Raw genomic sequence first — 144179 nt, forward strand, 5'->3', positions numbered from 1 at the left:
CTTCCCTTACTAGCCTCCCTGGGAGCCAGGAAGGCTGCTGAACACCCCCCATTGCCTAGAACAGCCCCCACAGCAAAGAACTCTCCAGCCCAAAATGTCAACAGTGCTGAGGTTGAGAAAACCTGCTCTAGAACAAGGCAAATGTTACTACCCACACTTACCTGCAAAAGGTCATGATAGAACTCAACTTTGGGCTCTGACCACCCTGGATTAGAATAACCATGCTGCCTCTTACTGGGTCTGTGTCCTCGTAAAATATATTTAACCTCCATGAGCCTTAGGAGAGCCTGCCTCTGGGGAGGAATGAGTTTAAGCAGGGAATACTGATACCTAACTTACAGAGCAGTTGTAAGGACTTAGAGAAACGATATGTAAAGTGCCTAGTATCTGGCCCGTTGTAGGCCCTTGAAGTATTAGTTGCCTTTCCACAGCCCTTTGCAGCTTCTGCTTCTGAGATGACTTTAACCTAAACTATATAGTGCTAAGCAGCATAATTGTGTCCTAAAGAGCTTCTGAAAACATGGCAACAGAAAGAAAAATAAACTTACACAGACTTACATCATGTATAAGAGTTGGTGCCTCTTCTGTGTTGTGGCATCGTGCAGTGTAGGTAGAATGGGGAAATGTTGTCACCCCATTTCTGTAGAATCAGTGTACGTTTCCTGACCTCTTTGGGACTCTCTTGGAGAGTGAGCATCAGGAGTGGTCATTAACTGGGTATCTGGGTTGTTCTTGTGGCTCTATAAAGACACATGCCCAGGGAAGAGGTAAGCATGAGGAGAGGTCTTCTGGAGAGAGCAATGGAGTGAAAGGCAGAAGATGTTGTTTCCAGAGCCTGACAAACTGCTCTCTATGTGATATGGGTAAAACGTGTACCTTCTGCTGGGTACAGACTCAATGTTAGGGCATGTGAGTTGGGAGGGTCTTCTAGCAGGCCAGTTTTGGGTATAAATCATTTAGCTTGCCTCTTCTGAAGCATTCCTGTCCTCATTTAAATTCTCATATTCTAGTGCTGCTGGAGGATTCAATGAACTAAGCTATCTCATAGGAAATCTGGGTCATTGCTGAGGCAGAGGGACAAAGTGTACTGGTGGGACTCCTACATGGCTCTTATCACTTCTGCTTGGGAGGGGCACGCTCCATTTCCTCTCATCAATCATTGGCCACATCTAGTCACACATGCAAGCTTGATGTCAGTGGAGTGGGGTCAGCGGGCCTAGGAGGGGCCATGGGCACCAGCCAATCCATGTGACCTAACATAAGCTTCATAGGTCAAAGGGCAAGATTTCATCTCCACCGTCCTCTTCCTTGATGTGAAGGGCTGTTGAGTGAGGCCCATAGGGCACAATACTGGGGAAGTGCAAAGCCATCATCTTCCAAATGGGAAGCTGCTGGTGATATTGTGGGGAAGGCAAGAGATAGAATCACATTCCAGTTCTGCCACTTCTCTGAAGAGGGTTTAGTCCCTGTGAGAATGAGCTTGATCATCTGTGAAATAAGGCTCACCACATATCTTCTTCAGAAAACCTGTCAAGTACCTACGGGACATAGTAGGACTTCGACACATAACACTCACAGCTATTTACCTCCTCCCTCCCAGAGAGGAGATGACATTTATCTAAACCAAAGGGCATTACTGCCATAGAGAGTTTGTGGAAAGGTAGCAGCAAGAACTGAAATATGTCCCCATAACCTATGAGCTTTGGGCCAGTTCTGAGTTGTGGGATGAGTTCCATGTGGGAATGGGGAAACAGAAAAAAATCCCCACATCATTTCCTATGACTGCATTTGCCTTCCTGTCCCCTTTCTTTGCCATCTAGTCTGACACTGGAGGAGAAGTTTCCCATTGATTCTGAAGTAGAAGGGACACTACAGAACAAGATACGTAGATGCTGAACAAAAGACTGGAGTCAGGAGACCAGACACGTCCCTGACTACAAAACTTTGGATGAGTCATTTCCCTTGTGCTGGCCTCAGCCTAGTGCAATAATGCCCTATTGCAGTGGCCTGGGGGTTGGGTCAGAAAAAAACAACAGTTTAAAGCTGAATACCATTGGTTGAACTTTGCATGATTTTTTTGTATGAATCTCCTTGTGGTAGGCAGAATTTTAAAATGAGCTTCAATGACCCTTTCAATCTTGTATAATCCCCTCTTCTCTGAATGTAGGTGGAACCAGTTAATATAACGTGATATCACTTACATGATTATGTTCTGTTATATGGTAAAAGGGTGATAATTTGGCTGGGGGCTGACCTAATCAAATGAGCTTTTTAAAAGCAGAGTATTTTTTCTGGCTGTTCAGAGGAGGGGAAATCAGAGAATCAGAACCCAGGGAGCATTCAACACACCATTGCTAGCTGGAAGAAGGAGATCACGTATCAGGGAACTGGAGTAGCCCCTAGGAGCTGAGAAGACTCTAAGACGATAGCCGTCAAGGAAACTGGGAGGTGGGGTGTGCTGCAGTGCAATAGCCTTGAGAAAATGACTTCTCCCAGCAACAAGGATGATCTTGGAAGCAAATTTTTACCCAGAGCCTCCAGACAAAAGATCTCAGTCAAGTCTACATAGATACCTTGATTTCAGCTTTGTGAGACCCTAAATTGAGAGCAAGGTCATACAGTGCCAGACTTCTGACCTACAGACCCATGACCTTAGATGTAGCTTTCAGCCACTAACTTTGTAGTTACACACTTAAAGAAAATTGATACATTCCAGTTAAATCAAATCCATATTCAATGCATATACAGTGTGTGTGTGTGCACATGTACACACGTGTGTAGATGACAACTGGAGGAAACATACCACCATGATTACAGTTTTCACTAGTCCATGGTGGGGTTAAATGTTATGAATATGTTCATATTGGTATATGAGTGCATTTTCCGTATTTTCTAAGTGCACAATGGGTTACTTGTTAATCAGAGATAAGGCCCATTAAAGACTTATTCATGTCAAATATGTTAAATTTCAGGCATTTAAAAACTTATAATAAATACCATAATAGGCAAACATGTGTACAACCAAGTCAAATATTGCAGAGTAAATGCTTCTATGTATCTTCTCTGATTGTCTTACCCCTGAGGGAACCATTATCCAAATCAAATTTTTTTTACCATTCTAAAGTTTTGTTCCATATTTATTATTCATGAACATAGTTATGCATTGCACAACAGGGATACGTTCTGACAAATGTGTCATTGTGCAAACATCATAAAGTGTACTTACACAAACCTAGATGGTATAACCTACTACATAGCTAAGCTAGATGGTATAGCCTATTGCTCCTAGGCTACAAACCTATAGGAAGTTACTGTACTGTATACTGTAGGCAATTGTAACACAATGGTAAATAATCTAAACATAGAAAAGTTACAGTAAAAATACAATATTATAATCTAATGGTACCACCATCATATATGCGGCTCATCATTGACTGAAACGTCGTTATAGGGCATATAACTATACGCTCCTGAACAGAACACATAATTTCTTCACATATTTTAAGCTCTAACTATAGAAGTAGTATATTTAGGTACCACTTATGGAGATTTTTACACTGAAAATAGCGTTTCTGAAGTTTCTTTAATCAGGCAACTTTGGAACTATATTTTAGCCACGCTGCTGTGACCAGGTTTGCATACATGCAAAACTCTCTGAAGTGCAGACCTGAGAGGGCTGCGGCTGACAGGGCCTTGCTTGCTTCTCTCACAGATGCTGTGCAGTGTCTCCGCAAAGAGCTTGTACCAATTTCTCCTCTCCTGGCAGTGTGTGGAGTTCTCCTGACTCCATAATTTCAATTTAAACAGGGCACAGCAAAAACACAAACTTACTGATCTGGTTTTCTTGCCAAACTCTACAATTATTCCAGGACATATCTTGAGGCATAAAGTGGAACCATTATGTTTGCATTTAAAAATGCACATGTGAAATATGCCATTTACGTGGAAATAGACGGAGAAAATGAAACATATTCTAACATTACAGCATAGAATATTTCATCAGCAAATATTAATAAAGTTGGAAAAGCCGTTATTGCACAAATCTAAAAAAATGAGTGCTCTCATCTTGGAGTTGGTTGGGATATTCATTAGTAAGGAGATTTTAACTTTCAACTAGACAGCAAATACTTAATATGTTAAATGTTCATACTCTTTGACAAAGATGATCATTTGTAGTAATGTATCCTTTAGATACATCCTGAGAGAACCCTGCCATCATCAATCATGTTTCCCTACTGCTCAGGGCGAAGCTGACCATTTCCCTTGGTGCCTTCAGGACCCCTGACCCTGCTTCATCCATCCTGCCATCCAAACAAGAAAATCTCTTTCAAGGCTGGATGCACAGCCTTAATGAATCATCCATGGATCCACCTCAAGTGTTGATATGCACCAGTGCTCATGTCCTTACTCCTGGAGGGATTTGTAGACCTCTGACCTCATCCTTGTCTGGAAGAAAACTCCCTTCCTATCCCCTTTCTGTGTCCTCAAAGGCCCTTCCCTCCCTACCAGATGCAGGTAGGCCAACCCTTTCTTTAAGCTTAGATTTTCACAGAGGATGGAAGAAATAATGGCTTCAGGCAGCTTCTGCTTCCATCCCTGCCATAAACCTCCCCTCAGGCAAGGGGAAGGGGGACAAAGACTGGCTCCCTTCTGTAGGGAGGGTAAACATGGGAAAACAGAAATTAACCTCACAGCGGTACATGTCCTGATACATTTGCTGAAGTGCTTTCACCAGCAACTCAAGGTACCCAAGCTGGCAGGTTCTATCCCTGGCTCTGGCAGTGGGTGTGGTGAGAAACCTCTTTGCCATCCAGCTCTATGGTTAGGAGTACTTGCTTTGTAGTCACTTACATTCATGAAGAAAGGATAGCGATACCTCACTAGCAGGGCTGTCGAGATTAAATCCAACTACGAAGGTGAAGAACCTGGAGCTGGGCACCTCTAAACAATCTGCTCCATAAATGGTAGCTGTCTTTCTTCCCTCGAGCAGGAACTCATGTGACAAATTTACCTGCCTTTTCAGCCAAGACCCCTTAACCAGCATACACATCAGAGTCACTTTGATGAGCTTTTTTTAAACCCTCAGCTGAAACTCCCTTGTTGGTGGAAATAGGACTTCTGCACAAAGTCCATTCAAGTTATTAAGATGTAATAATACTGGCCTCAGAAAACAGATACATCGGTGTGGCACTAATCGTGTATATGAGTCCGTTTCTTCTTCATTTCACCAACACTAGTTGTTAACAGCTTTTGTCTTTTCTTGCCAATCTGAACTGCTCGTTTTCTCCACACCTGCCCCATTGGAAGTGTCATTTCAGACTGTCGGTAAACTTACATATCCAGAGATTCCTCCTCTAGGGTTGCCAGATTTAGCAAATAAAAATACAGAATTCCCAGTTGCATTCAGATAAATGAAATAATGTTGCATGCCACACCCAGAGAAACAGAACCAGTAGGGCGTGTGTGTGTGTGTGTGTGTGTGTGTATGAGATAGAGAGAGATTCATTTTAAGGAACTGTTTCACATGATTATTGGAGGCTGAAAGTCCAATCTCTGTAGGGTGGGCTTGCAGACTGGAGAATAAGGCAGATCCAATGTTGCAATTCAATTCTGAAGGCTATCTGTTAGCAGTATTCCCTTTTGCTCAGGGATGTCAGATTTTCGCTCTATTCAGGTCTCCAGATGATTGTATAAGGACCACCCACATTATAGAGGGCAGTCTGCTTTATTCAGCGTCCACTAATTTAAATGTTAATCTCATCCAAAACCGTCCTTACAGAAACACTCAGAATAATGATGATGAGATATATGGGTACCATGGCCCAGTCAAGTTGATGCATAAAATTAACCATCATACTTACACTAAAAAATTATTCATTTTTATCTGGAATTTAGATTTAACTGGATATCCTCTATTTTATCTGGTTGCCCTAAACATGGGGACTCTGTGCTGAACCAAGGTGCTCCAGGAAGCAACCCCAACTGAGCTGCAGGTGGCATCAGCACCAATTGTCTTTCATGTGAGTAAACTCTCTTGGATGTCCCAGTGGAGTGTAGCCCCACAGCCCCGCGAAACATACACCACATGCAGCAGAAAACACATTGCTGAGCTCAGTCAACACTCAGATTTCTGAGAGATAATAAATGGTTTGTTTTGGGGTATTCGTTAGGTAGAAATGGTTATCTAAAACATGGTTTGGGTGAACTTTTCCCCTTTTTCTGTACTTTGTTATCATTGGATATCAAAGGGATTCTCTTATCCTTGAAGGCTTGGTGGGACATTGTTATACTAATAATTTTGAGTATAGTCTCTGTGTTCGTTTGTGTGTGTGTATAAATTTCTGAATATTTAGTCAATTCCTTCTTGAAGGAATTTTCAATGGAAGCTATCACAATATATGATTTTCAACCTACTCTGAATTTAGAACCTAATTCCATGAGATAAGCCTCTATTGAAATCACATGAATTAAGGTACTGACAAAGTGTTGTCACAAATGACTCCACGGGGAAAGCCTCAGAGATTGGCTTTGGCTTGGTGAGTATTCGTTCTGAACAAGGGTTATTTACGTACTTTAAGAAGTGTTTCTGAAAGAAGAGATCTTGAAACTCTTTCTCCTGCTACAGGGGATAGCCTTGCAAGGAAGCTACTTTCCATGGGAACACATAGGACTCCTGCACCAGACAGCAGCTTGATATGCATTGCAGTCCTTGGCCTTTATGATTTTCCTGTCATGGCACTACTTGGTGGATAAATCTTTTTCAATTCCGTGGATCCTTCATAGGAAGCCCACATGCCAGCAAATCTAAGTCATCTTCTCCAGTATCTTCTTTATGAGGAATAAAGTCCATGTATTTTTCTTCTTTCATCTATTTATTACTTGATTTCAAGCTTAGACTTGAAGCATGGAGGTAAATTGCTTAAAAAATCCAAGCAATTTGGAGAAAGACAATAGAAATAGTTGAGCCAGTGAGGCACAGAAAGAGGAGTAGCACTGTGGGCCTATTGTAAGATCTACCTCTGGGCTGGGCTCGGTGGCTCATGCTTGTAATCCCAGCACTTTGGGAGGCCGAGGCAGGCGGATCACCTGAGGTCAGGAGTTCAAGACCAGCCTAACCAACAGGGAGAAACCCTATCTCTACTAAAAATACAAAATTAGCTGGGTGTGGTGGTGCATGCGTGTAATCCCAGCTACTCAGGAGGCTGAGACAGGAGAATTGCTTGAACCCGGGAGGCGGAGGTTGCAGTGAGCCAAGATTGTGCCATTGCACTCCAGCCTGGGCAACAAGAGTGAAACAGTGAAACCCCATCTCAAAAAAAAAAAAAAAAAGATCCACCTCTGAGGGCAGGGAAAACAAGTGCTCCTGAAGAGCAGCTTACTACCAAGAATTTTGAAGGGAGGCAGCCTGGGCAATGCAACCCCTTTTTCTTCTTCCCAACTCACCAATTAGAGAAGTTCCTCCTGTGACAGAAAAGGATTGAGTGTATAGAGAGTCTAGAAATGTTGTGGTCATGAATGTCCCTCCACATGTAGGAATGAAGGATAAGAATTTTCTCAAGACAAACCATTGCATAGTTGAATTGATTAGGTTTCTGTCTACTAAATGACTGTATTATTCTAGGCTTGCATTACTGAAATAACTCTGAGATATCTTAAATGACTTATTTTGTTGTTCCTAGATCTTTTAGTCACATGATTATAGACAGTCTTAGTTTTCTGCCACAGATGGATAACTGATTAGTATGGTGTGTGAACTGTACATGCTCCTCCTCAGTGAGCTAGCTTATCTCCAAGAGCTCCAGGTCTCTGTGCACTGGTAATATTCCTCTACTGTCACTTTTAAACAAAACTACTGACAACCGGGACATTGTTCCATCAAACCTGGCAGAATTCTATCAATTGGCTCCGTCCCAGCCTAGTTCCTCTAATTATTATAGCTACCCAGGAAGCCGCCTGAAGAGTGAAGGCATTTTCTCTTTGTGAAAGCCAAGGAGTCAAAAGGCCACTCTATGGCATTTCCGGTGTGCTGGACCAGCCTGCGTATCACGGTTGCCATAGAAACCTGACGTCATAACGGCGACCGTGAAGACTTTTAAAATAGAGACCAACGTGGCCGGGCAGGAAGAGCAGGGTCCCGCCTTCAGGTGTTTGGGACTCTGCTGAGGGTGTGGGTGCCCCGCGGTGGGGGCTGAACCTTCCTGGGGTGTGGAGAGACGAAAGGAGCCCAGATCCAAGTTCCCTCGTTCCCGCTTTGGCATAAGTTGCCCTGGCGGTCTCATGAGAGAGAGAAAGAGCTGGGACCCTCCTCGCCCCAGTGAGTGTGATGTCTTGCTCCGGGTGTCCTGGGGCAACTTTCTATAAAGGCGGGACGTGGGAGGATCAGACAGGTAAGGACTCTCTCAGCCCAGCGTCCCCTTCTGTAAAATGAGGATAAGAATGCACACCCACAGGATTGCTGCAACCTGCAGTGATAACACAGGTGCAAGATGATAGATAGCCCTGTGGTTGTTATGGGACGATGGGTGCTTTATGGATTCAGGCTATTTCTTTTCTTTTATTTTTTGAAAACAACAGAAATTTATTATTTTACAGTTTTGGAGTTCAAAAGTCCAAAGTAGGTCTCACTGGGCTAAAATCAAGGTGTCAGCAGGGCTATGTTCCTTCTGGAAGTTCTAGTGTAGAATGAATTTTCGTTTTTTTCCAGCTTCTAGAAGCTGCTGGCATTCCTTGGCTCATGCCCTCACATTACTCTAACCTCCATATTGTGGTCACATCTACTTCTCCGATTTTATTGCCTCCCTATTTCCCTCATAAAGACCCTTGTAATTATATCAGGCCCACCCATATGATCCAGAATAACCTCACCATTTTAAGATCATTAACTTAATCACATCTGTAAAGTCCATTTTACCATGTAATGTAACATATTCACTTGTTCCAGAGATTAGGACATGGATTTCTTTGGGGCAGAGGAGTGTTATTCAGCCTACAGCACAGTTGTATATTAGATACTGTGCTGGATAGCCTCAATTTGTCTCTTCAAAGCTTCCACCCCTCACCACCCTACTCTGTGCTTCACAGGTCTGATCCTTATAGATTACATCAACTCAGATCCCTTCTCCTTAGGCTTCCAGTTGGGTTTGGCCAATGGGAGATACTAGCAAGTGAGTGAGGGAAAGATGGGGTAAGTGTCCCCAGTGCCAGATTCCTTGGTGTTGGGCTACAGGTTGGTAGTAGTTGTGTTCCTCTACCAAGGGCTCAGGCAGTTTCCTCATTCTTTTTTAAAGTTGTTATTAGGTGATGGAAAGGAGAAGAAAAGGCCCTGGTGAGAAACTCATTGTTCCTTCTGTTGTTATGATCACTACCTGATTGTGTCAGTGTCATTGGTCGCTAATTCAGTGCCCAGCATGGTTGCAGGCACAGAGTCACTTCAATAAAGCATAGTGATTGCTGGAGTCTGTCTCTCCCCAGGAAGCACTTCACGGGGGCAACTAAACTTATATCAGGTGTCTGAAGGAGGTGGGTTCTGATGATCTAGGTCATGATGACTGCTGAAGCTTCTACTTCAGATTTGAAGGACAGCAGTCCTCAGGAGATCTCTAGCACTTCCATCCTTGGTGGGATATGATGTCTGGCTCAAGTGAGTTCATAGATCTGAACAGAAGTATGTTGCAGAATAGTAGCTGTGTAGTTCACAAAGTAGTCTAAAAGTAGAGCAGCCACTTTGATCTTATCACTGGAAAAGAGGCTCAACAGGTGGATTTCATTGCGTGCATCAGCAGCTACATGCTTTGTAGTATCCCTTGAGGCCCATTTGGAGCTACCTTTCTTAAAGCAATGAATTGTTCAGTTGGGGAAGAAACTTGATATTTAACATGCATTTGTAATAAATTTACACATAGTTTTCTGACTGTATAAATAATAATTCATTATTCCCATGTATCTCGGATGGAAGTTGAAATATGCAGGTGGTTAGAAGGTCTTCATAGCAATTTGAGATTGTAATATGCATGCTTTCATGGTTAGCGTGTTTTCATCCATTCTGCAATGTAATTTTTTAAGAGGCCAGGAATTTATTAAGTGTTAGTTAAATGTCAGGTACAAGAATTTAGTATTTTTGAAAATAACAATTACTTGATAGTTTGCCCAATTATAATGATACCTAGTCACATCTCCTAAAATAACCAGATAAGCCTAAGTATTATTATTATTATTTCGTAGGAAATAACATTTTCAGTTCTATAGTACCTGGGCTCCCTACCCCTCCTACCGCCCTGTCTCCAGGCAAACACATTTCTGTCACTGTAGATTTGGTTTTATGTCCTAGAAATGTATTTAAGTGGAATCATAGAGAGGTTTTTTTAAGAGGAATCTGGCTTTTTTCATTCACCCTATTTAATTTTAGATTTATCCATTTCGTTGCATATATCAATAGTTTATTCTTTGTTATTGCTTAATAGCATACCAGTATATGGCTATACCACTATTTGCTTTATCCATTCACCTGTTGATGGATATTTGGGTTGTTTCTAATTTGGGACACTTATAAATAAAGCTGATATGAACATATGTGAATAAGTCTTTTCATAGACATACGCGTTCTTTCTTTGGGGTAAATATTTAGGAGTGCAATTGCTGGATATATGGTAGATATAAGATTAACATTGTAAGAAACTGCCAAGCTGTTTCCAAAGTGGTTGTACCACTGCTGTCACCAGCAGTGTATGAGAGTTTTATCCTCCCCAACCTTGCCAGTGCTTGATATGGTCAGTCTCTTTAATTTTGGCCATTCTTACAAGAATATAGTAGTATCTCATTGCAGTTTTCATTTACATTTCCCTAACGATTAATGTTGTTGAGTATCTTTTCATGTGTTTACTTGACATTTGTATATATATATCTTCTTTAGTGGAATGTCTATTCAAATATTTTGCCCATTTATTTACTTAAGTGTCTGTTTTCCTCTGACTTTTGTGATATTTTCTATATTCTGGATACAAGTCCTTCATCAGATATATGATTTTAAACACTTTCTCCTAGTCAGGGACTTGTATTTTCATTTTCTTATCCATATATTTGGAAAAGCAAAAGTTTTTGACTTTGAGGAAGTCCAATTTATTGATTTGTTCACTTACGGATTGTGGTTTTCATGTCATATATTAATGTAATAGCATGACTACAGAGAGAATACTTGCAATTGTAATAGCAAGCAGGGATAAGCCCACATTTCCACTAGGTGACAACTTCACTGTCATTCTGTGTGGGGGAGAGGGTTGTGGGATGGAGCTGAGGAAGACGAAAAGCATCATTGCACAGCTTCCAAGTAACTGAATGGGGACAGCACAGGCATCATCACCCCATCCCCTGTTTTTCATGTGCTTTTTCATCCTCTTACCTTCCTACTCATTCCTTGTGCTTTCTTGTCCTCTTACTCTCCCATCTAGTGTAACATCAGACAAGGGTGTTGACTCTGCAGCACAGAACCAGTAGTTTGTGGAGAAGAATGGAGGTGTGGTGTTGAATCTGCTAGACAGGCTACTGAAGCAAAAGTCAAGAGATCCAGATTCCATCATGGGGACACTTTAGGTAAGTCACTACCCTTCCTTTAGATTAGTCTATACAACAGGATAAAAATACCCAATACTCCTGACCACCAGGAATACTCTGGAGTTTAAGTATGATCTCATGTGGGAAAGCAATCTTCCCCCCTCCTTAGAAAAGTAGTGTACATTTGAGTAATTACATTAATAGGGATATTCCAGATGTCCCAGAATCTGCATGGTAGGCATTAAATTAATGGTGCTCAAGTGTGAACTACTTTTTTTTTTTTTTTGAGATGGAGTCTCGCTCTGTCACCCAGGCTGGAGTGCAGAGGCATGATCTTGGCTCACTGCAACCTCTGCCTCCTGGTTCAAGCGATTCTCCTGCCTTAGTATCCTGAGTAGCTGGGCTTACAGGTGCCTACCACCACACCCAGCTAATTTTTGAATTTTTGGTAGAGACAGGGTTTCACCATGTTGGCCAGGCTGGTCTTGAACTCCTGACCTCAAGTGATCTGCCCACCTTGGCCTCCCAAAGTGCTGGGATTACAGACGTGAGCCACTGCACCTGGCCAAATGTGAAATGTTGAGGTCAGAATTTTTCCAAGTGTGGTCTATGGATCACTTCATCAAATTCATCAGGAGGTGCTCGTTAAAATAGCAGATACTTGGACCTACCCTAGATCTGCTGAATCAAAACCAGGGAGGTGGGATGGGAGGTGTCTCCATTTAAAGTAATATCTTCAGTTGGTCTGGTACTCATCTTAGTGCATTCTGAGCTACTATAACAAAATATCATAACTCGGTAGCTGATAAACAACAGAAATTTATTTCTCACAGTTCTGGAGGCTGAGAAATCCAAAATTAAGGCATTGACAGCTTCAGTGTTTTGCTGAAGGCCCACTTCCTTCATAGATGGATGACTTCTCACTATAACCTCCCCTGGTGGAAGGGGCTAGCTAGCTCTCTGGAGTCTCTTTGATAACAGCATTAATCTCAGTTATGAGGATAGAGCCCTAATGACCTAAAAACCTCTCATAGCCTCACCTTCTAATACCATTACCTTGGTATTAGGTTTTAATATGAATTTGAGGCAGGGGGGGTCACAGATATTCAGACTATAACATCATCCATGTTTGAAAAGCGCTGCTATGGATGTACAGGATCTTCTTACAGTTTTAAATCATTTAATATCTAATTTCATTGACAGTTGCTCCTGCTACTCAGCTTAAATATCTGTCTTCTTTGGTCTGTTAAATAGGCAGCAATTCCTTCAATTAAGTAATATTATTTCAGTGATTATATGTGAAGTACTAAAGTAGGCACTGAGGAAACAGCACAGAGAATAAGATAGGCAGGGTCCCAGGAGCTATCATTCTAGTTTGGGAAAAGTGGCAGTAAGCAGGTAAACAAGTCAATAAGCCATGTGATTTCATATGAGCATATGTGTTTTGAAGAAAATAAACAGGTGGAGTAGAAAATGACTGAGACAGGGATTATTATAGATGGGGTTGTCAGTGAGGCTCCTTCTCAGGAAGTGACACTTGAGCTGAGTCCTGAACGATAAGAAGAAGCCAGGCATGGAGAGGCCATTTTGTTAGTGTCCCTGTGCCGTGTGTGGGCACCATTGATCCAGGAGCAGAGGACAAGCTGGAGTGGCTGGAGCCTGGCACATAAGTGCAGACAGGTGGGAGATGAGATCGAAAGGGTAGACAGGAGCCACATGGTTTCAGTCCTGTAAGGGGTTTGAGGTTTTTGTTTGTTTGTTTTGAGACGGAGTCTTGCTCTGTCACCCAGGCTAGATAGAGTGCAGTGGCGCAATCTCGGCTCACTGCAAGCTCCGCCTCCCGGGTTCACGCCATTCTCCTGCCTCAGCCTCCAGCCACCAAGTCCAGCTAATTTTTTGTATTTTTAGTAGAGATGGGGTTTCGCCATGTTAGCCAGGATGGTCTCGATCTCCTGACCTCATGATCTGCCCGCCTCAGCCTCCCAAAGTGCTGGGACTACAGGCGTGAGCCACCGCGCCTGACAGGAGTTTGAGTTTTATTCTCAGTGTGGAGGGTTAGAGTATGGGAGTGATGTGATCTGATTCTTGATGTGGAAGCTGACTCTGGCTGCTGTGTGGAGAATGGGCTGGAGAGGGACAAGATAGGGAGTGGGGATAACCATTAGGAAAATATTGCAGAAGTCCAGGAGAGAGATGTGTGTGGATGAGGCCAGGGCTGCAGCTATGTACAAAGGGAGGGATGGACCTGGACAGGGCATGTTTGCACGTCGGGCAGGTAGGACCTGCAGTGGCTGTGTGCCTGGGGTGTGTGAAGATAAGGGAGAGTTAAGGAGAACCCCTGGGCTTTTTGTTTGGCCATGCAGAGAAATGGTGGTGCTGTTTTCTGAGATCAGACCTTCCAAGTGCTTTGAGATGTTCTCAAGTTATTTAGTTTTACTATAACTAATATTAGTTATAATAACAATAAGTGATTTAAAAAATATGTTGGTTGATGAAGATGATTCAGCTGTAAGACTATTAAGCTTTTTTTCCCCAGCATCTCTGTAGGAGAATTTTTTAAATAATGTGATTACTCACCATTTATCTTTTTAAAAACTCAAAACACAAGTTAATAAATATATTTTTAATGTTTTGTCTTCTACATTATGTACTGTGTAATGCCAGTTTTATGGATGTAACAAATGAGTGACTATAAGGTGAAGTAAAAGTATTTAAAGTCACTCAGTCTTTACATGGCAGAACTAGGGCTTGTCTCTATTCTGTCTCCAGAGCTCACACTCCTGACCAATACACCTAGGAAGAAGAAAAAGCATTTGTGAGGTATGGTGATTACCCAAGGTCACCATCTAGAGTTAATGGTTTAGATCTGTCACTGTGCCCCAAGTATGTGTCCTGTCTTGCTCCCAGCTCGCTGTTCATTAGACTTGGCATTAGCCTTGTTACTATGTATAGTGAATCACTTTTCAAGGGCTTAGGATGGATGTTTTCCTGAGGTTAACCTGCAGGTAACATAAGAGTACACTAAGTACCTTCAAATGAAAAGAAATGGCGTGTTGATTTTCTTATCCAGCCCCAAACTATACTGAAAGAACAGAGGAAAATTTCCTAAATCATACAAAATGTGCTTTTTTTCTGTCTGGCTCCTTCAGCATCTTACCATGAATTTTACATTTATTGTTGTCTATAGTTGTAGATCATTCATTCTCATTAATGTGTAGTATTATGTTGTGTGGATATTTTGCAATTAAATGTATCTATTATGGGGATATGGCTATTTTTCAGTGTTTGACTTATTATGAATGATAGTGCTATGAATGTCTTCTACATATCTTTTTTTAACTGTTATTTTAGGTTCAGGGGCACATGTGCAGGTTTGTTATATAAGTAAACTCGTGTCACAGGGGATTGTTGTACAGATTATTTTGTGACCCACGTAATAAGCCTAGTACCCATTAGTTATTTTTTCTGATCATCTCCCTTCTCCCACCCTCCACCCTCAGGTAGGCCTCAATGTCTGTTGTACCCCTCTTTGTGCCCATGTGTTCTCACCATTTAGCTCCTACATATAAGTGAGAATATGTGGTATTTGGTTTTCTGTTCCTGCGTAGTTTGCTAAGGATAATGGCCTCCAGCTCCATCCATGTTGCTTCAAAGGACATTATTGCGTTCTTTTTTCTGGCTGCATAGTATTCTATGGTGTATATGTACCACATTTTCCTTATCCAGTCTACCATTGATGGGCATTTCTGTTGATTCCATGTCTTGGCTATTGTGAATACTGCTGCAAGTAGCATGTGTCTTTATGACAGAACAATTTATATTCCTTTGGGTGTATACCCAGTAATGGAATTGCTGGGTTGAATGGTAGTTCTGTTTTCTGCTCTTTGAGGAATCATCACACTGCTTTCCACAATGGTTGAACGAATTTACCCTCCCGCCAACAGTGTATAAGCATTCTTGTTTCTCTGCAACCTTGCCAGCATCTGTTATTTTGTAATTTTTAATAATAGCCATCTGACTGTTGGAGATGGTATCTCATTGTGGTTTTGATTGCATTTCTCTAATGATCAGTAATATTGAGCTTTTATTCATATGCTTGTTGGCCACATATATGTCTTCTTTCGAAAACTGTTCATGTCCTTTGCCCACTTTTTAATGGAGTTGTTTTTTTCTTGTAAATTTGTTTAAGTTCTTTATAGATGCTGGATATTAGACTTATGTCAGATGCATAGTTGGCAGATATTTTCTCCCATTCTGTAGGTTGTCTGTTTACTCTGTTGATAGTCTCTTTTGCTGTGCAGAAGCTCTTTAGTTTAATTAGATTCCATCTGTCAACTTTTGCTTTTATTGCAGTTGTTTTGATGTCTTCGTCATGAAATGTTTGCCCATTCCTATGTCCAGAATAGTATTGCCTAGGTTGTCTTCTAGGATTTCTATAGTGTTGGGTTTTACATTTAAGTCTTTAATCCATCTTGAGTTGATTTTTGTATATAGTGTAAGGAAGGAATCCAGTTTCAATCTTCTGCATAAGGGTATCCCAGCACCACTTATTGCATAGGGAGTCCCTTTGCTTGTTTTTGTCAACTTTCTCAAAAGATCATATGGTTGTAGGTGTGCAACCTTATTTCTGAGCTCTCTATTCTGTTCCATTAGTCTATATGTCTGTTTTTGTACCACTGATATGCTGTTTTGGTTGCTGTAGCCCTGTAGTATAGTTTGAAGTTGGGGAGTGTGATGCCTCCTGCTTTATTCTTTTTGCTTAGGATTTCCTTGGCTATTTGGGCTCTTTGGGGTTCCATATGGATTTTAAAGTAGTTTTTTCTAGTTCTGTGAAGAATGTCATTGGTAGTTTGATAGGAATAGCATTGAACTTGTCAATTGCTTTGGGCAGTGTGACCATTTTCATGATATTAATTTTTCCTGTCCATGAGCATGGAATGTTTTTCCATTTGTTTGTCATCTCTGGTTTCTTTGAGCAATGTTTCGTAATTCCCACTGTAGAGATTTTTTTTTTTTAACCTCCCTGGTTAGCCATATTCCTAGGTATTTTATTCTTTTTGTGGCAATTGTGAATGGGATTGTGTCCTCATTTGGCTCTAGGCTTGGTTGTTGTTGGTGTATAGGAATGCTAGCGATTTTTTTTTTTTTTTTTGAGACAGAGTCTCGCTCTGTCACCCAGCCTGGAGTGCGGTGGCATGATCTTGGCTCACTGCAACCTCCACCTCCCAGGTTCAAGTGATTCTTCTTCCTCAGCCTCCTGAGTAGCTGGGTTCACAGGCACACGCCACCATGCCTGGCTAATTTTTGTATTTTTAGTAGAGACGGGGTTTTACCATGTTGGCTAGGCTGGTCTTGAACTCCTGACCTCAAGTCATCTGCCCGCCTCTGCCTCCCAAAGTACTGGGATTACAGGCATGAGCCACTGCACCCAGCCTTCAATTTTTATATGTTGATTTTGGATATTGAGACTTTGCCGACATTGTTTATCAGCTTAAGGAGCTTTTGGGCCAAGACTATGGGGTTTTCTAGATATAGGATCATGTCATCTGCAAACACTTTGTAGCATGGTGGCAGTGGAATCCGTCCTTGTTCACACATGCCAGTAGCAGCTGCAGCTGCACTGTGGTAGGATGCACACTGCTTGGCTGCAACAGGGTGCTAATGGATGCCAGGGTGTCAGCCTTCATGCATGCATTTGCAGCAGCAGCTGGCATTGACAGCATGGCTCAGGGGGATGGGGCCCCAGCCAGTGACTGTGCACACCTTCGTGCTGGTGGTGGTGTTTGCACTCTCTGTACAAGTTCCCGTGGGTGGCAGTGGCCACTCAGGGCAGGTGTGGGTCTGCTTTTCTCCATGCCTAGTTTTATGCTAACAGCAATTTTGGTGCTGGCAGGGAGGAGGCTGGCAGGCTCCGTGCCTGCCAATGCTCCGACAACAATGGCGATGTGGCAGGAGGAGGGAGGCAGGGGGAGGGGTAGGGTGTACTCAGTCAGCAGCAGTTGCATTGCAGACTGCACATGCACACATGTGCTGGTGAGGGAGGGAAGGCTGCATCTGCTGATGCACACACACAACAGCAAAGTAATGTAGAGGGTGGCCATGGGCGAGTGTGCAGGCAAAGCTGCATTGGGGAGGCTGCAGTCGGGGGAGGATGCAGGTGGGCTGGAGCGAGTCCACTGGGGCTGCTTTTCTCTGCTGGAGCACTCTGCCAGTCAGGAGCAGTCTGCTAGCGCAGGGGCTATGACATGGGCCCACAGGAGATACCTGGGGGCTGCACTGCAAGCAGGCATGACCAGGCTGGGGCCCCAGGAGAGGCCAACAGACTGAGGGGTGTTCAGGTCAGACCAGCCGTGTCTTATGGGCACGATTGCCCTGCAGCGTTCAGGTCCGACAGTTCCCCTAAGGCTAAAGTCTTCTATAGGAGTGAGTCAAGCCTAGGGAGATGGGCAACCATGGCCATGCTCCACTACAGATGCTCCTGTACCAAACTCTCTGGGCTCCACTCCAGCTGGAGTTCTACCCCTGCCAGTTCTCTGAGTAGCTCTCACTGCCAATTCAAGTGTCCATGGTGGTCAAGGGGTCTTCTCCTGCAGGGATTCCAGAGGCCCGTGGCGAGAGTGGGTTGCTCCTTGCCTGTTCAACCCCTTCCCCAGGAGTCACTGGGGACCAGGAATGACCTGGTGTATGGTAGCCCTGAGCAGCGTTCCCAGCTTCCTCCTGCTTCCACCCAGTATCTGTATCTCCCTTCTGTCTGCTCTCAATGCCTTCCCTCAAGATCTGCTAGGAGTGTGCTAGTCTTCCTGATGCCCTGTCCCTTTGTGGGAGACATTCCCCCTGGCTGTATCTAGTCGGCCATCTTGCGCCCTTTTTTATTTCTCTACGTATCTTTGATTGGACATTTATTTTCATTTTTCATATGCATGTACCGGTCCTCGGCCTAAGAATAGAATTTCTGAGTCATAGGGTATGTGTATGTTCAGCTCAGCATATACAGCTAAGCAGTTTTCAAAGTGGTTATTCTAATTTATATTTGTATCAGCAGTGTCATAGTTTCACTGCTCTACATCCTCGCTGACACTTGGTATACCTTGGTAGCTTTTGTTGTTCTGATGGATGTGTGATAGTATATAGTATCTCATTTTTCTGTTTTAATTTCTGTTTGATTTAATTTTCTCTCAAGTTTTAAGTTTCTTTTAATATAGACAAGATCCTTTCTCTCTCTTTTTAACTTTCCAATTTATTTGCTTAAGGTGCTGGAGTTTACATTCTCAGTTTTGCTGATTGTATCCCTATTGAGTTGTTCATGTTACTCAGTTTCCTTTAAATTGATAATTAGAGTTAAAGTAAAAGGTAATTAGAGTTAAAAACTTAATCCTATTCAAATTTTTTTGACAAGGGTGTCTTAGATGTGGCATTATGTACAGTCATGTGTCACTTAACCACAGAGATACATTCTGAGAAATGCATCATTAGGAGATTTTGTCATTGTGTGAACATCATAGAGTGCACTTACACAAACCTAGATGGTGTAACCTACTACCTACTTAGGCTATACAGCCTATTGCTCCTAGGCTAAAAATTCATACAGCATGTTACTGTATTGAATAATCTAGGGAACTGTAGCACAAAGGTCAGTATTTATGTATCTAAGCATATCTAAACATAGAAAAAGTACAGTAAAAATATGATATAAAAGATTAAAAATGTATATAACTATACATGTGTATTGGTCACTTGCAGGACTTGAAGGTGCTCTACGTGAGTCTGTGAGTGAGTGGTGAGTGAATATGAAGGCTTAGGACATTACTGTGCACTACTGTAGATTTTACAAACACTGCACAATTAGGCTACATTACATTTATAAAATAGTATTTTTTTCTTCAATAATAAATTAACCTCAGCTTACCGTAACTTTTTAACTTTATAAACTTTTAACGTTTTTAAACTTTTTTATTTTGTAATAACACTTAACTAAAAACATACATTGTACAGATATGCAAAAATATTTTATTTCTTTATATCCTTATTCTGTTACCTTTCTTTTACTTATTTATTTATATTTATATTTACTTATTTATTTATATTTACTTTTTAAACTTTTGTGTTAAAAACTAAGACACAAACACACACATTAGTCTAGGCCTATACAGGGTCAGGATCATCACTATCACTGTCTTCCACCACCAGTCTTGTCCCACTGGGAGGTCTTAAGGGACAATAGCACACATAAAGCTGTCATCTCCTAAGATAACAATACCTTCTTCTGGAATACCTTTTGAAGGACCTGCATGAGGCTGTTTTATAGTTAACTTTTTTTAATAGGTAGAAGGAATACATTCTAAAATAACAATAAAAAGTGTAGTAAATACATAAACCAGTAACAGTCATTTATTATCATTAATAAGTATTATGTACTATACATAATTGCATGTGCTATACTTTTATACAACTGGCAGTGCAGTAGGTTTGCTTACACCAGCATCAATATATTCTTCACAAACATGTGAAGAATATATTGTGATATGACAGTTAGGACAGCAACGTGAGTAGGTGATAGGAATTTTTTGGCTCCATTATATCTTATGGGACTGCTGTTACATATCTGTTCTGGAGTTGACCAAAACATTGTTATGCAGCACATGACTGTCCTTCTTATAGCCTCACATGTATCTTAGTCACTTCAGGCTGCTGTAACAAGTTACCATACAGTGGTGGGTTAAATAGTTTATTAGTCCATACTCACATTGCTATAAAAAACTACCTGAGACTAGATAATTTATAAAGAAAAGAGGTTTAATTGACTCACAGTCCTGCAGGCTATACAGGAGGCATGGCTGGGAAACTCAGGAAACTTATAATCCTGGCAGAAGGCGAAGGGGAAGCAGGCACATTTTACATGGTCAAAGAAGGAGGAAGAGAGTGAAGGGGGAAGTGCCACATACTTTTATTCAACCAGATCTTGTGAGAACTCATTCCCTATCATGAGAACAACAAGGGGGAAGTATGCCCCCATGATCCAATCACCTCCCACCAGGCCCCTCTTCCAACATTGGGGATTACAATTCAACATGAGATTTGGGTGAGGACACAAATCCAAACCATATCAAACAACAAGTATGTATTTCTCATGGGTCTGGAGGCTGCAAGTCTGAGATCAGGGTGCCAGCATGGTTGGATTCAGGTTAAGGGCCCCCTGCCTAGTCCTCACATGGCCTTTCCTTGGTGTGTGCATGTGGAAAGGAAACAAGCTCTCATGTCTTTTATTACAAGGGCACTAATCTCATCATGAGGGCTGTGTCCTCATGACCCAATTCCTTTCAAAGGCCCCATCCCCAAATACCATCACATTGCAGATTAGGCTTTTAACATATAAACTGGGGCTGGTGGTGGGACACAAACATTTAGGTAATAGCGCAGCAGGAGCCTCATCGTGTCTGTTTATCTCCTCTACTGTGAAGTTCAGGTTGATCACTGGGCTCAGATTTTGTCAGCCCAATCCATCCATTATAACACTTTCCATGTGTTTTTCTCCTCAGGGTTTTTTCCACTTTCTGAAGATTGTTGTCTAGAGCTATATTTCATTAGAAGTTGCAAAATGGTGATGTTGTAATTTTACAATTTATTCTGCATTTATTAGCTGGGTGTTTCCTATAACATAACTTGCCCCATGCCGTCAACTATTAGGATTCACTGAGGTATGGAGCACACAAGAAGTGAAGGATGAATGTTTAATTCTTTTGCAGTATTTTCACTTTTTAGAACGAATAGCTGTTTCCATAGGAGCTTCCAAAGATGAGTAGAGAGTTGGTATTTTTCGTGTTTTGTTTTTCTTTTCTTGTGACTCAGAGATGTTCCTGTATTTAATATGTTTTAAACCATTGCAGTCACTAATCTCTTTGATGTTCAAATTGTTTCATTTTTGTCCAGTGAGAGCCTCCTCAGTTTGGTTTCTGAATCTTTTTAACATGCTTTCTGGTAGGATAATTTGGTCCAGGCTTATCTGGTACAATCCTGACCCCAGACCTGGAATCATCTGTCTCTCTGAGAGAGCCTGATTTCTTTTCATGGGGAATATTTTTAGAGGACTCAATCTGGGTACTAATCAACTGCTTGTAGTTTGTTGCTTTTTTAGTGTACATAGCCAGTAATTATGCATTATATTTTGAAGATGATACACATCTTGGCTTCCATCCTGAATTGCTCCTCTATGCCCTTATAGATAAATCATTTTTACCAGTTTTTGTTTTAATCTTCCAGTTTTTAAAAATATAAGCAAATGTGATGTGTGTATTTATTTCCTCCCTGACACAAGTAGAAGGTGGCATGTTCTACACCACCACTATCCAATGGAAATTTCTGCATTGATGAAAATTGTCTGTATCTGCACTGTCCAACACAGTAGCCACTAGTTTACCTGAGGCTGTTGAGCACCTGAAACATGGTGAGTATGAGTGAGGTATGAGTTTATAATTTTATTTGAATTTATTTATTAAAATTAAATGGCTACATGTAGCTAGTGACCACCATATTGAACAACAACAGCTCTCTCCATTTTTTTGCACTGCAGTTTTCATTTATAATATGTCCTGGAGGTCAATCCATAGCAGTGTAGAGAAGGGATCTTTGTTGCCTTTTATACATGCATGGTACTCTAGAAAGTACCTTAGATTACTCAATCAGCCTTCTATTGGTGGACATCTGTCTTATATCTAATCTTCTGCTGTTATGAATTGTTCTGCCAGGAATGGCCTTGTGTTTATGCCTGTTTGTCTATTTGCATTATATCTTTGGAATAGATTCTTAGGAAAGAGATTGCTGGTTCCAAGAATTAATGCCTATGTCATTCTATTAAATAGCATCAAATTCCTTCCACAGGGGATGTACCATTTGAAATTACTTCTAGCAATGCATGACAATGCCTGTTTCCTCACAGTCTCTCTAAGAGGAACTCTGCAGGGGGTAAACATCATGTGAGAAATCTGTGAAAACCATTTTGCTAAGTCAGGAGAGTTTGATGTTCAGACTGGGGTCCTAATCCTGTGCTTGTCTTTGAGAACTTGGTCTTTACTCCTATCTCCTGTGGCTCTGGGTCCAGTCCCTCAGCGAAGGAGAGGAGTTCTTACATGAAGCAGAAACTCCATGTCACCTCAGATGGACACCTCAAATGACTAAATGGAAAAAATCACTCCCTTAGGGATCAGGCAGACTCAAAACAAGTTCAGAAACATACCACTCTGACACAGTGAAGAGAAACGGAGAAAGTAAAACTTCTACTTTCTACTTGTGAGAAGAACTAAGACTGTAAGCACACAAGTGTTGCCTTGCCCTTTCCTCTCTATGAGTGAGGTAGGTCAGGAGCAGGTAGTAGTAGCCCTTTAGCCCTAGGCAAGCAGACAGAGGCACGGGTTACAAGGTGCCTCAGTTTCCCAAGGTAGCAGTCTCTTTCCACTCAACCATATCATTTTCTATTTAGATGCTGGGTGTATTAGGCCATACTTGTGTTGCTATAAAGACATACCTGAGGCTGGGTAATTTATTTTTATTTTTTGTTTTATTTTATTTTATTTATTTATTTATTTTGAGAAGGAGTCTCGCTCTGTCGCCCAGGCTGGAGTGCAGTGGCCCGATCTTGGCTCACTGCAAGCTCCGCCTCCCGGGTTCACGCCATTCTCCTGCCTCAGCCTCCGGAGTAGCTGGGACTACAGGCGCCCGCCACCATGCCCGGCTAATTTTTTGTATTTTTAGTAGAGATGGGCTTTCACCGTGTTAGCCAGGATGGTCTCGATCTCCTGATCTCGTGATCCGCCCGCCTCAGCCTCCCAAAGTGCTGGGATTACAGGCATGAGTCACTGCGCCTGGCCAAGGCTGGGTAATTTATAAAGAAAAGGTGCTCACAGTTCTGCAGGCTGTACAAGCATGGCATCAACATCTGCTTGGCTTCTGGTGAGGGCCTCAGGAAGCTTACAGTCATGGTGAAAGGCAGAGTGGGAGGAGGCATGTCACACGGCAGTAGTTGGAGCAAGAAAGAGATGAGGGAGGTACCACACACTTTTAAACAAACAAATCTCATGAGAACTCACTCACTATTGCAAGGACAGCACCAAGACATTCATGAGGGATTTGCCCTCATGAGTGAGGTAGGTCAGGAGCAGGTAGTAGCCCTTTAGCAGTATGCAAGCAGGCAGAGGCATGGGTTACAAAGTGCCTCAGTTTCCCAAGGTAGCAGTCTCTTTCCACTCAATCATATCACTTTCTGTTTAGATGCTTGGTGTATTAGGCTTTGCAGGTTGTAGCCCCGTGGCTGATCTCATGGGTTGGACTTGACTGCCTGTGACTTCTCCAGGCTCAGGATATGAGCTGTCCATGGCTCTACCGTTCTGGGGTCTGCAGGGCAGTGGCCCCCTTTTCACAGCTCCACTAGGCAGTGCCCCACTGGGGACTCTGTGTTGGGTCTCCAACCCCATATTTCTCCTCCACACTGTCCTAGTAGAGTTTCTATACTGGGGGCTCTGCCCCTGTGGCAGGCTTCTGCCTAGGCACTCAGGCTTTCTAATACATTTTCTGAAATCTAGGGGGAAGCTTCCAAGCCTCCTTAACTCTTGTATTCCATGTGCCCACAGACTTAACACCATGTGGAAGCTGCCAAGGCTTATGGTGGCTTGCACTCTCCAAAATGGCTTGTTACTTCTTATTGGTCATTTCAGGTTTTGGATTTCTTCATGGTTCACTCTTGGTAGGTTGTATGTGTCTAGGTATTTATCTATTCTTCTAGGTTTTCCAATTTATTAGCATATAGTTGCTCATAGTAGCCTCTAGTGATCCTTTGAATTTTTGCCCTATCATTTGTAATGTCTCATTTTTCGTTTCTTATTTTATTTATTTGGGTCTTCTCTCTTTTTTCTTAATCTGGCTCAAGGTTTGTCCATTTTGTTTTATCTTTTTTAAAAAACAACCTTTTGTTCATTGACATTTTGTAGTTTTCTTCATTTCAATTTCATTTGTTTCTGATGTGATCTTTATTATTGCTTGCTTGCTTGCTTGCTTGCTTTTTTTTTTTGAGACAGGGTGTCTCTCTGTCACCCAGGCTGGAGTGCAGTGGCACGATCTCAGCTCACTCCAACCTCCGTCTCCCAGGCTCAAGTGATCCTCCTGCCTCAGCCTCCTGACTAGCTGGGACTACAGACATGTGCCACCATGCCCAGCTAATTTTGTATTTTTTTGTAGGGACAGGATTTTGCCATGTTGCCCAGGTTGGTCTCAAACTCCTGAGCTCAGGTGATCCGCCCACCTCAGCCTCCCACAGTTCTGAGATTACACGCATGAGCCACTACACCTGGCCTGTTATTTCTTTTTTCTACTAATTTTAGATTTGGTTTGCTCTTGACTTTCTTGTTCTTTAAGATGCATCATTAGGTTGTTTATTTGATGTTTTTCTTCTTTTTTGATGTAGGCACTTTTTAACTGTAAGCTTTCCTCTTAGTACTGCTTTTGCTGTATTCCATATGTTTTGACATTCTGTGTTTCCATTATCATCTGTTTCAAGAAATTTTTCAATGTCCTTCTTAATTTCTTTCTTGACTTACTGTTCATTTGGGAACATATTGTTTAATTTCCATGTATTCGTAGTCTCCAAAATTCCTCTTGCCATTGATTTCTAGTTTTATTCCATTGTGATCAGAGAATATACTTGATATTATTTGGATTTTTTTGAATGTTTAAGACTTGTTTTGTGGCCTAATGTATCGTCTTTGCTTGAGAATGATTCATGCGCTAAGGAGAAAATTGTACATTCTAAAGTCATTGGATGAAGTGTTCTGTAAATATCAATTAGGTTAATTTAGTCTGTAGTGCAGATTAAGTCCAGTGTTTCTTTGTTGATTTTCTGTCTGGGTGATCTGTTCAATGCTGAAAGAGGAGAGTTGAAGTCTCCAGCTATTGTTGTATTGGGGTCTATCACTTCCTTTAGCTCTAGTAATATTTGCTTTATATATCTAGGTACTTCAGTGTTGAGTGCATATATATTTATGGTTGTTATATCCTCTTGCTGAATTGAATTATATATAATTATATAATGACCATCTTTGTCTCTTTTTGTAATTTTCATCTTGAAATCTATTTTGTTAGATGTAAGTATTGCTATTCTTGCTCTTTTTTGGTTTCTGTTGGCATAGAATATCTTTTTCCATCCCTTTATTTTCAGCCTGTGTGTGTCTTTATAGGTGAAGTGTATTTCTTGCAGACAACAATCCTTGGGTCTTGTTTTTAAATCTATTCAGCCATTCTATGTCTTTGATTGAAGAGTTTAGTCCATTTACATTCAATGTTATTATTGATAAGTAAGGACTTACTTCTGCCTTTTTCTTATTTGTTTTCTGGTTATTTTGTGGTCTTTTCTTCTTTCTTTCCTTCCTTCCTGTCTTCCTTTTAGTGAAGGTTATTTTCCTTGGTGTTATGTTTTAATTTCTTATCTTTTATTTTTTTGTGTATCCATTGTATGACTTTTGGTTTAAGGTTACCATGAGACTTTCAAATAAAATCTTGAAATCTATTATTTTATTCTTATGTTTGCAGTATGTGCTTGTTTGTGCCCATCTTTCTTGGGAAGGCTTTCCAGGTATTTGAAGAGCCTTGAATGTTGTGATCTAAGTTTTTGGTCACTGCAGCCATATCTGCATTGGGACTCACCCCAAGCCAAGTAATACTGTGGTTCTTAGAGGTACTGCTTTGGTGTTCTTGAATAAGATCCAGAAGAATTCTCTAGATTACCAGGCAGAGACTCTTGTTTCCTTCCCTTACTTTCTCCTAAACAAATAGAGTCTCTCTCTCTCTGTGCTGAGTCCATGGAGCTGGTGGAGAAGTAACACAAGCATTCTGGTGGCCTCCACCACTGGGACTGTGCTGAGTCAGATATGAAGCCAGCATAGCACTGGGTCTCACCCAAACCACTACCTGGCTACTGCCTATGTTCACTCAATTTCCTAAGGCACTACAGTCAGCAGACAGTGAAGCCAGCTAGGTGTATGTCCTTCCCTTCATAGCAGGGAGTTCCCCTGATCCCGAGCAGGTCCAGAAATGCCATCCAGGAGCCAGAGCCTGGAGTCAGAAACCTTAGAAATCTATGTGATGCTCCATTCTATTGTGGCTGAACTGGCATGCAAGCAACAAGACAAAATTCATCCCCTTCTTCACTCCCCTTTCCACAGGCAGAGGACTCTCTCCCTGTGGCCACCACCACTGCAGACCCACAGGTGATATTGCCAGGCTACCGACATTGTTCAGTTAAGGCCCAAGGGCTCGTCTGTCAGCTTGTGCTGCATGCTGCCAGGCTTGGGACTTACCGTTCAGGTCAGTGAGCTCCCCTTTGGTTCAGGGCAGGTCCAGAAATGCCATCAAAGCCAAGGCCAGGAATCTGGGACCTCAAGAGCCTACCTGGTGCTCTGCCCTGCTGTGGCAGAGCTGGTACCTAAGCTGCAAGGCAAAGTCCTCTTTACCTTTCCCTCTGCTTTTCTCAAACAGAAGGAGTCTCTCCTCATGGCCACTACAGCAGGGAAGTGCTGGGTCACACCTGATGTCAGCACATCTCAAGAGTCTCACCCAAAGCCCCCAGTGTGTACTAGGCTACTGTTGCTGATTATTCAGGGCCCAAGGACTCTTTAGTCAGCAGGTGATGAATCCTTCCTGGACTGACTGAGTGCATCCATTCAAGGCAGAAAGTTCCCTTCTGGCCCAGGGTGTGTCTAGAAATGTTCAGGAACTAGGGCCTGGAATGGGTGCCACAGTACTCTGCCCAGTGTCCTTTCCTGTGGCTGAGCTGGTATCCAAGTTTCAAGACAAAGTCCCCTGTACTCTTTTCTCTCCTTTCCTCAAGCAGAAAGGATTCTCTTTCAGAGCTGAGAGCTACACTGCCTGGGGTTGGAGGAGGGGTGGCACAAGCACACCTGGCTGGTGTCTCACTGGGTCACATGTCCCCCAAGTCCTCCAGGTCTAGATTGCCTTTTAAGTTTCTTTTGGACCCCCAAGCACTTTAGCCCACAGTGGCAAGGCTTGGCCGAAATTCATGTTCTGACTGATGGGATGGGTAATTCCCTTCTAGCTAGGGCTGGTCTAAATGCTCCCTCCATGAGCATTGGTTGAGTTCTGCCCAATCCTGCTTTCTGCTCTGACAGTGTAGCACTGGGTTCCAATGCAAAGTCCCACAGTCACTGTGCTCTCCCTCCCCCAAGCACACAGATTCTTCAGGCTTCACAGCTGCTGCCAGGGAGTGGGGGAGGGGTGGCATCAGCAATTCAAGACCGTCTTTCTTTCCCTCTTCAATACCTCTTTCAGTGATATGATGTTAAAACCGGGTAATATGATCACTCACCTGATTTTTGGTTCTTATGAAGGTGCTTTCTTGTGTAGATAGTTGTCAAATTTGGTGTTCCCGCAGGGAGGACAACTGGTGGAGGCTTCTGTTTAGCCACCTTGCTCTGCCTCCTACCCAATATCATATTTTAAACACCTTCATCAGACTATAGCTTACAAATCATAACATCACACATTTTAAGGATATTTAGATTATTTTTACCGAATGTATAGAGTTGTACAACCATCACCATAATTGGGTTTTTATATGTTTTCATCATCCCCAAGAGTCCCATTATGCTTGAATGTAGTTAATCCCTGCACACACACCCAGCCCTATGCAATCACAGATATATTTTCTGTCTATGCATTTGCCAGTTCTGGAGATTTTATATAAATTGAATCAATTAATATTTGGTATTTTGTGTCTGGCATCTTTTACTTATTATAATGTGTTCAAGGTTCCTCCATAATGTAGCATGGGTCAGAATTCCATTCCAACTAACAGCTTAAAAATATTCTATTGCATAGATACACCACATTTTGTTTGTTTATTTATTTATTTATTTATTTATTTATTTTTGAGATGGAGTATTGCTCCATCGCCCAGGCTGGAGTGCAGTGGTACAATCTCAGCTCACTGCAACCTCTGCCTCCCAGTTACAAGCGATTCTTCTGCCTCATCCTCCCAAGTAACTGGGACCACAGGTGTGTGCTATCATGCACAGCTAATTTTTTTGTGTGTTTTTAGTAGAGACGGGGTTTCACCATGTTGGCCAGGCTGGTCTTGAACTCCTGACCTTGTGATCCACCTGCCTCGGCCTCCCAAAGTGTTGGGATTACAGGCGTGAGCCACCGTGCCTGGTCCATTTTGTTTATTTATTCACCTATTGATGAACACTCTGGTTATTTCCACCTTTTGGCTATTATGAATAATGATTCTACATACATTTGTGTACACATTTTTATGTAGAGATTCATCTTGGGTAGGAAAGGAATTACTGGGCCATATGGTAACTCCCTGTTTTTCCATTTGAAAAACTGCTAAACTGTTTTCATGATTCTGACAGTGATGAGGGGTATAGACTTAGATTTTTTTTTTCTGATTATACTGAGGTAATGCGTTCTGAGAAAAAATACCAGCATTGAAGTGCCCTTCTTGTCACTTCATTTCTGGTAGTACATGATACCCATCTCACCTCACTGGTGATATTAACCTTAATCACTTGGTTAAGGCAGTATTTGCCAAGTTTCTCCAGTGTACAGCAACTGTTTTCCATTTGCCTACTTTTATTCTATAGAAGTGAGTTACTAAGTCTGTCCTGTCATCAGGTGATGGGAGGTGGAATTAAGCTTCACTTCATAGAGGGAGGGTATCTATGTGTACTATTTGGAATTATTTGATAAAGACAATTTGTCTCCTCACACCTATTTCTTTATTAATTTACATGTTTACTTCTGTAAGTATACATATATGTATATTTATTATATAGATTGGGTTATTTACTGAATGGATTCATTCCAAAAGAAAATCTGGCATTATGATTTCTGTGATGCAGTATAAGTATTTTGACTTAAGAGTGAGGAACCCACAAAAGAGTGCCCTATCACTATCATAATATTTCAACACTATCATATCATCTAATTGTAGTATATTAGACAGGGTTTGTAGATGATACATTTAACCAGACAAATATGACACATTATAATTTCAGATTATTGATTTGCATACTTGGAAATCCCTTCAGAAAGAAATAAAAACAGATAAGATTGAGGTTATTGAAGTGATCATGAAAAATTATTGTTATCATTCAGTAAACCTACTCACAAAATTCCTTTCACTGAAGCCAAAGTATGGGGTGTAGGGGAAAATGTGTGCTTCATTTGAAAGCACAATGTTCTATAGCACAGCCTTCATGTCATCAGAGTCTCCAGAATGGATCAAGCAAATAAAGTGTGGAAAGGGTGGTGCAGTAAATTCAGATGTCAGATCTAACAAAAGATGGTTCATTCCTATTAATATTTCAGCCTGATAAAGTCTCTTACAATTGATGATTGTAACACATAATTTAATGCCCTGGACCTCTCTCTACATCTCTAGTTACTACCCTCTTTATATATATTCTCTTCCTTGTAACCAAAGTTCTACAAAAATTATCAATTCTCAACTCATATCCCTCTACATCTTCCCCCAACTCAGTTGTCACTCCACTCTAATGGTACTTTGTTCCCCGACCCCTCTACTGAAATGAACCTTGTCAAAGTCAACAACCACATCTTTGATGCTTTATATAGATCAAGGGTACTGAAATGAACGTTCAAATGGAGACATTTTTGTTTTCCAAGGCAGAATTCATCTGCTTGTGTACAGACAAGGATTATATTGCAATGCTGTCATTATCTAAAAGTTAAAGTTGTAAGATAGCTTCCATTCTGGAGAAGTCTAAAACTTAACCAAAGGAATGGTGTACAGTTTGTCCTTAATGCCTGTTACCTGTATGAATGTATGTATGTATGTATGTATGTATGTATGGAAGCATGATGTGTGAAATATGTGCTGGTAATTCATGGATTTCCATCTTGGATCAGTAGGAAAGCAAGATTTACTTGGTTATGGTGTGATGTGCAGCTGAGAGTCACACAGTCTGCACAAGGACATATACTTTACCAGTCTCTACTTTTCCACTTAGTAGCAGGATGACCCTCAGCCAGGTTACTTAACCTCCCCATACATTGTTTCTTCAGCTACAAAACAGTGTAGCAATCATATTCCCTACCCCCCAGAAAATACATGAGATGAAAAAGTACCAGCATTCAGGAAAGGTGAGTCCCATGGCTCTCTGATCTGAGGTCAGGAGTCCTGCCCTTCTATGGGGCTTCTAACTATTAATGTGGCTTTGCAACTTGCCCCTTTTCATCAAAAATAGCTTCTGTATAAGTTTTAATTTGCATTTCATTAGTGAATGTGTTTTCAAATATTTCTTGGGCATGTGTATTGCTTTTTACATGAATTATCTGTGTATATCTGTATTATTTATCTATTCTTACATAACAAATTTCCCCACAATTTCACTGCTTATAACAAATATACATTAATTCACACCATTTATTTGGGTTAGGAATAATGGCATGGATAAGATTCTAGCTCAGGGCCTCTCACAAGGCTGCAGTCAAGGTCTAGGTAGGGGCTGCAGGCATCTCAAGTCTCAACTGAGGGATGATTCAATTCCAAGCTCATTCATATGGCTTGGAATCGGGCAGGCCTCAGAGCCCGATTGCTTCTTAGCCAGGGACATAGATTACTTGCCATGTGGGTAGCCCACGACATGGCAGCTGGCTCTCCTTAGTGCAAGAATAAGAATGTACCCAACAAGCAAGACACAGCCTTAGTCATTTAATGTCAAAAATGACATCCATCTCCTCTCACATATTCTGTCTACTAGTAGCAAGTCACTAACTCCAGCCCAAAGATGGGACAGGTTGCACAAGGAAGTGACTATCTGGAGGTGACAATCACTGGGGGAAGTCTTAGAGGCTATCTACCAATGTCATCATTAGAGCCTCTCTCCATATTGGTTACTAAGAATGCTTCATATATTATGAGCATCAGCCCCATATAATTTGCAAGTGTTTGCTATAGCCTGCACGGACAACTTTAATGATTTCTTTTGTCATATACAATGTTTTAAAATTTTCAATATTATAATTTAAAATATAGCTTATTATATAAATAAATTAAGGAGTACCCTGAGCAGCTTTACATGTGAGTGCTCAGGGAGGTTAGAGAACTCAGATTCCTGGTGGCTTCAGGGCTCAACAGGAAAAGCTTTAGTGAAATTCCAGAATCTATTACTGAGCAGGCATTAACAAAGCAGTTTCTCTGATTTATTGAACCTCTCCTAATTTCCTATAGCCTGATCTAAAGTATATTTAATAATAGATTACTTGAATAAATGATAAGATTAAAGGAGATACAGCTTATTGTACTTCTTGCTTGTATTAGTTTTGTCAACATTGATTTCCTACCTTCATGTTATCTGTTCCAGAGGAAAAACCTGTTTTCCTGACTGAGTCCCTTTGCTTCCCACCTTAAAAGCCAGTCAATTCATGTGGTCCCCATTCCCAGGATTCTTGACCCCAGGCTGCGTATTTCATTCCAACCGTCATCACTAAGAAGGTTTGTTGAGTGAGTACCCATGGGAGATTGTAAAATGACCAGTCCCTAAGCCCTCATAGCCTATCATCTACACAAGAGGTCACTGGGTATATGCAGTGCTTCTCAACCTTCTTTAATCATCTTCTTGATGGAGGCCCTTTTGGACATGTTTTTTCTTATATACCCTTTCTGCCCAGAACATGAAATTTTAATACCACAGATGAAGTGTAACTATTTATATACTATGGTCTTTGTAATACCACAAACCATTGTAATATCTACCATCCCTCTACCCTCAAGAACCAATTTTCAACCTTTCACTTGCGTCCGTGTGAAGAGACCACCAAACAGGCTTTGTGTGAGCAATAAAGCTTTTCATTTCACCTGGGTGCAGGCGGGCTGAGTCCGAAAAGAGAGTCAGCAAAGGGAGATAGGGTTGGGGCCGTTTTATGGGATTTAGGTAGGTAAAGGAAAATTACAGTCAAAGGGGATTGTTCTCTGGCGGGTGGGGGGGGGCCACAAGGTGCTCAGTGGGGGAGCTTTTGAGCCAGATTGAGCCAGGAGAAGGAATTTCACAAGGTAATGTCATCAGTTAAGGCAGGAACAGGCCATTTTCACTTCTTTTGTGATTCTTCAGTTACTTCAGGCCATCTGGATGTATATGTGCAGGTCACAGGGGATATGATGGCTTAGTTTGGGCTCAGAGGCCTGGCATTCCTGTCTTCTTATATTAATAAGAAAAATAAAACGAAATAGTGGTAAAGTGTTGGGGTGGTGAAAATTTTGGGGGATGGTATGGAGAGATAATGGGCGATGTTTCTAAGGCCTGCTTCGAGCGGGATTAGGGGCAGCGTGGGAACCTAGAGTGGGAGAGATTAAACTGAAGGAAGATTTTGTGGTAAGGGGTGATATTGTGGGGTTGTTAGAAGAAACATTTGTCGTATAGAATTATTGGTGACGGCCTGGATACGGTTTTGTATGAATTGAAAAACTAAACGGAATAGGAGAAGGAGAAAAACAGGTATTAAAGGACTAAGAATTGGGAAGACCCAGGACATCCAATTAGAGAGTGCCTAAGGAGGTTCAGCATAGCACTGCCAGCAAAGATTATTTATTTACTTTAAGAGTTAAGAGTGGCGGTTTGGGGATAGCACCAGGAGATATTAGCTGTGATGGCTTGGAGAAACAGTGTAAACCTTCAGTGTAAAGAGCAGGGCATTTATGAGTAGTTGAGAACGGTGAATAGGATTATGACTAGACAGAAGATAGTAGGGATGACAAGTTTTTTGGGGCACAGTCCAAGTTGGTCTGGTGTCTGGAATGAGACTGGGGCCTAGTAAAAAGGAGCATCCATACAGGAGCTCAAATGGGCTGTACCCTGTAGCATTCTGAGGACAGGCCCGAATTCTGAGAAGGGAAAGTGGTAAAAGTATTGTCCAGTCCTTTTTAAGTTGGTGGCTGAGCTTGGTGAGGTGTGTTTTTAAAAGACTACTCGTCTGTTCTACCTTTCCTGAAGATTGAGGATGGTAAGGGATATAAAGGTTTTGCTGAATACCAAGAGCCTGAAAAACTGCTTGGGTGATTTGACTAATAAAGGCCGGTCCATTATCGGACTGTATAGAGGTGGGAAGGCTAAACTGAGGAATTATGTCTGATAGAAGGGAAGAAATGACTGTGGTGGCCTTCTCAGACCCTGTGGGAAAGGCCTGTACCCATCCAGTGAAAGTGTCTACCTAGACCAAGAGGTATTTTAGTTTCCTGACTTGAGGCATGTGAGTAAAGTCAATTTGCCAGTCCTGGGCAGGGGCAAATCCCCGAGCTTGATGTGTAGGGAAGGGAGGGGGCCTGAGAAATTCCTGAGGAGTAGTAGAATAGCAGATGAAACACTGAGAAGTGATTTCTTTGAGCATAGATTTTCACGATGGAAAGGAAATGAGAGGTTCTAAGAGGCGGACTAGCAGCTTGTAACCTACAAGGAAGAGGCTATGAAATGACAACAGAATAAAATCAGCCTGTGAGGCTGGAAGGAGATATTTTCCTTGGTCTAAGAACCATTTGCCTTGTGTGGGAAGAGATTGATAGGTGGAAGTTTTAGTGGGGGAGTAGGTGGGAGTGGCCAGATGAGAAGGAGAAAAACTGCCATGAGGGATAGAAGTTGGAACGCTAGTTGCTTTTTTAGCTATCTTATCAGCATAAGTATTGTCCTGAGCAATGGATCTGATGCCTTTTGATGGCTGTTTTTTTAGCTACCTTATCAGCATAAGCGTTGTCCTGAGCGATGGGATCTGATGCCTTTTGATGGCCCTTCCAGTGAATGAGTCTAGCTTCCTTTGGAAGTAAAGCCGCTTTGAGAAAAGCTTTTATTAAAGAGGGCATTAATGATGGAGGACCCTTGCATAGTGAGGAAATTTTTTTCCCCATATAACAGCATGGTGGTGTAGGATATGGAAGGCATATTTAGAGTCAGTATAAATATTGATGCATAGTCCTTTTGCAAGAGCGAGGGCTCGAGTTAAGGCAATGAGTTTGGCTTGCTGAGAGGTGGTGGGGGGGCAGAAAGTATATGCGTCAGGTGTGAGGAAGAAAATAGATTTGGGAAGTTTTGAGAACTGTAGAGAGTGAGTTGAGCATAGTTTGTGATTTTGAGGGCCTCTAAAAGTATTAAGGCAGCGGCAGCCGCCGCACGCAGACATGAGGGCTAGGGTAAAACAGTAAGGTCAAGTTGTTTATATAAAAAGTCTACAGGGCGTGGTCCCGGTCCGTGTGTAAGAATTCCGACTGCACAGCCCTGCACTTTGGCTGTGTGTAATGAAAAGGGTTGGGATGAGTCAGGGAGAGCAAGTGTGGGGGCAGTTTCTAGGGCTGTTTTTAAGGAACGGAAAGGAGTGGTGAAAGGATTTAGGATCTGTGGGGTCAGCTAGGTTTGCTTTTGTGAGTTTATATAATGGTTTAGTCAGGGTGGTAAAACTAGGTATCCAAAGGCGGAAGTACCTAACCATGCCTAGGAAGGAAAGGAGTTGTTGTTTTGTAGAAGGGATTGGGGTTTGGGAGATTAGCCAGACACGATCAGCAGGGAGAGCACGTGTGTTTTCATGAGAATTATGCCAAGATAGGTAACAGATGAGGAAGAAATTTGGGCTTGACTGAAGTAATGGGATCCGTCTGTGAAGCCTTGTGGCAGTACACCCAGGTAAGTTGCTGAGGCTGAAGGGTGTCAGGGTCAGTCCAAGTGAAAGCGAAGAGTGGCTGGGATGAAGGGTGCAAAGGAATCGTAAAGAAAGCATGTTTGAGATCCAGAACAGAATAATGGGTTGTGGAGGGAGGTATTGAAGATAGGAGAGTATATGGGTTTGGCACCACGGGGTGGATAGGCAAAACAATTTGGTTGATAAGGTGCAGATACTGAACTAACCTGTGAGGCTTGTCTGGTTTTAAGACAGGTAAAATGGGGGAATTGTAAGGAGAGTTTATAGGCTTTAAAAGGCCATGCTGTAACAGGCAAATGATAACAGGCTTTAATCCTTTTAAAGTGTGCTGTGGGATGGGATATTGGCATTGAGCGGGATAAGGGTGATTAGGTTTTAATGAGATGGTAAGGGGTGCATCATCCATCACTAAGGGAGTAGAGGTGTCCTATACTTGTGGATTAAGGTGGGGAGATACAAGGAGAGGATGTGAAGGAGGCTTTGAACTGGGGGAAAAGGTGGTAATGAGGTGTGGCTGTAGCCTAGGAATAGTCAGGGAAGCAGATAATTTAGTTAAAATGTTTTGACCTAATAAGGGAGCTGGGCAGGTGGGGATAAATAAAAACGAGTGCTTAAAAGAGTATTGTCTAAGTTGACACCAGAGTTGGGGAGTTTTAAGAGGTTTCGAAGCCTGGCCATCAATACCCACAACAGTTATGGAGGCAAAGGAAACAGGCCCTTGAAAAGAAGGTAATGTGGAGTGGGTAGCCTCCGTATTGATTAAGAAGGGTACGGACTTACCCTCCACTGTGAGAGTTATCTAAAGCATCTGTGATGGTCCTGTAGGCTTCCGAGGCGATCGGGCAGCATCAGTCTTTAGCCACTAAGTCAAGAAGATCTGGGAAGGAGTCAGTCAGAGAGCCTTGGGCCAGAGTTCCAGGGGCTCTGGGAGTGGCTGCTGGGTGAGTTGGACAGTCTGATTTCCAGTGGGGTCCCGTACAGATGGGACATGGCTTAGGAGGAATCCTGGGCTGTGGGCATTCCTTGGCCCAGTGGCCAGATTTCTGGCACTTGAAGCAAGTTCCTGGGGGAGGTGGTCCTGGAGGAATGCCTGGCCGCTGTGGTTTAGGCGTTTGGAAGTTCTTGTGTGCTGGAGATGTGGCTGGGGTTTCTCCCACAGTGGAGGCAAGGAATTGCAACTCAGAAATACGTTGCTACTTGGCTGCCTCTATTGTATTATTGTATACCTTGAAGGCAAGGTTAATTAAGTCCTGTTGTGGGGTTTGAGGTCCGGAATTTGATTTTTGGAGTTTTATTTAATGTCGGGAGCAGATTGGGTAATAAAATGTATATTGAGAATAAGATGGCCTTTTGACCTTTTAGGGTCTAGGGCTCTAAAGCGTCTCAGGGTTGCTGCCAAACGAGCCATGAACTGGGCTGGGTTTCTATATCTGATGAAAAAGAGCCTAAATGCTAACTGATTTGGGAGAGGTCGGATAAAGAAAAAGGAGCATTAACCTTGACTGTGCCTTTAACTTGAGCCACCTTTTTAAGAGGAAATTGTTGGGCAGGTGGGGGAGGGCTAGTCGCAGAATGAAACTGTAAGCCAGACCAGGTGTGAGGAGGGGAGGTGATAAAAGGATTATAGGGTCGGGGAGCAGAGGCTGAGGAAGAATTGGGACCTGGCTTGGCCTGGCGAGGAGCAGCCTGGGGAGGAGAGGAGGGGTCAGATGGGTCCATAGAAAAGGAAGATTGGAAAGACTCAATAACGCTTGGAGTTGGGACTGAGGGGACAGGCGGGAGGGAAAGAAGCAAGATTTGGGATGAGTTGCATTGGGAACGGAGACTAGGGAGGATCTGATGTGTAAAAGAATGCCTGGACGTCAGGCACCTCAGACCATTTGCCTAGTTTACGACAAGAATTATTTAGATCTTCTAAGATGGAAAAATCAAAAGTGCCGTTTTCTGGCTATTTGGAACCACTGTCGAGTTTGTATTGGGGTCAAGTGGCATTGCAGAAGAAAATAAGGCATTTAGGTTTTAGGTCAGGTGTGAGTTGTAGAGGTTTTAAGTTCTTGAGAACACAGGCTAAGGGAGAAGAAGGAGGAATGGAGGGTGGAAGGTTGCCTATAGTGAAGGAGGCAAGTCCAGAGAAAAGAGAGGGTAGAGACATGGAGAGAAGGGGTGGGGGGTGCTTGCTCCCCAGGAAAGTGGAGAGAAAAGAGAGGGTAGAGACATGGAGAGAAGAGGTGGGGGGTGCTTGCCCCCCAGGAAAGTGGAAAAGGGGTGGGTAGAGACATGGAGAGAAGGGGTGGGGGGTGCTTGCCCCCCAGGAAAGTGGAGATGGGGTGGGAGGTGCTTGCCCCCCAGGAAAGTGGAAAAGGGGTGGGGACATGGAGAGAAGGGGTGGGGGGTGCTTGCCCCCCAGGAAAGTGGAAAAGGGGTGGGTAGAGACATGGAGAGAAGGGGTGGGGGGTGCTTGCCCCCCCAGAAAGTGGAGACGGGGTGGGAGGTGCTTGACCCCAGGAAAGTGGAAAAGGGGTGGGAGGTGCTTGTCCCCCAGGAAAGTGGAAAAGAGGTGGGTAGAGACATGGAGAGAAGGGGTGGGTGAGCAGCCAAAGCAGGCATCCCCGCAATTGATTTGCCACCGAGGGAATGTGGGTGAATGACCAAGGCAGGCATCCCCACGGTGATCAGACACCAATGAAATGTAGGTGAATAATCAGGCAGGCATCCCCGTGTGATTAAACACCAAGGGAAGACCGTCTTCCTGAGTCCGTGACCGGTGCCAGAGTTTTGGGTCCACAGATAAAATGTGTCTCCTTTGTCTCTACCAGAAAAGGAAAGGAACTGAAATTAAGAGAAGGGAGAGATTGAAGTGTGGTGCCAAGATTGAAAGGAGAAAGAGGTTGAGGGATAGTGAGAGAGGTTGGAGAAGAGAGTAAAAAGAGGCCGCTTACCTGATTTAAAATTGGTGAGATGTTCCTTGGGCTGGTTGGTCTGAGGACCAGAGGTCGTAGGTGGATCTTTCTCATGGAGCAAAGAGCAGGAGGACAGGGGATTGATCTCCCAAGGGAGGTCCCCCGATCCGAGTCACGACACCAAATTTCATGCGCATCCGTGTGAAGAGACCACCAAACAGGCTTTGTGTGAGCAATAAAGCTTTTTATTTCACCCGGGTGCAGGGGGGCTGAGTCTGAAAAGAGAGTCAGTGAAGGGAGATAGGGGTGGGGCCATTTTATAGGATTTAGGTAGGTAAAGGAAAATTACAGTCAAAGGGGATTGTTCTCTGGCGGGTGGGGGCGGGGGTCACAAGGTGCTCAGTGGGGGAGCTTTTGAGCCAGGATGAGCCAGGAGAAGGAATTTCACAAGGTAATGTCATCAGTTAAGGCAGGAACAGGCCATTTTCACTTCTTTTGTGATTCTTCAGTTACTTCAGGCCATCTGGATGTATATGTGCAGGTCACAGGGGATATGATGGCTTAGCTTGGGCTCAGAGGCCTGACAACCCATTAGTGGTAATATCACCCCTCTTAGGAATGCATAAAATACCATCATAAAGACAAAAGCTTGAACCCCATTCCTGCCGCTCACTTCATGTATGATAGTGGAATCTTTTTTCAGCCTTTGTCAGCCTGCCTTTGGTCATCTGTAAAAGGGAACTCACAGTGCCTTCCTTAGGAAACTGTTCTGTGGGATAAGTTAGAAATTTGTATAGAGTAGATGGCACCTAGTAGGACTTCAACAGATGGTCATCCTGGCCCAACTTTCTCCTCCCTTCCAAAGAAGTGATGACAGCTACCTAAACCAAACAATATGACTGACATAGAGACCACCAGAAAATGGAGCAGGAAGTAGAATGTACTCACAATTGCATTATGAATGAAGCTTTGGAGCCATTTCTCTGTTACAGGAAGACTTTGCTGAGGGATATGGGGAGAGGGAAGAATATTGCCAAACCATTTCTTTAATTTTGCATTATTTTCTGTTCCCTTATTTGATCTTCCAGATTGATATTGGAAAAGCCATTTCCTATTGAGCCCAAAATGAAGAGAGTGCAAATAAAGAGAAGGCAGGGATCACAAGCCCTTGACAGACACATTGCCACCTACAGGACCCTGCACCCAGATTTCATCTGCACAATCAGCTTCTTCAAAGAGAGAGAGGCTGTTGAGTTAGTACCCATGAGGGCACAATACTAGAAATGTGTAAAACTATAAGTTTTTAAGTCCTAGAAAGTCATCATCTGTAAATAAGACTTTTGGGTATGCTTTGGGGAGGTTAAGCGGTAGAATCCCATTTCTGCTCCATATTAGATGAATCTGAAAAAATTGATTTTCCATCAGTGAGTTTGATTTCGTCATCTGTAAATTGAGAATAATTATGCCTTCCTCACAGAGTCATTGTGAGAAAATTATGCAAAAATGTAATTGTTTGTACATGTTTATCTATATATGTGTCATAAAAAAGTGCCCTTTTGCACTTTTTTTCTCTTAAAATAGTGTTTCTGAGATATCTGTAAATAAGACAACTTTGAGGCTATTTTGATATTTTTAGCCATGCTGCTGTGACCATTCTTACACAAGAGCTGGAGACTCTCTGCAGTTCAGAGCTAAGAGCATAGTACCTGATGGGGAACTCACTTGATTTTCTCAAAAATGTTGCCAAGTATCTCCACAAAGAAGTTGCACACATTTCTCCTCTCCTGGAAGAGTAATGGAGTTTTCATGGCCCCACATTGTCCATATAAAGAGGGTTCAGCATAAACACAAAATCACCAATTGAGCTTTATTTTTAAACTTTAGAATTATTCCAGAATATTATATGAGTTATAAAGTGGGATCATTATATTTGTATTTAGAAATGTACATGTGAAATATGCTGCCATGGTTAGAATGTTTGCCCCCTCCAAAATGCATGTTGAAATTTGATTGATTGCCATTGTGACTTTATTAGGAGATGGTGTTACCAGTGTGAGGTTCTTGGTTCTCAGGGTAACAGGAATTAACATGAGGCCAGGCAAACTTTTCCCAGGCAATGTTTATTAAGACTTATGCCCAGAAACACTGGGCATAAGGGAGATGGCACAGGAAAAAGAGTCCTCCAGCTGGCTCCCCAAGGGGAGCTTCTCAGCGTTTTTTATTGGGTAGGGTACAGAGATTGACATCAGGAACCTCTGCCTCCTGGAGTGATTTCTTCCTTCCTGTTATGGTGTCTGTGCATGCTTGGTCCTGGTTGAAGTCTTGGTCCATGCTCAGTGGGTTCAAGATAGTGGTGTTGCTCACTACTGCTGGCCCAGGAAGGTCATATAGTGGCCATTCTGGGGTCTCCTGTGCATGTGGATGTTAGGGTCAACTGCCTTGGGGAAGATTTATGGTTGGAGCGTTGCATATCTTAACTTCTTTAAGGTCCTGTTATCAGCAGGTATGGTGCCTTGAGTAAGATTTATAGTGCAAGGTCTGGATGGTCTAGTAGGGGTCCCTGCTGGCCACAGGGCCCCATATCAGCTTGCATTAGAGGTCCTTGGTGGAACCCAGGGGACCGCAGGCTGTGGACGTGCTGATGTGGGTGCCCTTGGCTAGGCTGAAGTTGGCAGGTGTGGACTAAAGCTGCTGCCTGCTATCGCCAGTGCCCTTGCTGTATCCAGCAGTGCCTGGCCAGCCAGCCAGCAGCAGTAACACAAGGTCCTGAGGGCGACTCATGCATAGTGCATTACCAGTGCAGAGCTGTGCACAACACTGTCATCTTCCTGGCTCCAGGCTGCATCCCAATGCTCCAGGGACAGGGTGTGTAGTGAGCTCACGACAACATGTGTGGTGGGAACCCAGCAAGTCTGGAAAACAAAAATGCATTTGTGAGGGTGAGGGCTATAAAGCAAAAATAAAATTCAAATGCCCACCACACAACCATCCGAATGGACTTCCTGTTATGCCAGGGAGGGCACTCTAAAATTTAACTTGAAGGACTGGTTCAGGTCATCACGGGAAGTGGTGGTTGGACATGCCTCATTATACCCCTCCAGCATTAATATCAACACAAACGTTAAGTCTGATATGAAACATTTATAGTCTATTCTCTCTAAAGCCTGCTACTTGGAGGCTTCATCTGCATGATAAAACCTAGTGGCTCACACCTGTAATCCCAGCACTTTGGGAGGCTGAGGCGGGTGGATCATGAGGTCAGGACTTTGAGACCGGCCTGGCCAACATAGTGAAAACGCGTCTCTACTAAAAATACAAAAATCTAGCCGGGCGTGGTGGTGGGCGCCTGTAATCCCAGCTACTTGGGAGGCTGAGGCAGGAGAATCGCTTGAACCCGGGAGGTGGAGGTTGCAGTGAGCCGAGATTGCGCCATTGCACTCCAGCCCGGGACAGTGCGAGACTCGGTCCCAAAAAACAAACAAACAACAACAACAAAAAAACCTAGGTCTCTGCAACTCCTTATCGTAACCCAGACATTCTTTCCTACAGATAAGAACTCTTTCAACCTATTGCCAATCAGAATATGTTTAACTCTACCTATGATCTGGAAGCCCACATCCCCACCCCCCACCCACACCCCCCACTTTGAGTTGCCCCACCCTTCCAGATTGAACCAATGTAAACCTTACATGTATTGATTGATGTATTATGTCTCCCTAAAATGTACAAAAGCGAGCTGTACCCCGACCACTTTGGGCACATGTCATCACGACCTCCTGAGGCTGTGTCATGGGCACATCCTTAACTTTGGCAAAATAAACTTTCTAAATTGATTGAGACTTGTCTCAGATAATTTTTGGTTTAAAGAGGCAAGTCCCATCCCTACTGTGTCTCAGTGGGACTGTCAACGAAAAAAGTCAAACTCGGTACAATATTTGAAGAGATTTATTCTGAGCCAAATATGAGTGACCAATGGCTTATGATACAGCCGAGGGATATTCTGGGAAAATATGCCCAAGTGGTCAGGCTACAGCTTGTTTTTGTTTTGTTTTGTTTTTTGAGACAGACTCTTGCTCTGTTGCCCAGGCGGGAGTGCAGCAGCATGATCTCAGCTCACTGCAACCTCCACCTCCTGGTTTAAGCAATTCTGTCTCAGCCTCCTGAGTAGCTGGGACTACAGGTGTGTGGCACTACACCCAGCTAATTTTTGTATTTTTAGTAGAGACTGGGTTTTGCCATGTTGCTGGGCTGGTCTCGAATTCCTGACCTCAGATGATCCACTCCCCCGCCACTCGGCCTCCGATACAGCTTGATTTTATACATTTTAGGGTGACATAAGTTATCAATAAATATATATAAGATGTACATTGGTTTGGTCAGGAAAGGCAGGACAACTGGAAGCCAGGGAGGGGGCTTCCAGGTCATAAGCGGTTTTAAAGATTTTCTGATTGGCAATTGGTTGAAAGAGTTATTATCTAAAGACCTGGAATCAATAGGAATGTCTGGGTTAGGGCAAGGGGTTGTGGAGACCAAGGTTTTATCATGCAGATGCAGCCTCCAGGGAGAGGCTTCAGAGCTCTTATCAGACCTAAAAAGGTGCCAGACTCTTGGTTAATTCTCTCCTGGATCAGAGGAAAGACCTGGAAAGGATAGGGAATTCTCTGCAGAATGTAGATTTTCACCAGAAGAGACAACTTTGCAGGGCCATTTCAAAATATGTCAAGGAGATATGCTTTGTTGTAAAGTACTTTGATTCCATTCAGGGCCTGCTATCTTGTGATGCTATACTAGAGCCAGTCTGGAATTTGGTGTCTTATTTGGTGTCTTTATTGCTACAAAGTCTTGTTTTGTCAGTCTGAAGATCTCTTTTAATGTTAATGCTGGTTAGTTGTGCCTGAATTCCAAAGACAGAATAGTATAATGAGGCATGTCTGACCACCCATTCCTGCCATGGCATGAACTAGACTTTCAGATTTACTTTGGAATGCCCTTGGCCAAGAGGGGAGGTCTATTAGTCTGTTGGGGGGCTTAGAATTTTACTTGTGGTTTACAGAACCTTTGAGAAGTGTTTGGGCTGTGAAGGCTCTACCTTCATGAATGGATTGTCATTATTACAGAAGGTGGTTCATTATTGCAGGAGTGAATCTGTTATAAAAGGGTACATTCAGGTCTCTTTTGCCTCTTGCCCTCTGCCCTGTGATGATACACCAAGAAGGCCCTCACCAGATGCTGGTCCCTCAATCTTTGATTTCTCATCCTCCGTAACTGTGGGCCAATAAAATTCTGTTAATTAGAAATTACCCAGTCCCAGGTATTGTCTTATAGCAGCAAAAACAGACTAAGACAGGAAATTGGTGTCAAGAAGCCTGGCTGTTGCTATAAAAAATACCTGAAAACGTAGATGCAACTTTGGAACTGGATAATGGGTGGAGGCTGGAAAATTTTGGAGGAGCAGGGTAAAAAAGCCTAGATTTCCATAAATGGAACAATTCAGGTGAGGGCTCAAAGAAGAGAACTGTAGGGAAAGTCTGAAGCTTCTTAGAGATTACTTAAGTGGTAATTGCTGGGTGAGGTGTCAGAGCCCCAGCATCAGAAAGTGGTTGACTTGCAGGTTGTTAAGAATTTACTGACAACAGTATAGGTTTGAAAAAGGAAAGTTTTATTAGAAAAAAAGTATGTTGCAGAAGAAATGCAGCATTTACGGACCTTAAAGTGGGAGCTTAAGTGTAATTTGGACCATATTAGCCATGTAGGTCATAATAAGTGATTACATTTGTAGACATTTTGGTTCCTTAATGTCAGCAAGGGTTGTACAATGAGTTTTGACATGCATGGATTCCAGAGATGTATAGAAATTCTAGTTACTTAGAAAATTTTTGAAAGAGGCCTGGAACCTTTAGGCACTAGGGAAGTTTAATTACTTCTAAATTCCTCAGATAAGGAATTTTGCCTCAGAATGGCCTGTTTGATGGTTGCCAGGTGTTTTTGGCTTTCTTCGTTACACTTCTAAATTCCTCAGATAAGGAGTTTGTGTCTCCAGGGCTTACTCGATGGCCACCTGGTGATTTTGCTCTCCTGACTTTCCCCCTGACAAATATTTTGGTAAAATCTTTGACCCTCTAGTAATGATCAGAATGTTCGTAGAAATATGGACAGTAAAGGCCATTCTGATGAGGTCTCACATATAAATGAGGAACAAAGTATTATAAACTGGAGGAAAGGCCATCTTCATTATAAAGTGGCAAAGAACTTGGCTGAATTGTTTCCAAGCCCACACAAGGGCTTTGTGGACGGCATAGTTGAAAAGCAGTGAGCTAGGAAATCGGTGAAAGAAACATCTAAACAAAAAAACGTTCCATATGTTGTGTGTCTTCCTTCAACTGCATACAGTAAAATGCTAGAGAAAAAAATGATTTAAAGATGGAATTTATAATTAAAAGGGAGCCAGGCACGGTAGCTCACGCCTGTAATCCCAGCAATTTGGGAGGCCAAGGCAGGTGGATCACTGGAGATTAGGGGTTCGAGACTAGCCTGGCCAACATGGCGAAACCCCATCTCTATTAAAACTACAAAAATTAGCCAGATGAGGTGGCACATGCCTGTAATCCCCGCTACCCAGGAGGCTGAGGCAGGAGAATCGCTTGAACCCAGGAGGCAGAGGTTGCAGTGAGCCAAGAGCACACCACTGCACACCACCCTGGGCAATAGAGTGACTTCATCTCAAAAAAAAAAAAAAAGTGGGGGTGGGGTGGGGAACAAAACTTAGAGATTTAAAGGATTCTCAGCCTAGTCTGGTGGTAGAGAATCAAAGAGCACTTTCAGGAGAGGAAACCAAGGATGTTTCCAAGTGACCGTTTCATAAGGAGATTGGTGTGGATAGAAGGAAGCCAGGGACTATTCATCAGAACAATGGGAGAATGAACCCAAAGTCACTTCAGAGATTACCAGTGCCACCCTTCCCATCACAGGCTCTGAGTGCCAAGACCTGGGTGAAGGAAATATGTCAAAAAGAGAGGCTGAGGACGACCTTAGAACCTTTGGACTCACGTCCCAGGGCTGCTTCAATTTTCTGCTCCCCATATTCCAGTGCAGCATTTCTTGACTACCCCAGTCATGGCTCAAATGGGCCAAGGTGCAGCTCGACCTGCCACACTGGAAGGTACAAGTCATAAACTGTGGTGGAATCCACATGATGCTAACTCTGCAGGTGTGCCGTATGCAAGAGCTGTATGGGCATGTCTTCCTCTACCTAGATTTCAAAAGATGTTTCAGAAGCCTTGGTGGACAAGCAGAGACTTGTTGCAGAGGTGGAGCAAAAGCAGAGAGCCCTCACTAGGGCAATGCCCAGTGGAAACTCAGCTTTGATGTGGAAATTCTGCTGGGCATTTCCTTAGTCAGGGCTCTCTCCAGTCAGAACTGTGGGGTCAGAGCCACTGCAGAGAGTCCCCACTGGGACAATGCCTCGTAGAATTTTGGGAGTGGACTGCCTGAGAGACCCCAGAATTGTAGGGCTACTACTGTGCAACACCAGCCTAAGAGAGCTGCAGGCATGAGACTCCAACCTATGAGAATTGCTGTGTGGGCTAAGCCCAGAAAAGACATAGGGGCAGAGCTGCCTAAGGCCTTGGGGGCCCAATTTCACCTCAGTGTGTCCAGGAGATGGGACATGAGGTCAAGGAAGCTTATTCTAGAGTATTAAAATTTAATGTTGTTCACCTGTTGAATTTTGGACTTAATTGGGACCCTCTTTTCTTGTCTATTTCTCCTTTTTGGAATGGGAGTGTCTATCCATTGCCTGTTCCACCATTGTATTTTAAAACACATAACTTGTTTTGATTTCACAGGCTCACATCTGGAAAGGAATTTGCCTCAGCATGAATCATGCCTTCCGTTGAGTTAAATAAGACTCTGGACTTAGGCCTTTTTAGTTGATGTTGGAACGAGTTAAGACTTGTGGGGCTATTGGGATGGAATGAACGTATTTTGTATGTGAAAAGGACATAAGTTTTGAGGGGCCATTGATGAGATGCTATGGTTTAAATGTTTGTCCCAGCCAAAACTCGTGTTGAAATTTGATTGCCATTGTTACAGTATGGTTGAGTATAACTTTTTCAAAATGCTTGGGATTAGAAGTGTTTTAGCTTTCAGATTTTTAAATATTTGCATTACACTTACCAGTTGAGCATCCCAAATCAAAAAATTCAAAATCTGAAATGCTCCAGTGAGTATTTCTGCAGGTTATATTTGCACTCAACTGCTTCTGATATTGGAGGATTTCAGATTTCATATTTTCAGATTTGAGATGCTCAATCTGTATTAAGATGTGAGATAATTAAGAGGTGATTAGTTAGCTAGGCATGGTGCTGTGTGCCTGTGTTCCCATCTGCTTGGGAGGCTGAGAGAGAATCACTTGAAATTTGAGGATACAGTGAACTATGATTGCAGCCTGGGTGAGAGAGTGAGGCCCTGTCTCTTTAAAAAACAAAAAAAAAAAAAAAAGAGAAAGAAAAAGAAAAAAAAAAAAAGAAGTGATTGGGCCGTGAGGGCTCTGCCTTCATGAATGGATTAATGCCATTATCACAGGAGTGGATTTCTTATCACAGGAGTAGTTTTGTTATACAAGGGCAAGTTTGGCCCCCTTTCACTCTCTCACTTGCCCTCTTGCCTTCCACCTTGTGATGACACAGCAAGAAAGCCCTCACAAGATGCTGACATCTTGATCTTGAACTCCCCGGTCTCCAGAACTGTGACCCAATACATTTCTGTTCATTATAAATAACCTAGTCTCAGGTATTTTGTTACAGCAGTGCAAACGAACTAAGGCATATGCCATTCATAAAGAAATAAGATAGGGAAAAGTGAAAAGTAATAATGTTGTGAAATACATTATTTGCACAGACCTAGTAAAACAGGTACTTTCATCCTGTATTTTGTTGGGAGACATTAGTATAAAAGATTTTAAAATTTAATCAGGCTAGCTTTTAATGTTCATGCTCTTTGACAAAGCAATGTTCCTATGGCAACTTATCATCCAGACACAGCCTGAAGAGGCCATAGCCATCATCACTTACATGTCCCAGCTACTTCAGACTGGCCATTTTTCTAGCTGGCTTGTTGCCTTCAGCCCCCTGCCGCCCACCCTGCTTCATCCATTCTTCCATCCAAACAAGAAAATCTGTCTCATGGCTGGATCCACCTCAAGCATTGATATAGAGCAGTACTCATGTTCTTCTACCTCTTGGTTCAAACTAGAAAATCTACCATGACAAGATGCTACAAAACACATACTCCTAACCACAATAGACAGCCGTGGAGCTACTTCAAGCATTGATATGGAACAGTGCTCAGGTCTCTACTCCTGGAGGGACTTGTGGACATCCAATCTCATCCCTGCCTGAAGAAGTCTCCCGCCTGTCCCCTTTCTGTGTCCTCAAAGGCACAGGCAGGTGAGGGGCCTTTGCTTCTGCTTCTGGCCCTGCCATAAACCTCCCTTCAGACAAGGGGAGGGGGCACAAAGGCTGGCTTCCTCCTGTAGAAAGGGTAAACACAGGGAGAACAGAGATAAACCTCGCAGCAGCACGTATCCTGATAAATTTGCTAAAGATCCCTCACTAGCAATTCAAGGTACCTAGGCTGGTAGGTTCTGTCCCTGGCTCTGGCAGTGGACCTGGTGACCAACCTCTTTACCATCTAGCTCTGTGGTTAGCAGTATCTGTTTTGTAGTCACATACATCCATGAAGAGAGGATATTGATACCTCACTAGCAGGGCTGTCATGAGATTAAATCCAGACGCTAACATGAAGAACCTGGAGCTAGGACCCTCTGAACAACCTGCTTCATAAGTAGAAGCTGTGTTTCTTCCCTGGAACAGGGAACTCATGTGACAACTTAACCTGCCCTCTCAGCCAGGGCCCCTAATCAGGATGCAAATCAGAGTCACATTGATGAGCCTTTTGTAAACCCTCAGCTGAAACTCTCTTGTTGGTGGTAATAGGACTTCTGTACAAAGGCCATTGAAGTCATTAAATCATAATAATATGGCCATAGAACCAGATATGTCCATTTGATGCCAACAGTGTATGTGAGTGCCCATTTCCTCTTTACTTTTCTGACTAGCTTTTATTGTTATTTCCAGGGTTTTTCGTTTGTTTTATTCCCAGATTTTGTGTTAGTTTTTCATCTGATCATCCCATTTTCCCCAGTTCTGCCCCATTGGAAGTATTATCTCAGATGGTTTTTAACTTACAAATTCAGAGGCTTATCCCATAGGATGGTCAGATTTAGCAAATGAAAACACAAGATGCCCATTTAAGTTTGAATTAAAAAAAAAACAAAATTATATTATGTGTCACATATACTAAAAAGTACTAGTTATTTTTCTGGATTTCAAAGTTAATGAGTCTTTTGTATTTCATCTGGCAATCCTATACATGGTGTTGCAATATAGGGTAGGACCAAGGTGCTCTGGTCTGGTCAACAGCCCCATGTGAACTCTCAGCAGGTGCCAGCACCAGTCATCATCCATGCAAGTGATCTCTTTTGGATGAACCAAACGAGTGAAGCCTCCAGATGATTAAGGTGACAGCACAGGGAGAGGCAGCCCTGGGTGGCAGACACCATATAGAACAGAATAACACCCAAATGAGCCTGTCAATACTCAGAATCTTGAGAGATAATAAATGGCTAATGTTTGGGATGCTTTATTAAGCAGAAATGGTTATCCGTGGTTTGGGTGTACTCTTCCTCCTTTTCTGCAGTCTGTTATCATTGGATAATATAGGGATTCTATTATCCATGAAGACTTGGTGGGACTTTGTTATAATTTTTGCCATAGTCTGCATGTGGGTTTATGTATGGGTGTCAGTTTCTGAAAATTTCCTCAATTCCTTCTCAAATGGATTTTCAAAGGAATTTTCATGATATATGATTTTACCCCACTCTTGGAATGTGGAACCTACTTCTAATTCCCCTCCATGAAATGAGGCTTCACTGCAGTTACACAGGTTAAAAAGTTGAGAGGCTGCTGCTACGAATGGCTCCATGAGCCACATGAAAAACCATATTCTTACAAGGTTGCTAGGTGAGTATTTAATCAGAACAAGGGGTATTTATTCACTTTGAGAAGTGTTTCTCAAAAAAGTGTCCTGAAACTATTTTATCTGCTATAGGGATAACCTTGCAAGGAAGCTACTTTCCTTCAGCACACATAGACAGGACTCTACCAGATAGCAATGTACACTGCAGTGTTTGACTTTCTTGACTGTCCCCACACAGCACCACTTAGTGGATAAGTCTGTCCAACTCTGGGGTTCATTAAGAAGAAATGTCTTCTCAGCAGATCTGAGGTACTTTTTCCAATTTCACCTTTATAAAGAATAGAGTCAATGTATTGCTTTCTTTATCATTTTTGCATATTTTTTAGTTGGCTTAGAGCTCAGACTTGTACAAGGGGTATATTTTGGGAACCCCTTTAAGTCCCAAGCATTTTGGAGTAAGAACATAGTAATAGTTGGGGTGCCAGCAAAAAGAGAAAAGGGGAGAAGAGCTGCAGGCCCACTGTTAGACCTATCCCCCAACCCCCAAGGGACATAGCAGAACATATGCTGGCTAACTGCTTATTACTACTAAGAATTTTGAAGGGAGAGAGCCTGGGCTGTGCAACCCCTGGTTCTCCTTTGAAGTACTAATCACATAAGTGATTTTTGCCATAGAGAAGGAGTGAGTGCACAGAGAGTGTATAGAGAAGCTAGAACTGTTTTTGTCATGGATGTGCCTCCATATAGGAGAAAATACCAGGAACAGAGGATAAAAATTTCCCAGGGTATCCCAATATATGACTCAATTGAATGAGTTTCTGCCAGCTAAATAAGTATAATATTCTAGCCCTGCTTCCCTGAAATAACTTTAAGATTCCTTACATGACTTTTTTTTTTTTAATCTTCCTAGGTTATTCAGTCACATGATTATGGACAGTCTCTTAGTTTTCTGCCATGGATAGCTAATTGCTTCACGGTATGTGTTTTACACATCACCCTCAGAGGGCTAGTTCGTCTCAAAGAGCCTTAGGATACCTCCCTCGGTCTCTGTGTAGTGATGGTACTTCCCTACTGTCACTTTTAAAGCAAGCAAAACTCCTGACAATGGGGAGATGCTTTGTTTCACCAAACTGGGCAGAATTCCACAAATCACCCTTGTATGGGGTTAATTCCTCTAATTCTTAATATTTCTCAGGTGGTGGCCTGAAGACTGAAGGTGTTTTGCTTTCAGGAAAAGGCAAGAGCCAGAAGGGAGGGCTGTGTGGAGGCATTTCTGGTATGCAGGACCAGCCTGAGCATGGTGGTTGCCATAGAAACCTGAAATCATTATGGCAACCGTGACAACTTTTTATTGTTTTTTTCTTTTTTAATTTTTTTAAAAATTTCAATAGTTTTTGTGGCACAGGTGTTTTTTTGGTTACATGGATGAGTTATTTAGTGGTGACTTCTGAGATTTTGGTGTACCTGTCATCTCAGCAGTATATATGGTACCCAATATATTGTCTTTTATCCCTCACTACTCTCACAATGTCCCCCTTCCCGTGTCCCCACAGTCCATTATATCACTCTATATGTTTTTGCATCTTCATAGCTTAGCTCTCACTTATAAGTGAGAACATATGGTATTTGGTTTTCCATTCCTGAGTTATTTCACTTAGAATAATGGCCTCCAGTTCCATCCAAGTTGCTGCAAAAGACATTATTTCATTCCTTTTTATGGCTGAATAGTATTCCGTGGTGTATATATATGCCACATTTTCTATATCCACTCTTTGGTTGATGGGCACTTTGGTTGGGTTCTATATCCTTGTAATTGCGAATTGTGCTGCTATGGACATGCATTTGCATGTGTTTTTTTCATATACTTACTTCTTTTCCTTTGGGTAGATAGTAGTGGGATTGCTAGATCGAATGGTAAATCTACTTTTAGTTCCTTAAGGAATCTCCATACTGTTTTCAATAGTGGTTGCACTAATTTGCATTCCCAGCAGCAGTGTAAAAGTGCTCCATTTTCACCACATCCATGCCAACATCTATTGTTTTTTGACTTTTTAATTATGGCCATTCTTGCAGGCATAAGGTGGTATCTCATTGTGGTTTTAATTGGCATTTCCCTGATGATTAGTGATATTGAGCATTTTTTCATATATTTGTTGGCTGTTTGTATATCTTCTTTTGAGAAATGTCTATTCATGTCCTTTGCCTACTTTTTGATGGGATTATTTGTTTTTTCTTGCTGATTTGAGTTTCTTGTATATTCTGGATACTAGTCCTTTGTTGGATGCATAGTTTGAGGGTATTTTCTCCCACTCTGTGGGTTGTCTGTTTACTCTGCTTAATTTTTTTTTAGCTGTGCAGAAACTTTTTGATTAGGTCCCATTTATTTATTTTTGTTTTTGTTGCATTTGCTTTTGGGGTCTTAGTTATGAATTCTCTGCCTAAGCCAATGTCCACGAGAGTTTATCTGATGTTATCTTCTAGAATTTTTATGGTTTCAGGTCTTAGATTTAAGTGTTTGATGCATCTTAAATTGACTTCTGTATAACGTGAGAGATGGGGATCCAGTTTCATTCTTCTACAAGTGGCTAGCCAGTTTTCCCAGCACCATTTATTGAATAGGGGTCCTTTCCTCAATTTATGTTTTAGTATGCTTTGTCAAAGATCAGTTCGCTATAAGTATTCGGCTTTATTTTCTGGGTTATCCATTCTTTTCCATTAGTTTGAGTGCCTACTTTTATACCAGTGCCATGCTGTTTTGGTAACTATAGCCTTGTAATATAATTTGATGTCTGGTAATGTGATGCCTCCAGATTTGTTCTTTCTGCTTAGAATTACTTTGACTATGTGGGCTGGGCAGGTTTTTGTTTGTTTGTTTGAGATGGAGTCTCACTCTGTTGCCCAGGCTGGAGTGCAATGGCACAATCTCCACTCACCACAACCTCCACCTCCCAGGTTCAAGTAATTCTCCTGCCTCAGCCTCCCAAGTAGCTGGGATTACAGGTGCCCACCACCAGGCCCAGCTAATTTTTGTATTTTAGTAGAGATGGGTTTCACCATGTTGGCCAGGCTGGTCTCGAACTCCTGACCTCAGGTGATCCACCCACCTTGGCCTCCCAACATGCTGGAATTACAGGCATGAGCCACTGTACCCAGCTTATATGGGCTGTTTTACGGTTGCATATGAATTTTAGGATTTTTTCTAGTTCTGTGAAAAATGTTGATATTTTGATGGGAATTGCATTGAATCTGTAGATTGCTTTGGGCAGTATGGTCATTTTCACAATATTAATTCTTCCCACCCATGAGCATGGGATGTGTTTCCATTTGTTTGTGTCACCTATGATTTCTTTCAGCAGTGTTTTGTAGTTTTCCTCGTAGCGATCTTTCACCTCCTTGGTTAAGTATACTCCTAGGTTTATTTTTTTGTTTTCTTTTTTTTGCAGCTGTTGTAAAAAGGATTGAGTTCTTGATTGATTCCCAGCTTGGTCATTGGTGTATAGCAGTGCTACTGATTTGTTTACATTGATTTTGTAACCTGAGACTTTACTGAATTCGTGTATCAGATCTAGGAGCCTTTTGGGTAAGTCTTTTGGGTTTTTTAGGTATATGATCATATCATTGGTGAATAGCAACAGTTTGACTTCCTCCCCTCTCTTGTCTGATTGCTCTGGCTAGGATTTCCAGTACTATGTTGAATAGAAGTGGTGAAAGTGGGCATCCTTGAGTTATGACTTTTTTTTTTTTTTTTTGAGATGGAGTCTCACTCTGTCGCCTGGGCTGGAGTGCAGTGGTACGATCTCGGCTCACTACAACCTCCGCCTCCCAGGTTCAAGAAATTCTAGTGCCTCAGCCTCCCTGAGTAGCTGGGATTACAGGTGCCCACCACAATGCCTGGCTAATTTTTCTATTTTTAGTAGAGATGGGGTTTAACCATGTTGGCCAGGGTGGTCTCAAATTCCTGACCTCAAGTGATCCGCCAGCCTTGGCCTCCCAAAGTGCTGGGGAGTGACAACTTTTTAATATAGACCAACATAGCCTGGCAAGAAAAGCAAGGTCCTGCCTTCAGGTGTTTAGGACTCAGCTGAGGGTGTGGGTGCTCTGTGGTTGGGGACTGAACCTCCCTAGGGTGTGGGGGACAAAGGGATGCCAGATCCAAGTTGCCTCGTTCCCACTTTGTAACAAGTTGCCTTAGCAGTCTCATGAGAAAGCTGGGACCCTCCTGGCCCCAGTGAGTGTGGTGTCCTGCTCGAGGTGTCCTGGGGCTACTTTCCTTGTAAAGGTGGAACACAGGAGGACGAGAGAGGTAAAGACTCGCTGAACCCAGCTTCCCCCTCTGTAGAATGGGGAGAAGAATGCTCACCTACAGGATTGCTGGAACCTGCAGTGATACACATGCAAGATGATAGATAGCCCTGTGGTTATTACTGGATGATGGATGCTTGTATGGATTCAAGCAATTTCCTATTTCTTTTTAAATTTGTTATGAGACAGACAAAGAAAGATGAAAAGGCCCCAGTGAGAAAGCCATTATACTTCCTGGTTGTTATGATCACTACCCAATTGTATCAGTGCCACTGGTCACTAACCTAGTACCCAGCATGGCGCCAGGCTTATAGTTGCTCCAGTAAAGCACAGTGATTGCTGGATTCTCTCTTTCTCTTTGCAGTTCTTCATCGGGTAATTGAGCTGATATCAGGTGTCTGAAGGAGGCAAGTTTTGAAGATGTGGGTCATGATGGCTGCTGAAGCTTCCACTCCATATTTGAAGGTCAGCAGTTCTCAGGAAACCTCTAGCACTTCCATTCCTGGTGGGATGTGATGCCTGTCTCAGGTGAGCTCATAGATGTGAACGGAAGCATGTTGTAGAAAAGCACTTGTGAGGTTCACAAAATAATCTAAAAGTAGAGAAGCTATTTTGATATCACCTTTGGAGAAGAGGTTTATCAGGTAGACTCTTACTTGGTAGTGAGGCTTTTATACATTCTATGGTAAAATTTTGTAGTAGCCAATAATTTTTGAAGTGTTAGTTTAAAATGCCCATTTAAAAATTTGTTATTTTAATAAATGACAATTACACTAGAATTTATCCTATTATAATGATACATAACCATGTTGTCTAAAATAGCCAGGTATTCTTAAATATCACTTTATTTTACCAAGTTATTACATTTTAGTTTTGAACTTCAGAAGGAAATGCACATCAACTTTCTCTACATATTTAGATACACCTCATTTCAAATGATTATTTCTGTTGTGGACATATATAGTGTGAACGACTTGATAAGACATAGTGTCCATCTGCTAATGTGACAAGGTCATGTTAGTGGGAATTGTTCTCCTGATTAATTCAGTATCATCAAATCTCAGAAAAATACAAGTATATTTCAGATGCTTTATTGAGGTATGTTTGATATGAAATATACTAAGTATATTTAAAGCCTTTACTTTAGTAAGCTTTGGCATATGTATGCACCAATGAAACCAACACCATAGTCAAAGTAATGAACATATCCATCACCCCAAAAAGCATTTTCCTGCCCCTTTGTAATCATCCCACCTACTTGTCTCCCTCCAGCTTCCATGTCCCTCCTATCTCTCTCCATTTCCAGGCAACCACTGCTCTTCTGTCATTGTAGATTGATTTACATTTCCTATAATTTTATGTAAATGGCATCATACAGTATGTATTTTTTTGGTCTGGCTTCTTACATTCAGCCTATTAACTTTTTGATTTATCTTTATTGTTGCATGATTGAATAATTCCTTTTTAAAATTGCTAAGTAGTATATGGATATACCACAATTTGTTTTATCCATTCACTTTTTCATGGACAGTAGGTAGTTTTCAGTTTGGGGTTCTTCTAAATAAAGCTGCCATAACCATTTGTGTAAATGTCTTTATATGTACACATGCTTTCTTTCTCTAGGGTAAATACTAGGAGTCCAATGGCTGGATCATGTGGTAGATGTGAGATTAACATTGTAAGAAACTGCCAAACTGTTTTCCAAAGTGGTAGTACCATTCCTTATTCATTCCCATCAGCAGTATATGAGAATTCCATTCTCCACAACCTTGCCAAAGCTTGGTATGGTCAGTCTTTTTTACTTTAGCCATTCTCATGGGTGCATAGTAATATCTCATTAGAGTTTTAATTTACTTTTTTTTTTCAAGACATTGTCTTGCTCTGTCACCCAGGCTGGAGTGCAGTGGCATAATCTCAGCTCACTGCAACCTCTGCCTCCTGGGTTCAAGCAATTCTCCTGCCTCAGCCTCCTGAATAGTTGGGATTACAGGCACCCACCACTGCACCTGGCTCATTTTTGTATTTTTAGTAGAGGCAAGGTTTCACCATGTTGGCCAGGCTGGTCTCAAACTCCTGACCTCGTGATCCGCCCACCTCGGCCTCCCAAAGTGCTGGGATTACAGGCATGAGCCACTGCACCTGGCCTACATTTTCTTAATGACTATTATTGTTAAACATCTTTTCATGTGATTACTTGCCATTTGTATATATTCTTTGGTAAAGTTTCTGTTTCTATTATTTTCCCATTTATTTATTGGAGTGTCTGTTTACTTTTTACTTTTAAATGATTTTATATATTCTGGATATAAATTCTTTGTCAGTTATACGATTTTTCAAATACTTTTTCCCAGTCATTGACTTATCTTTTCATTCTCTCAACAGTGGCTTTTAGAAGAGCAGAAATTTTTAACCTTGAGGAAGTGCCATTTATAATTTTTGTATTTAGGGTTAAGATGTTTTTATTGATGTCCTATCTAAAAAATGTTTACCTACTCACAGTCACAAGGATTTACTCCTGTCTTTTCTTGTAGGAGTTTATACATTTGGATTTTATAGTTAGGTCTCAGATTCAGTTTGAGTTGATTTTGTATATGTTGTGATATATGGATTACAGTTTATTTTTGTGTATGTATATGGATATCTACTTATTACAGAACCATTCGTTGAAAAGACTATTTACTTTTCCACTGAATAGTCTTTACATCATTGTCAAAAATCAGTTGTCCGTGTGTGCATAGGTTTACTTCTGGATTCCTTATTCTGTCCTTTTGATCTACTTTTCCCCTTCAATGGCAATAGCACACTGTCTTGATTACTGTAGGTTTATAATGAGTTTTGAAATTAGGTAGTGTTTGTCCTATACCTTTGTTCTATTTTACAGTTGTTTTTCACAGTTTAGGTGTTCTGTATTTGTATATGATTTTAATATCCACTTGCCAATTTCTTTGAAAAATGTATAGAACATTTATTGGGATTGCACTGAATCTGTATATTAGTTTGTGGGGAATAAACGTCTTAACAATACTGACTCTTCTGACTCATGAACACAGTATGTCCTTTACTTCTTTGGGTCTTCCTTCTCTCAGCAATGTTTTGTAGTATTCAATGTACAAATGTTCCATATCTACGAACAGATAATTCATAAATATTTCCTACTTATTGATGCTGCTGTCAATGGCATTATTTCTTAAATAGAATTCTTAATCATTACATTTTCATGGAACCACCAGCAACCAGATTATTAATAATGACTATTGAAGAATCTTGGTAAAAAGCACAGGCTACTCTAGGATGGAAAAGGTATTTGATGCTTTATGTGCATGTACATGTATTTCTATATCAGCTTTTAGAAATCATTGGCAATACACTGAAACTAGGGATAAAAATGTACCCCTGACAGTTCTACAGGTAATCTCCAGAAAAATCAATGACTAAAATAATATAGGTTAGTAGCTTTCAACTTTATGTTTCTGCTATATTTGAATATGTTAAAATGTGAGGTTGTACTTTTTTGTCCCCAGTAAACCCACCTTAAAAAATTCCTGGGATCTTGGATGGTGAGAGAGCACTGGGGAGAGGCAATGCATCTATATGAGTATTTGTGAATGTATCAATTTGTGTGTTGCTGAAGCTGCCAGGAATGTGTATTATGAGGTGTTGAGACAAATTACTATGTATTACGTCAGTGTTATTCATTTCCTAGCACATGTTGGTAACAAGATATAGGGGGTTGTTTGTTTTTTCCCAGTGTTCCTTGGCTAGCCTGGTTACCATGGTGACTCCATGACTCTTATGGGATTTAGTGTAGAGTGAGTGTCCATTTATGATTTTTGCCTGAGTCACTTATTTCGATGATAGTTGTGAAGTGTTGTTTTTAAAATTCTGATATTCCTTTCAAAACTATGAGTTGGCGTTTAGAAAAGGGCAGAGTTTTCTCTTCTTATTTATCTGTGTATGTATGTATGTATATCAGTGTGACTCAGAGATTCTCATATTTCTCAAAGGATTACCCTGTGCTATTATTATTATTATAAATTTCGATGCTCAAATTGTCCCAGAATTGGCCAGTGGAAGGACCTTGAAGTTGGCTTCAGTGTCCAATTCACACCTCCCTAAAATTCCTTGAGCATGTACTTTGCTCTCTGAACCTGACTATATCCCCATCTGTAGAAAGGAAGTAATGATGTCTACCTTAGAGCATGGCTTTGAGCATTTGAAGAGAAAAAGTCTGAAGATAACAACCCATATCGTGTTGCATCTAGTAGGCCTTCAACAAATGTAAGTTCCCCACTCCAACTTTGCCTCCTTCATTCTGTCAGTGCGATGCCTCTGACATTAAAATTCACATCATGAATACCAAAGAGAATACTTGGAAATGTGACAGGAAGCAGGCGTAAGTCTACATTTCTTTTTTTTTTATTATTATTATACTTTAAGTTTTAGGGTACATGTGCACAACGTGCAGGTTTGTTACATATGTATACATGTGCCATGTTGGTGTGCTGCACCCATTAACTCGTCATTTAGCATTAGGTATATCTCCTAAAGCTATCCCTCCCATCTCCCCCCACCCCACATCAGTCTCCGGTGTGTGATGTTCCCCTTCCTGTGTCCATGTGTTATCATTGTTCAATTCCCACCTATGAGTGAGAACATGTGGTGTTTGGTTTTTTGTCCTTGTGATAGTTTGCTGAGAATGATGGTTTCCAGCTTCATCCATGTCCCTACAAAGGACATGAACTCATCATTTTTTATGGCTGCATAGTATTCCATGGTGTGTATGTGCCACATTTTCTTAATCCAGTCTATCATTGTTGGACATTTGGCTTGGTTCCAAGTCTTCACTATTGTGAATAGTGCCGCAATAAACATACGTGTGCATGTGTCTTTATAGCAGCATGATTTATAATCCTTTGGGTATATACCCAGTAATGGGATGGCTGGGTCAAATGGTATTTCTAGTTCTAGATCCCTGAGGAATCACCACACCGTCTTCCACAATGGTTGAACTAGTTTACAGTCCCACCAACAGTGTAAAAGTGTTCCTATTTCTCCACATCCTCTCCAGCACCTGTTGTTTCCTGACTTTTTAATGATCGCCATTCTAACTGGCATGAGATGGTATCTCATTGTGGTTTTGATTTGCATTTCTCTGATGGCCAGTGATGATGAGCATTTTTTCATGTGTTTTTTGGCTGCATAAATCTCTTCTTTTGAGAAGTGTCTGTTCATATCCTTCGTCCACTTTTTGATGGGGTTGTTTGTTTTTTTCTTGTAAATTCATTTGAGTTCACTGTAGATTCTGGATATTAGCCCTTTGTCAGATGAATAGCTTGCAAAAATTTTCTCCCATTCTGTAGGTTGCCTGTTCACTCTGATGGTGGTTTCTTTTGCTGTGCAGAAGCTCTTTAGTTTAATTAGATCCCATTTGTCAATTTTGGCTTTTGTTGCCATTGCTTTTGGTGTTTTAGACATGAAGTCCTTGCCCATGCCTATGTCCTGAATGGTATTGCTTAGGTTTTCTTCTAGGGTTTTTATGGTTTTAGGTCTAACATGTAAGTCTTTAATCCATCTTGAATTAATTTTAGTATAAGGTGTAAGGAAGGGATCCAGTTTCAGCTTTCTACATATGGCTAGCCAGTTTTCCCAGCACCATTTATTAAACAGGGAATCCTTCCCCCATTGCTTGTTTTTGTCGGGTTTGTCAAAGATCAGATAGTTGTAGATATGTGACATTATTTCTGAGGGCTCTGTTCTGTTCCATTGGTCTATATCTCTGTTTTGGTACCAGTATCATGCTGTTTTGGTTACTGTAGCCTTGTAGTATAGTTTGAAGTCAGGTAGTGTGATGCCTCCAGCTTTGTTCTTTTGGCTTAGGATTGACTTGGCAATGCAGGCTCTTTTTTGGTTCCATATGAACTTTAAAGTAGTTTTTTCCAATTCTGTGAAGAAAGTCATTGGTAGCTTGATAGGGATGGCACTGAATGTATAAATTACCTTGGGCAGTATGGCCATTTTCATGATATTGATTCTTCCTACTCATGAGCATGGAATGTTCTTCTATTTGTTTATATCCTCTTTTATTTCATTGAGCAGTGGTTTGTCGTACTCCTTGAAGAGGTCCTTCACATCCTTTGTAAGTTGGATTCCTAGGTATTTTATTCTCTTTGAAGCAGTTGTGAATGGGAGTTCACTCATGATTTAGCTCTCTGTTTGTCTGTTATTGGTGTATAAGAATGCTTCTGATTTTTGCACATTGATTTTGTATCCTGAGACTTTGCTGAAGTTGCTTATCAGCTTAAGGAGATTTGGGGCTGAGACGATGGGGTTTTCTAGATATACAATCATGTCATCTGCAAACAGGGACAATTTGACTTCCTCTTTTCCTAATCAAATACCCTTTATTTCTTTCTCCTGCCTGATTGCCCTGGCCAGAACTTCCAACACTATGTTGAATAGGAGTGGTGAGAGAGGGCATCCCTGTCTTGTGCCAGTTTTCAAAGGGAATGCTTCCAGTTTTTGGCCATTCAGTATGATATTGGCTGTGGGTTTGTCATAAATAGCTCTTATTATCTTGAGATACATCCCATCAATACCTAATTTATTGAGAGGTTTTAGCATGAAGCATTGTTGAATTTTGTCAAAGGCCTTTTCTGCATCTGTTGAGATAATCATGTGGTTTTTGTCTTTGGTTCTGTTTATATGGTGGATTACATTTTTTGATTTCCGTATGTTGAACCAGCCTTGCATCCCAGGGATGAAGCCCACTTGATCATGGTGGATAAGCATTTTGATGTGCTGCTGGATTAGGTTTGCCAGTATGTTATTGAGGATTTTTGCATCGATGTTCATCAGGGATACTGGTCTAAAATTCTCTTTTTTTGTTGCGTCTCTGCCAGGCTTTGGTATCAGGATGATGCTGGCCTCATAAAATGAGTTAGGGAGGATTCCCTCTTTTTCTATTGATTGGAATAGTTTTGGAAGGAATGGTACCAGCTCCTCCTTTTACCTCTGGTAGAATTCGGCTGTGAATCCATGTGGTCCTGGACTTTTTTTAGTTGGTAAGCTATTAATTATTGCCTCAATTTCAGAGCCTGTTATTGGTCTAGTCAGAGATTCAACTTCTTCCTGGTTTAGTCTTGGGAGAGTGTATGTGTCGAGGAATTTATCCATTTCTTCCAGATTTTCTAGTTTATTTGCATAGAGGTGTTTATAGTATTCTCTGATGGTAGTTTGTATTTCTGTGGGATCGGTGGTGATATCCCCTTTATCATTTTTTATTGCATCTATTTGATTCTTCTCTCTTTTCTTGTTTATTAGTCTTGATAGCAGTCTATCAATTTTGTTGATCTTTTCAAAAAACCAGCTCCTGCATTCATTGATTTTTTGAAGGGTTTTTTGTGTCTCTATCCCCTTCAGTTCTGCTCTGATCTTAGTTATTTCTTGCCTTCTGCTAGCTTTTGAATGTATTTGCTCTTGCTTCTCTAGTTCTTTTAATTGTGATGTTAGGGTGTCAATTTTAGATCTTTTCTGCTTTCTCTTTGGGGCATTTAGTGCTATAAATTTCCCTCTACACACTGCTTTGAATGTGTCCCAGAGATTCTGGTATGTTGTGTCTTTGTTCTCGTTGGTTTCAAAGAACATCTTTATTTCTGCCTTCATTTCGTTATGTACCCAGTAGTCATTCAGGAGCAGGTTGTTCAGTTTCCATGTAGTTGAGTGGTTTTGAGTGAGTTTCTTAATCCTGAGTTCTAGTTTGATCACACTGTTGTCTGAGAGACAGTCTGTTATAATTTCTGTTCTTTTACATTTGCTGAGGAGTGCTTTACTTCCAACTATGTGGTCAATTTTGGAATAGGTGTGGTGTGGTGCTGAGAAGAATGTATATTCTGTTGATTTGGGGTGGAGAGTTCTGTAGATGTCTATTAGGTCCGCCTGGTGCAGAGCTGAGTTCAATTCCTGGATATCCTTGTGAACTTTCTGTCTCGTTGATCTGTCTAATGTTGAGAGTGGGGTGTTAAAGTCTCCCATTATTATTGTGTGGGAGTCTAAGTCTCTTTGTAGGTCACTCAGGACTTGCTTTATGAATCTGGGTGCTCCTGTATTGGGTGCATATATATTTAGGATAGTTAGTTCTTCTCGTTGAATTGATCCCTTTACCATTATGTAATGGCCTTCTTTGTCTCTTTTGATCTTTGTTGGTTTAAAGTCTGTTTTATCAGAGACTAGGATTGCAACCCCTGCTTTTTTTTGTTTTCATTTGCTTGGTAGATCTTCCTCCATCCCTTTATTTTGAGCCTATGTGTGTCTCTGCACGTGAGATGGGTTTCCTGAACACAGCACACTGATGGGTCTTGACTCTTTATCCAATTTGCCAGTCTGTGCCTTTTAATTGGAGCATTTAGCCCATTTACATTTAAGGTTAGTATTGTTATGTGTGAATTTGATCCTGTCATTATGATGTTAGGTGGTTATTTTGCTCATTAGTTGATGCAGTTTCTTCCTAACCTCAGTGGTCTTTACAATTTGGTATGTTTTTGCAGTGGCTGGTACCAGTTGTTCCTCTCCATGTTTAGTGCTTCCTTCAGGAGCTCTTTTAGGGCAGACCTGGTGGTGACAAAATCTCTCAGCATTTGCTTGTCTGTAAAGTATTTTATTTCTCCTTCACTTATGAAGCTTAGTTTGGCTGGATATGAAATTCTGGCTTGAAAATTCTTTTCTTTGAGAATGTTGAATATTGGGCCCCACTCTCTTCTGGCTTGTAGAGTTTCTCCCAAGAGAGCAGCTGTTAGTCTGATGGGCTTTCCTTTGTGGGTAACCCGACCTTTCTCTCTGGTTGCCCTTAACATTTTTTCCTTCATTTCAACTTTGATGAATCTGACAATTATGTGTCTTGGAGTTGCTCTTCTCGAGGAGTATCTTTGTGGTGTTCTCTGTATTTCCTGAATTTGAATGTTGGCCTGCCTTGCTAGATTGGGGAAGTTCTCCTGGATAATATCCTGCAGAGTGTTTTCCAACTTGGTTCCATTCTCCCCGTCACTTTCAGGTACACCAATTAGATGTAGATTTGGTATTTTCACATAGTCCCATATTTCTTGGAGGCTTTGTTCGTTTCTTTTTATTCTTTTTTCTCTAAACTTCTCTTCACGCTTCATTTCATTCATTTCGTCTTCCATCGCTGATACCCTTTCTTCCAGTTGATCTCATCGGTTACTGAGGCTTGTGCATTCGTCACGTATTTCTCGTGCCTGGTTTTCAGCTCCATCAGGTCCTTTAAGGACTTCTCTGCATTGGTTATTCTAGTTAGCCATTCATCTAATCTTTTTTCAAGGTTTTTAACTTCTTTGCCATTGGTTCATACTTCCTCCTTTAGCTTGGAGTAGTTTGATCTTCTGAACACTTCGTCTCTCAACTCGTCAAAGTCATTCTCCATCCAGCTTTGTTCTGTGGCTGGTGAGGAGCTGTGTTCCTTTGGAGGAGGAGAGGCACTCTGATTTTTAGTGTTTCCGGTTTTTCTGCTCTGTTTTTTCCCCATTTTTGTGGTTTTATCTACCTTTGGTCTTTGATGATGGTGACATACAGATGGGTTTTTGATGTGGATGTCCTTTCTGTTTGTTAGTTTTCCTTCTAACAGTCAGGACCCTCAGCTGCAGGTGTGTTGGAGTTTACTGGAGGTCCACTCCAGACCCTGTTTGCCTGGGTATCAGCAGCGGAGGCTGCAGAACAGTGCATATTGGTGAACAGCAAATGTTGCTGTCTGATCGTTCCTCTGGAAGTTTTGTCTCAGAGGAGTACCCGGCCGTGTGAGGTGTCAGTCTGCCCCTACTGGGGGCTGCCTCCCAGTTAGGCTACTCGGGAGTCAGGGACCCACTTGAGGAGGCAGTCTGTCCATTCTCAGATCTCAAGCTGCGTGCTGGGAGAACCACTACTCTCTTCAAAGCTGTCAGACAGGGACATTTAAGTCTGCAGAGGTTATTGCTGTCTTTTGTTTGTCTGCCCTGCCCCCAGAGGTGGAGCCTACAGAAGCAGGCAGGCCTGCTTGAGCTGTGGTGGGCTCCACCCAGTTCGAGCTTCCTGGCTGCTTTGTTTACCTACTCAAGCCTGAGCAATGGCGGGCGCCCCTCCCCCAGCCTCACTGCCACCTTGCAGTTTGATCTCAGACTGCTGTGCTAGCAATGAGGGAGGCTCCGTGGGCATGGGACCCTCCGAGCTATGTGCGGGATATAATCTCCTGGTGTGCTGTTTCTTAAGCCCATTGGAAGAGCGCAGTATTAGGGTGGGAGTGACCCAATTTTCCAGGTGCTGTCTGTCACCCCTTTCTTTGACTAGGAAAGGGAATTCCCTGACCCCTTGAGCTTCCTGGGTGAGGCAATGCTTTGCTCTGCTTCAGCTCACGCACGGTGCGCTGCACCCACTGTCTGGCACTCCCTAGTGAGATGAACCTGGTACCTCAGTTGGAAATGCAGAAATCACCCGTCTGCTGCGTCGCTCACACTGGGAGCTGTAGACTGGAACTGTTCCTATTCGGCCATCTTGGCTAAGACTTAAGTCTACATTTCTATTATCATTTCTTATTATGTGCAATCTTTTTTTTTTTTTTTGTGTTGGAGTCTTGCTCTGTTGCCCAGGCTGGAGTGCAATGGCACAATCTCGGCTCACTGCAACCTCTGCCTCCTGGGTTCAAGTGATTCTCCTGCCTCAGCCTTCCAAGTAGCTGGGACTATTATAGGCACATGCCACCATGCCTGGCTAATTTTTTTGTATTTTTAGTAGAGACAGGGTTTCACCATGTTAGCCAGGACGGTCTCAGTCTCCTGACCTTGTGATCTGCCCACCTTGGCCTCCCAAAGGGCTGGGATTACAGGCGTGAGCCACTGTGCCCAGCCTATCATGTGCAATCTTGAGTATCACTGCTGTGTGGTGGTGGGGACAGTGAGATGAAGCTGAGGGAGAGGAAAAACCTCATTGCTTAGCTTCCAGTTAACTGAATGGGGTATAGGCAAAACATCATCACACGTACAACCTCCTTACTTGTCCTCTTTCTTTCCTCACTATTCCATGTGCTTTCTTATCTCCCTTCTAGTGTAACATCAGAGAAGGGGTGTACTCTGTGCCCTAGAACTAGGAGCTAACAGAGAAAAACCAAATGTGATGTGGAGTCTGCTAGACAGGCTACTGGAGCAAGAGTGAAGTGATGAAAGTCTCATCATTGGGTCATATTAGGTGAGTCACTTCCCTTCCACCAGCCTCATCTATTCAACAGGATAATAATTCCCAATCTTCCTGACCACTCAAGAATACTCTGGAGATTAACAATGAACTCATATGGGAAAGCAAACTGTGATCTTAGGTGGGAGGGAAGGACCGGTCACTTTTGAGTAATTACCTTAACAGAGACAATCCAGATGTCCTAGAGTTCTCCATGGTGGGCATTAAATTAATGGCACAGTAATGTGAGGTGTTTTCATCAGAATTTTGCCAAGTATGGTTCGTGGACTACTTCATCAAAATCATCATGGATTGCCTGTTAAAATAGTAGATATTTGGGTCTACTATAAGTCAGCTGAATGAAAAACAGGGAGATGTGGTGGCAGGTATCTATATTTTGAGAAATTTTTCCAATTGGTTGTGGTACTCATCCATGTTTGAAAAGCACTGCTGTGGATTTGCAACAAGGTCTATGAAAAATTTGAATCCTTTCATGTCTAATTTCATCATTGGTTGCTCCTACTACTTTGCTTTTAATATCTGTGTCATTTCTGTTTTGTGAAATAGGTACCAGTTCCTTTAATTCAGTAATTTTCATTCAGTGATTTATGTGTGGAGCATTGATCTAAGCACTGGGGAAACAGCACAGAGAACAAGACAAACATGGTCCCCGGACATATCATTTCTAGTTTGAGAAAACTGGTAATAAGTAGGTAAACAGATCAATGAGCAGGGTAATTTCATATGGGGATTTGTGTTTTAACACATATAGAGTATTAAATGACCAAGATAAAGATAATTACAGATGGGGTTGTAAGTGAAGCTCCTTTTCAGTAAGTGACATTTGAGCTGAGTCCTGGATAACAAAAAGAAGCTAGGCACAGACTGATTTTTTGCCAGTGTGTATACAATGTGCATGGGCACCGTGTGTTCCAAGAGCAGGGAAAAGCTCAAGTGCCTAGAGCCTGGCAGACAATGCACAGACTGGTGAGATGAGGTTGAAGGGGCAGATAGGAGCAATATTGTTTAAGCCATTGTAAGGAGTTTGGATTGTATTGTGAGTGTGGAGGGTTAGAGAATGGGAACAATATCATCTGACTCATGTTTTCAGAAAGTGACTCTGGTCACTGTGCAAAGAATGGACTAGAGAGGGAGAAGATAGTGTGTGAGAATAACCATTAGAAAATATTGCGGAAGTCTAGGGAGGAGCAAGCTGATGGTATCAATGCTGCAGCCATGTGTAGAGGGAGAAATGGACCTTGACAGGATGTGTTTGGAGGTAGGGAGGGTAAGACCTGTAGTAGCTATGTGTGTGAAGTATGTGGGGATAAGGCAGAATAAAGTATGACCCCTCAGCTTTTTGTACAGCCATGTGGAAAAATGATAGTGCTATTTTGTGAGATCAGTCATTCCAAGTGCTTTTGAGATGTTCTTAAGTTAATTAAAATTTAGGTCATCCAAGGTTGGTTGTAGTGAAAATTAGAGATTTTAAGAATGCAGGTTGTGTATTTCAAAATAGTTAAGAGAATAATTTAGATGTTTCTAGCATAAAGAAAACAAATAGTTAAGGTGATGGATATCTCAGTTATACTGATATGATCTTTACAAATATATGAGTGTGTTAAATTTTCACATGTACCCCCCAAAATATGTAACCCTATATTATATATCAATTGAAAAAATAAATAAAGGTAATAGTAATGTTCAAAAAAAGAGATATCCTTGCTGATTCCCACTTTATAGATGAGAAACTGAGTGGCAGAGAGAATAAGGACTTTGCCTGAGACTACACAGTTAGGGAGTGGGACAGCTTGGATTTGTGTCCAGGATGTCATGCTTCAGAGCCTGAAAACTGTCACAGATTTGTTAGATGAAAGAAACAGTCTGCACAAGCGTGCATGTTTTAGGAATGCATTGAAAGTAATACTTAGTATGTTAATAGATGTATACAAACACTGGCCCTAGTAACAAAAAGGTGAATGGTGACCTTGGTAAGATCACATTCATTACAATCCTGGCAATGGAAGTCATAGTGCAGTGGGATAGGGGGTTAGTGGCGAATAAAGAATGTTAACAAGGAATGCAGAAAACTATTTTTAGAGCTTTAACTTTGAAGGGAAAAGAGGAGAGAGAGAGAGAGAGGAAGAAGAAGAGGAAGAGGAAGAAGGAGGAGGGAGAGGGAGGGGTATCTTAAGTGGAAAAGATAGGTTGTCAAAGAAGATGAGGACTGTGATTGCACTTTTGGAGAGGACTATGATGTGTGTTGGGGGTCGAACATGTTCGTGTGCACGTCACCTACAGGGATGTGTCTGGAGAGCGTGCATTATCCTAAGGGACAACAGACCCCTTGGGGCCAGGGGGTAGGAGTAGGGTCAGTGAGAGATGCAGGATGATTTAAATGTATTGAAGTGCTTTTGCATAGTGTTTGAAATTTTGTATTCGGGGGGAAAAAGTATTTTAATAAAAATTGAAAACAATACTTATCATCAGATTGACAAAAGTAATGTGCACATATATTCCATATATATATATTTTTTGCTTTGGAAAAGCATTCATTGTAGCCAATTTTATGGGGAAACAAAGCAGATTTTAAAAAATGAATGGAGAGTGTGTGTGTGTGTGTGTGTGTGTGTGTGTGTGTGTGTGTGTGTGTGTTTCTAGCTAGTCTAGCTCCACCACCTCAAGTACAGCTCACAGTTGCAGTATTATCTTCAGTTCAGACCAGGACTGGCTTCTGATCTCAGATTTAGATATCCCACAAAAAGTGCTTCTGTTAATATTCCAGAAAAAATGATGGATACAGAAGGATAGCTGGATGTAAGTGAAAAGTTCCAGAAAACCATGTCTGATCCCATTAATCAAGCTCCCAACTTTCATCCCTCCCTGCCCGCTGCTGAGTCCCCTGGTCTACACTCAGAGTTGCAATCCTGACTCTGGCCACCAAGAGGCATTACAGCTATCTCCACGTTCCTTGCTCTTTCTTAATGAAAAGGGGTAAATTTCGCAGAGTAAGTAATGTTATGAAACTTTTCTTTACTGTGATACCAATAGTTCGGAATACCCATTTGTATATTAAAGCAGGCCAATTTGCTGTTGATTCCAAATCTACAGCGCATTCAGTAATTTATTTTTTCCTTCATTAGCGTAGGTTGAGGTGTCCACGCTGTAGGGGGGGGGGTCCCTCCTGGAGAGCAGGGTGTTCACCACCCATCACTCCAACCCTGTACAGGCTTCTCAGACCTTCTCCCACTCCCTCCCACTGACCCCCCTCTCCAAGACATTGTGGACACAGCTGCCCAGACCCCACTCCAGCGCCTCATCCTTTCAGTCACTTCCTGCTGCCCTGGGCTCCCCCAATCCTGCCTCCCAGCAACAGCCAAGGCACATCAGACCTACCTGGTGTTTCATCCTATGGATGTCCCACAGTATGTTTTTACACTCTTTTTTACACCTGTCAGGGTTGTTTTTTTTTTCCAGACAGAATCATTCTGCAGTTCCTTTCATAGACTGGGTTTTAGGGGAGGATACCGTATTTTTCTGCTCCTTGCTTACACTTTGTAGAGAAGTTTGATAATAGTGGTACAGTGATGCCCCCTCATGACAGAAGCCTGAACTGCAGCAGCTTGAACATCGCTGAGCAGGAAGGTGGGAGGGAGGTGCTGTGGCCCATGCACACCCTACAGAGTTTTCTGGAAGTGTGAGTAGAAAAATGGGCATTCCCACTGTACAGGGATACTGACGGCCACCAGACAGAAAGTGTGGCCTCTTTATGTGCTATGTGAAAGCACAAAATGATCATTTCTATGTTTATGTTTTCAAACCTCTGGATAAATAGCTACAGACCTATATAAGCAAAAATGCATCTTGGCCACTAAGTGATCTTTGTGACCCACATTTGCCCTCATTGTGATCATCTTTGCATACACATGCGTTTCCATAATAATGTTTTAAATTTCCTTCCAAAAATAATTGTAGTCTCTTTTTTTTTATCAACCAGGTGGTTCATCATGTGGGTGCCCCAAAAATTCATTTAATTAGTATCCCAGTCATAAAAATGTAGTTGCTTTAACATTTTTTCCTGTTACAAACAATAGTATACTTAATATCCTCCTCATATATATGCAAATATATTTGTAAGCATTTCTGTCAAAAAAAAAAAAAAAAGTTCCTGGAAGTGGTCTTTCAAAACCCTGGGAACTGTAAAATTTTATATTAACATAGTGAAATCCAAATACTATTTCTAACTTATATTCCTTACATAACAGTATGTAAGGACCTTGTGTCTTCACACATTAGAAATAATGTGAATCATTGCTAATCTTACGGGCAACAAATCACCTCTCATCGTTATCTTCATTAAAACTTGTTTTGCTGAATTCTAGAATTCCATACTATGGATATGACATCAGTTTTCTCAAACCTGTGTTATTCAGAGTGTTCTGATATTCCCTGTTATCTACACTGTGTGGAAGACATCTTTTCAGAGTCTGTGCATGGCTGAAGGGCACAGTTCCTGTAGCTGTTTACACTGGTGAGCCAAATGGGTCCTCTTAGAGCCCTACTAACTGTCTTGGAGGTTATTACAGTACTAATAACAGAAACTGGTTGCTGTACATGTGTGTGTATTTGTCACTGCTTGTGTGTGTGCACAGCATTTCCCTCTGCTTCCTTCTGCCCCTTCATAATTTGGTGTACCGGTTGGTCTTTCTTCCTAAATTCAGGCCCAGAAATAAAGGAAGGGAATTTTCAGAATGACAGTACTTATAACCAGATGCTTATCAGCATCCTTCACAATGTCCTGAAGATAAACTTCTAAAAGGTAAATTGTTGGTGCAAAGGGTGTGCACCTATGTAGCCCTTTGATAAGTATTGCAATACTGACACCCAGAGAGGTAATGCCATTTAGATTCCTCAGGTGGAGTCACAGGAGAAAATCCCAAGAGGAGTAAAAAATAATAATGCTGATGTCATGTTAGAGTGGAGGCCCTGGACGCTGTTGTGGACCCACTCTCCAGTTTCTTCCACAGTTAGAAGATGTGGAAGTGATCAGGTGCAACTCGAATTTTTCATACAAGCGAAGCCCGAGTCAGCGTGAGGGGTGGTGGTGGTGGGGCAGGGAGAGACTGCCATTGCTTGGAGTTACTTAGGACACAGTCAGCAGGGCTGGGATACAGCTACGGTTTTATATATATTCATGGGTATAGAAAACATGGGCATCAAGGCCTTCATATGAAAAAGTTTGGTCATTACTGAGGTACAACAGAAGGCTTTCTTGCAATATAATTACAGACAATGAAATTCACAGTTTTAAGGATACAACTTGATGATTTTCAGTAAACAAAAGTTGTGCAACCATCACCGTAGTTGAGTTTTGGAGGTTTCCATCACTATAAAATGTCCCATCATACTTGAACGCAGTTGATCCCTGCTTTCACCCCCAGCTCCAGGAATCACAGGTATGCTTTGTGTTTCTGTAGATTTACCTATTCTGGACATCTCATAGAAGTGGAATCATGCAATATTCATCTTTTGTGTCTGGCTTCTTTCACTTCACATAATGTTTTTAAGGTTTATCTATTTTGTAGCATGTATCAGTACTTTATTCCTTTTTATTGATATACCACATTTTTTTATCCACTCATCAATTGGTGAACACTTGAGTTGTTTCCAGTTTTCGGCCATTATGAATTATGATGCTACATATATTTTTTGTGCAAGTTTTTATGTAGACATAGGTTTCCGTTTCTCTTGAGTATGTACCTGGGAGTAAAGTTGCTGGGTTATATGGCAGTTCTCTGCTTGACAATATGAGGAACTCTCAGAATATTTTATTGACCCTGACAGTCTTGAGGAGTACAGCCTTAATCTGTTGTCTTTTTCTCATGATTAGACCAGCATTATGGAATTTGAGAAAGAATACCACAGAGTTGAAGTGCCCTTCTTATCACATAATATTTGGGTTTACATGATGACATGACCTCACTGGTGATGTTAACCTTCATCACATAGTTAAAGTCGTGTTTGCCAAGTTTTCCAGTGTACAGTAACTTTTTCAATTCACGTACTATGTTCCTGAGAAGTGAGTTACTAAGTGTGACCTGCATTCAGGATTAAGCTTCACCTCTTGGAGGGTTAGTAGCTACAAATACTATTTGCAATCATTCCATAAAGACTGTTTGTCTTCTCACATGCTTTTCTTTATTAATTCACCAAACATTTACTTATATCAGTATGGATTTATGCATACTTCTTTTAAAGTTGAAATATTTTACTTAATGGATATATCCCCAAAGAATTCCAGCATCATTATTTCAGTGGTACAGTAAAAGAATTTTGACTTAACTATCAGGAAACTGCAAAAGAGCTCCCTATCACCGCAATTATATTTCATCACCACTATATTTTCTAATTGTGATATATTAGTGCTTTTAGATAATATATTTAATCATGGCAAAGTTTGGAACAGCATTATAATTTCACTTTATTTCATTGCCTACTTGGTACCCCTTGAGACAGAAATAAAAAACAGATAAGGCAAGATTATTGAAGTAGCCATAAAAATTACTGCTAACATAAAGTAAACCTATTTATGAACTCCCTGTCAATGAAGCAAAAGTATAAGCTGTGTCAGGTAAAATGTGTGCTTCATTTGAAAGCATATCGTCTGCAGCTTAGCCTTCTGGTTATCTGACTCTGAAAGCTGTTTTACAACTCTACCTTTTAGGTAACTGATAGCATTGCATGCTATCTTTGTCTATAGACACAAGGAAATGAATTCTGTCTTGGGGGAGGGAAACCTTTTCCCCCTGGGAAAGTACCTGTTTATCTCCATTTGAACATTTATTTCAACACTCTTGATCTATAAATGTGACAAAGAGGTGGCTGTAGACTTGGGAGAGTTCATTTCAGTGGAAGGGTGGGGGAACCAAGTCCCAGTAGATGAGAAATGAAGACTGAGGTGTAGGGAAGTGCAGAGGGAAGTGAGTTGAGTATTGAGAATTCTTCATAGAATATTGATTGTAAACGGGAGAATATATGTAAAGAGGATATCAACTAAAGATGTAGAAATGGGTCCATGGCACTGAATTATGTTTTACAATCATCAGTGATGAGTCTCTATGATTAATCTGTTAGTGGGAAGGAGCCATCTCTTCTTAGATCTGCCATCTGAATTTACCACACCCTCCTTTCCACACTTCACTTTCTTGTTTCTATTCTGGGGAAGCCTAAAACTTAACCAAAGGGATGGTGTAGAGTTTGGCCTTAATGCCTAGTAACTGTTAACTGAGGAATGACTGAATGGGTGGATGCACAATGTGTCAAACATGCTGATAATTCACAAATTTTTATCTCCCAGCGCAGAGCTTTTATGCAGATGACTGAACCCGTGGAGTTAGGTGGCTGAGAGGATGCAGCTTCCCAGGTCTCTACAACTGATGGCAGCAAGATGGGAGCACCCAGCTACAGTGTTCAGAAGTAGATTTAGGCAGACTACCACACCTTACATGCTAGAGGGATCCACACTGACCTGAGTAGGTGAGGTCTCAGACAGGCTTGTTTTCTATCATGGGGACAGGATTACAGCCTACTCAGAAGTAAGTTGTGGTCCAGCTCTTGTGTCATTCAGAAAGACTCCACAACGTGTAGATCCAGCTCCTCTCTAAACTTGAACTCAACCAATATCCCAGAGAGACATTCTTAATCTTCTAGGCAAATGCACTGTCATTAGGAGCCACCAGAGACCACACAAATACACACACACACACACACACATATACACCCTGGAGCCTTAATGCCAGCAGTAGCCCTAGGAGAACCTACAGGCTCATGTGCTTGTTGCTTATTGTCTGTTAGGCTGCATATGTAACTGGACCCTTTTGCATTTAAAAAAATAGCAATAATGATGATTAACAGAGTGTTTATTAGGGAATTATTTAAAAATTACCTTAGTATCCAGTTAAATATGATGAAAATGAGAGAATTTCCACCTGTCATGTTATCAAAGTATTTTAAAAAACCATCGAGGATTTCAGTGAGGTGTGCATATGGGTAGGTCTACTCTGTCTCATATTGGGGGAGGGGATATCACTTCGTACAACCTCTTTCCAGGTTGATTTGGCAATATCTTTTAAATAGTCTGTGCATCCCCACTCTGTATGTATTTGGAGCCTGTCCCTTCAAGTATTCATCCTCAGTGTGACAACTGCCCCTCTATTAGAGAATACATATTCCTCATGATGTAGGTTGTCTGGGAACTCTACTTTCTAAAGCACTGACCCAGACACATTCCCTTGTCTTTACAGAGCAGGATATTGATGTACAACAAGATTCTCTGATCAGAAAGAGAGGTAGAACTAGCTTATATGGCTGTTAGCAGGCCTCAGGGCCTCAATAGTTCTTGGGCAGAGACATCGATTGTCACATGGATAGCTCATATCATGGCAACTGGCTCTCCTTAGCGCATCTATAAGAATGCACAACACAGCTTTTTGTCACTTGATCTCAGAAGTGACATCCCATCCCTTCTCACATATTTTAATTTTTAGTAGCAAGTCACTAACTCTAGCCCACACTATGGGACAGATTATACAGGGAGTGAATACACAAGGAAAATGGGGATCATAGGGGACAATTTTAGAGGGTGCCTACCATAACATCATCAGACCTTCTTTCCATATTGGCTACTGGGAATGCTTTATATATCATGAGAATTAGCTCCATATAATTTGTACATATTTACTCTAACCTACTGAGACAAGCTTTAATGATTTATTTTGTCATATACAGTGTTTTAAAATTTTCAATATTATAATTTAATATACAGATCATTATATAAATAAATTAAGCAATGACCAGGGCAGCATTGATTGTTATTGTCCAGGGAGATTAGAGCATTCAGATTCCTGGAGGCTTCAGAACACATGAAAAGCTTTAGTGAAATTCCAGACTCCACTCCTGAGGAGACAATAACCAAAGCAGTTTCTCTGGTTTACACAACCTCTCTTAATTTCCTATAACTTGATCTAAACTATGCATTTAATAATAGGTTACTTGAATAAATGTTAAGATTAAAGGAGATACAACTTAGAGTACATCTTCTTTATAATTAGTTTTGTCAACATTAGTTTCCTACCCTCCAGATCTTTGTCCCACAGGAAGCACCTGTTATTCTGAATAAGCCTGTCTGCCATCTTAAATGCCAGTCAATTCACATGATCCACATACCAAGGTCTCTTGGCCCCAGGCAGAGGATTTCACTTCCACCATCATCAACCTCATCATCATCACCAAAGGGGTTGTTGAGTGAACAGGCATGGGGATTGTACAATGACCAGTCCCTAACCCTTGGTGGGGCATCATATACAGAAGAGGTTGTTGGGTGCTATACTTTGAATGTCCCCTCCAATTGAAATATAACAGCCATTGTAACAGTATTAAGAAGAGGTGACTTTAAGCAGTGATTAGCCCATAAGGGATCCACCCTTATGAGTGGATTAATGCTGTTATTGTGGGAGTGGGCTAGTTATCATGAGAGTGGGCTCCTAAACTACTGAATGAGTTCAGTCCTACTTCCTCTTTCTGTCTCATGTGCTCACTTGCCCTTCTGCCAAGTTATGATGTAGCATGAAGGCCCTTGCCAGATGCTGGAGCCATGCTTTTGGACTTCCCAGTCTCCAGAACTGTGAGAAATAAATTTTATTTATTTATAAATTACCCAGTCTGTACTATTCTGTTATAACAGCAGAAAATGGACTAACAGAAAATTGGTACCGAGACATGGGCTGTGGCTATAACAAATACCTGAAAATGTGGAAGCAGCTTTGGAGCTAGGTAGTGATGGGTAGAGACTGGAAGAATTTGAATGAACAGGCTAGAAAAAGCCTAGACTGCCATAAATGGAGCTATAATGGCAATTCTAGTGAGGACTCAGAAGAGCAGAGCTGTAGGAAAAGTCTGAATCTTCTTAGATAGTATTTAAGCCTTAAAGTACTTCAAGGGATGGTGACCAGAATATTGGTAGAAATATGGACAGTAAAGACCATTCTGATAAAGTCTCAGACAGAAATGATGGACAGCCTGGGCACAGTGGCTGATGCCTGTAATCCCAGCACTTTGGGAGGCTGAGGCGGCTGGATCACCTGAGGTCAGGAGTTCGAGACCAGCCTGGCCAACATGGTGAAACCCTGTGTCTACTAAAAATAAAAAACAATTAGCCAGGCATGGTGGCAGGTGCCTGTAATCCCAGCTACTTAGAAGGCTGAGGCAGGAGAATCGCTTGAACCCAGGAGGCAGAGGTTGCAGTGAGCCAGGATCGCGCCATTGCACTCCAGCCTGGGCAACAAACTGCATTAAAAAAAAGAAAGAAAGAAAAGAAATGAGGAACAATGTAGGAAACTGGTGTAAAGGCCATCCTGTTATAAAGTAGCAAAGACCTTGGCTGAATTTTGTCCATGTTCTAGGGCTTTATGGAATGCAGAACTTAAGAGTGATGAAGTAGGGTATCTGGTGGAAGAAATCTCTAAGCATCAAAGTATTCAGGCTGCTACACAGTACTTTTAACCACATACAGTGAGATGTGAGAAGAAATAAGTGACTTAAAGTACAATTTGTAATTAAAAGAGAAGCAGAGCAAAAAAAAAGTTAGAAAAATTTACAGCCTGGCCATGTAGAATGAAAAGGGTGTTCAGGAGAGAATACTAAGGGTGTGGCCAAGCAACTACTTGCTAAAGAGGTTACCATGGATGGAAGGGAGCCAGATGCTATTCATCAAGACAATGAGAAAAAGTCCCCCAAAGTATTTCAGAGATCTTTGAGGCTGCCCCTCTTGTCACAGACCCAGAGCTATAGGGGGACCAGCCCAGGATGCCTTCCATGGGCTTGCTGCAAAGAGACACTTGGGTCTCTTCTTCCCACATTTCAGGACAGTGCTCCTCAGCCACCCCAGTTGCTGTGGCCCAAGTGACCGCAGGTGTGGCTCAATCTGCAGCTTCAGAAGATACAAGCTGTAAACATTAGTGGTATCCATATGCTGCTAATTCTAAAGGCATACAGAGTGCAAGAGCTGTGAGGGCATGACTTCCTCCTCCTAGATTTGAAAGGATGTCTCAGACAGCCTGGAGATCCAGGCAGAGACTTGCAGGGATGGAGCTACCACAAAGAGCCCCTACTAGGGCAATACCTAGTGAGCTGTTGAGTATGGCCATCTCAGAGACCCCGAAACTATAGAGTTACCAGTGTGCAACTCCAGCCTCAGAAAGCTGCAGGCATGAGACTCCAATTTGTGAGAGCTGGTGAGTAGACTGAGTACAGCAAACCCATAGAGGCCAGACTGCCTATGGCTTTGAGGGCCCAGTTCCCATCCCAGTGAGCCCAGTATTCAGGACATGGAGTCAAAAGAGAATGATTCTCTAGCTTTAAGACTTAATGGGCCTTGCACAGTGGCTCACATCTGTAATCCCAGCACTTTGGGAGGCCAAGGCGGGTGGACTGCTTGAGCTCAGGAGTTTGAGACCAGCCTGGGCAATATGGTGAAACCCCGTCTCTACAAAACATACAAAAATTAGCTGGGCATGGTGATGCACATCTGTGGTCTCAGCTACTCTGGAAGCTAAGGAAGGAGGATTGCTTGAGCCCTAGAGGCAGATGTTGCAGTAAGCCAAGATCATGCTATGGCACTCCAGCCTGGGTGACAAAATGGGAAACTCTGTCAAAAAAACAACAACAAAAAAAGACTTAATGTTTTTGGCCCTGTTGGGTTTTGGACTATGCTTGAGGCCTGTTACTCCTTTCTTTTTGCCTGTGTCTCCCTTTTAGAATGGGAATGTTTACTCTACACCTGTGTCACTATTGTATTTTGGGAGTAGACAGCTTGTTTTGATTCACAAGCTCACAGCTGGAAGGAATTTGCCTTAGGATGAATTGGGTTTTGAGTCTCAATCATAACTGATTTAGATGAGACTCTGGATCTTGGACTTTTGAGTTGATGCTAGAATGAATTAAGACTTTAGGAGCTACTGAGCTGGAATGAATGTATTTTGTACATCAGGAAGAAATAGCCATCAGTGGCTAGTGCCTACCATATTGGGCAGCAGCAGCTCTACATATTTTTTTCTTTGCTTTTTATTCACTTAACAGTATGTATTTTGGAGATCACTACATAATAGAGTGGGAGTTCTCATTGCTTGTTATATCTGCATTATACTCTAGGAGTAGATGTATCTTAGGTTACTCGATCAGTCCCTTATTGGTGGACATCTGTCACATTTTGAGTCTTCTGCTGTTACAATTTGTTCTGCCAAGAATGAACCTTGTGCTTCTGCCTTTTTGCCTTTTTGAATTGAATCTTGGGGTTACATTCTTGTAGGTTCAAAGAGAAAATACCTGTGCGCTGTGAAATAAATTTTAAACAGAGAGCATCTGGAAATGTAGCAGCAAGAAGTGAATGTTGGTTCTATCTCATCATTTCTTTTATTCCACATACTTTCTGCTCTCTTATTTTCTTTCTAGTGTGACATGCATAAAGGAATTTCTTATTGAGCCCCAGGAAGAAGAAACACTACATAAGAGCAAATAATAAAATCGGTCAGATAGACAGAAGATGGGAGTCATCAAACCTGTATCCCTCTTGCCAGACCTATCAACTGACCATAGGACATTCAGTGAGTCCTTTCCCTTTCTTGGTCTAAGTCCTAACACAGAAAGACACTCAATATAGAAACAGTGGATAGGGAACCCTTAAATCATCTGAAACTTCATGTTTACTGACTTTAAACTAGTTGCCCCCCAGAGCAAAGGACTATTATCTTGTGATGATGTGGTTTTCACATACATGGCACACTCCCACTGGCACACCTAGTGTTGTCCACAATTCTCAGCTGTATAGCTATGAATAACTCCACCCCTTTCTCTCCCACTCAGAAAATTATTTCATAATTCAAGAGAGTGAGAGAGTTTTTATGGGTACAACACTGATTCATCTATAACATAAACAATCCTCAAGCTTCAGTAAAGTATTACAAGTAACAAGTTACTTATAATACACACAATGATTGTGACACATTAGCTTGTCATGGCACCACGAATAAGAGGCTCTCATGTAGAATGGCAGCCATTGCAAGAATGTCTTGACAACAGCTCTCATTGGAAGCCAAAAATACTGTACATCCAACCGTCTTGAGCTATCGCTACTATTAGAAATAAAAATAATATATGGCATTAATTAAGTGATTACTCTGTGCCAGGCCCTGTGTTATGTTACATGTTTTATCTTAATTAATACTTTCTTTGTATGTGTCCACCATTTTAATCTTTTTTGTAGAAAGGAAACTGAGGCTTAGAGGGTGTAAGTAATTGCTTAAGATGTAGTAAGTGACAAAACCAAACACAAATACAAGGCTGTCTAATGTCAAAGGATGTTCTTTTAACCAATGCTTTCCTTTACTAGAGGAAATTTCTCCAAATATTTGAGAATTATTTACCTATAAAGTCTTCTATATGCAAAGTAACCTCCATTTCTCTCCAGACTCCAAACTGCCCTTCCTAGTGGCACCACTATTTTGGAGTTATTGTGTATTTGTCCAGAAAAAAACCTTTTCATGTAAAACCTGTATGTGTATATGTGTATATGTGTTTATGTACTTATAAAATATTAATAATAATATTTTTTAAAAGAAACGGTGGACTGGGGTGTGGGCTTTGGGATTACAAAAACTTGGATTTGACCCTGGGAACCATTAACTGCTGTTTGTGTAATTTAGAGCAAGTAACTTATCTACCATATGTCCTATAATTGTTGTCATCTTATATTATCATTTATTATTATTACTATTTGTACTATCCATCCAAAGGCTGGATGATAGGAGTGGAGATTATACTATCTGGTATTACAATGTTCCTCAAACCTGTAATTTTATAACTGTTGGGTAGCATGCAAATTAAAGTAAGTCTATAGAAAGCTCTTGAGTACACCCAGGCATATAACATTATTTAACATGCTGCAGGTATGGCATTTCCATTCCAATGCATTGTTCAAGAATTGGGGCTGGGTCAACTGGAAAGAGTAAGATGTTCGATCTTATACCTTGTCATTTAATCAGAACACTTCATCACTGTGTTAGTATTTAAGATAAAAGCAAAAGATATAAAAAAAGACAATAAACTGCACATATGGTTATAGTAGTTACATGAATTGTATATATAATTTGCAGTACATGTGTATATATGCACGAAAAAATAACCACTGGAATGACATAACACAATCTTAATTTCAATCATGATAGAGTTACTGGGTATTGATATTTTTAACCTCTGCACTTGGCTCAATATTAAACATTTGCTGAGTATGGATTATATTTATGATTAAAAACTGTAATCCCTTAAACCTCCGCTACTTATGAAATATTTTAGAGGAAATGTATAGAGAGCTATAAAGATAATCCATGTTAGGAAAAAAGTTTACTCCTCCCTGATTGTGTCCCTTTCTTTCTTCCCTAGAGATAATCATATCCACAGTGAGATAATTATAATTCCCCTATACTACTTTTTTCTTTTACTCCATATGAGAACTCCCTAAACAAAATGTAGTATTGTTTTGCATTTTTTCACTGTCTGCACACACACACACACACACACACACACCCCTAATCCTTACATTCAAGGAAGCATTATAAGGAGTTTGTTGGGAGACCTTCCTCAAGTCCAAGCATGGTATTTGGTGCATCATCCACAATGCCAGTATTTGCTTTTTTCCCATCCCAACACTTTGATCTTTAACAAGGATGTTATTGCTTAGCCCATTCATTTCTGCTTTTGCCCTTAACTATTTTTTTCCATCTGCATTATTTTATTTACTTTGTGGGTTTTTAAATCAGGATTTTAAAATTGAATATTTAATTTTCTTTTTTATTCATGTAGATATTTAATGCTTTATAATATCTTCTGACAGCTACTCTAGCTAGATTTTGATATGTTGCTTTCATCATTATCCTCATCAAATTCTGCAATTTTAATCTATTCTCATTGGGCCCAAGATTTTGTTAACAGCCTCAGATAGAATCCATTTTCATGAATGTTCCATGCTCATTTGAAAAGCATGTGTATTGCTTAATATCAGGCTTCATAGTTCACTGTGGCTATTTATAAGCTCTACTCTTGGGACTTGGTTGTTTAGGTCTTCTCTATAATTATTAATTTTTTTCTCCACTTGAACATTTTTGAATTCAGGGAAGTATTGTGTGCTTTGGTATATAAGTATTAGTATCTCACATTTTCCTTGTGAATTGTAGCCTTTAGCATTATCAACTGTGCCTTTTTACCTCTTTAAATCCATTTTGGTCTCAATTCTACTCTCTCAAATATCAAGATTATAATTCCTGCTTTCTTGATATGGTCAATTGCTTGGTATATATTTACTTATTTTTAAACTGTTAACCTACCTGAATTCATTTGTTTAAGGTATATCTCATGAAAAAGCATAATTTTGGATTTTGCTTCAATGGGAAATTTACAAATACTTTAATAGGTGAATTAAGTCCATTTACCTTTATTCTTATTGTTCCTGGAACCAAGCCAGGTCCGGCTGCATTTTCTCGAGGCCCAATAACAAGAAGCAGACAAACTAGGAAAGAAGAGAATTTATTACTGTAACTGGATACAGGGAGAAGGCCAGAGATAATTCCACCAGACCAACTCAAGGTGTTAAATTTTCTTAAGGCTTATATAGGTTGGGGTTATGTCCCTACGTGCAGTACGGCATTCGCCTAAGTCTATTGGTAACTAATTTTGTTTCAACTAGAAGGTCAGAGGCAAAAAAATCCTTGCTAAGTCTGATTAAAAGGGCCCCAGTACCTTCAAGGACTGTCTACTGTCGTACCAGAGTGATTGTTTCTATCTTGTCTCCTTTACAGCTTGGTCCAGAGAGCTGCCTTAGACTCTCTAATGAATCTGTTCAAACAGCTGCCTCTGTTACCTTGACTTCTCTCAGATTTTGTCGACCCGAGATGGGTCCTATTGTAAAACTGTGTCTATTATTTTGGCTTGCTCCAGCAAGGGAGAAGCCCACACAAGGCTCCTACTGACCATATGTGTCATTTCTAGCTTTGATGTCTGGGCAACAATTTCCCTAGGTTTAACTATTTGCTCAATGTTAAGGCAGCGCTGTGGAAATTTGTCTGTGTAACTGGGGTGCTATGCAGGCCTGTCTGTGTGACTGTCATGCAGGCCTGCCTATGTGATTGTCAGGGAGAATTGACTTGCCACAATATGATCAAAGTCTTTGGTCATTTAAGTTCAGTTCTGTAGTATTGTCTATAAATATAAGGAAATTATATAGCCTTTCACTAGGTCATGTGTTTGATTTCCTCTTCCTATTTATTTAGTAGTTAGCATGGTTATTGTTTTGTTTCAGTGGTTACTTTTATATTAAATCCTTAACACTACATCCTTGATATGGAATGAAGTCTTACTAATGAATAGAGAAAATAATATTAACAGATAATTCACATTAAAAAACAATTATATACCCATTAAATTTTCAAAACTATGCCAGATTACAGTAACTAAAGGACTGAAAACTAATATCCTAGGCTACCATGCTGAGTGAGAAAGAAAAATTGCTGAAACATACATATAATCTGATAACTTTGGGAAATAATATATATAAATGAGTATTTTGCGTAATACCCCATTCCTGCCTCTTGATAGATGAATATGACCCTCTAGCAGTGAGTTACCCTTATTGAACCTGACCTTGCTAACCTATAAAATGGGCATAATGACATTTACTTCAGAGAGCCAAGAGGAGGAATGAGCAAACGTAAATAAAGCACATGGTACCTAATACTTCAACAAATATATGTATAATCTCCCTTATGTTCTCCCTCCCACAAGAGATGACTTAAACATCAACATCTCAAAGAGATCAATGGATTTGAACCATCAGAAAAAGAAATGCATACATATTTATATGACGTATAAGCTTTGGTGCTATTTCTTTCTAAGATGAGATACTGAGGATGGTGGAAATAAGGAAGCAAATTATAGCCTCATTACTTTTTATTTGTTGTGTTCTTCTCTTCTTTTTAAACTTCTATTTGGATGCTGAAATAGCAGCTTCCCACTGTGGGCCAGAAAGGAGACAGCACAGAATAACAGAACATGAAGATGGGTCTGCTGTGCAATGGACTGAAATCAGGAGACCTTGGCCCCCAATACCAGATCTGTCCTCGTGTACAGGACCATGGGGAGTCACTTCCCCTGTGTTGGTCTCTGTCCTTACACAGAAAAAGATTGTATACCTAATGGTTAAGGACGTGGGCATTGGCATCAGTAAAGTGAGGAGAAAATTGGGGCACATTTAATTACTGGTTTTATGATGTTTAGGAAATGTTGAGTCTCCAGATAAATGAAACTCATACATTAAATATGACTACGTAGAGAATAAAACGGGAGGAACTGCACAAAAAAGGATACATTCTTCAAAATTAATGAGCGGTGGGTCGGTACTTAATTCTTCATCTCTTGACTTAACTATGTTTTCCACAATTTCTAAATTAGTATGGTTCTTTTTAAAAGCCAGAAGTAAGCTTCAATGAAACAGTTGTTACGAAATATTTCAGAAATACAAAAATTATAGAATGTAAGAGACATCCCTGTTCTCATGTTGACATACGTAATACTATATATGCAGTTGAAACTCACTTTGAAGACTTCTCTGATTGCAAGCCTCCTTCTTTCTCAGAGGTAACCACTATGCAGAATTCGGGTTTTAGATTTTAAAGACATTGCCCTATACTTTTATTACATATGCATATATCTGTAAGTGAGAATGGTATTGTTTTGTAGCATGTTTTTTCTATAGATGCCTGGCTACCTCATGGAAAAAAAGGAAAAAAATGAAGAAACATGAGGAGAACAAACACACAATCACATTTCAACAGTGGGAGCTGCATGGCCTCCTTGTCATGTGTACTCTTGCAGACTTACTAAAACAGACATACCTATTTTCTCAGTTTATATGCTATAGGGAGCACAAACAACCTGTAGATACTGTTTTCAAATGCTTTTTCCCAGCGTGTTCAAAGTCTTAGAGTTTCTCTGGAGCTAACTGGCCTAAAACAATGTCTCAGTGTTTCCTGATATGAAACAACTTCCCATTTGTCTGGGCCAAATTGTCTGTCTTTCATGCTCACTGTAACCCTTCAAGGCCTAATCCAGAACCTAATCTGGGATATGCTGGTAAAAGATATGCCAGTCTACCACCCAAATCCCTTATTGGCTTAGGGGTGAATCTTATTTAGAACTTGATCTGATTTTGTGTTAGAATTGTTGGGTTTGTGTATATTTTCCTTCCTTTTCTTCTAATATTTTTAATTGCACAGGGAAGGTATTTCGAAAGTGTTTTAATTCACATGTGCTGATTGTTCCTGCAGTTCTTTGCTCAGTGAGACTGTGACTCAACTTTTACCCCAAACCCAGCTGTGTTAGGATCCTTCCTCTCTGGAAGCTGTGGTGCTGACCCCTGGGTGGTTTCATGCAGTCCCTCCCTCTTTCCCACCCCTGTGGCAGTCACTGCTTGGCTAACTAGGTGGGTAAACAGAGGAGCCTACTCTCCATTCAAGGGGCTTTCTTTGGGAGAGTGCAGAGAGAAGCATGCTGTGAAACTACTTTCATCTTGTGACCATCACTGAAATCCTGGAGAGTGGATTTCTGTGGATACTGACTGCTAAATGTAAGCTTCATTTGAGAGACATGTTGGCCCTTCTCCTAGGTGTCTGTAATTTCCCTGAAGCTGCCCAATTGGGGTTACCATGTGGATAGATTCATACATTAGTTCTGGGACCACCCTACTACTTAATTCCCTTGGCTTAGAGGTGTTCCCCATTCCAAAGCTGAACCGTCTTATGGGGTAGGGCTGGTGATATTTATTTTTTCTGATTATTATTTTCACCTCCAAAACCAAGACACTTTTGTTGTAGATAAAAATGGAAAAGTGAGGAAAGCAAAAAAAAAAAAAATTAAAAACTAGTAAAAGTCTACTACTTATGGAGAAGCACTGTTAACAGTTGAATATATATACAGTCACGTGTCACTTAATGATGGGGATACATTTTGAGAAATGTGTTGTTAAATTGTTTCAGTGTGCTAATATCATGGAGTGCGGTTATAAAAACCTAGTCTTCTACATACTTAGGCTAGATGGTACAGCCTGTTGCTCCCAGGCTACAAACCTGTACAGCATGTTACTATACTGAATACTGTAGACAATTATAACAAAATGGTCAGTATTTGTGTATCTAAACATATCTAAGCAATAATAAACAGTAAAATTATGGTATAAAATATACAAAATGGGGCCAGGTGCAGTGGCTCACACCTGTAATCCCAGCACTTTGGGAGGCCGAGGCAGGTGGATCACATGAGGCCAGGAGTTCGAGACCAGCCTGGCCAACACAGTGAAATGCTGACTCCACTAAAAATACAAAAACTAGCTGGGCATGGTGGCGGGTGCCTGTAATCCTGGCTACTTAGGAGGCTGAGGCATGAGAATCACTTGAGCCAGGGAGGTGGAGGTTACAGTGAGCCCAGATCGTGCTACTGTACTCCAGCCTGGGCGAAAGAGTGAGACCCTGTCTCAAAAAAAAAAAAAAAAAAAAAAAAGAAAAGAAAAAGAAAAGAAAGAAAAGATACAAAATGGCACACCTATATAGGGCACTTACCATGAATGGAGCTTGCAGGACTGGAAGTTGCTCTGGGTGAGTGAGTAGTGAATGAAAGTGAAAGTCTAGGACATTACACTCCTATAGACTATAAACACTGTACAGTTAGGCTATACTAAATTTAATAATAAATTCAATACTAAGTTTACTGTAACCTTTTTACTTTATAATTTTTTAATTTTTTTAACTTTTTGACTCTTTGGTAATAACACTTTGCTTAAAACACAAACACATTGTAGAGCTATAAAAAATATTTTCTCTCCTTTTTTTTTTTTTGAGACAGTGTCTTGCTCTGTCGCCCAGACTGGAGTGCAGTGGCCTGATCTTGGCTCACAACAGCCTCCACCTGCCAGGCTCAAGTGATCCTCCTGCTTCAGCCTCCTGAGTATCTGGAACTACAGGCATGCACCACCACACCCTGCTAGTTTGTTTATTTATTTATTTATGTAGAGACTAGGTCTCATTATATTGCCCAAGCTGGTCTCAAATTCCTAGGCTCAATGGATCCTCCCACCTCGGCCTCCCAAAATTCTGGGATTACAGGCATGAGCCACCGTGCCTGGCCATTTTCTTTCTTTGTATCTTTATTCTATATGCTTTTTGCTATTAATTTTTTTAAAAACTTTTTTTGTTAGAAACTAAGACACAAACACACATATGAGCCTAGGCCTACATGGGGTCAGGTACACGGGGTCAGGATCATCAATATCACTATCTTCCACCTCCACATCTTGTCTCACCAGAAGGTCTTTGGGGGCAAAGTAACAGGCATGGGGCTGTCATCTCCTATTGATAGCAATGCCTTCTTGAATACCTCCTGAAGGACCTGCCTGAGACTGTTTTACAGTTAACCTTTTTTAATATGTAGAAGAGTATGTTCTAAAGTAATGATAAAATGTATAGTACAATAAACACATAAACCAGCAACATAGTCATTTATTATCATTATCAAGTATTATGTATTGTACACAATTGTATGTGCTATACTTTTATATAACTGGCAGCATAGTAGGTTTGTTTACATGGGCATCACCAGAAACATGAGGAATGCATTGAGCTACGAATGTTACAACAAGAATTTACATGCAACAAGAAGTTTTCAGCTCCATTATAATCTTGGACTGCTATTGAATATGTGGTCCTTCATCAAGTGAAATGTTGTTATGTAGTGTGTGACTATATATTTTTTTCATAAATTCTATTATGCAAATATAACCATGCATATTTAGGAATGCCGTGAGATGATATCCTACTTAGAGCTGTGCAAATTGCTTTTTTTTAACAGACATCGTAATATGAATGGCAATCTATGCCAATCAATAAAAATTCACATAATAATAAAAATGGCAATATGTTAACACTGATTTTTTAAAAGGTTAATATTTATTATTGACATCCTCAGTTCCTGACACTGTTGTTAAGAGCGAAACCTATACTTATTTAATCCTCAGCATCATCTGTAAGGAGGAGCTATTGTTGCCTGCGTTTAAACATAAGGGAACTGAGGCACAGTGAAGGCAGGGCTAGCAAGTGTCGAGACTTAGATTTGAACATTGGCTGTGTGGCTCTCAAGCCCCTACATCTAACCAGTATGAGTAGCTGCCTTTCATCTGATAAGATCAGGGCACAGCAGCACAACAAAACAAATTAAGGTTTCCTGTTTTTTCTCGGTTAAGTAGGCAGACCTTTAATTTTTTTTTTTTTTTTTTTTGGTAGATGGAGTTTTACACTTGTTGCCCAGGCTGGATTGCAATGGCGCAATCTTGGCTCACTGCAACCTCTGCCTCCTGGGTCCAAGCAATTCTCCTGCCTCAGCCTCCCAAGTAGCTGGGATTACAAGCATGCATCACCACGCCCAGCTAATTTTGTATTTTTAGTAGAGACGGGGTTTCACCATGTTGGTCAGGCTGGTCTCGAACTCCTGACCTTAGGTGATCCACCCGCCTCTGCCTCCCAAAGTGCTGGGATTACAGGCATGAGCCACCGCGCCCAGCCGACAATTAAATATTGGTAATATTCTGTGTGGTTTTGAATTTGGGAGAAATATGTTCAGTAATACTGTGGAAATGTCTTATCTCCCTTCCTGCCTTAGGGATGTTCCTGTTCTGAAGTAAATAGCTTTCTTGTGGTTGGGAACACAGAATGGTTATGTTTTTCAGACATTTTAATATTTGTGTAATTGAAAGAGGAATAGTGCTTATTATAGGTAAAAATAGAAGATACAGAAAAGAAAAAATAGCCAGGCATGGTGGCTCACGCCTGTAATCCCAGCACTTTAGGGGACCAACGAGGGCAGATCACATAAGGTCAGGAGTTCAAGACCAGCCTGACCAACATAGTAAAACCCGTCTCTACTAGAAATACAAAAAAATTAGCCAGGTATGGTGGCAGGCACCTGTAATCCCAGCTACTAAGGAGGCTGAGGCAGGAGAATCACTTGAACCTGGGAGCGGGAGGTTGCAGGGAGCCGAGATCGTGCCATTGCACTCCAGCCTGGGTGACAAGAGTGAAACTCCATCCCAAAAAAAATAAAGAAAAGAAAAGAAAAAATAATACCCCAAATCCTACCACCCAAAGATAAGCCCTTGTAATGATTTCACCTACATTATATTCTTCTAGAAGTTTTCTTTTGCAGGTACATGTATATGTACATATGTAAGTATGCGTGCATTTATATATTTACATACAAAAGATACTTCATCTTACATTTAGTTTTGTAACTTGCTTGCCTCACTGTAATGGGTTGAATTGTGTCTCCTCAAAAATATGCACTAATTCTAACACCCACTATACCTTATTTGGAAATAGGATCTTTGCAAATCTAATCAAGCTAAAGATCTAAAGATGTGATCATCCAATTGCCAGTATCATTATAAAAGAAAGAGGGATATTTGACACAGATAGGGAGAAAGGCCATGTGAAGATGGAGGAAGAGATTGGAACTATAAAGTAGGAACCACCAAAAGATATAAGAGGAAAGGAAGGATTCTCCCCTGAGTCTTCAGAAAGAGTTGGCCCTGTCTAGACCTTGGTTTTGTACTTTTGGCCTTGGTTTTGTACTTTTGAACTCTGAAATAATAAATTTATGTAATTTGTTATGGCAGCCCTAGAAAATTTATACACTCACTAACAACATACCACAAACGGCATTCCTTGTGAATAAACTTTAGTCTATATCTTATTTTTATGACTATAGTGATACTAATGCCAATAAAATATATAAAGAGAAATGAGTAAAATTTCTTATGTACCATATGCATTTATGTATTGAGTCATTAAATTTTCACAGCACCCTTACAAGGTAGAAATTGTGGCTAATCTCTGTTTTATAGATGAAAAACTGATGACAGAGAGAATATGGACTCTGCCTGAGACTGTACAGTTAGGGATTGAGACAGCTTATATTTGTGTCCAGTACATCATGCTCCAGAGCCTGGGAAACTGTGAAGGCTCTGTTGATAGGTGGAAGAAGCAGTCTGCACAAGCATGCGTGTTTTAGGAGATTACTTTTAAAAAGTAATACTCATTATGATAATATATTTACACACACACACACACACACACACAAACTGAACCTGGTGACCAAAAGTTGGATTTTAACCTTGGTGAGATCATGTTTGTTGCCATCCTGGAAACAGACATCATAGTGCAATGGGATAAGGACCATGGGAAGTGAAGAATGTTAACAGAGTGCAGAAAATCCTTTTGGTACTTTGAATTTGAAAGGGAAGAGAGAGACCTAGAGATACAGACAGACATATTTATAGAGAGAAGGATTCTGTGGCTGAATAGGAATGAAGGGTTCAATGAGAGACTTTTTAAAATCTTCAATTCCATGAAACTTGAGCAAGTTTTCAAATTAATGTGAAGAAGCTGTCTTATCTCAGGTTTATCCCTCGAAGCTTTCCATATATTGATTTCCCTTGTCACATTCTTATTTCGACTTTGGAGAACATGAGACCCTTCCAATGGACTAATAGGAGTTTTGAGCTCAATATATATTTACTTGTTAGTAAATGAAAGAATGGACATTGTATGAAAGAAATGCTAGTAACTCTTGGATTTTTGTCCTTCAGGGAGGCAGCAGGTGGCTGAAATCCTGGTGTGATGTGGCTGGATCATGCATGATCTGAGGACTCCTGCACAGGTGACTGCAGGATGAGTACAGAATTTTTCTATAAATATACTAAAATACCAAGTAAGCCAGGAGCAGCCACTAGGCAAACACCAAACCTTGCATTCCTGGCCAGACCTATCACAGAGCTCATCAGGTAAGTTCAGACACACCTGTCTTCCCAGCATTGGGAACTGGATTGGGGTCTACTCAGAGGCATGATGTTGACCAGATTTTATGAAACACCCAAGAATGTAGAGAACATTCTGTCTTTAAAACCTTGAATTCAAAACATATCAGAGAGAGATTTACTTCCCTTATATGGATGTCTGTGTTCTCATTAGGAGAGAAACAATGAAAAATGACTTTTCACAATGCCTGCCTTAGCCCTGAGGCTCAGCCAACCCCCACTTCTATGTCTCAGCATTTAAAGGGCAATTGAAGTCCCACTCCATGCTATATACTCGCAAGAGGTTTTCTCATTTACCCTTCAGAACAGCTCTGTAAAGATGGTATGGTCAGTCCCATTTCACAGGTGACTAAGCTCAGGCTCACAGAGCCTAAGTCACCCCTCCAGGTAAGTGGCAGGGTTGGAATGAGGTTCTATCCCTCACCCTCCCTAGAGGACCCTGAGCAGCTTCCGTTTTAGAAGATGGGCTTCCAGGGCTTGAGAAATGGTCAGATTCCCCCCCTGGTATTGTGGCCCCACAGGTCCTCACTCCACAACCCCTCTGGGTGATGAGGAAGACAGAAGTGAAATCCTGCGCTTTGTGCCATGAGATCTGGGTGTAGGGCCACAGGAGTTAGCTAATCCTTGAAGTGGTGAGTGGGCTCAGGCAGAAGCTCAAGTGTTGGCCTTGGGACAGGTGAGCTGGAGAGAAGAAAAGTAACATGCACTGAACCACTGTAAGCAAATGCAATTTACAGCTCATCTCCTTTAATCCTAACAACCATTTAAGATACTCATCATTCTGACCATTATTCAGATCAGTGTGCTGTCTTTAGGGGAGTTTATGTAAGTCAGGGAAACAACCTAGTTGTCCTGTGATCATCAGCTAACTCTGGAATACTCCAAAGTTGTATCATTTTCTCTTGATGTCTCCAGGGCTCTGAATGTTCTAATCTCCCTGCAGGCTGATAGCGCCTGCTCCTCATGGTGTTGTTCAACATTTTTTCTTTTTAAATTATGACCTGTATATTTTTGTCACATTATTGACATTTAAAACACTTTCTCAGTAAAAATAAGGCTAAACATTTTTTAACTTAAGGGAGAAAACATTTGCAAACTACATCTCAGATACTGGGTTAGTATCCATGATTTGTGAACCACATTCTGTAACAAAATGACTGGCAGCTGTTTTCAACAGAACATTCTCATTAAAATATACATGAACAATAAACATGTTAAAATAAGTCAAAACTGGAAGTACTAATAAGATGCAAATATAAATCTTCAAAAGAATATTATGTGGAAGAAAAAAGTTGCAAAAAAAATTAGTACTGTGATTCACTTTTGGAACAGATTGTGTGTTTGCGTGCACCTCACCTACAGGGACACATCTGGAGAGTATGCACCATTCTGTTGACAACAGACCCTTTTGGGTCAGAGGGTAGACTTCAGGCCAGTGAGAGATGCAGATTCATTTCAATTTATAAATATACTTTTATACATTGTTTGAAATTTTGTATTTAGGGAAAAAAGCATTTCAATAAATACTTTTGAATAGATTGGCAACAGTAATTGTAATGTATTTCATTAATTCGAAAGTACATTCATTGTATTCAATTTTGTATTGAGACAAAGTAGATAAAAATGGAATTGATAATGTCTATGTGTGTGTGTGTGTGTGTGTGTGTGTGTGTGTGTGTGTGTGTATCTTCTCTTGCTCTATCACCCAAATAAACATACGTGCAGCTTTACCTTTAATTCAGACGGGATGGAACCAATATCAGTTTTAGATATCCCAGAAAATACTGGATACAGAGAGACAGCTACCATGAGCTGAATAATTCCGGAAAACTCCAGCTGATACCTTCTGGGAGCCAAATTCCCAAACTCCATCCCTCTTTCCCTCTTACCGAGGCCCTTGGCTGACAGAGATGCAATCCTGTCTCTGGGCACCAGATGGCATCGATCTCTCTATTTTTTTTTTTTTTTAAATAAAAAGGAGTATATTTTGTAGAGTAACGAAGGACTTAAAATGGTTTGTTTACCATGATCATAATTCTGTGTGCAAAATTCATATATTTTATTTATATAAATATATTTATGAATTTATACAAACTATATGAATTTTATTTATTTATATACTATATATTATATATCATATATACAATATATTATATTGTATATATAATATATCATATATTCAATATATTATATTGTATATATAATATATCATATATTCAATATATTATATTGTATATATAATATATCATATATTCAATATATTATATTGTATATATAATAAATCATATATTGTGTATATATCATATATTGTGTATATAGTATGTATTATATATAATATATTATATATTGTATATATAATGTATTGTGTGTATGTAATGTGTATTATATATTATATGATATATATTATATGTTATATATTGTATATATTATATATAATATGTAATATATTACATATATATCGTGTATATATTATATATTGCATATATAATATATCATATGTTATATATATGTTATATATAATATATTGTATGTATGTGATATATTACATATTGTGTGTATGTAATATATTATATATTGTATGTATGTGGTGTATTATATATTGTATGTAGTACTATATTGTATGTATGTGATATATATTATATATTGTGTATATATATGATATATATTATATATTGTATATATATATGATATATATTATATATTGTATATATATATAATATATATTTTAAAGCAGTTGCATTATGGTGCTCCAAGAATCTCATCGCATTCACTGATTTATCTTTTCCTTCCTCAGGGTAGGTTGAGGTGTCCACACTGTAGAGGGGTCCCTCCCTCCCAGAGAGCAGGCAGTTTGCCCTCCGTTACCCCACTCCTGTACAGGCTTCCCAGACCTTCTCCACCCACTTTCAGTCATCCCCTCTCTGGGACACTGTGGACACAGCCACCCAGACTCAGTTCCACCTCCCTCATCATTTCTTAGTCACCTTACGCCTGCCCCTGTGCTGTCCTATGCCAGCCGGTGGCTCCCAATGTGTGCTAGAGCTACCTGCTGTTTCATAGTATGGATGCCCCAGAGTATATTTATTTAGTGTTCTTTTGCATCTGTCAGTTTTTTCAGACAGAAAATTTTGAAAATAGGTTCACAAGCTGTGTTTTAAGGGAGGTATGGTATTTCTTTTTTTTTTAAATTTTTTTTTATTAAAGTTTTAGGGTACATGTGCACAATGTGCAGGTTAGTTACATATGTATACATGTGCCATGCTGGTGCGCTGCACCCACTAACTCGTCATCTAGCATTAGGTATATCTCCCAATGCTATCCCTCCCCTCTCCCCCCACCCCACAACAGTCCCCAGAGTGTGATATTCCCCTTCCTGTGTCCATGTGATCTCACTGTTCAATTCCCACCTTTTTGCTCATTGTATATATTGCTTTGCAGTCTGATAATGGTGGTATATTAGTGCCCCCTCGTGACAGAAGCCTAAACTGCAGCTTGAACATCCGGGAGCAGGAAAGTGGGAGGAAGGGGTTGTGGCCCAAGCCCACCCCACAGAGCTTTCTATAAGTCTGGGTGGAACAGAGGTATATCCAGTGTTCAGGGATACTGATGGCCAAACAGAAAGTCCAACCTCTTACTATGCTAAATAGAAAGCTATATTTGAGAGGAATAAAAAAAATCATTTTTATTTTTATGCTTTCAGACCTATGGATATATAGCAATAGACCTATACAAGCAAAAATAGATACAGAACTACTTCTGACTTTTGTGGGGTTTTTCTCGTCACCCAGGCTGGAGTGCAGTGGTGCAATCACAGCTCACTGCAACCTCTGCCTCCCAGGCTCAAGCGATCCTCCAGCCACAGCCTCCCAAGTAGCTGGGACTACAGGTGTGAGCCACCACCCCTAACTAATTTTTTTTTTTTTTGAGACGGAGTCTCACTGTCTCCCAGGCTGGAGTGCAGTGGCGCCATCTCGGCTCACTGCAAGCTCCGTCCCCCGGGTTCACGCCATTCTCCTGCCTCAGCCTCCGGAGTAGCTGGGACTACAGGCGCCTACCACCACGCCTGGCTAATTTTTTTTGTGTGTATTTTTAGTAGAGACAGGGTTTCACCGTGTTCGCCAGGATGGTCTCAATCTCCTGACCTCGTGATCTGCCCGCCTTGGCCTCCCAAAGTGCTGGGATTACAGGCGTGAGCCACCGCGCCCGGCCACCCCTGACTAATTTTTGTATTTTTTGTAGAGACAGGATTTCACCATGTTACCCAAGCTGGTCTCGAAATCCTGAGCTCAAGGGATCCGCTCACCTCCGTCTTCCAAAGTGCTGGGATTACAGATGTCAGCCACTGCACCCGGCCATACTACTTAGGACTTTTGTAACCTGTGTTTGCCTTTACTATGACCATCTTTCAAATTCAATTTCAATTTTTTGTATGGAGTTGGTGTTTCATCATATGATGCCCTAAACTTTATTTTCCCAGTACTCTAGTGGTGAAAATTTAATTCCTTTTAATATAGTTTCTATTACAGACAATAGTATACTTAACACCAGCTTTTATATATGCAGATATCTTTTAAAGCATTTCTTTATAAGCTCCTGAAGAGTCCTTTCAAAACCCTGGAAATTAGAACATTTTATATTAACATAATGGTTCAAAATACTACTACTAATTTACATTCCTAATGTAACCACAGAACCGTTCAATATGCTTTGACTTTGTAACAAAGTGATGAGTTGTTTTTTAGATGCAATGGATCCCCAGGTTGCAAGTCGTATAACCTGAGCATGCCCAGATGAACCAAGTATGCCTGATTGGTGAACCTGGAACTGGCCAGAACAGAAAATGTCAACCACATGCGGAATCTAAGTATTCAGATTGAGAAATGAGGACCAAAATGAGAAGTGAGAGGTTCCCTGTTTTTTTTCCAGTACAAACTTAAAAGCCAAGGACTTGGCACCACTTCTTTGCATGATCCAATCAGATCATGCCTGGTTGCATTTCCCTATGTCCCTCATAGTTACTCTCTGCCTCCAGACCCCAGCTTGAGGAAACAGATTTGAGTGTTGCTGGTCCTGTCTCCTTGCTGGTTGACCTTGCAATAAAGCTTTTTCTTTCCTCAAAAGCTAGTGCCATAGTATTGGCTTCTATGTGCATTGGTGACCAAGCCCATTGCTCAGTAACACTAACATCACAGTATGAAAGTGCCTGTTTCTACACACATTGAAATAATGGGCATGGTAGCTAATCTGATAGGCAAAAAATTCTCTCTCATCATTGTCTTCATTGTAACTCATTTTATTGCTTACCTACAATTTCATGCTGTGGATGTAACATAATTTTCAGAACTCCATGTTATTCAGAGTGTTCTGATATTCCCTATTGTCAACACTGTGTCGATGGCATCTTTTCAAAGTATGTGCTCCGCTGAAGGGCACAGTTCCGGGCACAGTTCCTGTGGCTGTTTGGACTGGTGAGCCAAATGTGTCCTCTTGGAACTCACCAAACTGTCATAGAAGAATACTAGTATTGTGATAAAAAGAGCCTGGTCCATGTATAAATGTGTGTGTGTGTGTGTGTGTGATTGTGTATGTGCTGGCGTGATTGTGTGTGTGATGACAACCACATTTTCCTCTGCTTCCTTCTTTTCCTTCATGGCTTTGCATCTCATTTGGTCTCCCTTCCTAAATTCAGGCTGAGAACAAAAGTTCTCTGAAAAGGAATTTAGAGGAAAGAGACTTTATTCCAGTGAATAGTTTGCAAATTGGGGAGATGTAGCCTTCAGTATAAAATGAAGGTGTGTTCCAAAGGACAAAGGGAAGGTTTGTCTTTTATGAAGAAAATTCCCACCCAGGTTCCCACTCAGGTCAACTTATGCAAATGAAGGATTCCAACTTGCTTAGTTCTGATTGGTTAACATAGGTGAAAGCTTATTGGTTGGTTCAAGCACCATAAAAAGGAACAGGCAGCTATGAAAGTCCCAAAGTTAAGCAGACTTTCAGGTTTTCTGAGAACTCGAAGTCATGTGTGACCTCTACTCAGCAAATGGCCACTTGGCTCTAATTTGAATTTAGGCCCAGTTGAACACCCAGGATTTATCTTGAAGGACTGGTTCTTTCAGGCTTCACAAGGCCCAGAAGTAAAGGAAGGGAATTATCAGAATAGCAGTTCTTTTTACCATATCCTTATCCACATCCTTCCTTACATTCTGAAGATAAACTTGTTCAAGGGAAATTGTTGGTGCAAACAGTGTGTACATATGTAGGTTTTTGATAAATATTGCCACACTGACACTCATAAAGGTAGTGCTATTTAGACTCCCTAAGTGAAGTCATGCAAGAAAACACACAGGGGAGTGAAGAAAGTAATAGTAATGACATCCTGTTAGACAGTAAATGCCCTATACTTTGTTGTAGACCCACTCTCAAGCCACTGCCACAGTTGGAACATGTGGAAGTGATCAGATGAAAATCAAATTTTACACCCGAGTAAAACCCGAAGTAACATGTGGGATAGTGTTAGGAGGGGAAAATCCTTGGAGGAACATATGACAAAGAGTCAGCAGGGCTGGGATACAGCTACCGTTTTACATGCATTCACATTTCTATAAAAGATGTACATCACAGCCTTTGTATGAAAAAGTTTGGTCACTACTGTGGTACAACAGAAGACCAGGACAATATCATATTTTTAAACGGCTTTCTTGTAGTATAATTTATGGACAATAAAATGCATGCTTTTGAAGATAGAATTTTGTGATTTTTAGTAAATGTATAGAGTTGTGCAATGATCTTCATAATTGAGGGTTTTTAAATCTTTTATTTTTAATTTTTGTGGGTACATAATAGGCATATATATTTTTGGGGATACATGAGATTTTGGTACAGGTAGGGAATGTGTAATAATCACATCATTAAAAATTAGGTATCCATCCCCTCAAGCATTTATCCTTTGTGTTACAAACAATTCAATTATACTCTTTTAGTTATTTTGAAATGCACACTTAAATTATTATTGACTATTGTCCCCCTGTTGTGCTACCAAGTACTAGGTCTTATTCATTCTTTCTAATTTTTTTATACTCATTAACCATACCCACCTCCCCTCCAGACTGCCACCATCCTTCCCAGCCTCTAGTAACCATCCTTCTATTCTCTATCTCCATGAGTTCAATTGCGTTCATTTTTATCTCCCACAAATAAGTGAGAACATGCAATGTTTGTCTTTCTGTGCCTGGCTTATTTTACTTAACATAATGACTTCCAGTTCCATCCATGTTTTTGCAAATGACTGAATCACATTCTTCTTGATGGCTGACTAGTACTCCGTTGTGTATGTATACCACATTTTCTTTATCCATTCATCTCTTGATGGACACTTAAGTTGCTTCCAAATGTTAGCTATAGTGAACAGTGCTGCAACAAACATGGGAGTGCAGATGTCTCTTTAATATACTGATTTCCTTTCTTTTGGGTATATACCCAGCAGTGGGATTGCGGGTCATATGGAAGTTCAATTTTTAGTTTTTTTGAGGAACCTTCAAAATGTTCTACATAGTGGTTTTACTAACTTACATTCCTACCAACAGTGTACAAGGTTTCCCTTTTCTCCACATCCTTGCCAGCATTTGTTATTGCCTGTCTTTTGGATATAAGCCATTTTAACTGGGGTGAGATGATATCTTGTTGTAGTTTGGATTGGCATTTCTCTGATGATCAATGAAGTTGAGCACCTTTTCATATGCCTGTCTGCCATTTGTATGTCTTCTTTAGAGAAATGTCTATTCAAATCTTTTGCCCACCTTTTAATCAGTTTAGTTATTTTTGCTATAGAGTTGTTTGAGCTCATTATATATTCTGGTTATTAATCCCTTGTCAAATGGGTAGTCTGCAAATATTTTCTCCCATTCTGTGGGTTGTCTCTTCACTTTGTTGATTGTTTCCTTTGCTGTGCAAAAGCTTTTTAACTTGATGTGATCCCATTTGTCCGTTTTTGCTTTGGTTGCCTGTGTTGGGGTATTACTCTAGAAATCTTTGCCCAGACCAATGTCCTGGAGAGTTTCCCCAAAGTCTTGTAGTTTCATAGTTTGAAGTCTTAGATTTAAGCCTTTAACTGCTATTGATTTAATTTTTGTATATGGCAAGAAATAGAGGGTCTATTTTCATTCTTCTGCGTATGGATTTCCAGATTTCCCAGCACCACTTATTGAAGAGACTGTCTTTTCCTCAGTATAGGTTCTTTGTTGAAAATGGGTTCACTGTAGGTGTGTGGATTTGTTTCTGGGTTCTTTATTCTGTTCCACTGGTCTACATGTCTGTTTTTATGCCAGTACCATGCTGTTTTGGTGATATAGCTCTGTAGTATAATTTGAAGTGAGGTATTGTGATTCCTCCAGTTTTGTTCTTTTTGCTCAAGATAGCTTTGGGAATTCTGGGTCTTTTGTGATTCTATATGAATTTTAGGATTGTTTTTTCTGTTTCTGTGGAGAATGTCATTGGTATTTTGATAGGGATTGTACTAAATCTGTAGATTGCTTTGAGTAGAATGGACATTTTAACAATATTGATTCTTCCAATCAATGAACATGAAATACTTTTCCATTTTTTGGTGTCATCTTCAATTTCTGTCATCAGTGTTTTATAGCTTTCATTATAGAGGCCTTTCACTTCTTTGGTTAATTCCTGTGTATTTAATTTTATTTATGGCTATTGTAAATGGGATTACTTTTAAATTTATTTTTTAGATTGTTCACTCTTGGCTGGCATATAGAAACACTACTGATTTTTGTATGTTGATTTTATATCTTGCAACTATACTGAATTTGTTTATGAGTTCTAATCGTTTTTTGATGGAGTCTAGGTTTTTCCAAATATAAGATCATGTCATCTGCAAACAAGGATAATTTGACTTCTTCTTTTCCAGTTTGGATGCCCTTTATTTCTTTCTCTTGTCTGATTGCTGTAGCTGGGACTTCATCGTTGAGTTTTAGACATTTTCATCACCCTAAGATTACCCATCCTGCTTGAATGCAGTTAATCCCTGTGCCCACCCCCAGCCCTAGGCAATCACAGATATGCTTTGTTTCTCTGTGGATTTGCTTGTTTTTGACATTTTATATAAGTGAAATCAAACAATATTTGGTCTTTTGCATCTGGCTTCTTTCACTTTACATAATGTTTTCAAAATCTGTGTTGCAGCATATATCAGTTCCTCATCCATATTTATTGCTGAATATACCACATTTTATCCATGTATCAATTGATGAGCATTTGGGTTGTTTCCACTCTTTGGCTATTTTGAATGATGATCCTGTATACATTCAGGTACAAGTTTTTATGTAGGCATATTTCTTTTGGCTATGTACCTAGGAGTGGAATTGCTGTGTCATATGGTAACTCCCTGTTAACCATTTGAGGTATGGCCAGACTATTTTCATAAGCTTGATTTCATGAGAAGTACAGGCATAACTTGTTTTTCTCATTATTAGACTGAGGTTATGGGTTTTCAGAAGGAATACCGCAGAGATGAATTGCCCTTTTTATCACACCATATATGGGTTTACATGCTACCCATATGATATCAATGGTGATGTTAACCTTCATCACTTGGTTAAGGTACTGTTTGCCAAATTTCTCCAGTGTGTGGTAACTATTTTACATTCCTATACTCTTTTCTGTAGAAGTAAGTCACTAAGTCAGCCCTGTTCTTAGGAGGTAGAGGACAGAATTAAACTTCACCTCATGAACTGAGGGTTAGCCACATATATTGTTTAGAATTATTTGATTGAGACAATTTGTCTTCTCTGACCCATTTCTTTGTCAATGGAAACAACTTATATCAGTATGGAATCATGTACACTTATCATATAGTTGTGATAGTTTACCAAATGGAAACATTCCAAAAGGAATTCCAGAATTGTGATTTGTGTGGTGCAGTAGAAGAATTCTGACCTAATCAGGAGACTGCAAGAGTTTCCTCTATCTACTATTATATTTCACCACCATTATATTACCAAATTATGGCATATTAAACAATCAGACAATGCTTTTAGGCAATATATTTAACCACGACAAATTTTGAAACAACATTTTAATTTCAGGCGATTACATTGCATACTTAGTAATTCCTTCAGAAAGAAATAAAACAATAAACAGAATTTATTGAAGTGATCATAAAAATATTGCTAACATGCAGTAAATCTATTTGCAAAATTCCTTTTATTGAAGCAATAGTATGGGATATGTTGGGGAAATGTTGTACTTCAATTGATAGCACAGTTCCTGTAGCACAGCCTTCACGTTATCTGACTGACTCTTATGGAAGCTATTTTACAATGCTAGCTTTTAGGTAAATATAGCATTGCAATATAATCTTTGTCTATACAAAAGCAACTGAATTTTGTCATTGCGGGGGAAGCTTTGTCTCCATATAGATGTTCATTTTAACACTCTTGATCTATAAATGGGACAAAGGGGTGGCTGTTGGTTTTGATAGGGTTCATTTCAACAGAGGGGTGCGGGAACAAAGCACCATTAGATGAGGAATGAGGACTGAGGTGGAGGGAGGTGCAAAGGGATGTGAGTTGAGTATTGAGAATTCTTCATAGAACTTTGGTTGCAATGGGAGAATATATGTAAAGAGAACAGTAACTAGGGTTGTAGAGAGAGGTCTAGGGTTTTAAATTATGTTTTAAAATTATCAATGATAAGAGGCTCTCTCAGGGTGGAAATATTAAGGAGAAGGAGCCATCTCTTCTTAGGTCTAGAAACTGAGTTTACCACAACCCCCTTACTTCCTTGTTTCTATTCTGGGGAAGTCTAAAACTTAACCAGAGGGATGGTGTCATTTGACTTTAATGCCTGTTAACTATGGGGATGGATAGATGGATGGATGGATGGATGGATGGATGGATGGATGGACAGACAGATGGATGAATGGATGGACAGATGGATGGATGGAAGCACGATGTGTCAAACAGGTGCTGGTATTTTATCTTCCAGCACTGAGCTCCTCACACAGGTGACTGAACCCGTGGTTTTGGTGTCTGAGAAGATGCAGCTTCTCCAGTCTCTGCAACTGACGGCAGGAAGATGGGAGCACTCAGCTTCAGTGTTCAGAAGCAGATTTAGGCCAACTGCCATACCTTACATTCTGGAGGAATCCACCCTGACCTGAGCAGGTGAGGTCACAGAAAGGCTTGCTGTCCATCACAGGGACAGGATTACAGCCTGCTCAGAAGCATGTTGTGGTCCAGCTCTTGTGTCACTTAAAAAGACTCCAGCTCTTCTCTAATATTGAATTCAACTAATATCACAGAGAGATGTTCTTAATCTTCTAAACAAACACACTGCCATCAGTATTCCCCAGAGGCCACAAACACACCCTGGAACCATAATGCCACCAGTAGCTCTACGAGAACTTGCAGGCTAATGTGCCTGTTGCTCATTGTTTTTAGGCTACATATGAAAATGGACCAGTTTGCAATAAAAATATAATGCAATGATGATTATCAGAGCATTTTGTATACTAGGGAATTTTTTAAGTTATCTGAACATCAAATTAAATATAATGACTGAAAGAATTTCCACCTGTCATATCATCAAAGTATAAAAAGAAACCATTCAGGATTCCAGTAAGGTGGGCATGCGGGGAAGCCTACCCTGTTTCATATTGGTGGTGGGGATGTCATTTAGTACAACCTCTTTCAAGGTTGATTTGGTAATTTCTATTAAAGACTCTATGCATCCCCGATCTGCATGTGTTTGGGGCCTGCTCCTTCAAGTATTCACCCTCAGCATGGCCCCTGTCCCTCTGAGAGTGCATATTCTTCCTGATACAGGAACTGTCTGTGGACTCGTTTCTAAAGCAATGGCCCAGACACACTCCCTTGTCTACAGAGTAGGAAATTTAGGTCTGACAAGGTTCTCTGTCTTTCATAAGAGAGACAGAACTGGCAGCCTGGCTTCAGAGCTGAAGATACAGATTTCAGTAGTGACCCAGGTCAGCAGGAAAGCAAGATTTGCTTGGTTATGGTGTGATGTGCAGCTCAGCATCACAGTCTGCCTGGGGGCATATAGGATGCTAGTCTCTGCTTTTCCACTTAGTGGCAGGATGCTCCCCAGCCAGGTTGCTTAACCTGCAAACATCCCTGTTTCTTAAGCTACAGGATGGTGTAGAGATTATATCCTCTACCTCCCAGGAATGTTGTGGGAAATTCATGAGATAGAAAAGTACCAGCGTTCAGGAAGGGTGAGTCCCCACAGCTCCGTGAGGCCAGAGATACTGCCCTTCTGCGGGACTTTATGTTACAATCACCCTATGACAATGCACAAATAAATGGTCATTCAATTACAAAAGAGTACAAGGACTTATATTTACTCAGTTCATCCAATATCAATTATTATAATAATCAACAGTGTAAATTGGAAAGTAACTATGTGGAAACCACTTCTCCTTCTTTCCCATCTAAGGTCTCAGAAGTGCTTTCCCAGATGTGATCTCATTAACCTCTATATTGATCTGAGAGGTGTTAACCAAAACTGGCCAGCACAGGGGAAATGACTCACCTAAGGCCTTATAATGGGCCTGCCCCGCCATGTTCTATTGCATTGTTTTTCTGCAAAGCCTCATCTTGCGGGGTTACACTATACATATTTTTCCTCTCTTTTCGTTTTACCAAAGAGAAAAATATATACTTTTTTACTGTTAAGAAACATTTTCTCAAATAAGTACGTATTTCATTGCTTACTGAAATGGTTTTTTCTTATTGATCCATTGAAACCATATTGGCTATGTTCAACATAACTAGAGATATCTTTGGTGTTTTCCTCCCTTAGCTTCATATCTTGTAGAACATCTCGTACAAAAAAAGTAGATTTACAGAAAAACATACATATAAATCACGTATTAATCCCCAAATGTAGTAAAATAACATAGCAAAAACTTTATCAAATCCATTTCATGCACAAGCTGGACAGATCTGTTATATACAATCTCTATATGCATCTGCAGTGTTTTATAAATTGGTGCTTTGACATTAAAAAGGAGGTTTACAAAAAGGCCCCTCTTGTACTATCGATGACTGAATTATCTCACTATCATTGCTTCTCAAATTTCCTTGAATTTATACTCATCATTGCCATATCACCATTCTAACAAAGGCGGTTATTTTAAGGAAAAAGTTGCAGCGTGATTATGATATAAGTAACATTCAAAATTTCACGTTATCAAGAGTTGAGCAAAGTACTAATTTCCCCCTTATAAACACACGTTTAAAACAAGAGCTTCATGCACATCCAAATAGAAATTCAAAGTCAAACTGTGTAATGTGTTTTTATTGACAGAAGGCATCACACACATTCCCAAGCAGCATGGTTCCCGTGAGAAACTGAAAACTAATTTCTTGAATCTACAATGCGACTTCCATCTTCCAGGTGTAACCAGAGTTTTTCCTGGAGCGATTCCAGCTTGTTTCCTTTTGGTGCCTTCCTTAAGAAATTTTGCAGCTGTTTCTGGTGCAGTTTTTGGGTGGGCTCTGGGGTGGGCAGACGATCTCCACTTTGCAGAGGCTGCTCTTGTGAGTGGAGCTGGTGGTGAGGGAGTAGGAGAGGCCTCGCATCATCCTGGCATTCAGGCCCTTAGCCATGGAGAAGGACTTGAGGTGGCTTCTTAAGGTACTGGGGAGCGGGAGCTTGTCCACCAGATGCACAGGTGTGCAGGACACGATGGTGCGGCAGCAGAGGTCTTGCAAGCTCAGTACCTTGCTCGGCCTCCCGAGCCAATTCATCCTGTGCCGCAGCAGCACTATCCTGGCCAGCTCCGTGAAAGACTCTATGATGTTGAAATTGCACAGAGGGCTGACCTCAAAGAAGGTCACACCCAGGCGCTCAGCGTAGGCCTGGGCCTGCTCCCTGGGCACCTGCCTCTTGAATGCCAGATGTAGGCGATTCCCCACCAGGATTTTAGGGACACCAGGGGCATGCTCATCGATCTTCTTAATCCATCGATCCATACCCTCAAAAGACCAGCGGTTTGCAATGTCGTAGACCAGGATCACTCCTTGTGCACCACGAGAGTAGGAGCGGAATATGGTACAAAATCTTCCCTGCCCCGACGTATCCCAGAGCTTCAGCTTCACCCGCTGGCCGTCCAGCAGGATGGTGGTCGTCTTGTAGTCGATCCCCCCGAGATGGCTGTATGGGGACTCAGCTGCACCATCCTGCAGGCTCTCCAGGATCTCACTCTTGCCTACGTCGCTGTCGCCCACCAGCAGGAACTTCAGCAGGAAGTCATAGGCCTGGTCGGGGCTGCCTGGGGCGCTCATGGCGCTGGCCTCGCACTCCCGCCTGAGCCAGGCCCGCAGGGTTGTGCGCAGAGGTGGTGCCGGGCCTGTTTTTCTTGAGAAATTAGCATAGAACATAAAAAATGAGATGGGGAAGTCTGTGAAATAAAGCGAAATGAGGTGGTGGCTTTGATGGATTTCTTTTACAAACCCTAGGAAACTGATTCAGCGATTGTTTTCCTTTTTCTTACCCAGCACAGAGTAGTGACACAGCAGTTAATTCATCATGGAAACCTATACATTTCCCTTAAAACTTTCATGTGATCGTTATGGAACCATGCCTTTTGGATTATGTCAAAGGAATCTCCTTTAAAGGAAGGACGGGTATGAGATAGGAAGCAGACTAAGATGTGTTGAGTACCGTATGTACCCTACGCTGTGTATGACGCTTAAAATAATTTGTTCTTTTACTTCTCAGAACAATTGTCTTTGGTAGCTATGATTGTTTCCATTTTACAAATGAGAAAAGGCAAACTCAGAAATGTTATGTAATTTTTTAAAACATTGCCATTAATATAGAGATCACAGAAATCACAATCCTGAGCCAGTGCTCTCCTCATATAACGCACTACACACCCTTTCTACTCTGTGGCCATGCTGGGTTTAGGAGTAAGTGTGAACTGTCTGTGCATGTGATCCTTGACAAGCCACGCATGTTTACATGGGCACTAATACTTTTCTTGCTGCAGGGGGACATCTCCCATAAATATAAGAGCCAAGATCTCAGAAGAGATATCTAGGACATGGATTTTGCTAGAGTGTCTCATAAATAATATTCACCCAACAAAGATGTGTTGAAATAATGCATGCATCCATCAGTGAAGGGTTTTAGGTTTAACACATGTACAGCTCCTATAACAAAATAACAAAACTGAAAAAAATATGTATATGGTTCACAGGTGAAGAAACACAAATGGCCAGTAATCACAAGAAAATGCATTCTAGCTCACATACATTAAAGAATGCTAATGAAACCATCTAAATATCCTTTTATCACCTATCATCTGACAAAATTTAAATGTAGAAAAAAACCGAAAAAGAATTTTTTTTTAATTTGCAAAAGAAAAAGGTGCAAAAGAAAAAGGCTCTGTGTGTGTCTGTGTATGGGGGCAGGATGAGGGACCAAATACATCAAGGAAATGGAAACACACTTATCAGTTATAAATACACTTAAATATTGTAACTACAACAGGTACAAAGATGGTTAAAGAAATGAGAATGCTCATACACATATAAGGGAGTTTAAATTATTGAAATCAAGCCCCAAGGGATAGATGTTTACAAATGTAATGGAGGAAAAAATTTTCACATGTCCAAAATAGCCAGGTAAGTGGTTATTTGAAATAGCATTGCTGAAATCTTTTTAAAAAGGAAAAAATGAGAAACATTCTAAAAACTCATCAATACAGAACAAACGTGAATAAAGGATAAGAAAAACATTTCTATTTCTCTGTGGGCTTCAGGGCAAATAGAGAAAAAAAAAACCTTCAGATTAATTCCAGATTTAGCTGACAATAAGGAGATAATAAAGTTGTCTCCCTGATTTACACAAACTCCCTTAAAGACAGCACCCTGATTGGAATAATGATCATAATCATCGGTACCTTGAACAGCCGTTAGGATAAAGGAGATGAAATATAGAGTGCATTTGCTTAAAGTAGTTCAGTGCAGGTTACTTTCCTTCTCTTCAGCTCACCTGTCCCAAGGCCAACACCTAAGCTTCTGCCTGAGCCCGCTCACCACTTAAGGGATCAGCCAACTCATACGGTCCAACACCCAGTCTCTTGGCATAAAGTGCAGGATTTCACTTCTGTCTTCCTCATCACCCAGAGGGGTTGTGGAGTGGGGGACCCATGGGGCCACAATAGCAGGGGAGTGGAATCTGACATTTCTCAAGCCCTGGAAGCCCATCTTCTAAAAGGGGGTGCTCAGGGTCCTTTAGGGAGGGTGAGGGATGAAACCTCATTCCAATCCTGTCACTTACCTGGGAAGGTGACTTAGGCTCTGAAAGCCTGAGCTTGATTATCTGTGAGATAGAACTGACTGTATCATCCTTACCGAGCTGTCCCAAGGAGCAAATGAGAAAACCTGTTGAGAGTATATGGCATGAAGTGGGACTTCAATGGCCCTTTAAATGCTGAGACACAGAAGTGGGGGCTGGCTGAGCCTCTGGGCTAAGAAGGCATTGTGAAAAGTCATTTTTCATTGTTTCTATTAATGAGAACACAGACATCCATATAAAGAAAGCAAATCTCTCTCTGATATGCCTTGAGTTCAAAGTTTTAGAGACAGAATGTTCTCTACATTCTTGGATGTCTCATAATCTAATAAAAGCTGTTGAACATCATGCCTCTGAGCAGACCCAAATCCACTTCCCAAGCTAGAAAGAAAAAAATTGATTGATAGATGTAAAACAAGACTGTAAAAACATATGCTCCAGGGCATGAAACACCAGGTAGCACTGACAGGGCTGTAGAAAGGTGACAGAGAGGATAGAGGTCACAGGAGCAGGGTCTGGGCAACTGTGTCCGTAGGATCCTAGAGAAGGGAGGACTGAAAGGGAATGGGAGGAGGTCTGGGAAGCCTATACACGGGCAATGGAGGCTAAATGCCCTGCTGTCTGTGAGGGACCTCTCCACAGCATGCACGGGACAATGTATACTGAGGAGGGAAGAGATAAATCAGTGAATGCCATGTAGATTTGGAGTCCACAGCCAATGGACCAGCTTTAATATACATATATTTTTCAAACAGAACTGGCATCGTAGTTTGTCACTCTTTGCAAAATGTCCTCCTTTAAAAAAAAAAAAAAAAATGGAGATAGCTGTGATGCCTCCTGATGGCCAGAACCCGGATCACAGCTTTGAGAGTCTCAGACAAGGGGCTCAGGGAAAGGGAGAGGGATGTTGGAGGTGAACTACAAAGATATTAGCCAGAGTTTTCTGGAATTATTCACCTAACGATAGCAATCTCTGTGCATTAGTCATGTTCTGGTATATGTGAAACTGAGATTGGCTCCAGCCCCTGTCTGAATTAAAGATAAAGCTGCATCTGTGAGTGTGTATTTGGAGTGATACAGCTAGACCTAGACACACACACACATGCAAATACCCTGTCAAATTATTTCCTGTTTTCACCATAAAATAGAATATAATGAATGCTTTCTCAAATTAATAAACATGTGCACAGTACTTTTGACAATCTGTTCAAAAGTATTTTGTCACAGCCATAAAAAAGAACAATATCATGTCCCTTGCAGCAACATAGATGCATCTGGAGGCTATTATCCTAAGTAAATTAACACAGGAACAAAAAACCAAATACCACATGTTTTCACTTATAAGTGGAAACTAAACATTGGGGACTCATGGACGTAAAGATAGCAACAACAAACCCTGGGGCCTACTGGAGGAGTGGGGAGAGGTGGGGCAAGGGTTGAAAAACTGTTGGGTACTATGCTCACTACCTGGGTGATGGGATCATTCATATCCCAAACCTTAGCATCACACAATATACCCATGTAACAAACCTGCACATGTACCCCCTGGATCTAAAATAAAAGCTGAAATTTAAAAGAGAAGAACATTCTGCCTCCTATAATGAAGAAACATCTCAGCTAACTTATTTTTTGGAAGACAGCAACATTTTTTCAAAGTTTGGGTACATCATTTTTAAAAATTCACTATGCCTCTTTCTTTCAGGTCCATTTCATTGACTACAGAAAGACATCAGAATATATATATATATATATTTTTTATTTTTTTTATTTTTTGGACAGAGTCTTGCTCTGACGCCCAGGCTGGAGTGCAGTGGTACAATCTCAGCTCACTGCAACCTCCGCCTCCCAGGTTCAAGCGATTCTCGTGCCTCAGCGTACTGAGTACCTGGGATTATAGGCATGCGCCACCACACCCGACTAATTATTATATTTTTAGTAGAGATGGGGTTTCACCATGTTGGCCAGGCTGGTCTTGAACTCCTGGCCTCATGAGATCCACCTGCCTCAGCCTCCCAAAGTGCTGGGATTCCAGGCGTGAGCCACCACACCCAGCTAGGCATTAGAATTTAACTTCATTGCCTTGAATATTTTAATTAATGTTTTATATTTAATCTTAAAGAAGGGGAAATTTTTATATCATTGAAGAGACACTTATGCTTACAAGAACTTTTAATAATAAAAGCAGAATTTACTAGTAAAAAAGGGAAAGAAATAGAACATTATCTTCACTTCAGGAGCTTCCTTTATGCCCTTACAAGTCATTATACCTCCAAAAGTAAACTACATTAACTTCTAACACTAGAGATTTGCCTGTTTACGAACTTTTCATATTTTATTTACCTGAAATTATACTTTTTTGTTTCTGCTTTGTTTTGCTTAATATTATCCTTGTGAGATATATCCATGATTTTGCATATGGCAACATTAAAATGAGCATTCTAATTGTGGTAGAGTATTTCATTTTATGAATACTACAAGTTATCTGTTGGATGATATTTGGGTTATGCCCACAGTTTGACTAATGTTATAGTACTACTACATACAGTTTTGTGCCTGTCTTTAGTGGGTATATGTACACGATTCTGTTGAGTATATCAAAGATTGGAATTGCTGGCTCATAGGTATGCATATAGTTAGCTTTAGCAGATATTGCCAAGTGATTTCCCAAACTGTTCTCACCAATTTACTTTCAGTAATAGTATATAATGGTTCTATTTGCCCCTTACTCTTTTTTTTAGTCCATGGGGTTACTGTAGTATCTCATGACAATTTTAATTTGCATTGTCCTAAAAACTAAAAACGTTAAGGGCCTTTTTATACGTGCAGCTGTCGTATGGGATTCTTATATTGTAAAATGCCTGTTTACTTCTTTTGCTCATTTTCTACTTTTCTCCTTGTTTCCAAAAAATTGAATCACTGTATATATAAAATCTTTCACTCTGTATTTCAATATTTTCTTTCTTAAGAGTATGTTTTGAAAGACAGTCTTTAATTATAATGTAGCTCAATTTATTATTATTTTTTCCTTTGGGATTAACAGTTTTTTGTCTAGTGATTATTTGCCACCCCAACTACATAAAAATATTTTCCTCCATTGTTATAGGTTATTCTTTTACTTTTGCATTTAGACTGACAATCTACCTGAAATCAATTCTTGTACGTATCTAATTCAGGTAGCATACTTAAAATATCATCCTTCTCCCTTCACTGCACTGTCACCTGTGTCATAAGTGAAAATGACCACATATGGATTGGGTCTATTTCTTGACTCTATTAATAAAGTCCATTGGCCTGTTGTTTCTATCCTTACACCAATTCTACATTCTCTTAATTACAATAGCTTGTTTCTTTAGATCTCAATTAAAAAAAAATTTTAATAGCTTCAGGAGTACAAGTGGTTTTAGTTATAAGGATCAATTTTATAGTGGTGAAGTCTGGACTTTCAGTGTACCCTTCACCCAAATAGTTTACATTGTACCCAGTAGGTGATTTTTCATCCCTTACTCCCTTCCCTCCCTTACTCCCACCTCCCCCTTCTGAGTTTCCAGTGTTCATTATTAATTATAATAGCTTTATATTTTAATCTTAGTTTGTAATATAATGTTTAAACTTTGTCTTTTTTCACAAAGGTTTTAAAAAACTGACATGCTTTTAAAAAATGTATGTTTTAAGTCCTTGGGGAATAAAATTTAAATCCAAACAGATCTATTTAAAACATAATCCAACATATTTTACGACAAATGAATAGATCATTGCCAATTCTTTACTTAGTTAAATTTTTAAAAACCCTAAACTCCTTACTTAAAGTATCTTGTGTGTTCAAATATTCACTAAAATACTTTTATTCTCAAATATGAAACTTCAAAAACTATACAAGAGTATATTCACAAGTCAAATTTAAACTGCACCTCTCACTGGTCCAACTCCCATCCCTTGACCCCAAGGGGTCTGTTGTCCCTAGAATAGTGCACACTCTCCAGATGTGCCCCTGTAGGCGAGGTGCACATCAACACATTCACCTTCACACACAGTCTTCTCCAAAAGTACAATCATAGTCCTCATTTTTTGCATCTTGTCATTATAAATTCTCAGGATTTAAAAATATTTGCATCTTGTTAGTTCTTGTGGTTTTTGTAATTTTTTTTAATTTTATTTCTTCTAAAAAAATGGGATACATGTGCAGAACGTGCAGGTTTGTTACATAGGTATACGTGTGCCACGGTGGTTTGCTGCACCTATTGACCCATCCTCTAAGTTCCCTCCCCTCACCCCCCACCCCCCAACAAGCCCCGGTGTGTGATGTTCCTCTCTCTGTCCATGTGTTCTCAGTGTTCAGCTCCCACTTATGAGTGAGAACATGTGGTGTTTGGTTTTCTGTTCCTGTGTTAGTTTGCTGAGGATGATGGCTTCCAGCTTCATCCATGTCCCTGGAAAGGACATAATCTAATTCCTTTTTATGGCTGCAGGTTTTTGTATTTTTTAATGTTTATTGTTCATGTATTTACTTATTTAAATTTTCTGTTCAAATCATTGCCAATTGTTTTGTTACCAAGTATGTTTCACAAATCACAGCTACTAACCCAGTATCTGAGATGTAGTTTACATATGTTTTCTCCCTTGTTTTAATACAGTCTTTAGTGGTTTTTTTTCCTTTGGAAAGTGTTTTAAATTTTATTAATGGGACCTAAACATTATACAGGTCATATTTAAAAGGAAAAAACATTAAAAAACACCTGCGGAGTAGATACTGCCAGCGTTGAAGGAGATTAGAGCACTCAGAGTTATGGAGGCATCAAGACAAAATGAAAATAACAACTGAGAAAAAAACCCTTAAGTAATTCCAAAGTTAACTGCTGATCAGGAGATAAAAAGGTTTCTCTCTAAATTACATAAACTGTCCTTAAACTTAGTTTCCTGATTGGAATAATTATCAGAATGATGGGTTAAATGGTTGTTAGGGTAAAAGCAGATGAAATATAGAGTGCATTTGCTTACAGTAGTTCAGGGCATGTTACTTGCCTTCTCTCCAGTTCACCTGTCCCAAGGCCAACACCTGAGCTTCTGCCTGAGCCCACTCACCACAAATCAAATTTAAACTGCACCTCTCACTGGCCCAGCTCCCACCCCTTGACCCCAAGGAGTCTGTCGTCCCTAGAATAGTACACACTCAGGTCTGCAGGTTTTTGTATTTTTTAATGTTTATTGTTCATGTATATACTTATTTGAATTTTCTGTTGAAATCATTGCCAATTGCTTTGTTACCAAGTATGTTTCACAAATCAGGGATACTAACCCAATATCTGAGATGTAGTTTACAAATGTTTTCTTCTTTGTTTTAATACAGCCCTTAGTGGGGTTTTTACACACTAGGTCTACACCCAGGTCTCTTGGCACAAAGCGCAGGATTTCACCTCCTCTGTCTTCCTCATCACCCAGAGGGGTTGTAGAGTAAGGACCTGTGGGGCCACAATAGCAGGGGAGTGGAATCTGACCATTTCTCAAGCCCTGGAAGTCCATCTTCTAAAGGGGAGGTGCTCAGGGTCTCCTAGGGAGGGTGAAGGATGGGACCTCATTCCAATCCTGCCACTTACCTGGGGAGGTGACTTAGGCTCTGAAAGCCTGAGGTTGGTCATCTATGAAATGGGACTGACCATACCATTCTTACAGAGCTGTATGAGGGGTTAATGAGAAAACTTTCCCAGAGAATATGACATGAAGTGGGACTTCAATGGTCCTTTAAATGTTGGAACACAGCAGTAGGGGCTGGCTGAGCCTCAGGGCTTAGGTAGTCATTATGAAAAATCATTTCTCATTGTTTCTCCAGATGAGAACACAGACATCCAGATAAAAGAAGCAAATCTCTCTCATATGCCTTCAGTTCAAAGTTTTAGAAACAGAATGTTCTCTACATTCTTTAGTGTTTCATAATTCATAAATACTGTTCAATATCATGCCTGTAAGCAGACCCAAATCCACTTCCCCATGGTGGTAAGACAGGCATGTTTGTGAACTCACCTGGTGAGCTCCATGCCAGATCGCATCCGGGACACAAGGGGCAGTGATTGTCTAATGAGTGCTCCAGCACTGTTTAGTGTGTGTGTGTAGATATATAGATATAGATATGAATATTCTGGACATATCCTGCAGTCACCTGTGCAGGGTCCTCAGATCATGCATAATTCAGCCACATCACATCAAAATTTCAGCAACTTGCTGCCTTCCTGAGAGACAAAAATCCAGGAATTACTGGCATTTCTGTAACACACGATTGTCCACTCTGTTATTAGGTAATAACTAAATATGTATTGAGCTCGAAAAACATAGTTCATTGGAGGTATCTCATTAACTCTAAAGTGGAAATAAGAGAGCAAGAAGGGAAATGAATATATGGGCAACTTCACAGGTTAAATCTGAGATGAGACGACTTCTTCACATCAACTTTTAAACTTGCTCAAATTTCAAGGAATTGAAGTTTTTAAAAATCTCTTTGGATCCCTCATCACCCAATCAGCCACAGGATCTCTCTCTCTCTCTCTCTGTCTGTCTCTCTGTCTCTTCTTTCCCCTCCCCTCTCCCCTAACCCCTCCATTCTTTCTCCTCTCCCCTTTCCTTCCCTCCCCTCTCCTCCCCTCTCCCTCCCTCCCCTCTCCTCCCCTCTCCCTCTGCCTGTCCATCCCCCTCTTCCTCTCCCTCCCTCCTTCCCTTCCTCTCTCTTTTCTCCTTCAAAGTCAAGAACCAAAAAGAGTTTTCTGCATTTTCTGTTAACAATCTTCACTTCCCACTGACTCCTTATCCCACTGCACTATGGTTTCTGTCCCCAGAATTGTGATGAAGATGCACTCCAAGGTCACATTCCACCTGTTTTTCATTATGACCAGTTTTTTTCATCATGAGCAGTTTTTTTGTATAAATGTATTAACATATGAAATATTCCTTTTTTTTTTTTTTTTAAGACGGAGTCTTGCTCTATCACCCAGGCTGGAGTGTAATGGGGCAATCTTGGCTCACTGCAACTTCCACCTCCCAGGTTCAAGCGATTCTCCTGCCTCAGCCTCCTGAGTAGCTGGGATTACAGGCATGTGCCACCACGCCTGGCTAATTTTTGTATTTTTAGTAGAGACAGGGTTTCACCATGTTGGTCAGGTTGGTCTCAAACTCCTGACCTCATGATCCACCCGCCTCAACCTCCCAAAATGCTGGGATTATAGGCGTGAGCCACCGTGCCCAACCGAAATATTCCTTTTAATGAACTCCTAAAATATCCTTGCTTGTCCAGTTGCATCTTTCACCTAACAACAGAGATTTCACAATTTCTCAGACTCTGGAGCATGATGTACTGGACATAAATCCAATTGTCCCACTCCCTAATTGTGTGGTCTCAGGCAAAGTCCTTATTCTCTCTGTCCCTCAGTTTTTCATCTATGAAATGGAGATTAGCCACAGGATCTACTTTGTGAGGGAACTACGAGCACCAAATGACTCAATACCTAAAAATCACTCAGATCATAACATATTTTAGACATTTTTATTTCTTTTTCTCTATCTTTATGGGCCATTAGTATCTCTACTATCCCTATGGTGCAGCCTGATATTTACTCACAACCTTTCATGTATGTTGTTTGTTAGACAAGCAGGTTACAAAAGTAAATAGGATGAAAGTGAGTAGAATGAAACTTTGTCTTTCACAAATACATATATAAATGCATGCAGTTCTGCTTAAATATATAAATACCTGAATAAGGAAACTTCTAAAAGAATTTATACAGATAAACTCATTACCAGGGCTTGTCTTTGAGTGTTCTGTTTGGGAATGATGTTATTTATTTCCTCTCCTAAGCTATCTATTTTTAACTATAATAAATAGCTACTGCTTTTGCAATTATACAAAATAATAAAATGGTGGTGAAACTTAACCATTTTCAGCCCTAAGCACAGGAAAGACACTGATACTTAGAATGAGGAATGTTCCTGAGACTCAGAAAGGGAGAGAAGATTTTGTGGGAACCTCATCTACATTATAACAGGGCATATTTTCCCCAAATTCCCACTCACACTGATAATTATCAATTTTAATTTTTGCCTAGTTAACTGGGAAAATCAAGGTATTATCATTTGGTTGCATTTTGTTCCCCCAAAAGATACATTGATGTACTAACCCCAGATACCTTTGAATGTGACCTTATTTTAAAAATAGAGTCTTCGACATGCACACGTATGTTTATTGTGGCACTATTCACAATAGCAAAGACTTGGAACCAACCCAAATGCCCATCAATGATAGTTTGGATAAAGAAAACGTGGCACATATACACCATGGAATACTATGCAGCCATAAAAAAGGATGAGTTTGGCCAGGCACGGTGGCTCATGCCTGTAATCCCAGCACTTTGGGAGGCCGAGGCGGGCAGATCATGAGGTCAGGAGATTGAGACCATCTTGGCCAGCACAATGAAACACCGTCTCTACTAAAAAAAAAATACAAAAAAATTAGGCGGGCGTGGTGGTGGGCGCCTGTAGTCCCACCTACTTGGGAGGCTGAGGCAGGAGAATGGCGTGAACCCAGGAGGCGGAGCTTGCAGTGAGCCGAGATCGTGCCACTGCACTCCAGCCTGGGTGACAGAGCGAGACTCCGTCTCAAAAAAAAAGAAAAAAAAACCGGATGAGTTCATGTCCTTTGCAGGGACATGGATGAAGCTGGAAACCATCATTCTCAGCAAACTAACACAAAAACAGAAAACCAAACACTGCATGTTCTCACTCATAAGTGGGAGTTGAACAATGAGAACACATGGACACAGGGATGGGAACATCACACACCGGGGCCTGTTAGGGGGTGGGGGCTAGGGGAGGGATAGCATTAGGAGAAATACCTAATGTAGATGATGGGTTGATGGGTACAGCAAACCACCATGGCACATGTATATGTAACAAATCTGCACGTTCTGTACACGTACCCTAGAACTTAAAGTATAATAAAAAGAAAATAGAGTCTTTGCAGATGTAATCAAGTTAAGATGAGACTATTAGGGTGAGCTCTAATCCAATATGACTTGTGGTCGTATAAGATAATGAAAATGCCACTAAAGACAGAGACACACAGGGAGAGCAATATGTGGTGACAGAGGAAGAGACTGGAGTGATGTCCCTGCAAGCAAGCAACATCATGGATCTATGGCCATCACCAGATACTAGGAACAGGAAAGGAAAGATTCTTCCCATAGACTCAAAAGGAGCAAGGCCCAATTGACACCTGGATTTCAGACTGATATTCCTTGAGTTCGATGTTTTGTAGACAGAAGGTTATTGACATTCTTGGGTGTTTCAAAAGTGTTGCATCCAGAACTGTGAGAGACTAAATTTCTGTTATTTTAAGCCACAAGTTTGTGATACTATGTACAGCAGCCATAGGAAACTAATACAAAGCCTTAGTTTTGGTTAGCTGTTTTTTTTTTCTGTGCCCTGATCAACAGTAAGGCTGGAGATCTAATGAGCAGGAGTAGCACATGCTGGTTAGATAAATTTACTCGGGAGCCACACAGCCTGTGTTCAAATCTCAGCCTCACAACTTGCTAGCCCTGCCCTTGTTGTACCCCAGTTCTCTTGTGTTTAAAGTTGGAAACAACCACTCCTCTTTATAGATGGTGGTGAGGATTAAATGAAGTATAGATTTAGAATTACAGCAGTAGCAGGAACTGAGAAAAATCACAATAAATATTAACCATTTCTATCATTATTTCATACCCGGATTGACTAGTACTGTTTCTACTGCCATTTTTTATTATAATGTGGATTTTAATTTGTTAGCATGGGTTGACCTTCACAATATATATTTGTCATAAAAAAGCAGTTTACAAAGCTAAAAGTAGGATACTATTTTATTTCTATTCTTAAATATATAGTTACATTTGCATAATATAACTTCTGAAAAAAAATTCAAATCTTGACAGTGCTTATCCATGCATAATAAAATTTTAAGGTTTTTTAAAGATTTTATTCCTTTCAGGCATTTTCCATTTTTATCTAGAAGAAAAGTGTCTTGGTTTTGGAAGTGAAAAAAACAATAAAAACAAAATACCCCTGCCCTTTTCATAGGAAAGTTGCTCACCGTTAGGAATGATAACATGTGTAAGCCAAGACAATTAGGTACTAGGGTGGTCCTAGAATTAAAGTATGAATCTATCTACATGACATCCCCAGGTGGGCAGGTTTAGGGAAATTACAGACACCCGGGGGAAGGGCAAGCACGTCTCTCAGATGAACCTCACATTCAACAGCCAGATGACATTTCTACTTTTCAAGATTTTAGTGAAGGTCATGAGATGAAAGTGGTTTCACAACATGCTTCTTTCTGCACTAGCACAAATAAAGTCCTTTGAATTGACAGCAGGCTCCTCTGTTTACCCACCTAGTTGGCCAAGCAGTGACTGCCACAGGGGAGGGAAAGGGGAGGGACTGCATGAAACCACTAGGGCTCAGCACCACAGCTTCCAGAGGACAGAATCCTAACACAGCGGGATTCAGGGTAAAAGTAGAGTCACAGTCTCACTCGGCCCAGGGCCCCAGGAGTAATCAACACACGTATGAAGTACCTCGCTTATACAATTAAAAATATTAAACCGAAAGGAAAATATACACATGCCAATCACATGTAATAACAAATCATATCAAGTTCTAAATGGGATGCATACCTAAACTAACCGAGGGATTTGGATAGTAGATTGGACACATAAAAACCAACTCCTGGCAATCACTGACTTTTTTTCACCAAGACTGCCCAGATTAGTTCCAGATTTACAGACATAGATGTGTAATAGCGTGAATAAAAGTTGGGAAATTATGCCTGGACAATGGGAAGATATTTCACTTCGAGATACACTGCAAATCCCAGCTACTTGGGAGGCTGAAGTGAGAGGAACACTTGAGCCCAGGAGTTCTAGGCTGTAGCGTGCTGTGATTGTGCCTGTTAATAGCCACTGCACTCCAGCCTGAGCAACATAAGGAGGCTAAAGAGCTCCTGTCTCAAGAAAACACACACACACACACACACACACACACACACACACACACACATTGCAACATTGTTTTGGGCTGGCTATCACCTGGGAAACTCTTAAGACTTTGAACACATCACATTTTTTTAAATGACTGAAAAATGATATGTACCAATTCTGTTAGTGCTCTCTATAGCATGTAAACTGGAAAAGTGGTGTGTCTGGTTTAGTAGCTCTGAAAGACAGTACACATGTAAAGAGGCATATATGGCAGGTCACAGTGTTGAGATATGAATGGGTATTTGTTCTTCTCATGTTTCTTCCTTTCTCCTTTCCATAAGATAGCCAGACAACTACAGATAAAACACGCAACAAAATAACACCATATTTCATGCAGAAATATATACATATGTAACAAAGGATAAATAGTGAAAAGTCTAAATGCTTGTTAATGATTACTCCTTTGTAAGAAGGAGGCTAATGCAAGCTGAAGAAACTTTGACTTTCTTTTTTTTGTTGTTAAGACAGGGTCTCACTCTGTCACCGAGGCTGGAGTGCAGTGGTACAATTATGGCTCAGCACAGCCTTGACCTCCCTGGCTCAGGTGATCCTCCCACCTCAGCCTCCCAAGTAACTGGGGCTACAGTCCTGTACCACTATGCTCAACTAATTTTTGTATTTTTTTGTACAGATGGGGTTTCACCATGTTGCCCAGGCTGGTCTCAAACTCCTGGTCTCAAGCGATCCACCCGTCTCAACCTCCCAGAGTACAAGGATTACAGGTGTGAGCCACTGCACCCAGCCCAGACTTTAAGCGAATTTCAATTGTACATATAATGGTTTATTTCTTAATATGAGTATATACAGTATATTCTTTTTGTAAGTTTCTTTATGTCTAAAACATTTCAGAACAATAAATGTTTCTATGACTAGTTCTGATTATAAAAATGATTTGTATCAATTTAGAAGTTGTGAAAAATATAGTTATGTCCAGAAATAAATATATAATTAATCAAGTAATCCTATTACTCATTAACTTAAAAAAAGAGTATTATGTTTGTATATTACCCCCATTATACTCTGTATGTATGCATCATAATGTACATTCATTGCATGTGAGTCTAATATATTGAGACATTCAAGATTTGCCAGACAGCATGAAATGAGTTATTAAATGATTCCAAGTTCAAACTAAACTCTGACTCTCAAGTCACCATCCCTAACCATTGGGATATACAATCTTTTTCTGAATAAGGGCTGTGTCGAGCTCAGGGAAAGTGTCTTCTAGACAAGGACAGGTCTGGCATTCAGTCCCCAGGTCTCCTGTTCAGTCTGTTGTACAGAATACTCATCTTTATGCTCTTTTATTCTGTGCTGCCTCCTTTCTGGGGTTGAAACAAAGGTTTCTATCCCAGTGTCAAAATGGAAGGTAAAAAGGAATAGAAGAACACATCAAATAAAAAGTAACGAAGTGATTATTTGATCCCAAACTTCCACCATTCTCAGGTATCTCATCCACAAAGAAATGTCACCAAAGGTTCTATAACATATGAGTATGTTTGTTTCCTTTCCCAATGTTTCAAATTTAAATAATCTCTGTGGGATGTTCATGTTTAAGTCTTTTGAGGAAGGGAAAACAAAGGGGAGACCAAATATATATTTATTGAAGTATTATGTATCAGATGGTTTCTTTAGTTTTGCTCATTTCTCATAACACTCCTGTGAGGTAAATAGCAATATGCTAATTTTATTGATGAGCAAGGTAAGGTTCACTAAGTGTAACTCACTACCATAGCATCATACAATAGAAAAGAGTGAGTACTCATCCCTCATCCCAACTTCATCACATTGCATAGCACAGAGATGGCACCTAACCTCCTACATAATATAGATGAGTGTGTGTGGTTCCCTTACATTCCCAAATACTCACTAAAATATAGTGATGCTATCCAGATTATGAAACAACATCCCTGTTAAAGATCAGAAGAGGTGAGATGGGAAGGAAGCAAACACTGGCACTGTGAATGACACACCAAATACCGTGCCAGCATCTTGACAAAGATCTCCCCTTGAACATGTCATAATGCTCTCTTGAGTGTAAGGATCAGGTGTATGTGTGTTTGTGGTGAAACATGCAAAACAATACTATGTTTTATTTAGGGAAGCTCTCATATGGAATAAAAGGATAAAGCAACATATGGGAATTATAATCATTGCTTTCTGGGTGCTGATTATCTATAGCAGAGACGGAAGGAGATACAATTAGGGAGGAGTAAAGGTTTTCCTAAGCTGGACTAATTTCATAGTTCTCTCTGTTTTTTATCTGAAACATTTCACAAGTAGCAGAGGTTTTAGGGGATATAGTTTTTATCATAAATACAGACATTCCCTGACTGTTGATGTTTTGACTTATAATTTTTCAATTTTATGATAGTGTGAAAGTGGTACACATTCAGTAGAAACTGTACTTCAAGTTTTAAATTTTGATCTTTTCCTGGGCTAGCAAAACGCAGTATTATACTCTTGTGATGCTGGTTAGGGAGCAGCAGTGAGCCACAGCTCCCAGTCAGCCATGCAATCACGAGGATAAACTACTGAGACCCTATAGTGTACAGTGTTGCCAGCATTTTTTTGATATTGTATTTTCACATCTCGTCTACAAATGCCCATTTTTGACCTACAATTATTTTCAACTTACAATGAGTTTATCAGGATGTAACTCCCATAGTAAGTCAAGCATGGGGTATGGAGTATGTACAATCCATACTCTCACCTTAGCAAATGTTTAATATTGAGCCAAATGCAGAGGTTAAAAATATCAATAGCCAGCAATCCCATCATAATTAAAATTAACATGGTACTAGATCTTTCTAAGGATTTTTTATACATGGATATATGCACATGTACTGTACATGCATTACAAATGCAATTCATAAAGCTGTTATAATTATATGTACAGTATAGCATCCTGGGTTTTTTGTTGTTATTTTCAGTTTTGCTTTTGTCTTAAGTACTAACATGTGGATGAAACATTCTAAGTACATGACAAGGTATAAGATATAATCTAACTTTGCTTTTTAATGAACCCTTTACAGCTGGCCCAGATCCAATTCCTTAACAATGCATTTGAGTAGAAATGCCATACTTGCAGCATCTTAAATGACGTTATATGCCAGGGTCTACTCAAGAGCTTTCTTTAGACTTCTTTAACCTGCATGTCAACCACTCTGTCCAAAACTTATGAAATTATACGCTCAAAGAACACTTTAATACATGGCAAAGTAATCCCCACTTTTATCATTCAGTCTTTGTATGCGTGATAGGAATAATAATAAAAGACATAAATAGTTACAGGGCACACAGTAGATAAATTGGTTGATACAGATCATGCAACCAGCAAGTAATGGTTATCAGGGTCAAATCCAAGTCCTTCTCACCCAAAAGCCCCCTCCCCTAACCACTGTTTCTATACTGAGTGTCCTTCTGTGTTAGACCAGAGGCCAACAGAGGAAAGAGACTCACCCCAAAAACCACAGTCAGTTGATGGGTCGAGTAACTAGGGTACAAATCTGATGACTCCTGTCTTCTGTCTAGCTGACTCATTATTATTCTTTGCTCTTCTGTACTATTTCTTCCTCCCATGGCTCAATAAGAACTCCTTCACCCACGTCACACTAGAAAGAAAATAAGAGAGCAGAGAGTACATGGAATCAAAGGAATGATAAGATAAAACCAACATTCATTTATTGCTACTATATTTCTAAATGCTGTCTGTTTCAAATCTTCTATTTCATAGGGCACAATTATTTTATCTTGGAACCAACAATCTTCGGAGAATGTATCCCAAAGATACAATTCAAAAAGACAAAAAGGCAGAAGCACAAGGTCATTCTTGGCAGAACAAATTGTAACAGCAGAAGACTGGAAATAAGACAGATGTCCACCAATAAAGGACTGATTGAATAATCTAAGGTGCATCTACATCCTAGATTTCAATGCTGGTATAACAAGCAAGGAAGATTCCCTCTCTCTGCTGCTATGTAGTGATTTCCAGGATATACCATTAAGTGAATAAAGCAAAGTGCAGAAAAATGTGTAGAGCTGCTGTTGTCCCATACCATACCCACTGGCCACTCATGGCTATTTAAGTTAACTAAATTTAAATGGAATTTTAAATTCACTTCCTCAGTCACACTCACCACATTTTAGGTGTTTAATAGTCACAGGTAGCTAGTGGCTACTATGTTGGACAGTTTAGACATAGAATATTTTCACCTTTGTAGAAATACTATTGGACTCCACCAGTGTAGAATATGTCACCTTATATATATGGAATAGGAGAAAACTAGTAGAAACATTCTATTTGCTTATATTTTTAAAATTGGAAAGTTTTAATGAAAATTGATTTAAAAAATCATTACCTATAAAGAGAAGGAAAAACAGCCCAGGACAGAAGCCAATAATGTCTTTTCCCTTAAAAATATAGTATATATACACTGGCTCCATGCACTAGAAAGGTGAAGAAACATGATAGACCCAGTAGCAATGAGCAACTCTAGTGCCCATATTGAATCCACTTAAAACACATCACACTGAAAGGAACTAGGTTATCTTAGAGAAATGACTGAGTTTAGGTCTGTGTAGCCATTCTACTAGATGAATCTGGACCAAACTATCATGCCAGAGAGTGCGTCAAAAAGACTCAGAAGCCAAGCTTAAGGGGCTCTCGCTGGACAAAGATGAAGCAATTTGAACATAAAATAAAATAATAACTACTATGGATTAAAACACATTATAATATAAAAACTTCTACAGCTCATGATGACACTCTAAAAGAAAAATAAAATAAAACAAACAATATCAACTCATTGCTTGCCTTTGGAGAACCCTAGGGAAACAACTCATTGTTTTGAAAAGTGGAAATATTGCAAAAGAATTAGGCACTCATCCAACCCTTTCTATACATACTACCCCTCAGTGTAACCTAATGGTTTATGAAAGGAAGTTTATTTAATAGAATAATTCCAGCTAATAAAGCAGAGAAAATTGTAGAATTAGAATATCATCCTTTTATGACCTTTAATGAATATAGAACTAAGCAACAATCCTTAGACGCTGCAGAAAAATCGAGGTGAAAAAGGGATGGGAAATTTTATAATGGATGGATCAGCTTAACAATACTTGAACATAGTAATTAATCTTAACATCACAAGAGGAGAGACAATTAGACACAATGAGCCCCCTGTGTAACACTATAGGAATAAACAATACCACATATGAAGTACTTCTGACCAAAACAAATCTAAATTGAATCAAGCCTCTGAATCTAACACCATTTTGTTAAATTTTTTTATTATACTTTTAAGTTCTGGGGTACATGTGGAGAATGTACAGGTTTGTTACATAGGTATACACGTGCCATGGTGGTTTGCTGCACCCATCAACCCGTCATCTACATTAGGTATTTCTCCTAATGGTAATATAAAAAGAGAAATAAATACTTGGAATTTGATTTGGAAAACCTTTCTCCTGTAGCCAGTCCACCTCCATGTGCTTGATACAGTTGACACTTCTTACCCTACAGAAGATTATTCAGCCTATCAGCCAATCTAGAAAATAAAATCATGAGGATCCATGTTTGGTGGTACAGGAACTATTAAGTTTATATTGGAACATTTTGCAAAACATGTTAAAATTAAGTTAAAATGAATGTGGCTCGAAATTAGGATTGTAAGATTTTGGATTTCAACTCAGTTTCCACAGAGAAGTTTGGTTGACCTAAATTTTAAATATGTTAGGAATAAGCCCCTGCTGCACATCATTATATTCAAAGTTCTCTGTAGCTTCATTTGTGAAAACAAATGGATGAATGGGTATATATTTGTAAAACATGTCTTTGGGATAAAAAGGCATTTTGAGTTCTTGGTTTTCAGGATGTTCCTTCTGGTATTCTTCAAATAAATGCTTCTATAGTATTATAAAGATAATTTCATTAACCTGCTAAAATGGGAATGTATTTGTCTATAGCTACAAGGTAAAAAGTGTTATGAATAATAATTTTAAGATGACAGATATTAAATAGTTCAAATATTATTGATAATAAGATTTTTTTAAAAAAGAAAATATATGTTCATCCAAAAGAATGAACATGAACATTCATAACACCATTATTCATGAGATGTCAAAAACTGGAAAATACACAAATCTCCATCACAGATAAATATAGTGTGAAATATCCAAATAATATAATACTTTACACCAATGAGAATAAGCAATCTACAATATAGACCACAATAAATATTAATTTCACATACATTATGTTGACTGAAAGAAGCAAGACACAAAAGAGCACATGCTGTATGATTCCAAGAATTTCTCTTCTAACCTCCCAATAGAGATTGGGGCAGGAGAGGAATATCAACAACTCATTTCCTTTTATTTCAAGGTACTTAGTGTCTTTTTATGTTATCTGTAGCTTAACCTCAGATAAGTGAAGAAACTTTCTTCTGAGCCCTTGAAAAGTGATTAATTACACATAAGATGAAAAGCTAATACTATATCTGATGGACAGGCAATGTGGTGTGAGAGATTCGGGCAAGAATCCTAAATGGATGCTCAGTCTGCACCAAATCACACCGCAGTCACTGAGTCACCATGGTAACCATTCTGGCCAAGGAAAGCTGAGAAAAAACAAACACCACTATCCCGAGCTTGTTCCTAATATGTACTAGGAACTAAATAGGATTGACATGATGCACAGTAATTAACCTCAAGTAGTCCTTACAATAAAAATTCCTGACAGCTTCAGTGACATACAAATGTATACATACTCACATACATATATGCTTGCTCACCCTCTCACCACTCCAAATTCCAAGAATTTATTGAGGTTGATTTACTGGTGGGTAAAGAAGTAAATCTCGCCAGGCATGGTGGCTCGTGCCTATAATCCCAGCTACTCAGATGGCTGAGGTAGGAGGATTGCTTGAGGTTAGGAGTGTGAGAGAAGTCTAAACAACATAGCAAAACTCTGTCTCTGAAAAATGTTTTTAAGTTTAGCTGAGCATGGGGGCACACACCTGTAGTCAGTTATTCAGGAGGCTGAGGTGAGAGGATTGCTTGAGCCTGGGAGTTCAAGGCTGCAGTGAGCTATGATTGCACCATTGCACTCCAGCCTGAGCCACACATTGCAACAAAATCATTTCTGACCACACATATAAAGTTGAAAGCTACTAAACTATGTTCTTTTGGTGTGATTTCTGAAGATGACCTGTAGAATTGTCTCTGGAACATTTTCCTCCATAGTTTCAATATATCGCCAATGACTTGTAAAAGCAGATATGGAAATACAGGTAAACACAGGTTAAGGATCAAATACCTTTTCCATCCTAGAGTAAGCTGTGCTTTCAACCAAAAAAATGCCTCACTGATGTTAAACACTTGGTTGCTGATAGTACTGTGAAAATATAGTAATTAGCAATTGTGTTTAACAAACAAAGCCATGTATAGCATCATCAAGAGTATGAAATATTTATGAACAATCTGTCCACAGATGTGCAGTGCCTGTACACTGAACACCACACATCATTGCTGAGAGAATTAAAGACCTAAATAAGTGGAGGACTTACCATGCTCATGGGTCACAAACAATACTGAGAAGATTCAGTATTGTTAAGATGTCAATTCTTCCAAAACTGATCTATAGATTCAGAGCAATTCAAATGGAAATCCTATTAAAAAATTTTTAAAGAAACCGACAGGCTGATTCTAACATTCATATGGACATGTAAAAGACCTAGACTACTCTATTAGTCTGTTCCCATATTGCTAAAAACAAACACATGAAACTGGGTGATTTATTTTAAAAAAGGGGTTTTCGTGGCTTACGGTTCTGCAGGCTATATAGGAACCATAGAGGCATCTGCTTCTGGAGAGGCCTCAGGGAGCTTTAACTCATGGCGAAAGGTAAAGTGGAAGCAGGCGTTTTACATGGCAGGGAAGGTGCTACACACTTTTATACAACCAGATCTTATGAGAATTCTATTATGAGAACAGAACCAAAGGGAGAAATGCACTCTCACAATCCAATCACCTCCCACCAGTCCTCATATCCAATATTGGGGATTACAATTTGACATGAGATTTGGGTGGGGACACAGTTCCAAACCATATCAACTATGAAGTACAACTTTGATAAAGAACAAAATTAGAAGACAAACACTACCTGATTTCAAGACTCCTTACAAACATACAGTAATCCAGACAGTGTGCTATTGGCATCAAGATGGATTAGTAGATCAAAGGAACAGAATAGAGTCCAGCTATAGACCCACAAGTATATGGACAACTGAGTTTGACAAAGATGCAATGGTGATTCAGTGGAGAAAGGATTATTGTTTCAACAAATGGTGCTGGGACAAGTGAATATTGACATGCACAAATATAAACTGTGACTCAGATATCACACTATATACAAAAGTCTATTCAAAATGGACCTGAGATCTAAATATAAAATTTGATGCTATAAAACTTCTAGCAGAAAAAAAAAAAACAGGAGAAAATCTTTTTGACAATGGGTCAGGTGAAGATTTCATAGATGAGACAACAAAACCACAATCTATAAGCAAAGAAATTGAAAAATTGGACTTCCTCAAAGTTAAAAACTTTAGCTTTCCAACTACATGGTTGAAAAAATAGACAAGTAAGCTGCTGATCGGGGTAAAATGTTTGAAAATTATATATCTAATAAAGGACTTGTATCCAGAATATGTTTAAAATCTTAGTAAGAAGAAAACAGACACACCAGTAAAGAAACAGGCAAAATATTTGAATAGACATTCCACTAAAGAAGACATACAAATGTCATGTAAGCACAGGAAATGATGCTCAGCATCACTCGTTATAAGGGAAATGTAAATGAAAACTTCAATGAGATCCTACTAAACTCCTGTGAGAATTTAAAAAATTAAAAAGACAGATTATACCAAGCTCTGTCGAGGTTGTGGAGGATGAAACAGTGATACATTACTGGTGGTAATGAAAAATGGTACAAACACTTGGAAACAGGCAGTTTCTTACAATGTTAATCTTACATCTACCACATGATCCAGCCATTGCACTCCTAAGTATTTATTAGAGAAAGAAAGCCTATTTCCATGGAAAGACTTATTCACAAATATTCATAGCAGCTTTGTTTACAAGAGATCCTAATTGGAAATAATTAAAATATCCAACAACAGGTGAATGGATAAAAAATTTATGATATAGCCATATACTGGAATACTATTCAGCAATAAAAAAGAAGGAACTATTGATATGTGCAACAAAATGGATACATCTAAAAATAAATTGGGTGAATGAAAGAAGCCAAACCAAAAATCAAAAACAAACACAGAAAAACATTTCTACAATTCCATTTAAATAAATGTCTAGGACATAAAACTTAATCTATAGTGACAAAGTATTGTGTTTGTCTGGGGACAGGGCAATAGGAGGGATAGAGAGTCCTAGTAGTACAGAACTGAAAATCTTATGTTCTGGGAAACAATGATAATAATATTTAGGCCTAGCTGGTTATTTTAGGGGACATGACTGGGTATCATTATAATAGAGCAAATTATACGGAAATTATTATTTTTCAAAATATTGAACTTTTGTATCTGACATTTTGACAGTTTTAACTAATACTTTGTACATTTTTGCCTTCTTAAAAAATGTATTACAGAATGGATAATTAACGTGGTTACCATTGAAAAATGCATATTACAATCTCCAGTTGCTTGGAAGACCTTCTGACCAACTGTGTATTTCAATGCCCATCTGAGAGATACATGGGAATCACTGATCATTATTTATACAGGCAGAAAACATATGTAAATTTATTTCAAATACATGTTAAACATCAAGTTGATTCCCCAAATGAATTATTCATTGCTTTGTGACAACGAAAGGCATTTTAAACATGGGCCTCAAGGGCGGTTTCAAAGCACATAGCTGCTGATGAAAGGAAATTGCACATGCTAAACCTCTTCTCCAAAGATGGGATCAAAGGAGTTTCTCTGCTTTTAGACTATATTATAAACCTCACAGAGGTATTCCACAACATGCTTTTGTTAGGATCTATTAACTTACTTGTGCCAGGCATCATATCCCACCAGGGATGGAAGTCTTGGGGGTCTCCTTAGGACTGCTGCCCTTCAAATCTGAAGTAGAAGCTTCAGCAGCCATCAAGACCCAGATCCTCAAAGCCCATCTCCTTCATACACCTGTTATGAGTTCAATAACCTGATGAAGATCTGCACAGGGACAGAGAGAATCCAGCAATCACTGTGCTTTCTTAGAGTAACAGTGTGCCAGGAACCATCTTAGGCACTGGGTCAGTGACCAGTGACACTGATACAATTGGGTAGTGATCATTACAACCAGAAGATACAATGGGTTTCTCACCTGGGCCTTTTTCTCCTCCTTTCCTCCTCTATCTCCTAACAACAAATCTGTAAAGGACTAAGAAGAGGCCTGATTTCACACAGGCATTCCTGATCGTGCAGTAACCACAGGGCTATGGGCTTGCACCTGTGTTATCACTGCAGCTTGCAGCAATCCTGCGGGTTGGCATAATTATCCCCATTTTACAGAGGGGGACACTGGGCTCAGAGAGTCCTTACTTGTCTCATCCTCCCACGTCCCACCTTTACATAGAAAGTAGCTCCAGGACACCAGGAGCAGGACACCCCACTCACTGGGGCCGGGAGGGTCCTAGCTCTCTCCCTCATGAAACAGTGAGAGCAACTTGTTTCAAAGTGGGAGTGAGGGGACTTAGATCTGGGATCCCTTCGTCTCCCCACATCCCAAGGCACTTCAGCCCCCACTGTGGGGCACTCACACCCTCAGTTGAGTCCCAAACACCTGAAGGCGGGACCCTGCTATTCTCCCCAGCCCACAGGGGTCTCTATTAAAAGTCATCAAGGTCACAGTAATGACCTCTGGTTTCTATGGCAACCGTGGTGCTCAGGCTTGTCCTCCACATCAGAAATGCTTCTGCACAGCCCTCTGTCCCCTTGCCTTTCTCAAATAAATAAATAAATAAATAAATAAAAACTTCACTCTTCCACTCTTCAGGCTACCTCCTGAGAAAGCTTACTAATTAGTGGAACTAGCCTCAGACAAGGGTGATTTGTGGAATTCTGCCCAGCTTGGTGAAACAAAGCATCTCCCCATTGGCAGGAATATTGTCTGCTTTAAAAGTGACAGTAGTTGAGTATCATCACTATACAGAGATGCAGGGAGGTATCCTAGGGGCTCCTGGTGATGAGCTAACCTTCTGAGGATGATGTGTAAAACTTACACAACACGCTAAGCAGTTAGCTATCTGTGGCAGAAGACTAAGAGACTGTCTATAATCATGTGTGTAAATGATGTAGGAACACCAAGAAATGTCATTTAAGATATCTCAGTTATTTCAGGGAGGCAGGCCTATAATAATGTAATCATTTAGTAGGCAGAAATCTAGTCAATTGAAACATACATTGGCTCATTTTGGGGAATTCTTATCCACCATTCTTAATATTTTCTTCCATGTGGAGAGACATCGATACCCAAAACACTTCTAGCCTCTTGATACGCTCACTCCTCTATCGCAGGAATGTCTCATCTAGTTGGTGGGTTTGGAAGGAGAAACAGGTTGCACAGCCCAGGTCCTCTCCCTTCAAAACTCTTGGTTGTAATCTTCACTTAACCAAGCATATGTTCTGCTCTGCCCTCAGGGGTGGGGCTTACAATAGGTCCACAGCTCTACTCTCCTGTGTCTCGCTGGCTCCCCAACTATTCCTATAGTCTTGCTTCACAATGCTTGGATCTTTAAGGGGCCCCCAAAAATGCCCTCCAGTTCCAAGTCTGAGTTGTATACCAACTGAGAAATACCACAAAAGAATAAGAAGAACAATAAATTGACTTTATTCCTTATAAAGGTGATACTGGAGAATGTGACATAGATTTGGTGGCACATGGGTTTCCTATGAACAAACCCCAGAATTGGACAGACTTATCCAGTGATACATTGGGACCATCGCAAAAAAACAAGGCCTGCATTGCATATCTATCTGCTGTCTGCTGAAGGAGCCCTGTCTATGTGTGCCCAAGGAAAGTGACTTCCTTGTTAAGGGCTATCCCTGTAGCAGGAGAAAATATTTCAGGATACCTTCTTAGAGAAACACTTCTCAAAGTGAATAAATATACCTTGTACTCCTTGCATACTCACCAAGCAACCTGCAGAAGATACAGCTTTCCATATGGCTCAGGGAGCAGTTTATATCAACATTCTCTCAATTTCTTAACACAAGTGAGTGCATCAGAGGCTTATCCTATAGAGAGAGATTGGAATTATGTTCTAAATTGCAAGAATAGATAGAAAAGCATATTTTATGAAAACTTCCCTTGAAAATCCCATCAAGAAGGAATTAATGGGATGTTCAGAAATATATACCCACACATAAACTAACACGTAGACTATAGTGAAAATTATAACAAAGACCCCCGCCAAGCCTTCACGATCTGTGATCTGAGAACAGATCACAGAAAATGAAGAAAAGGTCACCAAAACCATAATGTTTTAGATAACCACTTGTGCTTAACAAAATGTCCCCAAACAATAGCTATTTATTATCTCTCGGGATTCTATGAATTGACTGGGCTTTGCTGGGTGTTTTCTATTCTGTGTGGTGTCTGTCACCTGGGGCTGCAGTCATCAGCACGCTACACTTGCCTGGGACATCCAAGAGAGCTCACTCACATGGATAGCGAATGGTGCTGGCATCTGCTGGGAGCTCAGCTGGGACTGTTGCATGAAGCACCTTGGTTCAACACAGAGCCCTCTGTGAGTAGGGCTGTCAGAAAAAACAGAATACACTCAGTCAAATTTGAATTCCAGATAAACAATGAATAATTTTTTAGTGTAAATGTGATGGTGACTTTATGTGTCAACTTGGCTGGGCCACATTGTTCAAGTATCTCAACATTATTCTGCACATTCCTGCAAGGGTGTTTTTAGATAAGATCAACATTTAAATTGGTGGACTTTGGGGAAAGCAGATTGCCCTTTATAATGTGGGTGGGCCTCATCCAATCAGATGGAGGCCTGAATAGAGCAAAAATCTTAGCTCTTCTAAGCAAAAAAAAAATTCTACTAGCAGATAGCCTTCAGACTTGAACTGTAACACTGGATATTCTCTAGTCTCCAGTCTGCCAGCCCACTCTGCAGATTTTGGACTTTCAGCCTCCATAGTCATGTGAGCCAGTTCTTGAAAATTAATCTCTCTCTCTCTCACCATATACGTGTGTGTGTGTGTGTGTGTGTGTGTGTGTGTGTGTATACACACATTAGATTGGTTCTGTTTCTCTGGATGTGACATGCAATTTTTTATTTGAATACAACTGGGCATTTTGTATTTTTATTTGCTAAATCTGGAAATCTTAGGAGAAGAGCCTCTAAATATGTAAGTTTAGTGACCATCTGAGATGACCTTCCCAATAAGTCAGGGCAGGTCATGGGACAATGAGCAGATCAGATTAAAAAAAAAAAAGACAAAAGCTGGTAATACCTAGTGTTGGTGAAATAAAGGAGAAACAGACTTTCATATACACTATTGGTGCCACATCGAGGTATCCATTTTCTTAGGCCCATATTATTACAGCCGAATGACTTGAATGGCCTTTGTACAGAAGTCCTATTTCTACCAACAAGGGGGTTTCAGCTGAGGGTTTAGAAAAGGCTCATCAAGGCGACTCTGATGTGCATGCTGGTTAAGGGGCCCTGGTCGCAGGGGCAGGTCAAATTGACATATGAATTTCCTGCTCCAAAGAGGAAAGATAGCTTCTACTCATGGAGCAGAGTGTTTAGAGGGGCCCAGCTCCAGGTTCTTTATGTTAGTGTCTGGATTAGATCTCATGACAGCCGTGCTAGTGAGGTACCAGTATCCTCTCTTCTTCACGGATGTCTGTGACTACAAAGCACATGCTCCTAACCACAGAGCTGGATGGCAAAGAGGTTGCTCAGCAGGTCCACTGCCAGAACTTGCCAGCCTAGGCACCTTGAGTTGCTGGTGGCAGATCTTTAGCATCAGGACATATATTGATAAGGAGCTTAATATCTGTTCTCCTTGTGTTTACCCTCTGTATTAGTCCGTTTTCACACTGCTATGAAGAACTTCCCTGAGACTAGGTAATTTAAAGGAAAGAGGTTTAATTAACTCACAGTTACACATGGCTGGGTGGGCGTGTGTGGGGGAGCTCAGGAAACTTACAATCATGGAGATATGTGAAGGAGAAGCAAGTACCTTCTTCACAAGGCGGCAAGAAAAGATAGAGTGTGAAGAGGAAAGTGCCAAACACTTATAAAACCATCAGCTCTCGTGAGAACTCACTCACTATCATGAGAACAGCATGGGGGAACCACTCCCATGATCCAATCACCTCCCACCACATTCCTCCCTCAACACCTGGGGATTACAATTCAAGATGAGACTTGGGTGGGGACCCAAAGCCAAACCATATCACCCTCCCTGCATTTCCAGAACAACAACAAAAAAAAGACTTGGGCCTCTTTCCCCCTGTCTCAGGGAAGGTTTATAGCAGGGCTAGAAGCAGAAGCTGTCTGAAGCCAGTGTTTGCTTCATCCTGTGTGAAAACTTAAACTTAAGGAAAGGATTGGACTGCTTGTACTTGGCAGGGAGGGGAAGGGTCCTGAGGACACAGAGAAGGGAGAAGAGAGATTTCTCCAACGCAGGGATGAGGTCAGAGGTCTACAGGTCCCTCCAGGAGTAGGGACCTGAGCATTGCTCCATGTCAATGTGGAGAAGCTCCGTATATGGTTCATCAAGGCTGGGCATTCAGCCATGAGACAGATTCTCCTGTTTGGTTGGAAGGATAGATAGCTCAGGGTCGGGAATGGGGCTGGGGCTGAAGGTAACAAACCAGCTAGGGAAATGGTCAGCTCAGCCCTCAGCAGTAGGGACACATGAGTGATAATGACAGGGGCCTCCCAGGCTGTATCTGAAGGATATGTTTCCACAAATGATTATTTTTGGTCAAAGAGCATGACTATTTTTAGTATATACTGTCTAGTTGAAAGTTAAAATCTCTTTACTAATGAATATCCCAACCAACTACAAGATGAGAGCACCTGTTTCTCTAGATTTGTGCAATAATGGGTTTCCCAACTTTATTAATATTTGCTACTTTTATATCCTATCACTATAATGTTAAAATACTTTTCATTTTTCTCCATCGATATCCACATAAATGGCATATTTCACATGTGCATTTCTAAACACAAACATAACAGTCCTACTTTATGCCTCAGAATATGTCCTGGAATAATTCTAGAGTTTGATGAGAAAACCTGAAAAGTGAGTTTGTATCTATGCTGTGTCCTGTTTACATTGAAATTGTGGAGTCATAAAAATCCTATACACTGCTGCAGGAGGACAAAATGGTACAGAGTATATTTGCAGATATACTCGGCAACATATATGAGAGAAGCAAGCATAGCCCCATCAACTGCTGCCCTCTCAGGTCTGCACTGCAGAGAGTCTCTGGCACGGGTGCAAGAATGGTCATGGCAGCATGGCCAAAATATCAAAACAGCCCCAAAGTCACCTTATTAGAGACATCTCAGAAACAATATTTTTAGAAGAAAAAATTTCAATAAGTGTTTGCTACGGTTTGGATGTTTGTCTCCTCCAAACCTCATGTTGAAATTTGGTCCCCAGTGTTGGAGGTGGAGCCTAACAGGAAGTGTTTGGGTCATGGGGGTAGATCCTTCATGAAAGTCTTGGTGCCAACCTTGCTGTGATGAGTGAGTGCTTGCTCTATTAGTTCCCACAAGAGCTGGTTGTTGAAAAGAGCCCAGCACCTCCCATCTCTTTCCCCTCTCCTGTCATATGATCTCTGCACAAGCCAGCTCCCCTTGGCCTTCCGTCGTGAGTGGTAGCTTCCTGAGAACCTCATCAGAAGCAGATGCCTAATCTTGAACTTTCCAACCATCAAAATTGTTAGCCACATAACAATTTTATTATGTTTTGTTTTGTTTTGTTTCTTTATAAGTTATGCAGCCTCAGATATTCCTTTTTAACAATACTAAATGGACTAAGATAGTAGTATAAAAATATATAGTTTATTCCATTTACCCATCAGGAGAGCAGTGTGAAGAAAATATGGTGAGTCCCATCTCACAGATTATCAAGCTCTGGCTCACAGAGACTAAGATCCTCTACAGATAAGTGGCAGAATGGCAATGAGGTTCCATCTCTTGCCCCCCACCCCCAGCAGCTTCCCATTTGGAAGATGATAATTTTACACTTTCCCAGTATTGTGCCCTAAGGGTACTCACTCAACAGCCCTTCACGTTGAAGAAAAGGACGGTGGAGATGAAATCCTGCCCTTTGGGCCATGAGGCATAGCTGTGGGGTCATATGGATTACCAGGTTTCTGAGGTTAACTGTGGGGTGAAATAAAGAAACATGTGGAACAAGAAAGAACAGCGAAGAGAACAGAAAACAGCAGGCCCTCCAGGGATCACCTCTACCTCTCTCTGTCTTTGCTCCTTTCCCCACCCCATTTGTCCCCTGCTCTTTGTGACAGTATGGGATGTAACAGGAATCCAAGGTACTCTGAGAGACGACCGAAAGATGGGAAGACCCAGACCATGAGAAGGGTGAATCAGGCAGCACAAGTCCTGGAGCCTGTGCCCTGGGTGTTGGCTCACCCCCCAGGCACTCCATCTCTACCTGCTTCTGTGTGCCTCACCATCACTCTACCACACAGCAATGAAGCTCCCACATAACAGAAATATGCACTTTCTAAGGGAGGCTAGCAGGAGAAGTGACTTACCCCTCAGTCAAGAATGTCCCAGAGTTACTGGTTTGGGTTTGGTGCCAGGATGCAGAGAGATCTCCAGTATCTCTTGCTCCAGTGTCCTGTCCAGCAGACATAGTATAAGGTTTTCATCAAGCCCCTCAGGAGCGCAAAGGAAACATATTTCTGTCATATACAACAGGGTGGGGGGAAAATAGGAGGTAGGAAAAACTATGAAACAGTAAGAAATGGGGTGAGTGATGACTTCATCCCTGTACCCCAAACTCCACTCATGGGGTCCATGACTCAGTTGGATGGAGATGGTAGAACCGCTTTCTTCCCTTCCCCCAGGCCCAGCAGGGTGCTCATTCCACCACATAGAAATGACAGTGACTCACAGTGAAATTAGAAACATGTGTTTTCCTTCTTCTCTCCACATGCTCTCTCGATACAGGAAAAATAGTTACTGTACACTGAAGAAACACGACAAACACCATCCTTAACCAAATGATGAAGGTTAACATCACCAGTGACATCATGCAGGCATCGTATACTCCCAGATATGATGCGACAAGAAGGGCACCGGAACTGGTGGTATTCCTTCTCAAAATCTGTAACCACAGTCAAATCACAAGAGAAGCAACAGACTGAGCCTGTACTCCTCAAGACTGTCAGGGTTATGAAAGTCGTCTGGCAGTTCCTCAGATGAATAAACAGAGATTTACCATATGACCCAGAAATCCCAATCCTAGGTACATAGCCAAGAAAAATGAAAACCTATGTCTACATAAAAACTCGTACATAAACGTATATAACATCATCACTCATAACAGGCAAAAAGCAGAAATCATCTAAATGACCATCAATAGACAGATGGATAAACAAAATGTGGTATATCCTCAGAATAGAATATTATTCAGCCTTTAAAAAATGAATGAATTCTGCTACATGCTACAATACGCATGAACCCTAAAAACATCATGCTAAGTGAAAGATGCAAAAGACCAAATACGGCATGATTCCATTTATATGAATGTCCAGGATGAACAAATACACAGACACACAAAGCATAACTGTGGTTCCAAGAGCTGAGGATAGGTGCAGGTTTAACTGCATTGAAGCACAATGGGAGTTTTGGGGACAATTGAAATTTCTAAAACTCAATTATGGTGATGGTTGTACAACTCTATACATTTAATAAAAATCACCAACCTTAAAATGAATGGGTTCCATTGTCTATAAATAATATTGCAAGAAATTTGTTTAAAAAATATTGGCCAAGGCTTCTATTGTACCACAGGAATGACCAAAATTTTTCATAAAAAGGCCTTGATGAACACGTCTTATATAAACACGAATGTACATAAAGCTGTAGCTGTATCCCAGCCCTGACTCTACGTCCTGTGTTCCTCCAATGACCTTTCCCCCACCCCACATGCTACCTGAAGTCTAATTCAGGTCTGATCATTTTCATGTCTTCCAAATGTTGTGATGGCTTGAGAGTGGGACCACAACAGGGTCCCGGGCCTTCCCTCTGTGACAGGATGCCAGCATTATTACTTTCCTCACCCCTCTCCAAACTTTTTCACATTGTTCCACTTTGGGGAGCCTAAATGGCACAACATTCTGGGTGTCAGCATGACAATACTTATCAAAAGGTTACATAGGTGCATACACTAAGCACCAACAATTTCCTTTTTAAAAGTTTAACTTCAGGATGTAGTGAAGGATGTTGATAAGGGTCTGGTTATAAGGACTGCCATCCTAACAATACCCTCTCTTCACTGCTAGACCTGAATTTAGAAAGGGAGACCAAACAGGATGCAAAACCATGAAGAGGCAGAAGGAAGCAGAGGCAAGTGTGGTTGTCAGCACACACACACTTGCACACATTCACACACACTCCCCCACATTCATGCGCTAATTGGGTTCTATTATCACAATACTAGAATTTTTCTAAGACAGTTTGCTGTGTTCCAAGAGGACACATTCAGCTCAGTGCAAACAGCCACAGGAACTGTGCCCTTCAGCAGAGCACAGACCTTGAAAAGATGCCAGTGTAGATAAAAGGAAATATCAGGACACTCTGAATAACATAGGGTTGTGAAAATTGATTATGTCACATCCATACGATGGAATTCTAGGAGGCAGTAAAAATAAGTTATAATGAAAACAATGATGAGAGATGATTTCTTGCCTAACCAGTTAGCAATAATCAACATTATTTCCAGTGTGTGAGCAGACACTTTCATACCATATTAGTAGGAATATATATGAGTAATAATGTTATCATGTATTGTGTTAATATAAAACTTTATAGATTTCATAATAAAAGAGTATTTTGACAATCTCATAAAGAAATTCTTACAAATATATTTGCATATATGTGAGCAAGGATGTTATGTTTGCTACTGTTTATAATAAAACATGGTAAAGGAACTACATTTTTATCTCAAAGTGAAATAAATGTGGTACCATCCATATGATGAAACATCCAGTTGATGGCAAAAATAAAAACTAAAATTATGTTGTAAAGTAATTTAAAATGTTATGGTAGACATGTATTTTCATGGAAAAATTGTCATAATAAAGTCAAAGGCAGGTCACAAAGATCATCAGTAGCCAGGATCCATTTTTGCTCATATCCATCTACAGCTATTTTTGCAGAGGACTCAAAGCATACAAATAAAAATAATCTTTTTCTTGCTCCCACATAAAGCCTTCTCCTCAGCATAGTGAGAGGCTGCACTTTGTTTGGAGGCCATAAATATTCTTTTAGCCTGGAATTGCTCCATTTTCCATCCAGACTTCCAGAAAACTCCATAGAGTGGGCTTGGGCCAAACTGCTCCTTCCCACCTTCCTGCTCAGACGTAAAAGCTGCAGTTCAGGCTTCTGTCACGAGGGGGCACCAACGTACCTTCATAATCAAACCTCTACAAAGACGTTTACGCAATGAGCGAAAAAATAAAATACCCTCCACTAAAACCCAGTCTATGAACCTATGGACAGAATGATTCTAATTCTTCCAGAAAAAAATTGATAGGTGTAAAAGAACACTGCAAAAACATGTACTCCATGGCGTCTATACAATGAAACACCACGTACGAGGAGCGAGCCTTGGCAGTCCTTAGCAGGCTGGTGTAGCGCAAACCAGCGCAGCGGGAGGTGAGTGGAAGAGAATGGGGGCACTGGAATGGGGTCTGGACGGCTGTGTCCATAGCGTCCCGGAGAGGGGATGCCTGAGAGGAGGTCTGGGAAGCCTGTTCAGGTGTGGGGTAATGGAGAGTGAACAACCTACTCCCTGGGAGGGACCACTCTACTGTATGGACACCTCAAACTGCACTAACAAAGGAAGAAATAAATCAATGAATGAGATGTGGATTTAGGGTCAACAGCAAATGGACCTGCTTTAATATACATGTGAATTTTCCAAAGAAAACTTACAGTAAACAAACAATTCCAAGACATTTGCCACTCTTTGAAAAATATACTCTTTTTCATTAGAAAAAGGAAAATAATAATGGAGTTAGATATCACTTCGGGCCAGAGTCAGGATTGCAGCTCTGAGAGTTTCAGACTAGGGGGTTCATCAACTGGGAGGGACAGATGGAGGTTGGGAGCTTGGCTGAAAACTTCAGTATCAGCCAAAGTTTTCTGGAATTATTCACCTAATGGTAGCAATCTCTCTGTATCTTTCATTTTCCTGTATATCTAAAAGCAAGATTAGTTCTAGACCACCAACCTCTAAATTGAAGGTAAAACTGTACCTGTCAGTGTGTATTTGGAGTAATTTAGCTGGAGGAGACACAGATACAAACACACACACATGTAGAAACACAGTCAATTCAATTTTTATCTATTTTGTTTCACTATAAAATCGAATACATTGAATGTTTTCACAAATTATTGAATACATGTATACAATTCTTTCGTCAGTCTCTTCATAAGGATTTTTTGTGTTCAAGTTTTTATCAAAATACTCTTCTCCTTAATATAAAGTTTCAAAAAATATGCAAAATTATACTCAAAAATAGGAATTTTATCCTGCATCTCTCACAGACCTGACTCCTGCCCCCTGACCCCAAAAGGTCTGCTGTCCCTAGGATGGCACATACTCTCCAGACGTGTCCCTGTGAGATGCACATAAACGCGTTCACCACCCCCCCCACACACACACATTGTCTTCTCCAAAAGTGCAATCACAGTTCTCATCTTGTCATTTCCACTTATTATAATTTATCAGGATTTTAAAATATTTGCATCTTATTAGTTCTTGTGGTTTTTGCATATTTAATATGTTTATTGTCCATGTATATACTTATTTGAATTTTCTGTTGAAATCATTGCCAATTGTTTTGTTAATGAGTATGTTTCACAAATCACAGACACCAACCCAACATCTGAGATGTAGTTTGAAAATGTTTTCTCCCCTGTTTTAATACAATGGTTACTGGGTTTTTATCTTTCATTTGGAAAATGTTTTAAATTTCCATAATGGGACTTAATAATTATACATGTCATAATTGAAAAACAAAAAACATTCCAAAACACCTGGGGAGCACGTACTGTCAGCCTGGAGGGAGATTAGAGCATTCAGAGACCTGGAGGCATCAAGAGAAAATGATAAATCTTTAGAGTATTCCAGAGTTAGCTGCTGGTCAGGAGATAACAAAGTTTCTCCTGGATTGCAAAAACTCCCCTAAAGGCAGCACCCTGATCTGAATAATGGTCATAATAATGGGAACCTTGGATAGCAGTTAAGATTAAAGGAGGCTAGTTGAGGTGGTTCATGCCTGTAATCCCAGTGCTTTGGGATACCATGGAGGGAGGATCTCTTGAGGCCAGGAATTCAAGACAAGCCTGGGCAACATAGCAGGACCTTGTCTCTACCAAAAAAAGAAAAAAAAAAAGATTAAAGCAGATAAAATATAAAGTGCATTGGCTTACAGTAGTTCAGTGCATGTTACTTTCCTTCCCTCCAGCTCTCCTCTCCCAAGGCCAACACCTGAGCTTCTGCCTGAGCCCACTCGCCACCTCAGGGATCAGCCAACTCATGTGGCCCTACACCCAGGTCTCTTGGTACAAAGGACAAGATTTCATCTCCTCTGTCATCTTCATCACCCAGAGGGGTTGTGGAGTGGAGGACCCGTGGGGCCACAATAGCAGGGGAGTGGAATTTGGCCATTTTTCAAGCCCTGGAAGCCCATCTTCTAGAAGGGAGGCTGCCCAGGGTCCTCTAGGGAGGGCGAAGGATGGAACCTCATTCCAATCCTGCCACTTACCTGGGGAGGTGACTTAGACTCTGTGAGCCTGAGTTAGTCATCTGTGAAATGGGACTGACCATACCATCCTTACAGAGCTGTCCTGAGGGGTTAATGAGAAAACCTGTGGAGAATATATAGCATGGAGTGGGACTTCAATGGCCCTTTAAATGCTGAGACACAGAAGTGGGGGCTGGCTAAGCCTCAGGGCTAAGGCAGGCATTGTAAAAAGTTATTTTTCATTGTTTCTCTCCTAATCAGAACACAGACATCCATATAAGGAAAGCAAATCTCTCTCTGATATGCCTTGAGTTCAAAGTTTTAGAGACAGAATGTTCTCTACATTCTTGGGTGTTTTCTAATCTCATAAAAGCTGTTCAGCGTCATGCCTCTGAGCAGACCCAAATCCACTTCCCCATACTCAGAAGGAAAAAAAAAATGATAGGGGTAAAAAACAAGACTGTAAAAACATATGATCCAGGAAATCCATGCCATGAAACACCAGGTAGCTCTAGTGCATCTTGGCAGTCACCAGTCGTCATTGGTCAGTGCAGGGCAGGCAGGAGGTGGCTGAGAGTGGATGGGTCACTGATATAGGACCTGGGCAGCTTGTTCATAGTATCCAGGAGAGAAGATGACTGAGAGGGGTTGGGAGAAGGCCTGGGAAGCCTGTACAGGGGTGCAGTAATGAAGAATGCAACACCCTGCTTTCTGGGACGAACCTATCCACTTTATGGACACCTCAACCTACACCGTGGAGGGAAGAGATAAATTAACGAATATGATGTAGATTTGGGGTCAACAGCAAATGGACCTGCTTTAATATGTGAATTTTCCAAATAGAACTGGTGTCAGAGTAAACAAATCACTTCATAACATTTGTTACTCTTAGCAAAATGTACTCCCTTTTCATTAATAAAAGAACAAAAGACATGGAGATAGCTGTGATGCCTCCTGGTAGCCAAAGACAGGATTGCAGCATTGAGAGTCAGACCAGAGGCTCAGCAGGGAAGGGAGAGGGATTGAGGTTGGAAGTTAGCTTCACTATATCAGCCAGAGGTTTTTTTGAATTATTGATCTAATGATAGCAGTCTCCTTGTATTCATCATGTTCTAGGACATATAAAACTCAGATTGGTTGCAGCTCCCATCTGAATTAAAGATAATGCTACATCTGTGAGTGTGTATATGGGGTGATAGAGCTAGAGGACACACACACACACACAGATTCAATTAAATTTTTTATTTCTTTCATAATATAACACAATGAATTCTTTTTCAAATTAATGAAAATATGTGCATATTATCTTTGACAATCAGTTCAAAACTATCTTGTGTTCAAATTTTTATCAAAATATTTGTATTCCCAAATACTGAATTTTAAACAATATATGAGTACATTCATAAATTGAAATTAATCTGCACTCTTACTGGTCCAACTCCCACCCTTTGATTCCAAGGGGTCTACTGTCCCTAGGATGGTGCATACTCTCCAGATGTGTTCCTGTGAGGTACACATGAACACGTTCACACACACATGCGCACACACGCACACACACACACATATTGTCTGTTCCAAATGTGCAATCACGTCCTCATCTTTTGTATCTTGTTGTTTCCAATTATTATAAATTCTCAGGATTTTAAAATATTTGCATCTCATTAGTTCTTGTGGTTTCTGTGTTTTCTAATATTTATTGTTCACATATATACTTATTTGAATTATCTGTTGAAATTGTTGCTAATCATTTTGTTACTATGTTTCACAAATCACAGACACCAACCCAATATCTGAGATGTAGTTTGAAAATGTTTTCTCCCTTAATACAATTGTTACTGGTTTTTTATTTTTCATTTGGAAAGCATTTTAAATTTCCATAATGAGACTTAAAAAATTATACATGTCATAATTTAAAAAGAAAAAACTTTGGAAAATACCTGGGGAGCCCGTACTGTCAGCCAGGAGGGAGATTAGAGCATTCAGAGACCTGGAGGCATCAAGAGAAAATGATAAAACTTTAGAGTATTCCAGAGTTAGCAGCTGGTCAGGAGATAAAGTTTTCTCCTCGATTCACAAAAACTCCCCTAAAGGCAGCACCCTCATCTGAATAATGGGTACCTTGGATAGCAATTAAGATTCAAGGAGGCCAGGTGAGGTGGTACATGCCTGTAATCCCAGCACTTTGGAAGGGTGATGTGGGAGGATCACTTGAGGTCAGGAATTCAAGACAAGCCTGGGCAACATAGTGAGACACTGTTTCTACCAAAACAGACAAAAACAAAAAGATTAAAGGAGATGAAATATAGAGTGCATTTGCTTTCAGTAGTTCAGTGCATGTTACTTTCCTTCTCTCCTGCTCACCCGTCCCAAGGCCAACACCTGAGCTTCTGACTGAGCCCACTCACCACTTCAGGGATCAGCCAATTCATGCGGCCCAACAACCAGGTCTCTCAGCACAAGGGGCAGGATATCATCTCTCTGTCTTCTTCCTCACCCAGAGGGGCTGTGGAGTGAGGATGCATGAGGCCATAATAGCAGGGCAATGGAATCTGACCGTTTCTCAATCCCTGGATGCCCATCTTCTAAAAGGGAGGCTGCTCAGGGTCCTCTAGGGAGGGTGAGAGATGGAACCTCATTCCAGTCCTGCCACTTTAGGTGGTTTAGACTCTGTGAGTCTGAGCCTGATTATCTGTGAAATTGGACTGACCATACCATCCTTACAGAGCTGTCCTGAGGGGTTAATGAGAAAACCTCTTGAGAGTATATAGCATGGAGTGGGACTTCAATGTCCCTTTAAATGCTGAGACACAGAAATGGGGGCTGGCTAAGCCTCAAGGCTAAGGCAGGCATTGTGAAAAGTTATTTTTCATTGTTTCTCTCCTAATGAGAACACAGACATCCATATAAGGAAGGCAAATCTCTCTCTGATATGCCTTGAGTTCAAAGTTTTAGAAACAGAATGTTCTCTACATTCTTGGGTGCTTCATAATCTCATAAAAGCTGGCCAACATCAGGCCTTTCAGCAGACCCAGTTCCCAATGCTGGGAACATGGGCATGTTTTTGAACTCACCTGGTGAGCTCAGATATCAATCACAGCAGAGAAGCAAGGTGTGGTATTTGCCTAAGGGCTGCTCCTGACTGCTCAGTATATGAATATATTTGCAGAAAAAAATGTGGCCCCATCCACAGTCATCAGTATAGGGGTCCTCAGATCATGCATTATCCAGCCACAGCACGCCAGAATTTCAGCTGCCTGCTGCCTCCCTGAGAGGTAAAAGTCCAAGAGTTATGAGCATTTCTTTCACACAGTTTTCCCACTTTTAATTACTAATAACTAAATCTGCATTGCACTCAAAGCCCATAGTATTCCAATGGAGGTGTCTCATTAACTCCATAATGAGATGGTAGTAGGGAAATAAATACGTGGGCAACTTCAAGGTTACATCTGAGATTAGAGAGCTCCTTTACACTAGTTTTTGAATGTACTTAAGTTTAAAGGAATTGAAGATTTTAAAATATCCCTCCTTAACCCCTTATTACCCATTCAGCAATAGGATATTTAATTCATTCTCTCTCTGTCTCTCCCTACCCCTCCTTCAAATTCAAGGTACCAAAAACAGTTCTCTACAGTCTCTGTTAACATCGTTCACTTTATTGACTCCTTATCCCCCTACCATGGCTTCTGTTCCTTGATTGCAACGAACAGGCTCTCCAAGATCACAAACCACCTTTTGTCACTAAGTCCAGTGTTTGCATAAATGTGTAACTATATTAAAATACTTAGTATTACTTTTAATGACCTCCTAAAATACGCTCACTGTGCAGACTGCTTTCACTTAACAAATTTGTGACAGCTTCCAGGCTCTGGAGCAACATGTACTGGACACAAATCCAAGCTGACCTACTCCTTAACTGTGTAGTCTTGGGCAAAGTCATTCTCTCTGTCCCTCAGTTTTTCGTCTATAAAACAGAGATTAGCCACAATATCTATCTCGTAAGGGAGCTATGAGCAGTGAATGACTCAATACATATAAAAATCACTTGGTACAAGAAATTTTAGTCAATTTAAAAATTTCTTTAATGTGTCACTGATATTACTATCTTTATAGCCATAACAATATAAGACATAGACTGGTGTTTATTTACAATTAATGACATTTTAGATATTATTGACATTTAGATATTGTTTAGATGTTGTTAGTGAGTATATTAGTTTCCTAGGGTTGCCACAACAAATTACCACAAAATTTGTGGCTTTAAACAGCAGAAATTTATTTTCTTACAGTTCTGGAGACCAGAAGCCTGATGTCAAGGTTTTGACAGGGTCACACTCCCTATGAAGGCTTGGGAGGATAATTTTTTTCTTGCCTCTTCCAGCTTCTGATGACTCATAGCTTTCCCTGGCTTATGGCAGCATAACTCCAATCTCTGCCTCCTTCTTCACATGAGCTTCTTTCCTGTGTATGTTAAACCTCCCCGTCCTCTCTGTTACAAGGACACTAGTCATTAGATTTAGGGCCCACACTAAATCCAGAATCATCTCATCTTGAGATCCTAAATTATATGTGCAATGACTCTATTTCCAAATAATATCACATTCACAGGTACTAAGGGCTAAGGCTTGGACATATATTGTTGGAGGATATTATCCAACCCACTATATTGACACAGGCAGGTTAAAAAACTAAAATGAGATCTTATCTTTTTCATATAAATATATAAATGCATCCATACATGCATAAGCATATACATTCCTACATGAGAAAACTTCAAGAAAATAATGCAGATGAAAACATTATCAGGTCTTATCTTTAGGTGTTATGTTTGAGGAATGGTTATTTTATTTTATGTCCTATGTTTTCACTTTTTTAACTGTAATAAACACCTATTGGTCTTATAAATATACAAAAGGATAAAATCACTGGGAAACATAACCATTCTCTGCTCCACCTACAGCAAAGCCCCTCCACTCAGAATAGGAACGTCTTTTGAGAAACAGGAAGGGAGACAAGATGCTGGTCAGCGCCTTCCACAGTATTCCAGGACACATTTCCCCAAATTCCAAATCACATTCATTTTTTCAATATTTTAAATCTCTGCTTAGTCAAATGGGGGGAAACGTAGTATCTTAATTTCATATATTTTGCTTTATTCTGATAAATAATAAGGTTGGTGTTCTCATATGAGAGGCAGTGGCATATACTGATTACATGTAGGAGCTCAGGAGCCACACTGCCTGTGTTCAAATTGAAGTCTCAGCACTTGCTAGCCCTGCCCTCACTATGCCTCAGTTCCCTTATGTTTAAAGTCAGACAACAACAGTGCCTCATCATATAATGTGGTGAGGATTAAATGATTAAGTATATGTTTAGCACCTGCAACAGTATCAGGCATTGAGGAAATCACAATAAACATTAGCTATTATTATTATTATTATTATTATTATTATTATTATTATTATACCTGAATAGACCATTACTGTTTCTATGGCCATTTTTGTTATTATGTGGATTTATATTGATTGATATAGATTGACCTTCAAAATATGTTTTTCATAAAAAGGCAGTTTATAAAGCTGTAAGTAGGATATTATCTGATTTTTGTTTTAAGTATAGTTACATTTGCATAGTAAAACTTCTGGAAAAATGTTTATTTCTCTTAATCCATTTTCTGATGCTATAACAGAATACCAGAGACTGGATAATTTATAAAGGAAAGAAATGTATTTCTCACTGTTCTGAAGGCTGGCAAGTCCAACAGCACAGTGCTGGCATCTGGCAAGGGTCATCCCATGATGGAAGTGTGGAAAGCAGAAGTGAGTGCAGAAGACAGAGAAAACCAGGCTGAAGTCATTCTTTTATTAGAAGCTTATTATCACAATAATGGCATTAATTCATTCATGAGGCTAGAGCTATCATAACCTAATCACCTCTCAAAGGCCCCACCTCTCCACACTGTTATAATGTCAATAAAATTTTAATATGAGTTTTGGAAGGGATATTCAAACCATAGCAATATTCAAA

The 144179-nt window shown here is 40.5% G+C and overlaps 1 protein-coding gene and 1 long non-coding RNA gene across 10 annotated transcripts; one reads left to right on the forward strand and one right to left on the reverse strand.

The window, feature by feature from the left end:
• Positions 1 to 8067: 8067 nt before the first annotated feature.
• On the forward strand, positions 8068 to 120137 carry LOC100614699 (uncharacterized). Of its 9 annotated transcripts, XR_010154679.1 has the most exons (19): positions 8083 to 8387; positions 11445 to 11586; positions 48602 to 48732; positions 49063 to 49234; positions 49323 to 49499; positions 50101 to 50166; positions 52634 to 52770; positions 53857 to 54020; positions 64576 to 64715; positions 67486 to 67708; positions 69083 to 69231; positions 69422 to 69519; positions 69607 to 69750; positions 70035 to 70156; positions 72058 to 72236; positions 77208 to 77359; positions 88492 to 88686; positions 99715 to 99893; positions 102058 to 103179. It is a non-coding gene; the product is annotated as an uncharacterized LOC100614699 (long non-coding RNA). The 9 variants fall into 9 exon arrangements; XR_010154686.1 differs by lacking the exon at positions 69422 to 69519 and having other exon boundaries at positions 8095 to 8387; positions 48653 to 48732; positions 69134 to 69231; positions 88492 to 88562; XR_010154680.1 differs by lacking the exons at positions 48602 to 48732; positions 49063 to 49234; positions 67486 to 67708; ... (4 more) ...; positions 72058 to 72236; positions 77208 to 77359 and having other exon boundaries at positions 8071 to 8387; positions 102058 to 104268.
• LOC104003957 (ras-related protein Rab-40A) lies at positions 102031 to 119669 on the reverse strand. Its single transcript, XM_054676627.2, has 3 exons — positions 119568 to 119669; positions 111070 to 111275; positions 102031 to 103110 (listed from the first exon to the last, which is right to left on the reverse strand). Exons 2-3 carry the CDS (start codon positions 111093 to 111095, stop codon positions 102204 to 102206), a joined length of 933 nt encoding a protein of 310 aa, XP_054532602.1. The 5' UTR covers positions 111096 to 111275; positions 119568 to 119669; the 3' UTR covers positions 102031 to 102203.
• Positions 120138 to 144179: the final 24042 nt, after the last annotated feature.

Source organism: Pan troglodytes, chromosome X (assembly GCF_028858775.2).
Source record: "Pan troglodytes isolate AG18354 chromosome X, NHGRI_mPanTro3-v2.0_pri, whole genome shotgun sequence".
Taxonomy (NCBI): Eukaryota; Metazoa; Chordata; class Mammalia; order Primates; family Hominidae; genus Pan; species Pan troglodytes.

Excerpts from the sequence above, each read along its gene's own strand:
- LOC104003957 (XM_054676627.2), bottom strand. The coding sequence starts at position 111,095 with ATGCGATCTGGCATGGAGCTCACCAG. Across the intron at positions 103,111-111,069 it reads TCTGGCATGGAGCTCACCAG|AAAAACAGGCCCGGCACCAC; the intron begins GTGAGTTCACAA and ends TAATTTCTCAAG.